The 144,179-nt window shown below is 32.9% G+C and overlaps 11 protein-coding genes, 1 long non-coding RNA gene and 1 pseudogene across 61 annotated transcripts in view; 7 read left to right on the top strand and 6 right to left on the bottom strand.

Moving 5' to 3' along the window:
* Positions 1-471, top strand: part of LOC115980296 (putative disease resistance protein RGA3) — a 1,430-nt gene extending 959 nt beyond the window's left edge. The window contains exon 2 of the mRNA XM_031102560.1: positions 1-471. This exon is cut by the window's left edge and continues 573 nt beyond it. Within this exon, the coding sequence (XP_030958420.1) occupies positions 1-471 (471 nt within the window).
* Positions 472-7,323: 6,852 nt separating this feature from the next.
* On the top strand, positions 7,324-8,526 carry LOC115980298 (putative disease resistance protein RGA3). The gene is made up of 3 exons (XM_031102561.1): positions 7,324-7,449; positions 7,537-7,647; positions 7,885-8,526. The coding sequence occupies exons 1-3, from the start codon at positions 7,324-7,326 to the stop codon at positions 8,524-8,526; spliced, it is 879 nt and encodes a 292-aa protein (XP_030958421.1).
* Positions 8,527-13,194: 4,668 nt separating this feature from the next.
* Positions 13,195-14,256, bottom strand: LOC115980299. The gene has a single exon (XM_031102563.1). The coding sequence runs from the start codon at positions 14,254-14,256 to the stop codon at positions 13,195-13,197; it is 1,062 nt and encodes a 353-aa protein (XP_030958423.1).
* Positions 14,257-27,904: 13,648 nt separating this feature from the next.
* On the top strand, positions 27,905-40,046 carry LOC115981569 (putative disease resistance protein RGA3). 21 transcript variants are annotated; one of them, XM_031103823.1, is made up of 10 exons: positions 27,905-30,869; positions 31,273-31,511; positions 32,824-32,988; positions 33,289-33,367; positions 34,061-34,764; positions 35,322-35,420; positions 35,569-35,711; positions 35,977-36,129; positions 37,066-37,144; positions 39,961-40,046. In XM_031103823.1, the coding sequence occupies exon 1, from the start codon at positions 27,971-27,973 to the stop codon at positions 30,860-30,862; it is 2,892 nt and encodes a 963-aa protein (XP_030959683.1). In that variant the 5' UTR covers positions 27,905-27,970; the 3' UTR covers positions 30,863-30,869; positions 31,273-31,511; positions 32,824-32,988; positions 33,289-33,367; positions 34,061-34,764; positions 35,322-35,420; positions 35,569-35,711; positions 35,977-36,129; positions 37,066-37,144; positions 39,961-40,046. The 21 variants fall into 21 exon arrangements, 20 of the variants coding, with proteins under 20 accessions (XP_030959683.1, XP_030959687.1, XP_030959690.1 ...); XM_031103827.1 differs by lacking the exon at positions 39,961-40,046 and having other exon boundaries at positions 34,061-34,088; positions 34,613-34,764; positions 37,066-37,348; XM_031103830.1 differs by lacking the exon at positions 39,961-40,046 and having other exon boundaries at positions 34,061-34,088; positions 34,627-34,764; positions 37,066-37,348.
* On the bottom strand, positions 38,709-48,404 carry LOC115980300 (annotated as a pseudogene).
* A 5,779-nt stretch (positions 48,405-54,183) lies between these two features.
* On the top strand, positions 54,184-56,170 carry LOC115980301 (putative disease resistance protein RGA3). The gene is made up of 2 exons (XM_031102564.1): positions 54,184-56,098; positions 56,145-56,170. Exons 1-2 carry the CDS (start codon positions 54,184-54,186, stop codon positions 56,168-56,170), a joined length of 1,941 nt encoding a protein of 646 aa, XP_030958424.1.
* Positions 56,171-56,306: 136 nt separating this feature from the next.
* Positions 56,307-64,109, top strand: LOC115981572. Its single transcript, XR_004089379.1, has 9 exons — positions 56,307-57,080; positions 58,003-58,091; positions 58,488-58,781; positions 59,146-59,341; positions 60,198-60,382; positions 61,143-61,617; positions 61,909-62,197; positions 63,520-63,599; positions 63,701-64,109. It is a non-coding gene; the product is annotated as an uncharacterized LOC115981572 (long non-coding RNA).
* A 2,693-nt stretch (positions 64,110-66,802) lies between these two features.
* On the top strand, positions 66,803-82,420 carry LOC115981567 (putative disease resistance protein RGA3). 26 transcript variants are annotated; one of them, XM_031103803.1, is made up of 21 exons: positions 66,803-69,835; positions 70,487-70,644; positions 71,421-71,529; positions 71,627-71,754; positions 72,278-72,372; positions 72,503-72,666; positions 72,747-73,050; positions 73,593-73,905; positions 74,609-74,765; positions 75,558-75,740; positions 76,368-76,511; positions 76,612-76,823; positions 77,018-77,167; positions 77,289-77,619; positions 77,744-77,842; positions 77,986-78,081; positions 78,896-79,709; positions 80,234-80,352; positions 80,501-80,642; positions 80,920-81,050; positions 82,028-82,420. In XM_031103803.1, exons 1-2 carry the CDS (start codon positions 66,887-66,889, stop codon positions 70,499-70,501), a joined length of 2,964 nt encoding a protein of 987 aa, XP_030959663.1. In that variant the 5' UTR covers positions 66,803-66,886; the 3' UTR covers positions 70,502-70,644; positions 71,421-71,529; positions 71,627-71,754; positions 72,278-72,372; positions 72,503-72,666; positions 72,747-73,050; positions 73,593-73,905; positions 74,609-74,765; positions 75,558-75,740; positions 76,368-76,511; positions 76,612-76,823; positions 77,018-77,167; positions 77,289-77,619; positions 77,744-77,842; positions 77,986-78,081; positions 78,896-79,709; positions 80,234-80,352; positions 80,501-80,642; positions 80,920-81,050; positions 82,028-82,420. The 26 variants fall into 26 exon arrangements, with proteins under 26 accessions (XP_030959663.1, XP_030959662.1, XP_030959665.1 ...); XM_031103802.1 differs by having other exon boundaries at positions 80,948-81,050; XM_031103805.1 differs by having other exon boundaries at positions 78,896-78,922; positions 79,376-79,709; positions 80,501-81,050.
* A 1,288-nt stretch (positions 82,421-83,708) lies between these two features.
* On the bottom strand, positions 83,709-95,911 carry LOC115981566 (pleiotropic drug resistance protein 3-like). Its single transcript, XM_031103789.1, has 24 exons — positions 95,499-95,911; positions 94,871-94,994; positions 94,335-94,420; positions 91,990-92,074; positions 91,426-91,585; positions 91,243-91,319; positions 90,397-90,450; positions 90,212-90,302; positions 89,792-90,093; positions 89,427-89,708; positions 88,987-89,300; positions 88,632-88,792; positions 88,446-88,549; positions 87,631-87,784; positions 87,398-87,535; positions 87,225-87,298; positions 86,787-87,119; positions 86,401-86,691; positions 85,980-86,063; positions 85,714-85,847; positions 85,131-85,358; positions 84,676-84,847; positions 84,154-84,408; positions 83,709-84,043 (listed from the first exon to the last, which is right to left on the bottom strand). Exons 1-24 carry the CDS (start codon positions 95,900-95,902, stop codon positions 83,777-83,779), a joined length of 4,374 nt encoding a protein of 1,457 aa, XP_030959649.1. The 5' UTR covers positions 95,903-95,911; the 3' UTR covers positions 83,709-83,776.
* Positions 95,912-103,693: 7,782 nt separating this feature from the next.
* LOC115980302 lies at positions 103,694-106,038 on the bottom strand. Its single transcript, XM_031102565.1, has 5 exons — positions 105,907-106,038; positions 105,550-105,816; positions 105,068-105,454; positions 104,567-104,914; positions 103,694-104,368 (listed from the first exon to the last, which is right to left on the bottom strand). The coding sequence occupies exons 1-5, from the start codon at positions 106,036-106,038 to the stop codon at positions 103,694-103,696; spliced, it is 1,809 nt and encodes a 602-aa protein (XP_030958425.1).
* A 165-nt stretch (positions 106,039-106,203) lies between these two features.
* On the bottom strand, positions 106,204-106,839 carry LOC115980303. Its single transcript, XM_031102566.1, has one exon. It carries the CDS (start codon positions 106,837-106,839, stop codon positions 106,204-106,206), a length of 636 nt encoding a protein of 211 aa, XP_030958426.1.
* Positions 106,840-115,765: 8,926 nt separating this feature from the next.
* Positions 115,766-121,454, bottom strand: LOC115979963 (probable receptor-like protein kinase At5g18500). 3 transcript variants are annotated; one of them, XM_031102092.1, is made up of 9 exons: positions 120,895-121,454; positions 119,915-120,355; positions 119,674-119,827; positions 119,463-119,567; positions 119,140-119,262; positions 118,901-119,071; positions 118,632-118,761; positions 116,927-117,139; positions 115,766-116,281 (listed from the first exon to the last, which is right to left on the bottom strand). In XM_031102092.1, exons 2-9 carry the CDS (start codon positions 120,333-120,335, stop codon positions 116,156-116,158), a joined length of 1,443 nt encoding a protein of 480 aa, XP_030957952.1. In that variant the 5' UTR covers positions 120,336-120,355; positions 120,895-121,454; the 3' UTR covers positions 115,766-116,155. The 3 variants fall into 3 exon arrangements, with proteins under 3 accessions (XP_030957952.1, XP_030957951.1, XP_030957949.1); XM_031102091.1 differs by having other exon boundaries at positions 119,674-120,355; positions 120,895-120,974; positions 121,063-121,428; XM_031102089.1 differs by having other exon boundaries at positions 119,674-120,355.
* A 15,468-nt stretch (positions 121,455-136,922) lies between these two features.
* On the top strand, positions 136,923-143,421 carry LOC115979284 (serine/threonine-protein kinase haspin homolog). 3 transcript variants are annotated; one of them, XM_031101282.1, is made up of 15 exons: positions 136,925-137,037; positions 137,125-137,251; positions 137,388-137,480; positions 138,549-138,639; positions 138,890-139,488; positions 140,270-140,393; positions 140,874-140,983; positions 141,432-141,543; positions 141,709-141,801; positions 141,891-141,952; positions 142,031-142,161; positions 142,249-142,319; positions 142,402-142,454; positions 142,702-142,768; positions 142,967-143,421. In XM_031101282.1, exons 1-15 carry the CDS (start codon positions 137,022-137,024, stop codon positions 143,090-143,092), a joined length of 1,875 nt encoding a protein of 624 aa, XP_030957142.1. In that variant the 5' UTR covers positions 136,925-137,021; the 3' UTR covers positions 143,093-143,421. The 3 variants fall into 3 exon arrangements, 2 of the variants coding, with proteins under 2 accessions (XP_030957141.1, XP_030957142.1); XM_031101281.1 differs by having other exon boundaries at positions 136,923-137,251; XR_004089018.1 differs by lacking the exons at positions 142,249-142,319; positions 142,967-143,421 and having other exon boundaries at positions 136,923-137,251; positions 142,031-142,248; positions 142,702-142,739.
* Positions 143,422-144,179: the final 758 nt, after the last annotated feature.

The following is a 144,179-nucleotide window of genomic DNA, read 5'->3' on the forward strand; positions in this document are numbered from 1 at the left end:
CGTAAAAACATAGTTGCTGAGATCATAGGAAGTGTGGACATGATCAATTTGGAGGTATTGTCTAATGAAGATTGTTGGCTAATGTTTAGTAAATTAGCATTTTGTGATAAGAATCCTGAGGAACATAAGCAACTTGAAGACCTTGGTAGGAAAATAGCAATGAAGTGCAAAGGCTTGCCACTTGCTACAAAGACTCTAGGGACCCTCATGCACTTCAAGAGAAGTAGAGAACAATGGAAGAATGTTTTAGATAGTAATTTGTGGGAATTAGAAGATATGGGAAGAAGTCTTTTTGCACCATTGTTATTGAGTTATTATGATTTGCCCTCACCATTGAAACGATGTTTATCATATTGTGCTGTCTTTCCAAAAGATTATGTCTTTTTTATTGATGAGCTGCTATTTATGTGGATGATACATGGTTATATCGACTCAAAGGCAAATATGGAGATAGAAGTCATGGCAAGATAATACTTTGAAAATTTAGCCATACGCTCTTTCTTCCAAGATTTTGTAAAAGATGCAGATGGCAAGATGATAGGGTGCAAAATGCATGACATAGTCCATGACTTTGTACAATTAATGACAAAAAATGAATGCTTCACAATCAATAGTGACAAAGATTTGGGAATAGATTATAAAAATGCTCACCATTTGCATTTAGAAATTCTTGAAGAAGTCCAATTTCCTATGTCCATTTACAATGCAAAAAAATTGCACACCCTTACTCTTTTCAATCCTATCGATTATGACTTATTCAAAATATTCCAATATTTAAGATGTTCACAGACATTAACTTTGAATTGTGGTAAATCAAAGTGCTAGGTTCTAAAGACTTAGGTTTTTATGTATTTAGAAATCTAATGTGTATTGTTGACAAACCATGATCAAAACAATATGTTTAAAAGTGTTTAGTCTTGCTCAAAGTTGTATATTTTATGTAAAGTTGGAATCGAGCTAATGCAGAAGTTACTGTGCATTTCGGCTTGGTTCGATCGATCGAAGCTTAGGCTCGATCGATCGAATCTCGGGCAGAATGCGTTTTTCTGCAGATTTCCAATTCAGCCCTAGTTGTTTAAAATGTTTAGGGTTTTTTAATTTGTCCTAAGTATAAAAAGCAAACTCTAGCCACGTTTTAGTGTTGCTCATATTACTGTTTGTGTAAATCTCTTGTGAGATCTAGAGGAGTTTTCCTTTACACAAACTTAGGTTTTTCAAGGAGGAGATTTTATCTACACCTTGATGATAAACTCGATTGCTGCCATTGGAGTTTAAAGAAACATAAGCGGGTGTGCTTGTATCTGGTGGTGAATCCAAGAAAGAAGGAGTCCGTGGATTCGGAGCTTGCACGTGGTTGTGTTAGTAAGTTCTACTGGTGGGTAGTAATAAGAAGTCGAGTGTGGGGGCTTGTAAGTATTATTGTATGAACTTCGATTACTTCAAGATAGTGGATTCAAGTTTACCTTGAGGATAGTTAAGTCAAATCCTTCTTAGGTTTTTACCGGTTTGGTTTCTTGGGTGATCATATTTTTGTGTTATTTATCTTTCTGCTGCTTTGCATGATATGATCTCTATGATTGTGATAACCTAGATTTGTTAAATTGGACTAAGTAACAACTTGGCTAATTACCTAGGTTAAATCAATTGTTTTAAGAGGTCGAAAAACTATCAAGTGGTATCAGAGCGGGTTGCTCCCTTATTGTTGATCTTTTGATCGCTGAGCTGATCCTTAACCCCTGTTGTCATGGAATACAGACACTTTCTAGTTATTCCTCCTCACTTTGATAGGAATAATTATGCTTATTGGAAAGTAAGGATGAAAGCATTCCTGAAATTGATTGATGAGAGAGTCTGGAACTCCGTTAAATACGGATGGAAGAAGCCCACTACTCCTGTTAGTGAGTGGGAAACTTCTCAAAAAGAAGCAGTCGCGTTCAATAGCAAGGCTATGAATGCTATCTTTAACGCTGTTTCTATGTAGGAATTTAAGAGAATCTCTAATCTTGCTCATACTGCTTGGAATATCCTCCAGACTGTGCATGAAGGCACAAAGGCTGTCAAAATCAATAAATTATAGCAATTGACTTCTAAATTTGAAAGTATTAGGATGTCTGATGATGAATCTTTTGATGAATTCTATGCTATATTGTTAATTTTGCTTTTAACTTGGGTGAAATCTATGATCAACCTAAAATTGTTAGGAAGATTTTTAGATCTTTAACTGAAGACTTTAGACCCAAGGTGACTGCCATTACTGAGAGCAAGGATGTGGACTCCATCCCTGTTGATGAACTTGTAGGATCCCTTCATTCTTATGAGTTGGACCTACCCAAAACTAACAAATCCAAATCAATGACTCTTAAGTCAATTGATGATGTTGAGGTTGGTGGATTTGATGATGAACTCTCTGCTACAGAGATTGCTTACCTTGCCAAGAACTTTAGAAACTTTCTCAGGAATAGTAATAGAAAGGCAAGAGGCATGAACACTACTGAACCTAGAAACTTTAGGAAGAATGATCCCACTAAGGTTAACAATAATGATAAACCTAGAGAAAAAGTAGTTCAATCTTCTAATAATTCTATGGGTCTTCAATGTTTTAGATGTCAAGGATATGGTCACATGAAATTTGAATGTCCTACCTATTTGAAGTCTAAGGGAAAAACTATGGCTGTAACCCTTAGTGATGGTGAAGTTTATGATAATGAGTCTGATTGTGATGAGGATGGAAATTTCATTACTTTCACTGCTATTGCTGTAGTCAATGAGAGCATATCTACTGAAGAGAACCCTTCTGATGGGGAACTCTCTGAGGATGCAGATCTTCAAGAGGCCTATAATAAACTTTGCAAAGTTGTTGTAAAGGATGCTATGAATGTTGAGCTTGGCCTGAAGAAAATTGAATCTCTTGAGCTTGATAAGAAGAATTTGCTTGTAAAACTGTTTGATACTAATGAACATTTGAACAATGTGAAAACTGAGAATATGCTTTTACTTGATAAAGTTAAATCTTTGGAACTTGATTTATCTGTTGCTAGATCTGCTAGTTCTAAACTTGATCAAATGCTGAGTGTTCAAAAGTCTCATTCTGACAAATCTGGATTAGGTTATGTTGAAAGCATCTCTGTGTCTGCTCCCCATTCCACAAACTTTGTCCCTTCATCTTCTTTTGAACCCCCTGTGAGTAAGGTTGTCAAACCCATAGAAGTTTCATCATCTAGGAAGATTAGGGTTGATATGAAAGAGTCTAAACCTAAGAAGCTTACCCTATCTAAGGACAAGACACATGATAAACCTGCATAGGTTTGTCACTTTTATGGAATGTCTGGACACATATGTCCAAACTGTTACAAGCTACAAGCTATAAAGAGAGCAAACAAACTAAAAGTACCTGTGCCTCAAGCACAAGATCCTATAGTACTCATTGGTGAATTGGTAAAGGTTTTAAACCTTTATTCCAATCCTGGAGTTGGTAATCATTCCCATGTGAATAAGAACTCCAATGCTCATGGTTCATCTAAAAGGTTTTGGTTGCAAAAGACTCGAACTAATTGAGTCTTTCTGACATGGTCCTTGTGCTTCATTGCTCTACCCTTTGTATCCATTGTTCTTTGGTTCTATTTTTTTTTTAGGATTTGCATTGCATAACATCCATGCATTTCATTCTAGTTATTTTTTATTTTTTATTTTTTTAAAAAAGGGGGGGTGGGGGAAGGGAAGAAAAAGGAAGCAAATTGTGTTTTGTACTATTTTCTTGATTTTTTAGAACAAGATTGGTCAATTTATTTTCACATAACATGTCTTTTGTACCTTGTTTAGCTTTGATAAGCTTACTTCTTACACATTACTAGTTGGAGCTTTGTAGTGCATGTTGTGTGGGAAAGATGTTTATGGTTTTTAATCACTTTGTCTTGATCTTGAAGTCACATGTTTTTAATTGTCGGACTTGAACTTTTAGAAAAAGGTATAAATAACTATCTCATCACTGTTCACTAGCCAATTATGAACACCTTAGTGCATATCGTAAGATTTAGTGCTCGAGAAAGTGTAGCACATGCACAAAAAGAACATAAGGTGTAGCCTCGGTTTAATTGCTTAATACTTAAACTTGGTGTGTACTATTAGGCTTGATGCCAAAATCACATAATTAAAATTGGTGTGTATATTATGAGGCATAATTCAAGAAACTTACATGATTGCAAGCTTATGATCTAGGAGATATGAGAGTTATATGATGTAGCTCTTTAGGTGATAGTCTCTTTTAAATTCTATGTGATGAATTTTGTAGACTTTGTAGTTGATTGCTATTCACATATCACCTCACATGTATCTCAAGTTTTTGCTAGTTGCATACACTACACAAGTTACTCTTTGCTAAACATTGTACATGTTATTGTGTGTGTTTATGGTCTGACCAACCATGTTTTGCAAATACTTTGAATTTTGTGCAAAATTGATTTGATGCTTGAAAATTTATGGAGAATGCAAGAAATTTTAATTTTGGGAATTTTAGGCTTAAATTCTTGTTTTTGAAAACCATATCATCACATACTCATGCATTTTGTCCCTCAATTTCAATTCTTTGAGTTGTTCCTTAATGTTTTTTTCAAAAACTGTGTTTTTCCTCAAACTTAGTGAGCCTCTGCCAATTTCGATTGATCCATTCTATTTTTCGATCAATCGAAATTTTTTTTAAAATTTTTTAACAAGCCTCTGTCTGTTTCGATCGATCGAAACTGTTTTTCGATCAATCGAAACTCATGAATCAGGTTTTTTAAAAACTCAGATTTAAGATTAGTAAACAAAGAGTTTGTCTGATAGTTTACTATGTACAAAATTAACTCTAATGCAAGTGAGTTTATCCATAACCTGGAATAGGAGTGCCCTTAATTTGGGACAGATGCAACTTATGGCTGTTACCAAACAAACTGCTTCTTGAAAGACTGCTACAAAATTTGGAGAGGAGAGGAGGCAGCCGCCAAGAATGATGCCTTTTGGTTTAAAAATTATATTAAATTATTTTATTAATTAAAAATTATATTATGCTCAATTCCTTTTAGTTTTTCCCCCTTCATTTTAGGGGGGAAAAAAAATAGAAACACTAGTTTAAGTACCAATGTCTCTTTTTTCTTTTTCTTTTTCTTTTTTTCCCTTATATTATTAGTTTTTTTGGATCATATTTAACATTTTAAGTACATATTCATAAAAATATAAAAAGTAAATCAATTTAGTAAAACCTTTTTTTCTTTTCCAAAATCAAACCTTATTCAGTAAACGCTTTTTTGATCATGTATTTAGAGATTTAGGGATATAGAAATACATAATTTTTTTTTTTTTCAATTAGATGAAAAGATGCTGTAATGTTATAATTAAAACTTAAAATTTTAGGACATGTTATACTCAAGTTATCATTCCATAAATAAATAATTTTCATTTAGCATTTGTCATTACTCATTATAATATTTCTCTTATTTATAAATCAATTTAGTATTTTTTTTTTCTCTAGGCTACATAGCAAACTATGCTTCTTGCTTACTAACGAAGCATCTTCTGGTTGACATATGATCTTGCTTGAGAAAGACAAATAATACATGGAATATAATGCCAAAACTCAATTAGTAGTCTACTTAGGTTAGGTAATATGCTGTGCTTTTTCTCAGTTTTTAGATCAAGTGGCAAACCACGGTCTTACCCAAACAATCTTCTTGTTCACATATCTTAAGACATCTTATTTTGGATGAAAATGGTTATATTTTTGAACCGATAGATTTTCCAAGAGGGATTGGTAAATGCTTTTTTGATCATGTATTTAGAGATTTAGGATATAGGAAATACATAGTTTTTTTTTTTTTTTTTTTCAATTAGATGAAAAGATGCTGTGATTTTATAGTTAAAATTTTAGGACATGTTGTACTCAAGTTGTCATTCCATAAATAAATAAATAAATAATTTTCATTTAGTATTTGTCATTACTCATTATAATATTTCTCTTATTTTACATTGTATAAATTATGACATTTAAAAAGTGGCATTTTTGAATTGTATACATTTAGGTTTGGCTTGGCTCCGGATGGTTCCATCCATTTAGGTTGGAGTCTGACAGCGAAAATACGCACAGATAGTTATTTCAAAGGTATGTGATGGCGTAATTGTTTTGTATAATTAAGCATTTGCGTTTGTTAAATTGTATTTTTGGTTTCTTCTGATCTTAAATAAGCTAAGATAATATTGCAGCCGAACGAAGTGGAAGTGTTAAGAGTGTTAATAATCTCCAATCAGCTAGTGGTGAATGCATGCTTAATTTACCTTGGCAATTTTCCTTACGGTTCGGGAAGGGTCTTAGCTATCTGAGATTATGGGATTAAGCTTGGGAAGGACCAATTACATGGCGTAATAAAATGCCAAAAGGAGTGGGTTTTTTTTTTTTTTTTCTCTGGGCTACATAGCAAACTATGCTTCTTGTTTACTAACGAAGCATCTTCAGGTTCACACATGAGCTTGCCTGAGAAAGACAAATAATACATGGAATATAATGCCAAAACTCAATTAGTAGTCTACTTAGGTTAGGTAATATGCTGTGCTTTTTCTCAGTTTCTGGATTAGTGGCAAACCACGGTCTTACCCAAATTATCTTCTTGTTCACATATATGACCTTGATATAATGCCAAAACTTAATTAGTCGTCTACTAGTTTGGTAAGCTATGCTTTTCTGGACTAGGCGGCAAGGCATGGTCCTACCCAATTTATTCTTCAACAAATTTTTTTTTTTTTTTTTTTTTGGAGAGAGTTTTAACCTATGGTATCCACTCCTAATAATAGTTCTTTATTATCAAACCAAGACACCAATCAATTTTTGGTGTAGGCAGGAATTGAACCCCAGATCTCTTATACAACCATCAAAGACTTTACCAGCTGAACTAACTGGAACCCACTATTCTTCAACAATTTATTCTAGCATTTGACATGTCTATGGTCCAACCCAATCAATAGTTCATAATAAAACGATCGTGATTTCTCACCCAAAAAAAAATTAGTAATCATTACTTTTTTTTTTTTTTTTTTTTGAGGTAAAAGATAGGGATAATAATGATTTGGGAAAGTGTAGAATAGTGGAGTCAAGTGGGCTAGATAAGCGAGAGCAGGGCCACCTAAAAAGATCGATTGGCTACGTCATTTTTCGACTTTGACCTTCGTTTATTTATTAATGATCTTTAGATCTCAACTTTAATCTCCTGTTTGGTCTCTTCTTTCATCAGGCAGTTACCATTTGCACTCTTGGTGTTAACCATACAAATTTCCATTTCCAACCTCCAACTTCCAACTATGGCTTGGGCTCTTGTTTCTGCTATCAAGGACCAGCCTAGTTCTTTCATTACTTCTGAGTTCACTTCGATTGCTAATGTCAAGGGAGAAGTTCAAAATCTTGAAAGCAAATTCCACACCATCCAGGCAATGCTCAACGATGCAGAGGAACGGCAAATGAAGGAGGAAGCTATAAAGCTTTGAATAGATAAGCTTAAAGATGTTTCCTACCAGATGGACGATGTGTTGGATGAGTGGAACACTGCCATGATCAAAGCAGAGATTGAGAAACAACAAAAAGAATTCGAAGAAGAAAAAGCTGAAACTAGTGCTAAGAAAAGGAAGGTATGGCCTGCCCCCTCATCTCAATTCCTACTCCTTTTCAGTATCGTGATATCGCTCATAAGGTAAAAGAACTTAACAAAAAATTAAATGAGATTGACAGAGAGGGAGAGATGTAAAAGTTTGTATTGACTAGGGGAAACGAAGAAGTTGAGAGACCAAAAACTACTTCCTTTGTTGATGTGTTTGATATTCTTGGTCGTGATAAAGTTAGGGATGATTTAGTGAGCATCCTAATAGGCAAGAGTAGTGAAGAGGAAAGAAACCTCCATGTCATCTCTTTGGAGCATCCTAATAGGCAAGAGTAGTGAAGAGGAAAGAAACCTCCATGTCATCTCTTTGGTGGGCATGGCTGGTATTGAGAAAACTAGTCTTGCCCAACTAGCCTTTAATCATTGTCTAGTGAAGGCCCATTTTGATATAAGAATTTGGGTTTGTGTTTCCGAACCTTTTGATCAATGTAAGGTTGCCAAAGCAATCATTCAAGTTTTTGGAGTTGGTGACTCCAACGTTACAGAATTGCAAAGTCTATTGGAACAAATATGTGAATTGATTAAGGGAAGGAAGTGTTTTCTTGGTATTGACTATGAGTGGACTGAAGACTCCACATTGTGGGAGCCATTCAGGCTTGCACTCCAAAATGGTGCCCCAGGTAGTAAAATTCTGATCACCACACGTAAAAACATAGTTGCAAAGATGATGGGTAGTACATACACAATCAATTTAGAAGTACTTTCTAACAAAGACTGTTGGTTGGTGTTTAGTAAAATAGCACTTTGTGATAAGAATTTTGAGGAGTGTAAGCAGCTAGAGCACATTGGTAGAAAAATAGTGAAGAAGTGTAAAGGCTTGCCACTTGCTGCAAAGTTGTTCCTTAAGTAACATAGCCAATCAGGACCATAACACATACTTCACTGACTAGAGTAGGCAGCACCACGCAATTCACCTTATGTTGAGAGAGAGAAGTTAAAAAATTAAATGTGAAAGTAAAATTGTGAAAATTGAAGGTTAAAATTTTTTTTATTCAAGGGCTAAGATTAAAAGTGACTTTTGAAACTTTCAATCTCAATTTTTAATTTGCACTTGCATGGTATAGCACCTTATCTCAATCCCTTAAACTTGAGGTAGTGGATTACAGGGAATAACATGGGGATACATTTGAAACCTTTTTCTTTTTCTAGGCTACACTTATGGTGCTTTTGCCTTTTCCACTAATTGGTGTTGATTTTGCTTTTGAGTAAGGTTAGGGATACCACCTTTTTTCATATTATTATCGGTGATTTTACACTTTTTTTTTTTTTTTTAAATAATGTGAAGTAGAATCCTATGATTCTCGATTCAATCTACAATCCAATCCATATGACTATCTCACCAATCTTATGTAGGACTTTGATCTTAATAACTATGGTGAGAACTGATGATATACTGCATAGACTTTATTAACCATAATTTGCCCTTAAGCTTAAGATAGTGGATGAACGTGAGGCTACAATTATGGTTCTTTTACCTTTTCCATTAATTAATTGGTGTTGGTTTTGTTTTTTGAGTAACAATAGGGATACCAATTTTTTTCATATGTTCATAAGGTCCACTAGTTGTGAAAATATTGTGACCCTAGACTTATTGTTTGGTTTTATTGACCCTGATACCTTTTAGATCTTAATTTTAGTGATTTTTGGGTTTTAATTCAGTTTTTTTATTTAGTTAAAATTAATAAATTCATTTTTTAAATTTATATGTTGACATGGCATTATATTCTTTGTGATTATATTATTTTTTTATTCCATCGTCAGCCACATCAGCTTTTGCTATTAGTTGGGTGATGGGAAGAGGCGTTAATTGGTTTAGGGACTAAAAGTGGTAAAAAAAAATATAGGAACCAAAATGGAAAAAGTGCAAAATGTAGGGATTAAAAGTGCATTTACGCCTGATCCTTATTGGAGTACGTTTTCTTACCTGAATAAAAAAATAAAAGCATAATAGTTGAAACAAAGCAAGATAAAGCTACAGATGCTCAAGTGAGGTGAACAAAATTCAGATGTGTAAATGTCGACATTATAAGATAATTCAACATTAAGCACTACACTAGAGGTCCCATAAGTGGAATGATATAAACTAATGGCCTAGCAATTTACCAACCATATAATAGAATCTCGATGTAAATTAATGTATATGCAAGTGGATTTTAAAATAAAAATAAAACGCAATGTTGAAATTGATGGAAAGGTTAACAATTATATGTATTGAATTTTAGTTCATACTTTTTTTTAACAATGAATCATGTTAACAAGTGTCTTTAGGGTTTTTATTTTTATTTTTATTCTTTTGAGAGAAAATCCTTAGGATAATTGTTAATAAACAATTTTAGGAAAGTTTTTATATCACTTTTATGGAAAATTAAAAAAACTATCAAAACATTAATTACTTTTTATTCTTTTCCCATAATTTTTTTTTTAAATAGTTCACTAAAAAATGCCTTTAATAACATTTTTCTTTTAACAATTAATGCTATTTCAATTTCTCCTCATGAATCATTTTCTAACTCCAGTACTTTTTTTTTTTTTTTTTTGAGAAGGAAGACAGCTAATAATATTAGCCAGGATCGGCGAAAAGAACAGAATAAAGGTGGGGAGGGGCATCCTCCATCCATACAGACAAACCTCTGACATGTCTAGCTAGGTTATGAGCAACCTTATTACCACTCCTAAAAGTATGAGAAAAATAAATACACTCTTTTGTGGTTAAGGTGGATTTAGCCAAAGAGATAATGTGACCGAATTAGGAGAGAGAATCTTCTGTAGCCATAAAGGTTTTGATCACCACATCCGAATCTCCTTCAAGGATGAAAGGTCTGACGCCAAGCTCCTGAGCAAATGAGATTGCCCTAGCAGCAGCCATAGCTTCGACGATATCGGGAGAGAAAGGAAGTGGGGCTTATTCTGAGAAGGAAGCCATGACATTCCCTTGCCAGTTTCGGATTACTACACCCAGCCCTGCCTTGCCCAGCTCAGGAAATATTGCCCCATCAAAATTAACTTTGAAACAGTCCATGGGAGGTGGAGACCACTGAGCTTGAGCCCATACTTGTCCAACGACACCTTGCAGTGATGGGAGTGAGATATTGTGCAGTTTGAAGTCCGACAAGGCTTGTGAAGCTTGTGGGACCACCTGAGAAGTGGGGAAGTCCAGATGCCTTATTCTGATCTGATTTCTACAATACCACAGTGTCCACATCACCATGACCATCAGCTCCATGTTTTTATCCTCCGAAAAACTAAACTCCATTAGTTCCCGGAATGAAGTGAAGCTACGCACTTGCCGAAACTCGCATCCCGGAATGGCTTCCCAAACTTCAGAGATTTTTGGGCACTCCCATAAAGCATGATAAGTTGTCTCAGGGGCTAAATGGCAGAGCTCACAAACATCATCCGTAAGAATTTTCCGCTTCCGTAAGTTCCTTTTGACCGGTATCGCATCGCGACATGCACGCCAAAGGAAGTTTCGGACTTTATTAGGGACAAGTAGACTCCAAATTCTCTTCCAAATATCCTCATGTTGATGCTGGTTGTCCTGCAAAGATTTGGGAGTGGCTTCCATAGCGAGAAACCTTGAGCCCGATTTCACCGAGTAAGCACCTGTGGAGTTAAAAGGCCGTATAACCTTGTCCTCTACAGGAATCGGGCTTAAAGGTATACGAAGTATAAGGTCAACCTCAGTATGGTGAAATAAGCCACGTAGGAGGTTTGTATCCCATCTTCTTGTAACAGGGTTGCTAAGCTCCGAAACCTTGGCTTCTTCAAAACCGGGTACAACATGTGATTTAATTCTGGGGCATTCTAGAGATGGCAGCCAGGCGTCATTCCAGATGCTAATTGACTCTCCACATCTAACCCTCCATCTAGCCCCTCTCAAGAGTACATCCCTACCTTGAAGTATACTCCTCCATGCATGCGAGCCGGACATAGAATCTGTGGCTTCCATTATATTGCAATCCGGAAAGAACTTCGGTTTGAAAACTTTATAAAACAAAGAATTTTTATTGTGCAGTAGCCTCCAGGCTTGTTTGGCCAATAAAGCATCATTAAAATTTTCTAGATCCTTGAAGCCCATACCACCTTCATTCTTGGGTTGGCAGAGAGTATCCCATTTGACCCAATGAATCTTCCTCCGCTCTCCATTCTGACCCCACCAAAATCTCCAGATAAGGCTTTCAATGTCTAAGTACAGACCCAATGGGAGTTTGAAATAACTCATTGTGTAAGTTGGGATTGCTTGAACCACCACCTTGATTAAAATTTCTCTTCCTGCCTGTGACAAGAGCTTTTCCTTCCACCCTTGAATTTTCTTCCAAACCCTTTCCTTGATATAGTTAAAACTGGCCTTTTTGTTTCTTCCCACAAGAGAGGGCAGCCCCAAATATTTCTCATATTGAATAATTTCCAAAACTCCCAAAGCCATCTTTATACGATTTCGAGTATCCATACAGGTAGCTTTACTGAAAAAGATTGTTGTTTTGTTCCGGTTAATCTGTTGGCCTGAACATCTCCCATATACCTAGAACTTTTTGACATTCCGGGATAGTGGCCCTGCAAAATAAAAGGCTATCATCTGCAAATAAAAGGTGAGTGAGTCTCGGCCCATTTCGGCAAAATGAATAACCCTTAATATCTCCTTGTATTGTGGCTTGAGTGATAAGCCCATGAAGACCTTCCGTACAGAGCAAAAAAAGAAAGGGAGATAGAGGGTCTCCCTGACGAATGCCTCTGGTAGGAGTGATCATGCCTTTTGGCTCGCCATTAACAAGGATCGAGTAAGAGACAGATTTGACACATAGCATGAGTAATTTGACCCAATGATTTGAGAACCCCATCTTCACCATGACTGATTCAAGATAGTGCCACTCCACACTATCATAAGCCTTGCTCATGTCAAGTTTTATGGCCATATAATCCTCCTTCCCTTTGTGTCTCTGCATGCTGTGAAGAGACTCAAAAGCTACCAAAATGTTATCAGAAATAAGACGGCTTTTGGTAAAAGCACTCTGATGCTCAGAAATAATATTAGGTAAAATTCTCTTAAGTCTATTGGCTAGGACTTTTGAGAAAATTTTGTAGAATACATTGCACAAACTAATGGGTCTGCAATTAGATGCAAATTCCGGATTCTTCTTTTTTGGGATGAGGGTGAGGAAAGTATGATTAACATTTTCAGGAAGAGATGCAGTATTTAAAAAATGGAGAATAGAATGAGAGACATCATCACCAATTAAATTCCAATAATGCTGAAAAAATAAAGGAGGCATACCATCAGGACCTGGTGCCTTAAGGGGAGCCATTTGCTTAATTGCCTGCTGCACTTCCCATTCTGAAAACGCTATGGAAAGTTTGGAATTCATCTCAGCATTAATAACCTTTGGAATGGTATTTGTGGCTGAATCACAAGGTAATGTGTTGGCTGACATGTACGAGTCTTTGTAGTAGTGCACCAAAGCATCTGCTATTTTGTCCTTATCTGATATCCAATCACCATGGTTGTCCCGGATTTTGTGGATCAAATTCTTCCTTTTTCTTTGGATCGCTGAAACCATAATCTATTTTCTTTGTCAACCAACGTAGCAATCTCCTGTTTAATGCAACAAACTTTCTCATTACACCCAATCCGCATGGCCACCTTTTCAGCTTCAGCAAGTTCTTTCCTTTTCCTTATCAGCTCTTGTCTCACATTTCCAAAGTGGGTCCGGTTCCATTGGGTTAGCTCTTTTCCACATTTTTTTATCTTGTGAGTAACCTTCATTGCCGGATCAACCATCCCATCCCTTGAGCACCAAACCGCCTCTACAATATTAGAACAACCACAATCTGAAAGCCACATTTCTTCAAATCTAAAAGGCTTAGCAAATGAAGGGATTTCTAAGCCTTCGGGTGTAATCCATAATGGACTATGGTCAGATGAATCTGAATGGAGATGATGGATCTTAGTACCCAAAAACTTTAAGAACCATTCATGGTTGGCCAACCCACGATCCAAACTTTCCCATATGGAGTGTCCGTCCACAAAATGCTTCCTCCAAGTAAATTGAGAGCCAACAAAACCAAGGTCGATAAACCCACACTCGTCGATAACATCTCGGAAGAGTTGCATTTGAGCTTGACTTCTATAGCTACCTCCCATCTTTTCCGACATGCGAGTCAGCTCATTGAAATCCCCAGCACAAAGCCAAGGAAGCTGAAGACTATTATTTAGTAGCCGAAGACGATTCCATGCTTCACTCCTTCTATGCGTGGCTGGTTCACCGTAAAAACCAGTAAACCTCCAAGCCTCTCCCCTTCCCTTATTGATGATGGAATCTATATGATTCTTTGAAGAAGACTCTACATGTAGATCAAGAGAATTTTTCCAATAAAAGGCTAAACCACCACCTCTGTTATTTCTCTCCACAAAAAATAGATTCTCAAAATTAATATTCCGCTGAATTTCTTTTAGCCTAGCTTCATCCACCCATGTTTCGGCTAGGAACACGATGGAGGGATCTTTGGCTCGAATCAACACCTCGAGCTCCTTTCCTGTGCGCAGGTTCCCAAGTTTGCGACAGTTCCACACTAGTAGACTCATTGTGGACGGCGGGGCTGCTGGACAGCCTCCACCGATGATAAGTTGAGTACATCCACCCTTGAAACCTGATGCTTTTTTGTAGGTAACTCGGGCTAGTTTTCTTCCTCTTCGACTCTATCATGCTTAGCACCTATATTGAGAGGTAATGGATTAGTCTGCATGGGAACATCACGTGCCAACTTTTTCCACCTACGTAAAGTCATGCACTCTGTAGAGGAAGGGTCATTTGATTCAGTCACGTGAGGGTTGGGATCCTGAGAAGTGGCTTCACGTACATTCAAAGAGAATTCCAACTCTTTCTTAGGAAAGGCCGAGACATGTGGGATGTTGGTTGTCTTAGGAAACAGCTCAAAGTTCTGGTGGTCAAATTTTCCAAGCTCCATATCTATTTCCTGGATTTGAGTTTCGAAATCTGGAAGTTTAGTATGGGAAGAAAATAAATTTGGAACAGACACATTTACCTCCAGATTTGGTGCATTGGAAATATCATTTGGCCGCGGGGTATCCTCCCTAATTTCCGTCATTTCCATATGTGATGCCTGAGGAAAGTCCATACTGTTGCCACCCTTCGAGTCTGCTTGAACTTCGCCAGCACCGGTCAACATATCCGCCCTATCTGGTTCAGGGGTAGAATGAAACTCCTGATCATTCTTATCTGTTCCTCCAAAGCCATCACCCATTCCTGGCACCGTTGTGTAAGGAGTTCTTCCCAGATTGTAGGGCACAGAGCGTAGCCAAGCACCATATTCTTGTTTTGCTGCCATTGACTTCCCTTTGTTGGCCAACCAAATCTCGCACTCCTTGTCGACATGAGACACCATACTGCACCAATAACAGAAATTAGGGAGCTTCTCATAATTGAAATAAACGCAAATCTCCTTATCATCTTCTAGGACAACCTTACGTCCTCGACAGAGAGGTCGTGAAACATCAACTTCCACTCTAACGCGAAGGAAATCCCCTCCTATCAACTCCTTGTCATTCTCAGATGGTACAACTGGTCCAATAGTTTCACCCAGTTCATAGGCTGTTTCAGGATCTAACATTCGCATAGGCAGGCCGTGGATTTGTACCCAGAACTTCATCTTGGTAAACCGCAGACTTCTTGCTGGTACTGAAGCATCAAATCGCTGGAAGAGGACAACGTGCTTATCAAAAGACCATGGTTCATTCGCTAGGACTCGTTCAGCATCAGTTTCGAGTTCGAAGATGAATAGGAGTACATGGTCACAAGCCTCCCTTATTGTGAACTCTTGTCGTGATCTCCAGAGGGGTTTAAAAGTCCGCCCCACTACTTCCACATTGAGAGCTCCTCTTGTGAAAAATCTGGCAGCAAGCACGTATTCCTTATGATTCCGATTTCTTGACTTTGATAAACTAATTTTCTTTCCTTCTACATCTGTCAGAGAAAGCTTCTTCCAATCGTTGAGAATTTCCTCCATGGGGAGAGACCAAGGGGTAAAAGAATTTGGGACGAAGCAGAGAAAGTCTTTTGGAAATTCCCTACCCGTAAAATAGAACCAAAGAAACCCTACTGCTCGATCGGCCTAGCAGAGGGGACAGGGTATCATTCGGCAGAAGATAATAGGGTTTCTACGTTTCGGCCTTCTCAGAGAGAAAACCTAAGACGAGAAAAAATTTTAACTCCAGTACTTGTTTCTTGTATTGTGAATTGTAATTTCACTCTTCAAGTGAAATTCCTTTTAATCACAATTTCTTTTATTGTCAGCAATGAGCACATTTCGTTATTTTATCAAACAGATGGGGTTGTAAGACATTGTTTATGCTCTAAATCTGGTTCTGGTAGTAAAAAATTGATATGGAACTAGTGAATAAATATTGGGCAGGCTGCTTGTAAATTTTAATATGATTTGGTTTAGGGAATTTATCATATTGCTTCTGTAGGAGTGGAAAGACCTATGTGTGAAACATGCTAGGATGAATTTTCCACCGAAATGCAGATCCAGGCGAACATGCTAAAACTTTTTATATTTTATTTTGTGATTATGTGGAAAATACTAAGTTGTAATTATGTTGAAATTGATAAATATAACTTTCTCACAAAGTCCAAAATGAAAAAAAAAAAAAAAAAAAAAAAAAAAAAAAAAGTTATACTATATATAACTTCAATTTAATGATGCATTATCTAAAAACTAATATTATCACATAATTAACTTTGCATATATCCACACTGGTCCTTTCATGTCTTCTGACATCTTCTCCCTCTCCCTATCTCTCACTCTCACTCTTTCTCTTTCTCCCTCTTTCTTTCTCGGTTTTTCCCTCAGTCCCTCAGCCCCTTAATTTTTTTTTCTCAAAGAAATCAATTTCGTGATTAGAGGCTAGGTATCATATCAATGGGTGGGGCTGAGGTTTTTTGTATTATTTTTAATTAATGTTTTCAGGTGTTTTTTTTAATTAAGAAATTAAAAAAAAAAAATAGAGGCCAAAACGGTGTGTTTTGGTTAGTAGACGGTAGCAGTTAACAAAGTCCTAACGGAGGACTGAATTGACAAAATTTGAAACTTAAATGACTAAAATGACAAAACTAAAACTTAGAGGACTGAAATGACAACATGTGAAAGTTAGAGGGTCAGTTTTGCATTTTAGCCTTGAATATTCTTTAATATATGATTGTGTTTTTACCATGATGTACATGGTTAGAAACATAGTTCTTTGCGCTATATTGTTACTTTAGAATGTTAAGTATGTTTTCGGTGTTGGAAAATGTGACTTTGAAATTTGTCATTTATTTATGTAGTAGTAATTTCTTATGTATTAGTTAATATCTTTTATCATTAGTTTTTGTCAAATTTATTTATTTATTTCTTTAACATATGTCATTATTAATGGTAATTATATATAGCATATTAGCATCTAGCGATTTTTAATCATCAATCCAATCCTATACTCTAATCTACATGATTTTCTCTCTGATCCTATATAAGTTTTTGATTGATAATCGTGGTGTGAATTGATGGTGGACTAAACCGAAGTTGTTTTGGATAACTAACCACCTATAATTTGTTGTGAAAATGTTGTTGACATATCATTTCTCCAACAATTATGGTGCCTCAGCTTTTTCCTTCAATTGGCATTGATTTTGCTTTTGAGTCTAGTTAGAGATACTTCCATTCATAATATATTCAAACCACTACAACATCATCCTTATAAAACGCACCATTAATATCACTTTTTTATTAACTATTATTTTCTTTTGTTGCTTAAAGTAGAGGATTGTGTTTTTTATTTTTTTATTTGTTATTAATTTATTTGCATATATTCTTCCTTTTAATGCTTCTTAGAGCATTCACAACTAGTATTTAACCCGTGTGTAATTGTAGTGGTGCTATTGATATTAGTTTGAGTTATTAAACATATAGAATATAGTTCGATCAGGACATTTGGGGGAGTACTAAAATAGCTTTTCTTTGCAATTTTCTTAATATTAATTACGCCAAGTTTCTCATTACATTGCTATTACGTATATAATTTTGAAAATCATTATTGGATACTACATACACAATATCAATTCACAATTATTCCCTGTGAAATTCTACTAAATACAGCACAAAATAATATAATAAATTGGTCAAATAGTATCTCCTAAATTGAATTGGGATAGGTGCATGAGATCGTTTAGCTTAATTATAGTTTGTTACGTTTAATATCTTTACCTACAAAATATCTTAATAGAAATAGTAAAAAAAAAAATGCTCATTAGTTTAGAGAAAAAATAACAGTTAAAATCTAAACAATTTAATTTGTATGAAAAACTAATGTTGTGAAATTTTAAAATACTTGCAAGTGTACGAACCGTACTGAAGTATAGTTTGACAAGAACAAGGTCGAACCCACAAGGACTTGAATGAACGTAGGAAAATTAATTAAACCTTAACCAAATTAATCCTAATCTAGTTTAATAAAAATTGGTTGTTTGCAATTAAATAAACTAAACAAATAATTAAACTAAGCAAAGATATAATATAAAGCAGTAAAGAGATGTAAACAATCTAGATAAAGGAATTAAGGTTTTGGAATCCGTCTTGTAAGTCATATCAGCATATATTTATGATAATTAATTTTTCCCAACCACTGCATGATAATCTAGAAATCAATCTTGCTATCATGGAAAATATTATCATTAAAACTTATGTTTAAAAATCTAAAGGATGTTCTTCTTCGCTTCTTAAGTATAAAACCAAATCATCAATTGTATCCGTAGCCAAACAAATCACAAGATATATCCAATTCTAAAAATCAAATCATAAATTGTATCCATTGACAGACAAATCACAAACGATATCCAATTTTATAATCAAGAATTAATAAATCAAGCATTAAATTAATTAAGATAAATCCTAAATCATGAGAAAAATATGATTGAACTCATATCTAGAATCTCATCTTAGTCAATTGATATGAAGCAAGTACAATTTAAATCATTAAAGAATAACTATTGTGGGAAAAATCAAATCACATAAATATTACTAATAATCCTTAACAAGGTTTCATCCTCAACCCTAATTATAAATTTAGATACTCATGGTAATTGAAAGAAAAAAAAAAATACTAAACATTAAACTAAACAAATAAAATAAAACTAACTGTTATGGAAGAAAACCAAAGATGTAGCTGCACTCTCTATACATTCAACCCTCAGCCCTAGCACTAGTCTTCCTGAATTTTGCCCTAAAGAGCCTTTAAATAGGTCAACTCCTATTACAAATTGAATTCTCGTTTGGAGAAAATCCCAGATTTTTAGGCTTCAATTAACTGACGAATTTGGCCCATTTAACGTCAGAATTCGGACTTTTGGTAAACTACAAAGTTATAGCCCTTTAAGTTAACATTCCACCCCAACTTAAATCATCTCGATTGGATATCTGAGCCGAAAGTTATGCCAAAAATACTAACTGATGTGTAGTCTGGAATCCTAATCCAAATTGGACTTGGATTTTATGCAAATTTCCTTTGATTCCTTGCTCCAATTGGACTTAAATTTAATTGGGTTAGCTTTTTTTAACTTCATCATGGCCCTTGTAAAAGTAAAGTCCATTAGCTTTCTTCTTTGCACAAATCCACTTATTTACTTCCATTCTCCTACAAAAGACAAATTCACGTAATAAGATTCAATTAAGCAAAAAATTGATTATTCAACATTATTCCAAAACCAAATATAAAATGCATGAATTCACTCAAAATAAGTATGACAATGCTTTCTAACAATGATATAAATATGCAAAATTAAGCTATTATCAATGCACATTAGCTAACAAAAGCAAAATCCAATTTTGATTTTAATTGAATTTTCTCTAAACTTTTGTTTTAAAAGCAATATATATAGATGGACGGTACATAGTCATTGTATATTACATAAATAAATTATAAATTTGAATTGTTTTTAGTTATAAAAAAAGGCTCATAAATATAAAATCATTCAAAATCTCTCTTCCTTTAATTTTATATATAGAATTAGATATATGATTAGGTTTATTATGGTTTATTTATATTGGAGTCCTCGTTTTCTACACTAAATTCACTCATTTGGAAAAAAAAATTAAAAAAACTTAGATTATATAAGATATGTGGCGCAAAATTAGACTCTAATTGAATTCCAATTTAGAATCTAATTGGATTTTCTCTCAGTTTTGCCTACATATACATATATATATATATATATATATATATATATATATATATAGTAGTCAAGTTAGCAACCAATACCCTAAAAACGTGTTCTACAACAAAGAATGCAAACTTAAAAAAAAAAAAAAAAAAAAAAAAAAAAAAAAAAAAAAAAAAAATTCAGCTACAGTGAACTGCTATATCTAGCTGTAGCTTATTGTAGCTGAAACTCAAAACAAAAACTAATTGTGTATTCAATGAACGGTGGGTAACTTTGGAAATGTTTATGATAAGCATTGAAAATTTAAGTACTACTTACCTTCAACCAAATGTGAACAAAGAGACTCTTGAAGCACAAAGTACACATCTCTAGTGGTACTAGTGAGGTCCCTCTCCTATTGCCAAACATTGAATCATCATCATCAACGTCCAGCAAATTCTATAGGTGTTCTAGAAGCCAAAACAGCAACTGTTATGGATAAAAATGGATGTTGAAGAAAAATAAAAAGAAAATCCAAAGATATGATTGTTCAATTAAAAAAACATTCATAGTAGTTGAAGAAAAAAGAAAATCCAAAAATATGATTGTCACAACAAACATGGATTTCCAAAAATATGATTGTTCAATTAAAAAAAATCCTCATTAAAAAAAGTCGGGTTTTAAAAAAATAATGCTTGGTACTTTTAGATGATCAATTGAAAATACCTTTTGGAAACAAAGAATAATGAAAACATAAAGAAAAAATAAAACCAGAATAAAGAAAGAATATTTAAGTAAAGTGGTAAAAAAATAAAACCTTTAATATTGGATGTACTATAAAGTGAGTTGTTAAAATAGATAAAGTAGATTTCGAGTTACTAAAACCTATATTTTTCACAAAATGCTTGCAATACCAGATTACCAGGGAAGTGACTAAGTGAAATAAAAGACTTTGAACTTTCTAAGAAGAGTTATGCTAGTGCCATATAAAGTGGCACAACTTGTGCCACAACTCGCCAACTCACCCACGTGGTGAGTTGTGAGTGGTAGAAGGGTGTCCACATATGAATCCACCATCACTCTTCTACCATTCACAACTCGCCACGTAGGTTGAGTTGTGACACAAATTGTGCTACTTCATTTGGCACTAGCACAACTCTTCTAAGAACCATACTGGTCATTATTAGTAAGCGTCAAATTGTGTTCAAATGTCTTTTCCTTTCAGGTTCCATCATGAAGGACAAAGAAAAAGAAAAGGAACTCTAGTCTAAAATAAATAAAGTTTATGACTTTGTAGTAATTATGTGTTAGATAAGTGGGGGAAATATCATTTTACTTGTCAGTGGGTTGGAGAGAAGAGATTACCTTCGTGTTTGTGTGTTCTAATAAATATTATTGTTTCCTCAAAAAATAAAAAAGTCTGGTGTGTACTTCATTGACCAGAGTTGGCTCTCAAAATATTTAGATAGTGAATTCCAGTGGATACTTTGCTCACTGAAACATCTATATGTAGGACTACCTTTAAAAAAATTTGAATACTACTTATTCCATTATAAACTATAAAGCATATATCTAGTTTCAATTATCATGGAGCAGCTTTGTTGATTTAGTAATTTATTTTTCACTTAAATGGTAGCAACCGCACAAATTGTTATTTGTTATATATAACTGAAAATTTATGCGATTTAACAATTTCGTTACAGTTTTTTGTTTTAATAATTATGGTTTGCGAATGAGATGTTTAGAACAAGTAATTGATCTAAAAGTTCATGTGTAAATGATCCAATCTTCTATTTACAATCTGCATTCTTTATGTGTTATATATCCAATGCATGGATCTGGGCTACTCTCTATAAACTTTAATAAACTTTATAAAGAGGTGATGACTTTTTCAAATGAGGATAACAGGTTTAAATTCAAAAAAAAAAAAAAAAAAAAATTTACATTTTATCTTTACCTGGATCTGCATTTCGGTGGAACTGGTATTGAATATGTATTAGTGTTATCATGTTTCACACATAGGTCTTTCCCACTCCTACAGAAGCAATAAGATAATTTTCCTAAACGAAATACCTGAATCCAAAATTACTTGTTCAATTTAGGTATTTTGTCCAATTTTGATAAAAATTTTCCTTAAATTTTTTTTTTCTCACATGAAAAAAATCATGTGAGAATTTTATTTCATTAGTTAATTGCATACTTAATGACAAATTTTTAATAGAATTGAACGAAAGGTTTGAATTGAATAAATTTAAAACTTAGATGATTCAATTAAATAAAAGTAAAGTTAGAAGACTGAAATCAATTTCAATCAAACTTAAATGATGCAATTTGTATTTTAGCCATATATATATATATATATATATATTTAACGTCTTTTTTGAAAATACTAAGTGTCAATTGAGTTATAAGGCTCTTGGTGAGAAAATATTTTTTTTGGGTAGATATGGAACTGGAAAGAATGCTTGTACTGGACAAAATATGGGGGGAAAAAAACACCTGGTGAAGAGATTTATCCAAATAAAAGGTGATGCTATCATATAGTAAAAGCTGAAAATCCCGTTTATTTTTATCATCAATTTATGTATAATTTTTAATTCTGTATTTTTAAAAACTACAATTATACTCTTTTTTTTTCAATTAATTATACAAAATAACACAATGAAAATAAGCTCATTTCAATGGACCGTAAAAATAGAGGTGCCATCGTTGTAATACAGCGTTACGCACGAAAGTAGGTCACGCATATAAGAATAATAAATATAAACCAATGGACTATGGTGTATTCTATTTACCAACCATCTACTTTCCCAAAAAAAAAAAATATTTACCAACCATCTAAAAGGATCCCACCATCTACTTAATTGATGTGCATTGATAATAGCTTAATTTTTCATATTTATATCATTATTAGAAAGCATTATCATACTTATTTTGAGTTTTTTTTTTCTTTTTTTTTTGAGAAACAAGACTGTGATTTTTATTAAGTTGAAGGCAAATCTGCCTGATAGATTTCAAAACAAAGGGACGAAACATCCTCCATCCAAACAGAAAAACCTGTGACATGTCATGCATGCCTCGCAAGGTTATGAGCTACACTATTTCCTTCTCTACCAACATGTTGAAATTTTACATGATTAAGCCGATTAGCCAAGTCATTTGCCTCATTTGCCTCTTTATATTTGGTTTTTGGAATAATGCTGAATAATCAATTTTGTGCTTAATTGAATTTTAATGAGTGAGTTTGTCTTTTGTAGGAAAATAGAATTAAATAAGTTGATTTGTGTAAAGAAGACAGCTAGTGGAATTTAATTTTACATAGCCCATGATGAAGTTAAAGAAGGCCAACCCAAGTAAATTTATGTCTAATTGGAGCAAGGAATTAAATGAAATTTGAATCGAATCCAAGTCCAATTCGAATTAGGATTCCAGCTTGCGTATCAGTTAGTATTTTTGACAGAACTTTCGGCTCAAATGTCCAATTACAATGATTCATGTTGAGCTGGAAAGTTAACTTAAAGGGCTACAACTTTGTAGTTTACCAAAAGTCTGAATTCTAACGTTAAATGGGCCAATATCATCGGTTAAGTGAAGCCTAAAAATCTAAAATTTTCTCCAAATGGAAATTCAATTTGTAATAGGATTCCTTGACCTATTTAAAAGCTCTTTAGGTCAAAATTCAAAGGAGGCTAGTGTTGGGGCTGGGATGCAAAACAGAAAATTGGAGCAAGAGGTAGTGCAGCATGTGGCTTCCTCTGTAACTTTTTTCTAGTATTGTGACTATTTATTTCTCTATTTTATTTGTCTAGTTTAATATTTAGTATTTTATTCTTGTATTTTATTTCAATTATTATGAGTACCTAAATTTATAATTGAGGTTGAGCATGAAACCTTGTTAAGGATTATCAATATTATTTATGTGATTTGATTTTTCCCACAATATTTGTTCTTTAATGATTTAAATTGTTCTCACTTCATATCAATTAATTAAAATGAGATTTTAGATATGAGTTCAATCATTTTTTTCTCATGATTTAGGATTTGTCTTAATTAATTGAATGCTTGGTTTATTATTTCTTGATTTTAAAATTAGATACCTCTTATGGTTTGTTTGACTACGGATACAATTGATGATTTGATTTTATACCTAGGAAGTGAAGAAGAGCATGCTTTAGATATTTAAATAAAAATTTTAATTTTAATATTTTTGATGGTAGCAAGATTGATTACTAGATTATCATGTAGTGGTTGGGAAAAATTAATGATCGTAAATATATGCTAATATGAATTAACAAGATGGATTCCAAAACCTTAATTCCTTTCTCTAGATTGTTTACATCTCTTTATTGCTTTATATTATATCTTTGCTTAGTTTAATTATTTGCTTAGTATATTTAATATCAAACAACCAATTTTTATTAAACTAGATTAGGATTAATTTGGTTAACATTTGATTAATGTTCCTACATTCATTCAAATCCTTGTGAGTTCAACCTCATTCTTGTCAAACTATATTTCGATACGGTTCATACACTTGCAAGTACTTTAAAATTTCACAACATTAATGAATACAAATCATCTGTACCATTTTTTATGTTCCACTTTATATTCCACCAATCACAATTTACCATGTATTTGTTTAATTTTCCTTATAAAATAGTCAAAGTTTAATATGGAAAAAAAATAAATAAACACATGACAAGTTGTGATTGGTGGAACATAAAATGAAATACAAGATGTGGTACAGAGAATTTATATTCCTAATTATAAGGTAGTGATAAGCTCATCTCAATAGCAATTAATAAGATCTTTGGAAAAGGAAAAAATAGTAGTAATATATATAGTTATATAACACTTTTTATTAAGGGCACGTTTGGTAGACTGTAACGATAATTACACAGGAATAGGAATAGGTATTACAAGGAATACAAGATGTTGTAATGTAATACTTATTAGTTATTACTATTCATTTGTTTGGTGACAACACAAAAATAGAACCCTAAAGATAATGGAATAAAAATATTTTAAATCAAAATTAAGATATATTTTAGGAAATATTTTACTCATAATTATATTTCCTTAAAAAATAATATTTTTTTAAATTTAAAAGAAAGATTAGTTATTTTTATGATTTTTTTATTTTCATAATTGTTATATGCATATGAAAAGTTTCTTTAATTGGAAATATATTAATTTTAGAAATTAATACAGTTACTAAGGAATAACTATTACAGCCATTTTAGAGATGAATAGTTATTCCTCATTTTAAAAAATAGTTATTCATAAAGAATGCTTAGGTTATGTTTGGTAATAATTTTTGTTTTCTATTTTCAAAAACTTGTTTTTGGGAATATAAAGAAAAAATAATTTTCTTATATTTTTGAAATCAAAAACATGTTTAGTTAGTTGAAATTTAAAAATAAAAAATGAAGAAAAAAATAGAAAATTCTAAAATAAGTTGTTACTAGGATTTGAACTCTAATGCTAACTTCTTAAATGAGGCAGATTCATTAAATTAAGTGTGTGTTTTCATTGACTTTTAAAAATTAAAAAATGAAAACAACATTTTTCCATTTTTTAGTTTCCTTCGCAAATTGAGTTTTGAGAACAATTTTTGTTTTTAGTCTATTTTGGGTTGCCAAACAAGTTTTTTAGTCTCAAAAATAGAAAATTATTTTTGGAAACAGAAAGTAAAGGAAAAAAATAGTTACCAAACATACCCTTATCCTCTGTAATAAAAATATAATCAAACTACTGAATAGCTAAACTATAGGAATAATTATTATATTATAGTGCATATTACAATCTATCAAACATACCTAAGGGTTTTACTAACGTATATTCTTAAAGGATACATTAATAAACCATTTTAAGAAATTTTTATGAAAAAACGAAAAAATTACTAACTTTTTTAACAGATTTTTTTTTTTTGGGGGAAGATTTTAATAGTTTTTTAATATTTCATAAAAATATTTTGAAAAATAAATGATTAATGTAGGCTCCGAACCCTTTTATTAAATTCATTGGTGGATTGTGCTTTTCTTGGTTAGGTGTAAAAGATTTTCGTTTGTTAAATGCTTTGTTTGGTTCGGTGGCAAGGCTTTTTATGTATTAAATGCAAGTAAATGCTTGCTTGGTTCATCTTTCTCCAACATCCCCATCCTAACGGACCTCACCTACCTGAGCATCAGATGCGTCCAGATTGGTAGATCGGAACTTGATGGCAATGGATTTGGACTAAAACTGTGTGTTTCATAGCTAAGATTGGCATAGCAGAACAATAAACTATGGCTGTTTGGATTGGCGTGGTGGGTTTCATGGCTATGCCGCTATGAGCATCGAGGCTCGTTCCGGCGGACCTTGGGGAGGTGAGACATCGGGTTTGATATGGATTTCTGGCCGTGGGAGTTCCGATGGGTTGTGGGTTTGGCTTGAGAATTCTGAATATGCTTTGAAAGCTGTGAAAGAATCAGCCAGGGAAGCTTTGAAAGCTTCCTCTCCTTCTTCAAAGCTTTGAAAGCAGCCATGATGTTCTTCTCTAATCTTTTATTCCTTAATTTTTTTATTCATTTACCCAATTAATTGGCCTTTCTCTTCACATTCAAATCACAATTAATAAAACCCAAATCAAAGACCCAATTCATTGTTCTGTTCTCCATCAAAAGATGATTTTGAATGATCATTTTTCGTAACAGATGATTGAAGCAAACCCAGAAAATTTTTATTGAAAACTGAAAAGGGTTGAAAGAGAGAAAATTGTGTGGCTTATTTCTACCCTACCCTTAGGATTTGTTGCTTGTCACGTGTCCTTCATCGGTGTAAAAACATGAGAGAACTGGAGATAGTATTATGAAAAATGTTGTTTGATCGATTAGACATTGAATTCATAAAATCAGATAAGGTGGCTTAATTCAATTGAGATGTAAATACCAAATAACGAATAATAAAAAAGAAGTAAAACATATATAAGAGCAAACAAAAATCAATTATGATTTTTATTTTTATTTTTATTTTTTGATAAGATACTGCTTCGAACTAAATGCTTTAAGTCCTGGACTAACACTGAAATAACTATGCCTCAAATATGAGGATGATTCATTTTATTCGAACTACATATATGGGCTAGGACGAGAATATTTATACTGGACTAAAAAAAAAGGGACACCAAGTGAAAAAGATTTTACCCAACTAATAAAATTGCTGCTATCATATAATAAAACTGTAAAAGGTCTCTTATAAGGTAATTAATTGTAAGAATGGGTAATTGTCTCACGTTGCTTAAGAGAGTGTGTTGCGTGTGGTATAATTTGTCTCACCCTTCCTTAAAAGTTATCATGACTTTTGAGTAAAGTTGTGATGTGCCTTTGTGTTATAACATCTTTCCCTCTTCCCTCTGTGTGTGTGTTTGTTTCTCAAAAAAAGAATGGGTAATTGTCCTATATTGCTTAAGAGAATGTGTTGTATGTAGTATAACTTACCTTATAAACAAAGGTAAAAGTTAGCTGAAATAGTATAGAGACCCATAAATAGTATCAAAAAATGTAATGAGGTCCATAAATAGTAACAAAAATAAATTGAATTGTAAAATAAATTGACAAAATTAATCCTACCAAACGGACACTAAATCTGAGTAAATAAATTTCTGTTTATTCAGCTTAAATTCCCTTTTATTTTTACCATCAATTGATGAATAACAAGTTTTCACTTTAAGTCTTTAACAAATTTAAAAATATATATTTAAAATTTTTTGTGTATACCTAACATTGCTTATGCTCGTCTCCAACCGACAATTAATACAAGTAATAAGTTGGGATAGTTGAGAGAATAAATTACCTGACATAAAGGAGACAGGTTTAAGGTGGGATAGGCTTTTTCCCACCTAGATAGCCGGTGTAATAATTTTCTAACATTCAAAGCAATTTGTTCATGCATTCACACCTATCAATCATTCCTAACAGTCAAAGCAATTTGTTCCTATTAGAATGCGTGAACATTGCCAATGCACTATAAAGAGAGCTGAAGAGAAGTAGAAGAGGCACCTGCTATATTTTAGTTTCTACTTTGTCTATCAATTACCATTTCCACTTTCACTTTCAATCTCCAAGTATGGCTGATGCGCTTATTTCTGTTCTCTTGGAGCAGTTGGCAAAAATCGCTGCTCAGGAGGCGGAAAAAGAGATACGGTTGGTCGTTGGTGTCAAAAAAGAAGTCGAAAAGCTTAAAAACAAGCTGCAAACTGTGAAGGCGGTGCTCAATGATGCTGAGAAAAGACAGGTTAAGGAAGAAGCTGTGAAGCTTTGGTTAGAAAAGCTGAAGGACGCATGCTACGAGATGGACGACGTGGTGGATGAGTGGAACACTGCAGTGATTAAATTGAATATTCAGAAAGAAGAAGAAAATGCTGCTGATATCACTCCTGTTCTGAAGAAGAAGGTATGCTCCTTCATCCCCTCCCCTTCATGTTGTTTCCTTCAAGCTGATAAACTTGATATGCGACGTGACATTGCTCACAAGATAAAAGAAATTAATGGAAAATTAAATGAGATTGTAACAGAGAAGAGCACGTATGGGTTTGAGTTGACTAGGGGGCCTACCCTAGAAGAAATTGAACGACAAAAAACTACCTCCTTTGTTGATGTGTCCGAAATATGTGGTCGTGATAAGGTTAGTAATTATCTAGTGAGCATCCTCTTAGGCAATTGTAGTGAAGAAGAAAGAAACTTCCATGTTATCTCCTTAGTGGGCATGGGTGGTATTGGAAAAACGACTTTGGCCCAACTGGTCTATAATAATCGTGTGGTGCAAGCCTATTTTGACATAAAAATGTGGGTTTGTGTTTCTGATCCTTTTGATCAGTGCAAGGTTGCCATAGAAATCCTTGAATCTATTGAACGTCAATCCCCCAACATGATTTCATTTCAAATTCTATTAGAAAAAATTTGTGATAAAGTTAGGGGAAAGAAGTTCTTTCTTGTCTTAGATGATGTGTGGACTGATGATCACACGAAGTGGGAACAATTAAAAAATGCTCTCAAATGTGGTTCCCACAGTAGTAGAATTATAGTCACTACACGTAAAAGTAAAGTTGCAGAGATGATGGAAAGTGCAAAAACGGTCAATTTGGAGGTATTGTCTAACGAAGATTGTTGGTTATTGTTTAGTAAAATAGCATTTTTTGATAGGGATGTTGAGCAACGTAGGCAACTAGAGGACCTTGGTAGGCAAATAGTAGAAAAATGCAAAGGCTTGCCGCTTGCTGCAAAGACTCTAGGAAGTCTCATGCGCTTCAAGAGAAGTAGGGAAGAATGGAAGAGTATTTTGGATAACAATTTGTGGGAATTTGAAGATGTGGAAAAAAATCTTTATGCACCGTTGTTACTGAGTTATTATGATTTATCCTCACCATTGAGACGATGCTTCTCATTTTGTGCTGTTTTTCCGAAAGATTATGTCTATTCTTGCGATGAGTTGGTATTTATATGGATGGCACAAGGATATATCAAGTCAAAGGAAAATATGGAGATAGAAATCATCGCTAGAGACTACTTTGAAAATTTAGCCATGCGCTCTTTCTTCCAAGATTTTGAGAAAGATAAGAATGATGGCAAGATAAAAAAATGCAAAATGCATGACATAGTGCATGACTTTGCACTATTAATGTCAAAAAATGAATGCTTTACAATCAATTCTAACATAGGGTTGGAAACTGATTATAAAACTACCCGCCATTTGCAATTAGAAATATCCAAAGAAGCCCAATTTCCTAAGTCCATTTATAGTGCAAAAAATTTGCGCACCCTCCTTTTTGTAAATGAGAGTGACTATATGTTGTCAACTTTATTTCAGCATTTTAGATGTTTACGGATATTAACTTTGGATTGTAAATATGGTGGTATGTTAAAGGAACTTCCAGATGCAGTGGAAAATTTCATCCATCTAAGGTATCTCAATTTAGTCAATTATTGTGGAGATGCATTGCCTGAAACCATTTGTAATCTTTGCAATTTACAAATTTTGAATATTGAAATTGGTGGTACGGAGTTCCGAAAATTGCCACAGAGGATGGATAAATTAATTAACCTAAGACATTTTAATTTGGATATGAAATTTGATTGGTTTTATGTAAAGTTTCCAAGAAGGTTTGGGAGATTAACTTCTCTTAGAACATTAAATTATTTTAGCGTAAGTGGTAAGGATGATAACGAAAGATGTAAATTGGGAGAATTAAGAAATTTGAACCACCTTCAAGGGACTCTTATAATAAATGGACTAGGGAGCGAGGTAGATGCATGTGAGGCTGAGAAAGCACAATTGAAGAACAAGATAGGCCTTCATACTTTGGTGCTATGGTTTGAGGAATGGGATGATGAGGAAATAATAAGGGAGAAAGATGTATTAGTTTTGAATGCCTTAGAACCACCTCCAAACTTGGAATATTTAAAAATCGGTTGCTACAAGGGACCAACAATATTCTCTAATTCGATAATGTCTTTAACCAATTTGAAAAAACTTGATATTAACTTTTTATGTTTAGAGCATTTGCCTCCTCTAGGGAAACTTCCGTTCCTCGAATCATTTAGGATAGAGTGTAATGATAGATTGAAAAAGGTGGGTGTTGAATTTATGGGAATAGAAGGATCCAAAAAAGAGGAGAAAGACGATATAATAATTACAGTATTCCCAAATTTGAAATCTCTCATATTTTTTAATTTAATCGAGTGGGAAGAATGGAATGGGATTGGAGGAGAAGAAGAAGACTGTATTAGATTCACCATAATGCCACATCTTCAAGAGTTGTCCATTGGGGAATGTCTAAAGTTAAAGTCGCTGCCAAACTTCCTTCGTACAACTCCATTACAGGAATTGAATATGAATAATTGTACAATTCTCAAGGAACGCTACAAAAGAGGGATAGGAGAGGATTGGCCCAAGATTTCTCACATCCCTAACATCATTATTGATTACAAGTATGTGCAAAGAGATGGTCAAGAATTATAAGCTAGAGGTAACTTCTTTTGACACTTCTTCTTCTCCTTGGCCTTCTTCTTTTATTTTGCAATATATAAAAAAATCAACTATGCATTTTAATTGTCCGCCAAAATTTCCCCACAAAAAAATTGGTTGTTGATAAATTTATGTGGTTCTCAGTAATTTGAATTAGGCGATTTATATTATATATTGCTGTACTCATACACATAACTAGCATTTTTTTAGAAGAAATGTGTTTGATTAGATTGGGTTATTTTTTGATTTATCTAAAATTGCTTGATAAATATTCAAATGAATTTCCTTAAAAATCTCATTCATTTGCATATATATTCATTCTCTTGATTTAGGCTTTGTGTAAAGACTAATCTCAAATAACTTGTATGGTTTTCTTTTGGGCTTGTAAATTCTGTATTCCGAAGAAGAGTGTGATGAAGAAGAGCGTGATGAAGATAAGGATGACAATGAAGAGGATGACAAAGGGCTGAATGACAAAGAAGAGGACTTACGATCTCTGTGTGTTTCTGGGTTCATGAATTTTAGTTACAAGTTTAGATTTTTGGATGTTGATGGTCAAAGATGATTCATGCTTATGTAACATCTTCTTCATTGAAATTCATTCTCAACTTGATTCAACTTCGCAATTCTGATCCAGTCACGGGTAACTTCTTGTTCATCTTCTTCCTCTATTTGACCAATATTTTAATCTATTATCCTACTCAAATCTCAAAATTTCCCTCAAAAAGATATTAATTACAACTTTGGTAGATAAATTTATCAGATTTTGGCAAAAATCACAAAGACAATGACGCCAATGGTTCAGTATGTATGCCCACTATATGCAGGGGCGGCTCCATGTTGTGGTTAGGGTGTTCAAATGGACACCCTGATTTAAAGAAAAAAAATTATATATAATTTTATTTTTTTGTCTACCATAAATAAAAAATGAACACCCAAAATTGTAAACACAATTACAAAAATCAATAAGTTGAGTAATTAACAACAAAATTAATGTTGTGAACACAGCTAAAATACAACTAAAGAGTTGAGTTAAATTGTTAATAGACTATTACTATAGACACGATAAAAATTAAAGTTTTAAGAAAAGTTCTTTTAATAGAGTAATGCTATGCACACAACAAAAATATTGCAACAACAAAAATTAGAGTTGATTTGAATTTTCATTTTAATAGAAGAAAATAGTAAAACTTCATGTATTTGTGTGTGTGTGTATTTTTGTGATGTCAATATATTTAAGTTCTTTTTTTATTATAATTTGTATAATTTAAGTCTCTTAGAGCGTTCGAATCAACTAGTGCAAAATGTCCTATCCATTTTAGTGTAATAAACCTAATTTTTGTGGGTGATGTGGGTATTGTTGTGGTTGGTTGTGCAAAATTTGGCCCTTATGCCATTTTATATGGACTAATATGAATGCTCCTAATGACCACCCTAGAAAAAATTTCTAGAGCCACCATTGACTATATGCAATTTTTCTAGAATGTGTGAATGTGTGGAAGATTCTCTATTTGAAAAGAAAAGAAAAATATCAGAATTAATGTTTTCGAAATTCTGGCATGCTGGCTTTCTTTTGTAGTCAATTTCAGTTGGTGACACATGAAAATAAATCTAGGTAATGCTAGTCTTAAGAAGAAAGATACAGGCCCTCAAGGCTTCAATTTTTTTGATTTAATTATCATGTATTGAAGTTATAGGATCAGGTAAATGTTATATATCAAGTTATAATGCAATATTGTATGCTTGTTTCTTGTTTTAGAGCCTGAGGAATTTTGTTACATGGAAGAGTGTGAAGTACAGGGCGCTCGTAACCAACTAACAATATATCTTGATATTTTCTTCATAATCATCTGTCTGTTTTTCCTTATCATTTTGTCCATCCAAAATATCCTCATGTTAAATAATTAATTCTCTTTTGGCCTCATTTGAACCAAACATCTGATTCTAATATCTAGGGAAGTATGTATTGTGATGAATCAAATTTTCACATGTGGATGCACATTTGAGAAAGGGGCACAGAAGTAGATCCTCTATCATTTCACAATGGAAGCAAGGAATTGCATCGTGGAACATATCATGTGTAATCCATATTATATGGTGGCAGATGAATGGTGAGCCAGGTAATTGACCATTTTTCAGCTCACGTAATTTCCAGCATCATGTTTTAGGGTTTGAAATTAGATTAGTAATTTTCATGGTTTAGCATTATACATTTAGGCAATGATGAATGCAAAGGCAAACGGATTTCTCGTCTTACTGATTTAGTATCATAGAAGAGGGGGAAGAGTGGGATGTTACCACCAGGAGTGGAGGGAATGAGATGAGAAATGCCTACTTTTCTTTTTACCATTGGTAGTCGCCCAATTTGGAAATGACATTCAAAAATGGATATACCTGAATTATTCACCTATATGTTGAAGGAACAAAGAAGAAGAAGAAGGCAATCAAGTCATATTACTATTGTTCACTTTGGGCAGTTCAATTCTGATTCACCTATAGGTAACTTTAAATTCTTCTTTATGTTCTTCTTCAGATGCCATTGCATTTGCTTTTTATATCCAACCCTTAAGGGCCAGGGAATTTTTTGGTCTCATTAAATCAGAACATCATGCAAAATCTTATGTTCTCATTTGGTCTCATTCAATCTTAACATCATACAAAAGTCCCACCACTTATGAAAAATATGGTGCAAAAGCCCCGTTTCATCAATGCAAAACTAAAATGAAGACATTGCATTAACAAATATTTTCTTAGTTTCATCAATGCAAAGTTTCTAATTTGAATATTGTTAGTTGCTTAGCATTTGCCTATTTAGCCTTCAGAAGCACTTCATCTTCCCTTAATATATTTTGTAACTATCGAAAAGAAAGTTCCTCAAAGCTGGGCTGTAATCTCATATCGATTCCTTTCTGAGCAATTAATTTGAGTTGGAGCAAATAAAGAATAAAATTGAGTGCAAATAGAATTTGGCTTTCAATTTTTGCTATTACAAATCGATAAAAGGAAATTGGGTCATGTGAAACAAACCTTAGCCAACAAAAACTATTAGCTATTTTTTATGGAGATAGTGATCCTAGAAGTTGCGTTAGTGTATGTTCAGTGCTATAAAACAATCTTACCTTCAAATCTTGATTAAATGGTTATATGCCATCTGTTTATTTTCTCAATCCTTTAACTTGTTTATTATTGTAGGTTCAACTCAAAACTATGGTCCGTATTGGTAAGCAAAGATTGCTTAAGAGGGAATGGTTTTGCAAATGACTGTAATTTTATTTATGATACCATAATTGGGAGAATAAGGGTGTTAGTGGCACCTTTGAAACTTTCTACAGCATTCAGGATCCAGGAATCTACTAAAAATATCTTCTCTGCCATTAGTAACTCTAAGAATTAACTTTACATAGCTGTTTTTACCTTGCAAACTGCTCTAGTATATCTGTTTGATAATTTTTTATTCGAATCTCATCAGTTTTGCTTAATGGGAGTAGACATAGCTCATGAGCGGCTTTTCTGGTTTACAAGATATTGCAATTTGATTTACCATTTTTATTGGTTTTTTATGTTTTGGAGTTAAAATCATTGACAATGTCATATCTAGCTCATCTCGTAGTGTAATCTATGATTAAATCTCAAAAAAATCGTCATCTATTTGTCACTCATGATTTGGATCATAGACAAAGCCTTTTAGATTTTACAATTGTCTTTATACCAACAGATTAACATGTACATCTACCGTAGTGACAGATTATTTACGACAGATGAGGAAGATCAATCCCAAAGAGAAAACCCATTAGGAAGGTCAAGGATTTAAGTGTGGAACAAAATAACCATGAACTCTATGCATTCACTACCAAAGGAAAGTGAGGAAGATAAAGCAACTCAAAATATCATATATGGTATATTTTTCCCTTAACTTTTTAATTTTGGATATATATATTTTTCCCTGAACTTCTGTTTTGTTTGTTTGATTTCTGATTCCATAGTTATTGCTGCTTCTCATTTAAATAAAGTGTTTGGTAGCTCTGTTTTATTACAGGAATTAAAATGATATTTTCTAGTAGTAAAGTTTACAGTATAATTGACACTCTGCTGCAGGAAATAGTCTGTCCTACTAGTGAACCTAATTTTAAAAATAATAATACAAAAAAAATAATAAATAAAAAATAAACCAAAAAAGAAAGAGTCATTCTGATCACTCTTTGATTTCTCGTGTATTGCTCATGATGCTCATCCCTTGTTTAATGCCTATACTTTGAAATTCCTCTTAACATGTTATACCTCTTTTCAATAGAGGTTAGGCTACTATATATTTATTTTAGACCATAAATATTGTTGTTCATTGTGATTAAAAGTATTATAGTTCTAATCATATAAAAAAGTATGCTTTCTTTGCAAAGTTCTTGCTTCTAATGATGTTTGTTACCCTGAATATGCCCTAAATCCCTGCCACTAGGAAAAAGTTAGTCACTTTACAAGAGACCTAGGAGGGCGGAGAATATATGTTCAGCAAGCACTCGGGGATGCAAGCATGGATTTTGAACTGCCAAAGGAAGTAAGTTTTCCCTTTTTACATAGTACTATTGCCAATGACCAATTCTCAATTTCGTCCTTCAATTATTGCTCTTTCTGGCTTGCAACTCTTACTTTCTTATATCGTTCTCTACATTAATTTATGGATTTGGTTGTCATTCATGGGTCAGATCAAAGATGAAGCTCGCTAAGCTAGTGGCCAACCAGTGTTTTAAAGTTCTAAGCATGGAGAATGTTAGTCTACTGCAACCAATATTGTCCATTGTGGCCTCATGTACTTTATTTTTTCCTTATCATCAGGCTTACGTGGAAGGTTTGCATCAGTAGTCTCTTGTGGCCTAGTGAATACCAATTTATGTTTTCCACTGGTAAAATTCAAAGTTCTATTTTTGGTCCACTGTCCATGGGTTTGATTCTAAAGCAGTTCAAAAGATTCATTATAATTTGCATAGAATTGATAATCAGAATAGGGCATGATCATTTTTATGTTGTTAGTTAATTTCCTGCTAATGAAATGCTTGTTTGGAAGCTGTTGATGTGGTACCATTTGTTTAACATTATTTTCTGATCCTATGCAGTGCATATTCAGGTTGCTGTTTTCTAGTTCCAACATGAATGTTGCTGGTTGAAAGGTGTTGGCCTCTTCACAATCATTGCTGGTGTGAGTTTACTCGGTACAAGTAATCAATTTCAAGAAACGCAAAGAAATCCCCCCGGATCCCCCTTTTAGGGTATATTTTGTTATTGTTCTTCTTATTCTTGTGGAAATTAGGCTTTTCAATGTTCATTAGTGGGTAATCTGCACAACTTGTTGGTATTTGTACTAAAATACTTGGATTTAATTTCCATTTCCGACATACTTAGTAGCTCTGGGACATTTGGATATGGAATGCATTTTTATAAGCTTTTTTCCATTTCCGACATGCATAGCAGTAGCCCTAGGACATTTTCCATCTTATCGATTTTGCTCGAAGACTATCCTCTGTTTTTTAGAGGGGTCATACTTCAGCTTCTGCTTCACAATTAGGCAGAGTTGGTGACTTTAGTACTTGATTGCATCTCACCTTTAGCATCTTAGTAGTTTTTGTAATTGGGAATTTACATAGGGAGTTGTAAATTTGACATGCACCAATATATTATACCTTTCTGAAAAAATTCTTTCTACACAAACTTTCATAAATATCATATCTATCTTCAAAATCCTTTATGACTGAAGAATAAGCAAATGCCTATTCCCTCAACATTGGCTTCAAGGTACTCTCGTGGGACCTTGAGCAACAAAATAACTTGAAACTATCATGGCCAACTCTTAAGACAGAAATTAACATGCATCTGATGCGGCATATTCAACCCTTCGGAATTCAGATTCTTCCTTCCTATTCAACTCAACTATCTCCCCTTATCTCTTTGGTGAATCTTGCAAATTTTATTCATGTTATGATAACTCTCATGCCTAGGGAATAGAAATTTAGTTATAAATTTCTCAAAAAATCATTATCAAGTGATCCTATCTGATGAGATAATTGACCAATTTATTTGTATTTTTTTGTGCTCTTTTAATGTAAGCTAAATCATCATATTCTTATTAACCTTCTATCATAACATGCTTTTCCATAATGTTTTTTGTGTATGTCAAACCCCTCATGTTAAAATTTTCTTTTGGTCAGATTTAAACTAGAACTCAAATTCTAGTATGTGGCGAAGCATATTTTGTACTTGAGCAAATTTTAACTCATGAATGGCGAGGTAGGTACTTGACCAAGTTCTCAGGTTTTGTGGTGAGATTATATTTTTTCCTAGAGAATTAATATTCTTGCAATTTCCCAATTTGTTGTGCATTCAAATTTGTAAGCATAAACTTAAGTGCTATAATCTCTATTTTCCTTATAGTGGATTGATCGGGTTTGTCCCGTGGTTTTTCCCTCTACATTAGAGGGTTTTCCACGTAAAATTTGGTGTGTATTTTGAGATTGATTTCTTGCATGATAACTTGATCAATTACAACCAATCTTACTAAACACAACAAATTTTCCTATCATCATTGATTAGTACATCAATCAACAAATTACTTGCGAAAGGTCATACACAAAATTGCGGTTACCATGAAGTTTGGTATCAATGAACCAAGTAGCATTGCCAAATAATTGAAGTAGAGAAAATGTTGCATAGAAATACTAGAAAACCATATAAGCTAACCCTTAATTTCCAATAAGCTACATAAAGTTAGCATATTCATGTTATAGCTCTCAATGATCTATGAAAAACCCAAAGCACATAAAATGGACTTGAAAACTCAGAATATTAGTGACAACAGATCTTGCAACAACAACTTTAGGTTTTTCAAATGCCAAATGTTAGTGAATACAATTAAAAGAAAAATTACACTTGGACCTGATAAATCTCCACACTTGGGATTCAACATTTGACTAAAACACTAACTCCTCATTTATTGCATAAAACTTCCATGTCTTTTCATTAAATTTACTAGTTTATTGTTTAAAATACTCCAATACCACAATTTCTTTATTTATGGCTCCATATTGCGATGTAAACAAACTATTTAACATCCAATATGTAAGGGTCAAACTATAAAATTTTATCCACCATTTTGGAATTTGCTGCAAGAGTGGTACAATATATAATCAAGTTCAACTATATATTCATAAGTTTTCACATTCACAAATAAACTATGGCCTCACTAGTGACAGTTTTGCAACCTTAGCTTATCAGTTCTGGAATCAAAAACTAAAAACTAGCAAAACGGTTGAATATTGTGTAGTAGGCTGAGGACAAAATTGCAACTACCATAAAGTTTGGTGTGAAGGAAACAAGTAGCATTCCCAAATAATTATAGTATAGCTAGGAACAAAGTCTAGCATGGAAGTATCAGCAAATCTAATAAGTTGACCCATGATATCAAATCATTGGATATATGACAGTCACAAATATAACAGTTTCGATGAAGAGATAGGGAACTTCAACTATCACCTACAATTTACAACATGTCCATTATAAAACTTGATCTGTCACGCAACAAATCCCAAATATATAGTGTGTTTGTGAATATGCCTTTCAAAGTTAGAATGTATAGAGTTACTTACAACACAATATCTTAGCAAGGCAATTTATAGACAATGCATGTTGTAATTTGAATTTCTAATGTTAACAATTCGTGTTATCTAAAATGTAATTACTGTACACATAATTTTTTAACTTGATAAGTTTATAGTAGTTCTTATTACACTGAAGCAATACATTACTTGATAAATATGCGACAGTTCTTACTACATTGAATCAACAATTACTTGCAAACTAAAGGGCTTGCAAGCAACAAACAACATCTCCATCCTCTACCTACATTGGAATTTTAACTGTCCGATAAAGTATGAAAACAAGGATGCAAAAACAATGGGGAAGGCAATGAGAACAACCGCCACAATAGCTAACTGGTCATGGTGAAACCCAAAGTAATCTTCTAAGAATGCAACAACTGTTTTGGTTTCTCCTACCACAATCTTTTTATTTATATCTCCATATTGTGATGTAGGCATACCATTAAGTGACCAAGATGTAGGGGTCAGATAATACATCCAAATCCACCACTTTGGAATTTGCTGCAAGAGTAGAACAATATGACCAGTTCTACTATATCTGCTTTTTAAATCTTAGTGCCCACACCTACTCTGTGGCCACAATAGAGAGGAGTTTTGTAGCCTTAACTTACCGATTTAGGAATCAAAAAACCAGCAAAGAGGTTGAATGTTGTGTAGAAGGCTGAGGACAAAATTGCAGCTACCATGAAGTTTGGCGTCAATGACACAAGTAGCATTCCCAAATAGTTGAAGTAAAGCAAGGAACAAAATATTGTATAGAAGTACCAAAAAACCTAATAAGTTGACCCATAATATCCAATCATTGGATAGCTGATTGTCACAAAAATAGCAGTTTCAATGAAGAGATAAGGAATCTCCACCGTCACCTACAAAATTAGTATCCACAACTACTAAGCATTGAATATAACTAAAATTAAAAATAAATAAGAGAAGAAGAAGAAAGAAAGAGGTTCCTATCAAGATATTAACTCCGACTCTCTTTCACTCTCTTCCCTTTTTGGATCAAGCTAGCATTCAGAAGAGTTGTTTTCCCAGCTCCACTGACACCCATCAACGCTGTAAGAACACCAGGCTTCAATGCACCCGTAACATCAGAAAGAATTTGAAGTTTTTTATTGGTGAATCCCTTTTCTCTCATTTCCTTGAAGCCAAAAAGGAAAAACAATGACAGGAATTAATATGATGTAATGTAAATAGCTATCAATCCAGCAGCAACCATAACCTTATATGAATTAAATGTAATTACCAAGTGGATGTCAACATAGTATTGCACATCTTGAAACACTATTGTTAAGGGTGTAAATAGTAAGACCGTTCTACCTGTTAATTGAGACAAGATACTCGTTCAAATGTTGGAGAAATATATGTTTATAGTAATGATCTGAAGAATAAGCAGAAGAACAATAAAATTGATAAAACCTTTATTTGGTTCTATACTATTTTGTGCAGGAGAATTTCCAGACTTTTTTTCTAGACGGGAACCGTCACATGAATCTTCACTTCCCCGTATTTGGGAGAGCTTTTCACGCAAGATAACAGCACGAGGCAATCCAGGAGCTAGATGTTTATTAAACAAGGATGAATCAAAATCTAGCTATTGTTGCATTGCTGTTTAAGTTAAAATATAATAACAATCAAGAACACAAACTTACACTTCAAGAAAGTTAAGGCTAGGACATATCCAATGTTAAAAACAATTATAAATCCAAATAGGGCACCGAGTGATATCCAATAAAGATATCCATCAAAGTTCAGTCCACGGCTTTCAAGTATTTCTTGCCCTATCGTGGTGTTTGTGGATAACATCGACAGACCATATATATACTCTTGATGCTATTGAAAAAGTTAATTACAGAAATGGCAAGCTATTGACAGGTTTATACTAGGAGTATTAATGCACATGTCCTACAGCCAAATTAGTTGTTTGGTAGCATGTATAAGCAGACAATTTATAGTATACAATGTTTAATTGTAATTAGATTGTGCATTACTTAGTGCTTAGTGTTTGAAGCCAGCTAAGAAATTAGAACTTCAGCTAAGATTCACTATTAAGCAAGAATATTGGTATTCAAGAAATAACATATTGATCACAGATGAATGTCTTTCAATGCCGATCTCTTTGGAGGAGCCATACAACTAGTAGGTCTGCCCCTTGCTCATAAGTAGTTGTATTACCTAAAAATAGACAAAGGATTATTTGTTATGTAATGAGAGACTCACCTTTTGCCATCGTGGGGCAAGAAATTCATTTAAAAAAAGGCCCATTTCTCCATATGTGATAGGAGAAACCCAGAAAGCCCACTTCAACCAAACAGGCATAGAAGCTACAACCAGATGCACAGCTCAGCTCATCCTTTTAATTGATTATATTAGAATGAGATTGGAGAAGAGGTAAGATAACCTTACATTGAGTTATAATGAAGCCAGAGAATATTAACACTATTAATATTGTAGAAGTACCAGCTGTCATGGAAGCATTATTGGTCTGGAAGACTGATGCCAGGAAACGGAACATGGATAATGAAGATAAATACACTGCAAAAAGAAGAATGAACTGACGGAAGAACCTGAGCACACAAAAAACGATCAGAGATTCATAACTAAAAAAAAATGAGACTTCTTGAGCAAAAGAAGGTACTAGTATAAAATGCTTTTTTTTTAGGTTATAGCACTTGAAAAGCTTTGGATATGCAATTGCTAGTTGATGAACCAAAATAGGGGGAAATGCAATAATAAATCTACATATTTTCATGTCAACCTCACCTTTCTTCAGGGCTATATCCAATAACAAAATAAGTAAGTGTATGTTTTTAGACCCCTTAAAACACAACCAGATTAACCTAGTTATTTAGTCAAGTGATTAACTTAGGTAAATTATGCAGATCTAGGTTAACACAGTTAAATCATATCATTGAACAGTATGGAATGTAAATAACACAACGACATGATAATCCAGGAAAACCAAACCGGTAAAAAACCTAGGAGGATTTAACCTAACTATCCTCAAGGTAAAACAGATCACTATGAAAGAATTGAAGTTTACACAATAGCGATTTAGACTACTAACATCCTATTACTACCTCAAGTAGAAAACTTACTACTACGAACACGTGACAGCTCCGAGTCCACGGACTACTTCTTTCTTGGATTCATAGCAACCACAAGTACTCCCACTTGTGTTTTCTTTAAGCTCTTTATGCAGCAACTGAAACGATCATCAAGCTCTCGACATCAATCTTGAGATTGGAAACCCTAAGTATGTATAAAGGCAAACACCTCTAGATCTCACAAACGATTCATACACACAGCATAAACAACAACAATAAAATGTGGATAGGATTTTTCCTTTTATACTTAGGGCAAAACATAAAACCTTACACGTCAAATGGGCTTGGGCTGAGTTGGAAAATTCTGCAGAAAAACAATCTGCACGAGTTTCGATCGATTGAGTCTAATTCTCGATCAATTGAGCCAGGCAGATTTACACAGTAAGTCCTATAGTACACTCGATTCCAACTTCACACATAAACATACTTTGAGCAAGTCTAAAACAAGACTAAACGTTTTGATTATAGTTTGCCGACATTACAAAATGAAATTCTAATACATTTAAACCTAAAGTCTTAGAACCCAACAGTAAGACATGTCCAAACTAGAGATTCCACAAATGAAATAGGAACCTTTAATATACTTGCTGGAATTGCATATGCCCTAGCTGGGTAAAAACAAAATGTTTTTTGTTTGTAGAAGACTTCAAGCCTTTGAATAGTCGTGGACAACTCTGGAATTGCATCAACAAGATGGATGATAAGAGCAAAAAACAGGGAACCCATATAGTAATTTGCATGAAGAATATCAATATCCATCCGGGTCCGTAAAAATACAGTCATCATGATACATGCAGTGATGACAAGCTGTAGATAGAAAAGAAAAGAAAAACATATTTTCAGATTAATAGGTTTACCTCCCCCCCGGGTGTCCGTCCAAAAGAAGGAAAAAAAAAAAGAAAAAAAAGAATGAGAAACAAAAGCAAAAGTATGAATCTTCACCTGAGTTGTTTTGAATATATAGATGAAAGAATTCCTTTTCAAGAGAAGATACTCCCTTGAAGCACATGTTCTAAATAGTTCCCATTTAGAAAGAGAATACACACTAAAGGAAAGAGCATCTTGATGGATTTGGGATTTATCATGTCTCTGAAGGCTCTTCATCTAGCTTCTTTCCATAAGGAGATTCCTTGAACTTCCTAGAGAACATAACAACTGAAACATAACTGTAGGGTACTTCCATTTGATACCAGTACTATGCTTGATCTTTCCTAGAGATAACCTGCATAAAGATAGGATGAAGTAGTTCTTTCAAACAAACAATTTAAAATTATTAAAAAAAAAAAAAAAAAAAAAAAAAAAAGACGAGAATAGGCTTCTATTCACTTGCCTCTTGGACAAACTCAGCAACCCCTTTCCTCTCAGGACACCTAAAACCACAATCCTCAAAAAAATTAAAATAAGGTCATCAAAAATATCAAAGGTTTCTGGTGCTGGCTGAAGAAGTGAAACTAGTACAGTAGCATCTGTGATATGCACCAGCTGCTGAGGACATGTAACAATTTGAAATGCAGTGGAACTGTCTAATCCATTTGCTATTTCTTCCATAAACAAGGCTTTTGTAGGTCCCACAATCATCTCCCCTGCCAAAATTTAATTTGATTCCTGTGGTCAAAATCCTTATCGGAAACTGGGTTAGTTCTCTCTATAACTAAAACTACTAGATAGCAGAACTGCTATCAGTCTTCTATTCAAATTACCTGTTGTCAATCTCTTTTTCTGACCACCAGAGATACCTCTTCTCATTGCATCTCCAACTAGAGTGTCGGCACAGATATCAAGTCCAAGGATCTGAGAAGCCACGGCAGAAACATATATAAACTGGTAAGGCAAATATTAGTTACAGGGTACATGTTTGCTTTCAGCTCTGTTAAAAAAGAATGACGACCTTTAGTATGTAGTCTGTTTGAAGGTTTCCTTTTAGTCCTTTGGCTGAAATTGCCTGTCAGAACAAGTAGCATAATCAATATTACAAAATCTAATCTCATGAATACCATTAAGAGGTAGGAACAAAATTATATCAACATGACTGTGTTGTGAAGTATTAAATAGACTTGCATGAGAATTATAGTATTTCAAGTATTCCATTTGATATCAATCAATAAATATACAAAATATACTCTTCTGTACATTAATTTATATCAACTCACATTATAACGCACACATGTAACCCATGCTGCTATATAACATATTCTAATGAAAACATTCAAATACATTGAGTGAAAACTTTAAATTAGCAACAACAAAAAAAATAGGCCTGTTGATTCTTATTTATAGTTTGATTTAAAATCCAAAATGAAAATCATAATAGAATCACATAGATCAGATGCGAAATACTCATAACACTATGAAGTAAGAATCTAAATTTAAAAGGAAACTAAATTGACGTTATATTTTTGTCATTCCACAAGCAACATAACATTAGCACCATCAGAATCCTACACATTTCAATGTCTTTTGGTAATAATATGATTGTTTCCATGTCAAGCAGAAAACATGCAAAATGTGATCAATAATTTTTCACATTATCTAAATTTTTCCATCATTTTAGCAAAAATGTTTTCTCGTGTAGTTTTATGGGATTTGTTTCCCATAATAATATCCAATCATTGGATAGCTGATTGTCACAAAAATAGCAGTTTCGTGTTTCGATGAAGAGATAAGGAACCTCCACTGTCACCTACAAAATAACTGCTAAGAATTGAATATAACTAAAATTATAAATAAATAAGAGAAGAAGAAGAAAGAAAGAAAGAGGTTCATATCAAGGTATTACTATTAACTCCGCCTCTCTTTCACTTTATTCCCTCTTTGGATCAAGCTAGCACAAGTAAACCTGTAAAAGCGGTTGGAAAAGATGAGATAAACTTCTCATGCTATCTCTATCGAAGATCTAGCAAGAATCCAAAGTACATCAAATTTACAACGTTTGAAATTACTCATAATGCCCCTGAAAGCAGTCAAAGATAAATTCAATTAGTTCCAAAGAAAATTATAGCTGTGCAAGTGAATAAGCCCATGAAGAGTACGTACATCCCTGAAAATATTTGCATAACTACAACATAATGCAGAAAATTGTATATCTTACAGATGCACAATCTTAAGCAAAGAAAAATCTGCGACTGTTAGAATTTCTTATTAGACAAACAATTCTTAAAAGAAATTCTGGTTCTATTGTCACTTACAGTGCACAAGCTCAATATTAGAAATCACATCAAGTTTTAAAATTCCAATGCAGGTCATATGAAGATTATTCATCTTAAAGGACTATATTTTGTTCCGCATAAGAAGCTATGGCAGAGACTCCACGTACACGGTATCAAAGTTACTTATAGAGACATTAAACAGCAAAAAAAAAAAAAACCAATGAAAATTGTAGTTGAACTCAGCAACTCACTCATCGAATGCCACAGTTGCTTTCACAAAATATTAGTATATGTCTATGATAGAGAATATAACACCCAACCTTGTTGTAATTAACTCAAGTCCATGTTGCAGATCGTGCGCGGTGTATGGAGAAGAAGACTGAAACGCAACGTTTTGGTTCTGGTTTCCGTTCTCCACAAACGCACCGTTTCATTAAATGAACACGGTGTCGTATTGGTTACATGTACGGATGTGCTGCCAATTAAAGAGCACGAGCTGGTCACGTGTATCATTAGCCCACTACAACGGTGTTGTAGTGGGCTAATGTATGTACTATGTTAACCGCTACCAAGTTTGTTTGTTAGATAAATAATTGTCAATAAAATACTTCAATTTTTTTACTTCCTACGTGTGAGTTGTTATGCACTAATTGCTATAAGCTCTCTCTTAACAAAAGCATAAAGAAGAAAGAATACCTAAAATAATTTAAGTGGGGTTTTCCTTTTCATTTCAGTGATGATCTTATTGTAGAGCGTTTTCTTTCCTGACTAAAAAAGTAAAGACATTGTGTGAAATAAGGCATGATAAAGTTACAAATACTCAACTAAGGTAAACAACATTCAAAAGTATAAATGTCGACATTATAAGATAATTCAACTTTAAGCACTAGACTATGTCCCATAGTGTAGATTAATATAAACTAATGACCTAGCTATTTACCAAATGATAGATTCTCCATGTAAATTAATGTGTACGGATGTGGATTTAAAAAAAAAAAATATATATATATATATATATATATATGCTGAAATTGAAGGAAAAGTGAACAAATATATGTATTGAATGTTTGTCCATACTTCTTTTCAACAATTTTAACTGTCCAAGTAAAATTCCTTGGTGACTCATTTTCTAACTCCATTTCCTGCTTATTGTATTTATCAATGGCAATTTTCACACTCCATGTGAAATTCCTCTTAATCACAATTTATTGTATTGACATCAATGAGCACATTTCGTTATTTTATCAAACAGATGGGGTTGTAAGACATTGTTTATGCTCTTAATCTAAAGATGATGAATTTTCCACCGAAATGCAGATCCAGTGAAAGACAAAATCTAAAGTTGATCAGCTCAAAAAGAAGATATTCAACTCAGCCGAACCACCATTATATTATATATGGTGCTCTTGCCTTTTCAATATACTTTTTTGACTCATTGGAAAATTAGGTGGGTTTTGCTTTTGTAATTTTGTTCGGCTACTAAAGGTTAGCGGTAAGGATCTTCCAATTAACATGCTCCCAATTGGTAGCTAATACCCGCCACAAGTTGTCCAAAGTAACAGCCAATCAGGAATATACCACATATACTTCATTGACTAGAGTAGACAACACCCTGATTCACCCTAAGTTGTGAGAGAGAAGTTATAAAAATAAGTGTTAAAGTAAACTTGTGAAAAATTAAAGGTTAATTTTTTTTTTTTTCAAGAGCTAAGACTAAAAGTGACTTTTGAAAATTTTAATCTCAATCTTTAATTTGCAATTGCATGGTACAACACCTAATCTCAATCCCTTAAACTTGAGATAGTGGATTGCAGGAAATAACGTGGGGATACATTTGAAACCTTTTTCTTTTTCTGGGCTACAATTATGGTGCTTTTGCCTTTTTCCCTAATTAGTGTTGATTTTGCTTTCAAGTAAGGTTAGGGATACCACTTTTTTCCATATTATATATTATTGGTGATTTTACACTTTTTTTATAATAACGTGAAGTAGAATCCTATGATTCTCGATTCAATCTACAATCTGATCTATATGACCATCTCACCAATCCTTGTAGGACTTTGATCTTAATAACCACAGTGTGAACTAATGATATACCACATAGACTTTATTAATCATAATTTTCCCTTAAGCTTAAGATGGTGGATGAACATGGAGCTAAAATTATGGTGCTTTTGTCTTTTCCACTAATTAATTGATATTGGTTTTGCTATAGTTCAAGGTAAATGTATAACCTGAACATATGGAAAAATTAATTTCCATTTTCCTAGGTCCTTGTAAAAAAGTTCCCTAATGTGCTAGGCCCAATCCAACCTATTATTGGACCAACTAACTTAAATTTGGTCCACCAAAACCCAAATTTTGAAGTCCACAACTATTCAAGACAAACTCTAATGGAACGACCATTTTTCCACAATCGATAGAAATTGTTTAAAATCTCCCACCAAAAACACATTGGGCCCACAAAAAGCCTAAAATGATCCCGCACTGTCTAAAGCCTATTTTGAAAATGTGGCCATCAATTTCGAATGAAATTTGATGAATTTTCATTATTAGTAAGGATCTATTTGGATACCGCTTATTTTAATGAAAACTAAAAATTTATTGCTGAAAATATTGTAGCAAAATAATTTATAAACTAACTGATTTTTTAGGTTGAAAGTACTGTAGTTTCAGCTGAATAGTAACGTGAACAGTTCAAAATAATTCATCTGCATTTTTCATCTTTTTGTGGGGTTCATGAATAGTAATGTGGGACCCAAGTAATTTTCAGCCAAACGCGCAAAACGTAGACACAAAACGCTATCCAAACACTCACTAAGTGTCAAATTGGGTTCATGTGTTTAATTTTCTTTGGGTCCTATGATGACGGACAAAGAAAAAGAAAAAGAAAAAGAACAATAGTCTAAAATAAATAGAGTTTATGTTATTTATTTTAGTTTAACTAAAGTCTTTTATAAAATCTATACAAAACTGTTTGGGTCCCATTATTAGTTTAACTAAGTGTCAAACAGTTCAGTATAGATTTTATAAAAGACTTTAGTTAAGCTAACAATATAAAGACTTTAGTTCTACATAGATTTATTGCTTTGGGTCCCATTATTAGCTTTTTTTTTTTTCTTTTTTTTTCTTTTTTTGTGGAGTGGGGGAGGGGAAAGCAAGTGGGGAGATGTGATTCGAACTATAAATATAAGATATTACAAAGAAAGCCATTAGCAGTGTACTAACTTGAACCCCTAGTCCCAGTGCACGAAAAGATTAGGAAACAAAGAATTTTTCTGATGGTTTACCTTGTACGTACAAAATTAACTCTAACGCATGTGAGTTTATCCCTAAACTGGAATAGTAGTGCCCTTAATTTGGAACAGATGCAACTTAGGGCTGTTACCAAACAAACTGCTTCTTAGAAAGAGCCCTACAAAATTTGGACCGCAATCCCACACGAGGCATCTTTTGGTTCCGGTTCACACATGAGCTTGCCTGAGAAAGACAAATAATACATGGAATATAATGCCAAAACTCAACTAGTTAGGTAGTATGCTGTGCTTTTTCTCAGTTTCTACAATAAGTGGCAAACCACGGTCTTACCCAAATCATCTTCTTGTTCACATTTGACCTTGATTGGGAAATACAAATACATGGGATATAATGCCAAAACTTAATTAGTCATCTACTGGTTAGGTAAGCTGTACTTTTCTGGACTACTTAGCAAGGTACGGTCCTACCCAATTTATTCTTCAACAATTTCTTTGTCATTTGTTAACATTGTAGTAGCCAATTTATTCTAAAATTTGACATGTCTACAAGTATTAATATAACATTTTTTGTTAGATAAATAACCTTGAGAATGGTTTTTTTGTTTGTGTGTGTGTGTGTGAAGTGAAAAGCTAGAACATTCAACATTAAGAAGCTTAAAATTCATCAATTTATCATTATATCCGTAGACATTATTATAAAAAAAGCACACTCTTACATTTTGAACATTTCTTCGTGTTCCGTTAACATTGACCAACCCAATTTATTCTAGCAATTTGACATGTCTATGGGTAGAAAATTGTTTTTTACTTGTACTCTGAAACTAACTAAAGTAAATAGATACCTACAATAGAACGTTATTAATTCAACAACTAAAATAAACAGTAAAGGAAAATGGAAATGAAAAAGAATGATCAAAGTTTTCAGTCCATGTACTGTATTTTCCCATATAAAAAAGATCATTAGTTTGTAAAAGTGGCGAAATTCATTTTTCTTGGATGTGGGTTGAGGAGAAGAGACCAAAAAGATTAGTAACTTTGACTTTCAAAACATGCTACTAGCAGTGTACTAACTTGAACCCAAGTGCACGAAAAGATAAGTAAACAAAGAATTTGCTTGATAATTTAGTATGTACAAAATTAACTCTAATGCAAGTGAGTTTATGCATAACCTGGAATAGGAGTGCCCTTAATTTGGAACAGATGCAACTTATGGTTGTTACCAATAAACAAACAGCTTTTTTGAAAGACCGCTACAAAATTTGGATGGCAATCCCACACGAGGCATTGTCCAATGCCACAGAGAGGAGGCAGCCGCCAAGAATGAAGCCTTTTAATTTAAAAATTATATCAAACTAGTCGCGGGCATGGTTTTGAAACCCAGACAGTTCAAAGAACCGGAGAAGGAAGAGGTTCAAGATTTTCGAGGTCGGACTGAGGTCGAACCGTGATGATGTCATAATTAGTTTAATAGTTATTTAAAATATAGATAAATATAATAAATTAGTATAAATAGAAAAACTAACTAAAATAATTCAAATAAATATGAAGACCATCATTCAAGTGTATTTTTTTATATCATAACTTTCATTATGATGTTTCAAAAATCAATGGAATATTATTATTAATGGTTAAAAATAATAATAATTAAATTATTAGTTTACATTATACTATCAAGATAAAATAAATTTATATTATGAACAAAATGAATGTCTACAACGTTATATATTTTTATGCAAATATGTATAATATTGTACATTTTTTTATAAATTTATGTAATATTATACAGATTTAATCTATAATATAAATCCTAATTTACAATAACAATACATGAATGGTTGTTGAGAAAAACAGTACATGAATTTAATATACGAATATGTGGGTTTGTAGTACCAATAAATAATGCAATTAAATATTTAAATGTCCTATAAAAAATGCAATTAAATGAAAAAAGTTTTAAAAAATTTAAAAGCAAATGAATGGTTGAAGCATGGCCACATGTCCAACTTTTTCATGGGGATGGGGTAGTGTCTACCATATTGGTAGATAGCTTTATTGGAAAAGAAAAAATCTTAGGCTTTTGATTTCTTTTGGTTTTGGGCACCAGAAGAAGAAAGGAAATGCCAAAGAAGCAAAAGAAGAATGAACGCAGAAGAACGGAGAAGAAGGAAAAATTGGAAAATGCAGAAGAACGGGTAAAGATAAGGTTTGTGCTTTTCATTTCTTTTTTATTTTGTGGACTTAGTGTGTTTTGGGACTGCATTTTTGGATTTGTGGTGAGGATGAGAGATAAAAAGACAAAGTTCAATAGAGAAAATGGCTTATTTTCTCCAGTTTCGACCTGACCCATGAGACCCGGCCACGGTTCTCCAACCCGGACGGTTTAACCGCAGTTTAAACGATTCACTTTATTTTTGGTGTATAGCGGGTTTTGGGGTTAAAAGAACCGTATCAAGGGACAGTTCCCGGTTAACCGGGTCGGACCATACAGTCTGGTCTGGATTTCAAAACCCTGGTCGCGGGTCTTGCATTTTTCTTGTGATAATATTTTTAAGGTGATCTCATTAATTTTTTTTTTCAATTTAAATAATTTAATAAATAGTAATGTAATTTATAATCATATTTTCATTTATTATAGGAGACAATCATAAATGTAATATATATAATTTATATCGTACCAAAATTAAATAATACAAATTTTCTCTAAAATTTAAAAGGTAAGTTAGTGAAAATATTAATTTTTTTTTTTAAAAGTTATTTATAATATTTTGTGTATCATCAAAAAGTATATAAAATTTGGAAATTATTCTTTTATTTTTCAATTAACAAACTTTCTCAAACCCAATTTTTTTTACCATAAAATCAAAAACACTGAGAAATGTATCTAAAAAATTAATAAAACTCAACAAAAATACAATTAAAATTAACAAAAAAGGGAAAACTAAAAGATTGTAACTCTTTTTCCTTTTAAAAAAGCCAAGAGTACAATTTCAAAGGGGAAAAAAGTAGTGATTTTTTTTTTTTGGGAAAATGGAGAAGTATTGTGTTAATGTTGTCATAATGGAGAAGTATTTGAAAAATAAATAGATAAATAAATAATTTTAACCACAAATTTGAATTTTTTTTTCCTTAAAAATCTCAAAGAATACACTAATAAAATAGGGAAGATAAAGAACAATATAAAATATTTGTAAATGCTTACATCTAGGAACATCATATAACAAAAACATAACAATTTTTGTACTAATTAATTTGTTAAACAAAATATTTACAAGCAATGAAAGGAAATTCCATAAAGACCATTGTCTTCAAATACATTAACTGTTCTTCATCAGTTTATCCAGACTATCATGTTGTTTTCTAAATAAACTAAAACCTGACAACAACAACAAATATGACAAATAATATTATGATTTTTCCCCAAATCAAATCAACAAGAAACACTATTCATTAAAAGTATTTAGTTAAGTAAATAAAATGATAAAAAAAAATACTTACATCAAGGAACACATATGAATTAATCAATAATATGAAAATGAGGATTACAAACCTCTAGTAGGAGACCCTCCTATGGACAATTATTAGGTTGTATCTTTTCTACCATCAATGATTAAGCAAGACTTGTGAATACCTTTGTATAGACAATTATATATATATATTACTCATTGATTTCATTTTTCAGTTATAAACAACCAAAAGTAGAGTTCTAAAAAAACACAAATATTCATCAATCTAAGGTATAGATGCAAGAAAAATAAAATAAAATAACCCAAAAAAATGAAAAAAAAAAAAAATGAGAGAGAAAGAGAGAAATAACCTTTTTTGTATGTTAAAAATATGAATAGAATGAGAGAGTGACAAATTTATAGTAAGAGAATGAGAATAAAAAAAAGTAAATTAAAGGAAGATTAAGGGGCAAAATAATATTTAAAGTAAAAACCACCCAAGAGGAATATACATAGACAACACTTATGTATTGATTTTCCATTGATTAAATATTTAGTTATAACATCAAAATTAAAGTAGATGAATATGTAAAGTTAAAACCGCTTAAAATTAATTTATAAAGCCAATATATATATATATATATATAGATATAATATTGTAAAAAAATTAAATGAAAAAAATAAATATGAAAAGGATTAATTATGAGATCACTGACGTGGCGGATAAGGTGGCTCAGCAAGAGTATAGCAATAATAAATACTACGCTTTAGCTTTTAGATATATATATATATATATAGATTATTTTATTAATTAAAAATTATATTATGTTCAATTCCTTTTAGTTTTCCCCCTTTCATTTTAGGGGGGAAAAAAATACAAACACTAGTTTAAGTACCAATGTCTTTTTTTTCTTTTTTCTTTTTTTTTCCCCTTATATTTATTAGTTTTTTTTTTTTTTTGTCATATTTAACATTTTAAGTACATATTCATAAAAATATACAAAGTAAATCAAATTAGTAAAACCTTTTTTTCTTTTCTAAAATCAAACCTTCTTCAGTAAACGCTTTTTTGATCATGTATTTAGAGATTTAGGGATATAGGAATAAATAGTTTTTTTTTTTTTTTTTTTTTTCAATTAGATGAAAAGATGCTGTGATTTTATAGTTAAAACTTAAAATTTTAGGACATGTTCTACTCAAGTTGTCATTCCATAAATAAATAATTTTCATTTAGCATTTGTCATTACTCATTATAATATTTCTCTTATTTATAAATCAATTTAGGTTTTTTTTTTTTTTTTTTTTTTCCCTCCAGGCTACATAGCAAACTATTCTTCTTGCTTACTAACGAAGCATCTTCTGGTTGACATATGATCTTGCCTGGGAAAGACAAATAGTTCATGGAATATAATGCCAAAACACAATTAGTAGTCAAAAAAATTAGGTTAGGCAATATGCTGTGCTTTTTCTCAGTTTTTGGATCAAGTGGCAAACCACAGTCTTAACCAAATGATCTTCTTGTTCACATATATGACCTTGATATAATTAGTCATCTACTGCCTACAGGTTAGGTAAGCTCTGCTTTTCTGGACTACGCGACAAGGCACAGTCCTACCCAATTTATTCTAGCATTTGACATGTCTACAGATATTAATATAACATTTTTGTTAGAGATACCACCATTAATAACATGTTCTTTTTTTTTTTTTTGGTAGAAAATTAATAGCATATTCAAACCATGATAGAAACAACATCATCCTTACCTAATAAAGCTCACTATTATACACCTAGAATTTTTGTTTTTGGTTAAACTGACTATTGTTTTCTTTTGCTACTTAAAGTGGAGGATTAGGTTTTTTTGTTTTTGTCTTCAAAAAAACAAAAAACAAAAAACAAATTTTTTTTTTTTGCCATTTATTCTCAAAATAGGTTTTTTGTTTTTGTTTTTGTTTTTGTTTTTTATCACTTTATTAAATTATTTTCATATATAATTCCTCTTAAGGACCAACTTCTTATACATTGCAATATCAGAGAAGGTGTGTGAAACACAAAAGAAGAAGTCTTTGAACTTTCTAAGAACCAAATTGGAGATCACGGTCAAACATTTCACATTGCAAAATCTTAAAAGATTTGTAGGAAACCAAAAATATCTAAAGACTAAGCTTTCCAAGCAAAACTTCACCTGTTAAACTGGGCCCTTATAAAAGATTCGGGCTTAATGTGAATTTGTGATATTATTTTTTATTTTTTAAGTAAATAGTGAATTCATGTTGTGGGAACAAAAAAATAGTAAACAATAAATATAGAATCACAAAATATTTTAAAATGTTGAAATGACAAACTGTCAATATAATTAATAAAATAATATCAATAATAGTACAAATTAAACCCAATAATAATGTAATAAATTGTAATCAAAACATCATCAAACGCTACAAAATAAAAAAGAAAAGAGAAGTATAGAATAGTTCATAATAAAAAAGATCATGACTTCTAAGTTCTAAACAAAATAATAATAATAATTATGACAGCATAAAGAATAGTGGAATCAAGTGGGCCAGATAATAAGCGAGAGCAGGGCTAACTTAAAAGATCAATTGGCTACATCATCTTCGGACTTTAATCTCCTCTTTGGTCACTTCTTTCATCAAGCAGTTGCCATTTGCTCTTTCGGTACTCTTGTGTTAACCAAACAAATTTCCATTTCCAACTTCCAACTATGGCTTGGGCTCTTGTTTCTACTATCAAGGACCAGCTTAGTTCTTTCATTGCTTCAGAGTTCTCATCGATTGCAAATGTCAAGGGAGAAGTGCAAAAGCTTGAAAGCAAATTCCACATCATCCAAGCAATGCTCAATGATGCAGAGAAACGGCAAGTGAAGGAGGAAGCTGTGAAGCTTTGGTTAGATAAACTCAAAGACGTATCCTACCAGGTGGATGACGTGTTGGATGAGTGGAACACTGCCATGATCAAAGAAAAGATTGAGAAACAACAAAAAGATGAAGAAGAAAAGGCTGAAACTAGAGCTGCTAAGAAGAGAAAGGTATGGCTCCCCGTCTCAATTCCTAATCTTTTTCAGCATCGTGTTATTGCTCGTGAGATAAAAGAACTTAATGAAAAATTAGATGAGATTAACAAAGAGAGGGAGATGTTCGGGTTTGAATTGAGTAGGGCCATTGAAGTAGTTGAGAGACCAAAAACTACTTCCTTTGTTGATGTGGCTAAAATTCTTGGTCGTGATGAGGTTAGGAAGGATCTAGTGAGCATCCTACTGGGTGAGGGTAATCAAAAAGAAGAAAGAAGCCCTTATGTCATTTCTTTAGTGGGCATGGGTGGTATTGGAAAAACTACTCTTGCTCAACTAGCCTATAACGAAGTGAAGACCCATTTTGATATGAAAGTGTGGGTTTGTGTTTCTAACTCTTTCAATAAGTACAAGATTGCCATGGAAATCCTTGAATCTATTCAATATAAATCCCCCAATATGACTGCATCGCAAAGTTCATTGGAATCTGAAATCCTGGAATTTCTTGAATCTCAATCCCCTAACATGACTGCATTGCAAACTCTATTGGAAACAATTTGTAGAAAAGTTGAGGGAAAGAAGTTTTTTCTTGTCTTAGATGATGTGTGGAATGAAGACTCCACAATGTGGGAGCCATTCAAACTTGCACTCAAATGTGTTGCTAATGGCAGTAGAATTCTAGTCACTACACGTAAAACTAGAGTTGCAGAGATAATGGAAAGTGTGAGCATTATTAATTTGAAGGAATTGTCAAAAGAAGATTGTTGGTTGGTGTTTAGTAAAATAGCATTTTTTGATAGGGATTCTAATCAACGTGAGCAACTAGAAGGTCTTGGTAGGCAAATAGTAGAAAAATGCAAAGGCTTGCCACTTGCCGCAAAGACTCTAGGGAGTCTCATGCGCTTCAAGAGAAGTATACAAGAATGGAAGAGTGTTCTGGATAGCAATTTGTGGCAATTGGAAGATGCGGAAATAAAAAGTATTTTTGCACCATTGTTATTTAGTTACTATGATTTATCGTCACCATTGAGACGATGCTTCTCATTTTGTGCTGTTTTTCCGAAAGGTTATGTCTTTTCTATCGATGAGTTGGTATTTATGTGGATAGCACAAGGATATATCAAGTCAAATGCAAATATGGAGATAGAAATCATGGCGAGAGACTACTTTGAAAACTTAGCCATACGCTCTTTATTCCAAGATTTTGAGAAAGATAAGGATGATGGCAAGATAATAAGGTGTAAAATGCATGACATAGTGCATGACGTTGCACAATTAATGTCAAAAAATGAATGCTTCACAATCAATAGTGACATAAATTTGGGATTAGATTATAAAAATGCTCGCCATTTGCAATTAAAAATTCTCAAAGAAGCCCAAATTCCCGAGTCAATTTATAGTGCAAGCAATCTACGCACCCTCATTCTTGTATTTCAAGGTGATTATAACTTATCTACCCTATTCCAACATTTTAGATGTTTACGGACATTAACTTTGAATTTTGAATATGGTGATATGTTGAAGGAACTTCCAGATGTAGTGGAAAATTTCATACATTTGAGGTATCTCTTTTTACATAAATATGATGACAATTTGCCTGAAACCATTTGTAATCTATGTAATTTACAATATTTGAAGGTTACAATTGGTCGTAGGTTCAAGAAATTACCACAAGGAATGAGTAAACTAATTAACTTAAGACATCTTATTTTGGATGAAAATGGTTATATTTTTGAACCGATAGATTTTCCAAGAGGGATTGGTAAATTGACTTCTCTTAGAACATTAAGCCATTTCAACATAAGTGCTAAGAATAATAGTACAGGATGTAAACTCGGAGAATTAAAAAATTTGAACTATCTTTCAGGGAGTCTAAAAATAAGAGGGCTTGGGAATGTGGTAGATGCATGTGAGGCAAAGAATGCACAGCTCAATAAGAAAATAGGCCTCCATACTCTAGATCTAAATTTTCACAGAGAGAATGATATGAGAATGGGGAATGATGATGAATTAGTTCTGAATGCTTTAGAGACACCTCCAGAGTTAGAGAAATTATCAATTTTTTGGTATGAGGGCACCACAATTTCTTTTAATTCGACGATGCTCTTGACCAAATTGAAAACGCTTTATCTCGAAGGCTGCATAAAGTTAGAGTCATTGTCTTCTCTATGGAAACTGACATTCCTTGAATTATTAACGATAACGAATGCACATAGCTTGAAAAAGGTCGGTGTAGAATTTTTGGGAATAGAATCTGAAAACAAGAAAGACAACAAAATAAAAATATTCCCAAATTTGAAATATCTATGCTTTATGGAATTGTACGAGTGGGAAGAATGGACTGGAAAGGAAGGGATGAGAGAAGCAGGGGAAAACGAGGAAGACTGTTTTGATATAATGCCATGTCTTGAAGAGTTAATAATTCTATGGTGCCCAAAGTTAAACTCGTTGCCGAACTTCCTTGGTTCAACTGGATTGAAGAAATTGGAGATCCAAGGCAATCAAATTCTCAGCGAAAGAGGACTGACCCAAGATTTCCCATATCCCAGGAATCAAGATTAACTAAGTATGTGCAAGGACACGGATCAGAGGTAACTTCTTCATTTATTTTACCAAAAATTTCAATAAGAGATTCTAATTTTTCTGCCACAACTTTCCACGGAAAAAAAAAATTACTAAGGTCGAGAGTTATCAAATTCTCAGTAATTTTGAATTAGAGTGATTCATTGCTGTGTATATGCATAAGTAGCATAACATGTAGTTGCTTAGATTCAGTTATCTTGAGATTTATCTAAAATATTTTGATGGGTTCAAAGTATATGTTAGGTTTTATAATTTGTTGGCATTAATTTGTGTCAAATTTCTTTGTAATTTGCTCGTTGTATCATTGTAATCATGTTTGAGTGGGTCCAATGTACATTGAATAGGTTCTAGAGCTTAAAGTGCAAGTTAGACTTTCTGGACTATGGGTCCACCGACTTTATGGAGCTATCCGGCGAGTTTAAATTCTGTTATTTCAGAGAAGTCGCCCGGACCAATGCCGGACCAAGGGTCGATCGACTTCTCCTTAGCACATCGTGTGTTATTGGGATATCTACTTTACTGCTTTGGTGTTTTAATTAGTTTCCTATCCATTCCATGCAATCAATGCTTGTGTTAATTGGCTAATTGCATTCACAATTTGGCTTAATTGTTAAGTTAGCATAAAACAGGTAGCAGTTATTTTATTTAGGGAGAGTTAATCAATATTTGATTAGTGTTTTAAATTTGGGACCCTCAAAATATCCACAAATCAATTTTTTTTAAAGGTTGGATATTTTTGTTAGAATAATCAAATGAACATATCACTAAATCTGACTTATCTGCATATAGAAAAACAACTACAGTGCCTGCCAATTTCTAATTTGTTTTCTGTTTAATGTATATAGGTCTTGCTCATTTTCTTGATTTCGGCTGTGTATAAAACTAAACTCAAATAACTCATATGCATTTCTTTTGGGCATGTAAATTCAGTATTACGAAGACGAGTATGACAAAGAATTGGATGCTGGAAAAGTTCATTCTCTACTTGATTTAACGTAGCAAGTCTGATCCAGTCACAGGTAAATTCTTCCACTTCTGCTTCATCTTCATCTTTTATCAGAGCTAAATGTCGATTAATTATCTACTCACCTCTCAAAAGTTCTCTAAAAAAGAAATTAATCAAAACTGGGAGAGAAATTTTTTGGATTCTGGCCAAAATCACAAAGACTAACATGAATGGTACAATCTGGTATGCCTACTATTTGCAACATTACAAGTTAATGTGAACGTGTGTGAGGTTATCGATTTGAAAAAGACAAACGTTGCAGAATGGATGTTACTAAAATTTTACTAGTGGATTTTTATTATTTTCATATGGCCTTTTTTTTTTTTTTTTTTTTTTTTTTTTTTTTTTCAATTTATATAATATTGAATTTTCCTGTGTCTACCTGCATGGTTTGGTGTTATACATTTAGGAGAGTGATGAATACAAAGGCGTGCAGATTTCTTGTCTTAGTGATTGAAGAGTTTCATGACAAGGAAGAGGGGGAGGAGGAGGATGTTACTAGTTACCACTAGGTGTGGAGGGATTCATATGAGAAATGCTTGCTTTTCCTTTTACCATTGGTAGTTTCCCAATTTGGAATGACATTCAAAAATGGAAACAACTGAATTAGTCACCAATATGTGCAAGGTAAAAAGAAGAAGAAGGCAATGAAGCCATACTACTATTATTTGTTCTGGGCTGTTCAATTCTGATTCACCAATAGGTAACTTTTTGTTCTTCCTTTTCACCTTCAAATGCTATTGCATTTGCTTTTCAAATCAAGGTCAACAACTTTTGTATCCAACCCTTAAGGGCCTGGGAATGTTTTGGTCTCATTCAATTAGAACATCGTGCAAAATGTTCTGTACACATTTGGTCTCTGTCAATCTTAACATCATGCAAAAGGTGTCATGTACACAAGTACCCTTACTTTTAAAAAAAAAAACATGGTGCAAAATCTCCATTATCACTTCAAAGATTATGCAAACAAGCTTAACCTTTAATCTTGTTTTCTTTGGTAGTCCATTTGATTTGGTTACATCTGAAATCTATAATTTTGAATGTTTGAATCCTTTTTTTCATTTTAGTTTCCCAATTTGGAATGACATTCAAACATGGACATACCTGATTTGTCACCAATATGTACGAGGGAAAAAAAGGAGGCAATGAAGCCATATTATATTACAATTGTTCACTCCGGTAGTGTTTCATGGCATGGAATAGTGCAAAGTGGGGGAAGCAACCACCAGTAGATATGAAGATATTACAAATACTTTGGATCAAGTAATAATCACAGAACAACATTCCTGGTAGTCAATAAATTTTGTTATTGGTTTGTTTTGACTTCTTCGCTTTTTTATTTCAGCCATGTCACTCAAGGAATTTCCTGCAATTGGGTTTATTTCCTTCAAAATATAGGAAATTACAGAAGACTAGATAATATGTAGTCAATTCCTTTTTTTTTTAATCTCTTAATTAGTAGTCGAGTTTCCAATCAAAATTCACCACCACATTGTATCTATGATTTCCTTTACTAAAATTCAAAATATTGCAATCTGAATTTTTAATTATTAGTCACAGAATAATTATAATTAACAATAAGGCCAAACCATATAAAGACTACAAGTTTGATTTACTTGGGCCTATGGCGAAAAACTAAAACAAAGATATTGCATAAAAAAAAAATTTGCTTAGTTACATCAATGCAAATTATCTGACATGAATATATTACTTGCTTAGCATTTGACTAATTAGCCTTCAGAAGCTTACCTTGATATACTTTCTAACTATTGAAAAGAAAGTTTCTTAAAGGGGGGCTGTAATCTCATATTGATTCTTTTTTAGCCAATTAATTATAACTTGGAGCATTGTATATTTTCTAAAGAAAGAATAAAATTTAGTGAAAATGGCAATTGGCTTTCAATTTTTGCTTTTACAAAATCTATAAAGGAAAATTGGGTAATGCAAAACAATCCATAGCCAACAAACACTATTAGCTATTTTTTATGGAGTTAGTGATCCTAGAAGTTGCTCTTGTGTATGTTCAGTACTACAAAACAATCTTTCATGCAAATCTTGATTAAATGGTTTTATGCTATCTGTGTATTCTCTCATTCCTTTAACTTGTTTATTATTGCAGGTTTATCTCAAAACTATGGTCCATATGCGTAAGCTCAGCTTGCTTAAGAGGGAATGGTTATGCAAATGACTGAAATTTTATTTTATGGCACCATAATTCGGAGAACAGGAGGTGTTGGTGGCACCTTTGAAACTGTTTACAGCATTCAGGATTCAGTAATCTACTAAAAAGCTTCCCTGCCTTTGGTAACTTTAAGATTTAACTTTATATAGCTGCATCTAACTTGTGTTAAAGAGTACTCATCTTCTCTGCAGGAAATTTTGAGTACCCTCAAATGCTTTTGTGGCTGGACCTCCTAAAATCATTGACAATGTCATATCTTGCTCATCTCCTAGTGTAATCTAGTATTAAATCTCAAAACCATCTTCATCTATTTGTCCCTCATGATTCAGATCATCAACAAAGTCTTTTAGTTTTAACAATTAGTATTGGACCAATAGATTAACATATACCAAATGGACAGATTTTTTCCATATTGTTCTTTCAATTGCTGATTTATTTCAATCTCGCACAGTTTGGAATTTTGTTAAATCTTGTTGGACTTCCTTTTGCCTTAACTCAAAATAGTGCTACAATGCAATAATGGTCTTACATCTAGCATACTAAAAACTTACTACGATATTTAATTTGGAGTACTCCTTAATGAGAATTTGCTAAACTTTCTGAGTGGGGAATTAAAATGCCAGATTGATCTTGGGATGAGTTTGAGCTTACAACTGTGATTTATGTTTTCTAGAATAGGGCAATAGAAGAGAAGTTTGCTGATTAATTTCAATTGAACGAATTATTTTGATGTTATAGCAAATGAATTTCTGTTGGATTTGCAGTAGTAAACCTATTATTAAAATTTTTTATTTCTCAAGCTTTGCTCTTAAGTTTAGTGTGGTTTTTTTTTTCTTCCTTCTCTCTGTGGAAGTTACAACCTTGTTTGTTGAACTTATGCAGTCTAAACTTATTGGAGAAGGGTAGTTTATGCCTCCTTTGGGGAAGCTTCCATTGCTCAAATCATTAACAATAAAGTTCTCTTATGGTTTGAAAAAGGCGGGTGTTGAATTTCTCGGAATAGAATCCAAAAACAAGAAAGATGACATACTATTCCCAAATTTTAAAACTCTCTTGTTTGTCAATTTGGGTGAGTGGGAAGAATGGATTGGGATTGGAGAAATGAAGGCAGCAGAGGAACACTGGCGTAGCACTATCATGCCATGGCTTCAAGTGTTGAGAATCTCCAACTGCCCGAAGTTAAAGTCACTACTGGACTTCCTTTGTACAACTCCGTTGAAGGATTTGGAGATTGATCGCAGTCCGATTCTCAGCCAAAGTTGCCAAAGAGGGATAGGAGAGGATTGGCTTAAGATTTCCCACATCCCAAACATCCAGATTGATTTTGAGCATGTGTAAGGATACGATTCATTGACAGGTAACTTATTCTACTTCTTTTTATCCTTAGGCTTCTTCTTTTCTTTTGAAAAAAGAAAAAGAATTAAATATTATCATTTTCAACCAAAAGAACACACTAGCAATATTCTTATCCTAATTTATTGATGTATAGTGTATACACATAACTCACATAGCATGTGGTTGCTTAGATTTGGCTATCGTGTGATGTAGAGAGAGAGAGAGAGAGAGAGAACTCCAACTCCAATTACTGATAAATATTTAAAAGACTAATCTCAAATAACTCATATGGTTTTCTTTTGTGCATAACTAGCTCTCTTAGTAGCTCAATGGCTTGGATACTTGTTACAAGTATGGAAGCTTAGGTGTGAGTTCTGGTGAGAGAAGAGAGCGAAGATTTTCTTCTGGGCATGTAGACGGAGGATGACAAAGAAGAGTATGGTGAAGAAGAGCATCACGAAGCTGAGGTTTCTGAATTTCAGCTAAAGGACACAGCTGAAATTGTGTGTGTACGCATGCATGTGAATGAACATCCTTCCTCAGCAAAGTTCATTCTCGGCGTGATTAAGTCACCAATGGTTCAATCTTATGCACTCTTTTGTGTAAGTTTTAGGTATACGTATTTTTTAACAACTTCTGAACAATTAATTCTTTCATACTATGATTCTACCATTTTCTCGTATCAATTATAAGCTCAATGAACTTTTATATGGAAAACAGGTCCATTTTAGGTACCGTCTAGATTGATTCAAACTTCACAAATATAAATCTGTTGTTTTAAAATATTTACTTCTGTAACTGTTAATCCTCAGCTCATGTAAATATTGAAGCTGTACCATCTTGTGGCCAAGTGAATGTCAATTTATGTTTTCCACTGTTACACTTCAAGCTCTATTCATTGACCCTCTAACCTTAGTTTTGAATCAAGAACAGTTCAAAAAATTGGTTACAATTTGCATAGAATTGATAATCAAGATAGTGGCATGATCATTTTTATGATGTAACTATGCTAGTATAATGCTTGCTTGGAAGCTGATGATATGGTACCATTTGTTTAACATTATTTCTGCTCCTGTCCAATGCATATTCAGATTGCAGTCGCTGATTGAAAGGTGTCGGTCTCTTCATAATCATTGTCTGATAGTTTACTATGTACAAAATTAACTCTAATGCAAGTGAGTTTATCCATAACCTAGAATAGGAGTGCCCTTAATTTGGAACAGATGCAACTTAGGGCTGTTACCAAACAAACTGCTTCTTTGAAAGACCGCTACAAAATTTGGATGGCAATCCCACACGAGGCATTGTCCAATGCCACAGAGAGGAGGCAGCCGCCGAGAATGATGCCTTTTAGTTTAAAAATTATATCAAATTATTTTATTAATTAAAAATTATATTGTATTTAATTCCTTTTAGATTTCCCCCCTTCATTTTAGGGGGAAAAAAATACAAACACTAGTTTAAGTATCAATGTCTCTTTTTTCTTTTTCTTTTTTTTTTCCCCTTATATTATTAGTTTTTTTTTTTTTTTGGGTCATATTTAATATTTTAAGTACATATTTATAAAAATATACAAAGTAAATCAATTTAGTAAAACCTTTTTTTCTTTTCTAAAATCAAACCTTATTCAGTAAATGCTTTTTTGATAATGTATTTAGAGAATTAGGGATAAAGGAATACATAGTTTTTTTTTTTTTCAATTAGATGAAAAGATGCTGTGATTTTCAATTAGATGAAAAGATGCTGTGATCTTATAGTTAAATCTTAAAATTTTAGGACATGTTCTACTCAAGTTGTCATTCCATAAATAAATAAATAATTTTCATGTAGCATTTGTCATTGCTCGTTATAATATTTCTCTTATTTTACATTGTATAAATTATGACATTTTAAAAGTGACATTTTTGTATTTTATATATTTTAGGTTTGGCTTGGCTCCAGGTGGTTCCATCCATTAAGGTTGGAGTCTGACAGCCTAAATACGGACAGGTAGTTATTTGAAAGGTATGTAATGGCATAATTGTTTTGTATAATTAAGCATTTGCTTTTGTTAAATTGTATTTGTTTTTTCTTCTGATCTTAAATAAGCTAAGATAATATTGCAGGTGAACGAAGTGGTAGTGTTAGAGTGTAAATAATCTCCAATCAGCTAGTGGTGAATGCATGCTTAATTGGGTTCATATACCTTGTCGATTCTCCTTAACGGTTCATGCTTAATTGGGTTCGAGAAGGGTCTTAGCTATCTGAGATTAAGGGATTAAGCTTGGGAAGGAGAAGGACCAATTACATGGCGTAATAAAATGCCAAAAGGAGTAGTTTTTTTCTCTGGACTACATAGCAAACTTCGCTTCTTGTTTACTAAGGAATTAAGCATCTTCTGGTTGACATATGATCTTGTCTGAGAAAGACAAATAATATATTCCACATGGAATATAATGCCAAAACTCAATTAGTAGTCTACTTAGGTTAGGTAATATGTCGTGCTTTTTCTCAGTTTCTGGATTAAGTGGTAAACCACCAAAGTCTTTTTTTTTTTTTTTTTGCTGGATGAAAAATGGGCAGGGGGCGACCAACGTGCCAAACCACGATCTTACCCAAATGATCTTCTTGTTCACATATATGACCTTGATAAAATTAGTCGTCTATTGCCTACTGATTAGGTAAGCTGTGCTTTTCTGGACTACGTGGCAAGGCACGGTCCTACCCAATTTATTCTTTAACAATTTGTTCTAGCATTTGACATGTCTGTAGGTATTTATATAACATTTTTGTTAGAGATACCAACATTAATAACATATTCGAACCATGATAGAAATAATATCATCCTTATCTTATAAGACTCATTATTAATATCATTTTTTGTTTGGGGTTTACTAACTATTGTTTTCTTTTGCTGCTTAAAGTGGAGGATTATAATTTTTTTTTATTAACTTACTAATTTATTTGCATCTATTCTTCCTTTTAAAGACTCACTTTTTCTAGGTTCACTATATTTTTGTTAACTTTCAGTAAATAATCAAATAAGTTTTTCAATAATTGCTCCTGACATTGGAATACCAGGGAAGCTACTGGGTGAAACAGAAGTTGTTGAACTATAGTCCAAAATAAAGTACCATACAAGTCATTATTAGCGTCAGATTGGTTTCAAATGTCTTTTTTTTTTCTTTTTCTTTTTTCAGGGTCCCATCATGAAGGACAAAAAAGAACTATAGTCCAAAATAAATAAATTTTATGACTTGGTCAAATTTATATTCATTTTGAAGCCTTGAATAGATACTTTATAATGGAATAAGTAGCACTCAAAATTAGTCCTACACACAGATGTTTCAGTGAGCAAAGCATCAATGGAATTCACTATCTAAGAAATTTGAGGGCCAACTCTGGTCAATGAAGGCCACACCAGACTAGAGTAGAAAATAATCTACAAATTAGTAAAGAACTTACTTTGTATGATTGAATTCATTATTATATGCTTGTGTTATACCCATGATGTACATGGTTAGAAACATTGTTCTATGCACTATACTGTTAATTTAGAATGTTTAGTATGTTATGGGTGTTGGAACATGTGTGAGAGAGAGAAAATTGGGAATAAGTGGATAATTTAGCTGCTGATGTGGCTCAATAGAAGTATAGTAACAATAAATAATACGCTTTAACTTTTATAGATATATATATATATATATATATATTTGAGAAACAAACACATACACATATACACACACACAAGAGAGAGCAAAATGAGTTCTAATATAAAGACACACCACAACTTCACTCAAAAACCATAGTAAACTTTTATATATATATATATATAGAGAGAGAGAGAGAGAGAGAGAGAGAGAGAGAGAGAGAGAGAGAGATTTGTCAAATTTATTTCTTTAACATATGTCATTTGGTAATTAAATATAGCATAAAGCGACTTTTTATCCTCAATTCAATTCTACAGTTCGATCCACATGATTCTCTCTTTGATCCTATGTAAGATTTTGACTTTGACAACCATGGTGTGAACCGGTGATGGACTAAACCAAAGTTGACCTTTAGGTTTCAAATACTAATTGATTACATTAAATGAAGGTGGGCCACCCATTGGTGTTGATTTTGCTTTTTGAGTCCGGTTAGATACCACCTTTCATAACATATTTAAACCATGATAAAAGTAAACATCATATTTATTTTTTTATGAAAATAAACATCAATTATAAGCCATATAATTCAACAAAAAAAATAAATAAATAAAAATAGAAGCCATATAAATATGATGTTTACAATGATGTAAACATCATATTTATAAGGCTTATAATTGATTTACTAATTACAATAGGTGACATCAATAGTTGGAAAAAATATCGTACACCTAGATTTTTTTTTTTTTGGGGGTTTTATTGACTATTGTTTTCTTTTGCTGCTTAAAGTGGAGGATTAGGTTTTTTTTTTTTTTGTTTTTGTCTTCAAAAACAACAACAACAACAACAAAAACAAGGGTTTTTTTTTTTTTTTGCCATTTATTCTCGAAAAAGGTTTTTTTTGTTTTTGTTTTTTATCACCTTATTAATTTGTTTTCATATATACTTCCTCTTAAGGACCCACTTCTTAATTATACATTGCAATATCAGAGAAGCTATGTGAAACCCAAAAGAAGAAGTCTTTGAACTTTCTAAAAATCATTTTGAAGATGACGGTCAAACATTTCACATTGCAAAATCTTAAAAGATTTGCAAGAAACCAAAAATATCTAAAGACTGAGCTTTCCAAGCAAAACTCTGCCTGTTAAACTGTTTGCCCTCATAAAAGATTCGGGCTTACTGTGAATTCATGATTTTTTTTTTTTTTTAAAGTGGATAGTAAATTCATGTTGTGGGAACAAAAAATAGTAAACAATAAATTTAGAATCACAAAATATTTTAAAATGATGAAATGACAAGTGGTCAATAAAAATAATAAAATATGATATCTACAAATTAGAACCAATAATAATGTAATAAATTGTAATTGGAACACCATCAAATGATACAAAATAAAAAAGAAAAGAGAAGTATAGAATAGTTCATAATAAAAAAGATCATGACTTCTCACCAAAAATAATAATAATAATAATGACATCATAAAGAATAGTGGAGTCAAGTGGGCCTGATAAAAAGCGAGAGCAGGGCCAAGTTAAAAACTCAATTGGCTACATCATTTTCCGACTTTAATCTCTTCTTTAATCAGTTCTTTCATCAAGCAGCTGCCATTTGCTCTTTCAGTACTCTTGTGTTTACCAAACAAATTTCCATTTCCAACTTCCAACAATGGCTTGGGCTCTTGTATCTGCTATCAAGGACCAGCTTAGTTCTTTCATTGCTTCAGAGTTCTTGTCAATTGCAAATTTCAAGGGAGAAGTCCAGAAGCTTGAAAGCAAATTCCACACCATCCAGGCAATGCTCAACGATGCAGAGAAACGGCAAGTGAAGGAGGAAGCTGTGAAGCTTTGGTTAGATAAGCTCAAAGACGTATCCTACCATATGGACGACGTGTTGGATGAGTGGAACACTGCCATGATCAAAGCAGAGATTGAGAAACAACAAAAAGATGATGCAGAAAAAGCTGAAACTAGCAGTGCTGCTAAGAAAAGGAAGGTATGGCCCCTCATCTCAGTTCCTACTCTTTTGCAGCATCGTGATATTGCTCATAAGATAAAAGAACTTAATGAAAAATTAGATGAGATTGACAGAGAGGGAGAGGTGTACACGTTTGCATTGACTAGGGGCAATGAAGAAGTTGAGAGACCAAGAACAACTTCCTTTGTTGATGTGTCTGAAATTCTTGGTCGTGATAAAGTTAGGGATGATCTAGTGAGCATCCTATTGGGCAAGGGTAGTGAAGAAGTAAGAAACCCCCATGTCATCTCTTTAGTGGGCATGGGTGGTATTGGAAAAACTACTCTTGCCCAACTAGCCTATAATGATGATGAGGTGAAGGCACATTTTGAGATAAAAGTGTGGGTTTGTGTTTCTGACCCTTTCAATCAAGGCAAGGTTGCCAAGGAAATTTTTGAATCTATTAAATTTCAATCCCCCAACATTACTACTTTGCACAGTGAAACAAAAATCTTTGAATCTATTGAATCTCAATCCCCCAACATGACTGCATTGCAAACTCTATTGGAAGCAATTTGTAAAGAAGTTGAGGGAAAGAAGTTCTTTCTTGTCTTAGATGATGTGTGGACTGAAGGCTCCACAATGTGGGAGCCATTTAGACTTGCACTCAAATATGCTGCCCAAGGCAGTAGAATTCTAGTCACCACACGTAAAAGTAGAGTCGCGGAGATGATGGGAAGTGTGAGCATAATTAATTTGGAGGTATTGTCTAAAGAAGATTGTTGGTTGGTGTTTAGTAAAATAGCATTTTTTGATAGGGATCCTAAGCAACGTGAGCAACTAGAAGACCTCGGCACGCAAATAGTAGAAAAATGCAAAGGTTTGCCACTTGCCGCTAAGACTCTAGGGAGTCTCATGCAGTTCAAGAGAAGTAGAGAAGAATGGAAGAGTATTTTGGATAACAATTTTTGGGAATTTGAAGATGTGGAAAGAAGTCTTTATGCACCATTATTATTGAGTTATTATGATTTATCCTCACCATTGAGACGGTGCTTCTCATTTTGTGCTGTTTTTCCCAAAGATTATGTCTTTTCTAGCGATGAATTGGTATTTATGTGGATGTCACAAGGATATATCAAGCCGAAGGCAAATATGGAGATAGAAATCATTGCTAGAGAGTACTTTGAAAATTTAGCTATACGATCTTTCTTCCAAGATTTTGAGAAAGATGAAGATGATGACCAAATAATAAGGTGCAAAATGCATGACATAGTGCATGACTTTGCACAATTAATATCAAAAAATGAATGCTTCACAATCAATAGTGACATGGACTTGGGAGTAGATTATAAAAATGCCCGTCATCTGTGGTTAAAAATTCCCAAAGATATCCAATTTCTTGAGTCCATTTGTAGTGCAAAAAATTTACACACCCTCATTTTTGTACTTGAAGGTGGTTATAACTTATTTACTTTATCCCAGCATTTTAGATGTTTACGGGTATTAACTTTGTATTGTGGATATCATAGTATGTTAATGGGACTTCCAGATGCAGTGGGAAATTTCATACATTTGAGGTATCTCTATTTAGTCAATTATTATGGAGATGCATTGCCTGAAACCATTTGTAATCTTTGCAATTTACAAATTTTGCATATTAAATTTGCTGGTGGGTTACTAAAATTGCCACAAGGGATGGATAAATTAATTAACCTAAGACATTTTAAGTTGGATTGCAAAACCTATAGGGATCCAAATATAAATTTTCCAAGAGGGTTTGGGAGATTGACTTCTCTTAGAACATTAAAGTATTTCCACATAAATGGTGAGGATGATAGATGTAAATTGGGAGAATTAAGAAATTTGAACCACCTTAAAGGGACTCTTCAAATAAATGGGTTGGAGAACGTGGTAGATCAATGTGAGGCCACAAATGCACAACTGAAGAAGAAGATAAATCTTCGTACTTTGAAGCTATTGTTTCACCCAAACAAATGGGATTTTGAGGAAATAACAAGGGGGATGGATGCATTAGTTCTGAATGCCTTAGAGCCACCTCCTAACTTGGAAGATTTAAGCATTCGTTACTACAAGGGACCGACAATGTCTCCTTGGATGGTGTCCTTGACCAATTTGAAAAACCTTAATTTTGAGTATTTATTTATAGAGCATTTTCCTCCTCTGGGGAAACTTCCGGTCCTCGAATCATTGAGAATAGAGAGGATTAATAGATTGAAAAAGTTAGGGGTTGAATTTATGGGAATAGAAGAATCTGAAAAGAAGGAGAAAGACGATATATCAATAACGCTATTCCCAAATTTGATATTTCTCGAAATTTATGAATTAATAGAGTGGGAAGAATGGAATGGGATTGGAGGAGAAGAAGAAGAAGAAGAAGACTGTACCAGAAGATTTGCTATAATGCCACGTCTTCAACATTTGAGTATCAGGAGTTGCCCAAAGTTAAAGTCGCTACCGAACTTCCTTCGTACAACTCCATTACAGCATTTGGAGATCCAAAACTGTCAAATTCTGGAGGAACGCTACAAAAGAGGGACAAGAGAGGAATGGCCCAAGATTTCCCACATCCCTAACATCATGATCGGTTACAAGTATGTGCAAAGAGACGGTCGAGAGTATAAAATTGATTCATATCTCAAGGTAATTTCTTTTAACGCTTCTTCTTCTCCTTGGTCTTCTTCTTTTATTTTGCAATATATCAATATTAAATTAATAAAAATGTTACTATTCTGCCAAAATTTCCCATTGAAAAAAAAAAAAAAAAAACGCTAGTTGATGAATTTATCTGGTTCTCAATCATTTGAATTAGGCAATTTATTGTTTAGATTGAGTTATTTTGTGATTTATCTAAAATCGCTTAATAAATATCCAAATGAATATCCTTAAAAATCTAATTCATTTGCATATGTATAGACAGAAAACAGCTCCAATGTCTACCTCTTTCTATTTCATTTACGGTTTTCCTCATTTTCTTGAATTAAAATGGTTCCCGCGATCTCTGTCTTGTGCATCTTCTTTTATTTTTCTAAATATATCTATTAATATTCTAATTGATTGCCAACCAGTCCCACAGATTAAAAATTTAATAACAACTTTAGTTAGATTCTAAGTAATTTGAATTAGGCGATTTGTATTTTGCCGTATTCTCATAACTAGCAAAGCATGTGGTTCTTTCTCAAAAAAAAAAAAAAAATAAGCAAAGCATGTGGTTGCTTATATTCAGTCATCTTGTTTAGACTAATAAAACAACTCCAATTGCTCTCACTAATTTCCTTCTGTTTGGGCATGTAGACTAATTTGAAATAACTCATGATTTACTGAGAGAAGGCTCAAAAAATAAGACGAAGAAAAATTCCTATCAAAGAATTTTTGGATGAAAGATGATTTGTCAGTGTGGGCAAAGTTCTTTCTTGGCTTGATTCAGAGATGCAAGTCTAATCCAGTCATGGGTAACTTCCTCAAACTCTTCTTCTTCTTCTTCTTCTTTTATTAGAACTAAATATCAATTAATTATCCTACTTATCTTTCAAAAATCCCCTAAAATAAGATTTTGGCCAAACTCTCAAAGACACTAACATCAACAGTTCAATCATATGTTCTCTTTTGTGTGTGCTTTTGATATATGTATTAAATAATAACTTCTTATCAAACTTCATTTATAATATTTTAACATTTGTCCTATCAATTATAAGATGAATGACCTTTTATATGGAATAACTCAAATGGGTCCTGTTGAGTAAATTTTTAAATTTGTTAATGCTTTAAAATCTCCATAAATTTGTTGATGCTTTAAAATCTCCATAAATTTGTTGAGTGACTCTATAAACTGATTGAGGTTCTGTCCACATTGATCAGACCTCAACAAATTAAGATAAACCTTATTTTTGAAACATGTACTTCTGTAATTGTCAATTCTCAGTTTATATAAATTTTGAAGCAATACTGTTTTGTGTCCTACTAAATACCAATTTATGTTTTCCACTGGTAAGCTTCAAGCTTTAGTTTTTGGCCCACTATCCATGGATTTGAGTCTAGAACATTTCAAAATATTTGTTATAATTTGAATAGGATTGATAATCAAGATAGTGGCATGATCATTTTCATGATGTTAGTTAATTTCCTCTGCGTTTTTTTTTTTTTTTTTTTGATATGATCCTCTACTTGTTAAATGCTCATTTGGAAGTGCTGATGTGGTACCATTTGTTTGATATTATTTGTTGATCAGATGCAATGCATATTCGGGTTGCAGTTTTCTAGTTCCCCAATGTGTCAATGGTTGAAAGGTGCTAGTCTCTTCACAATCATTGTTGTTGTGAGTTTATTCAATTTTACAAGTAAGAAATAAATTTCAAGCAAAATATTATGATATTGATTTAAAGATTTTTTTTTTTTTTTTTCTGGTATAAAAGACAAGAAATTTCCTCTTTTCAGTGTTCATAAATTTAGCTACAAGTTCAGATTTTTGGATGATGATGGTGAGAAATTATTTGTGATCGTGCATGTGTCAGCAAAGTTTGACAACGGCTTGATTCGGCATTGCAATTCTGATCCAGTCATGGGTAACACCTTCTTCTTCATCATCTTCTTTTATTTAACCAAAATTTCAATAAATTATCCTACTCATTTCTCAAAAATTCCCTCAAAAAGATAATAATAAAAACTTTGGTAGATTAAATTAAGGATTTTGGCCAAACTCACAAAGACACTGACACGAATGGTTCAATCTGGTATGCCCACTATATGCAGCTTAATTAGAATGTGTGGAAGATTCTCTATTTGAAAAGAAAAGAAAAAAAATAATAATACCTGAATGAATGTTACTAAAATTTTAACTTGACATGTTGGCTTTCTTTTGTAGTCAATCTAAGTTAGACGCATGAAATGAAATCTATATAACACTAGTCTTAAGAAGAGAGAGAGGGGCCCTCAAGGCTTTAAAATAAATTTGTTAATTATCAAGTTCGAAAGTTATAGGGTTAGGTAATTGCTATTTATCAAGTTCGAAAGTTATAGGGTTAGGTAATTGCTATCATATGCTTATTTCTTGGTTGAGAGTCTAAAGTATTTCATTACATGAAAAAGTGTGAAGTACAGGACGCTTGTTACTAGTAGGAAAGAAGAAGAAACTACATATACCTTGGCTTTGTTAATTGGATCATTTACTCCTCTACTGTGAGGTATATCAATATTTTCTTCTTAATCATCTGTCTGTTTTTCCTTATCATTTTGTCCATTTGATAGTCTCATGCTAAATATTTAATTTTTTTTTGGCCTCATTTGAACCAAACATCTTATTCAAATATCTAGGGATGTACATTTGTCATGAATCAAATTTTCATGCAAGGATGCCCATTTGAGAAAGGGCCACAAAAGCAGGTCCTTTATCATTTTATAATGGAAGCAAGGATGTGCATCATGGAACATATCATGTGCAATCCATATTATATGGAGGTAGATGGAAGGTGAGCTAGGTAATTGACCAATTTTCAACTCATAATTTCTGGCCTTATGTTTTAGGTTTGAAATTTGTTTGCTAATTTTCACGGTTTAGTGTTATACGTTTAGGAGATTAATGAATGCAAAAGCATGTGGATTTCATGTCTTAGTGATTGAAGAGTTTCGTGTCATGGAAGAGGGGGAAGAGTGCAATGTTACCACCAAGAATGGAGGGGATGAGATGATAAATTCTTGCTTTTCTTTTTACCATTGCTAGACGCCCAATTTGGAATGACATTCAAAAATGGAAATACCTGAATTAGTCACCAATATGAGCAAGGAAAAAAGAAGAAGAAGAAGGCAATGAAGCCATATTACTATTGTTTGCTCTATGCAATTCAATTTTGATTCACCTATAGGTAACTTTATATTCTTCTTTTTCTTCTTCTGATGCTATTGCATTTGCTTTTCAATCCATGCCCAACTACTTTTATTTCCATCCCTTTAGGGCCTGGGAATGTTTTGGTCCCATTCAATCAGAACATCATGCAAAATATTCTTTCCTCATTTGGTTTTATTTAATCTTAACATCAGGCGAAAGGCTTCATGTACAAAAGCCCCATTACTTATAAAAAAAATGGTTCAAAAGCCCTGTTATCACTTCAAGATGCTGCAAACAAGCTTAACCTTTGATCTTGTTTTCTTTAATAGTCCATTTGTTTTGTTTACATATGAAAAGAAACAAGTTTAATTTTCAAATAACACCTTTACTCAGCCTGCCATCTACAATTTTGAATGCTTGAATCCTTTTTTCATTCAATGAGTTTAAGATTAAAGAGGGAAGCAACAAAAGCTCAAATCCATTGCTCAATCCCTTTTTCATGCATCTAGTCTTAATGTTTATGTACTTGCTATTTATCAAGTTCTTATGTCAATATTTTGTGCATTTTCTGTCTCAAAGGCATGGAAGAATGCAAAGTTGGGGAAGCAACCAGCAGTAGATATGAAGATATTACATATACTTTGGATCAAGTAACAATCACAGAACAACATTCTTGGTAGTAAATCAAATTCTTTATTGGTTTGTTGCAACTTCTTTGCTTTCTTATTTCCATCTGTCTCACTCAAGGAGTTTCCTCCACAGTTTGGTATATTTCCTTCAAGATGTAGGAAACCATATCAAGAGTACAAGTCTGATTTATTTGGCCTGTGGCTAAAATCTAAAATGAAGATATTGCTTAAACAAAAAATTTGCTTCCTTACATCAATGCAAGGTATCTGATTTAATTATTATTGGTTTTTTAGCACTGTTTAATTAGCCTGCAAAAGCACTTTAGCTTAGCCTGATATCTTTTCTATCTAATGAAAGAATGTTCCTTAAAGCTGGGATGTAATCTCATATTGATTCGTTTGGAAGAAATTAACTATAACTTGGAGCTTTGTATATTTTCTAAGTAAAGACAATTTTTCGTTGCAAACTGCTCCAGTATATCTGTTTAATAAATTTTCATTTACATCTACATAAGTTTTATTTAATGGCAGTAGACATAGCTTAAAAGCAGCTTTTGTGGTTTATGAGGTAATGTAACTTGTTTACCATTTTATTGGTTTTTTTTGTTTTTTGTTTTTTTTTTTTATGCATTTAAAATTGGAGTTTTTAAGTTCCCTAATTTTGAAAGGACTGAACTATTTGATATCAAGAAGAATTTGCTAGAAAATTATAATTTATACGTTTGAAACTTGTGTTAAACAGTATTCATCTCTGTAGGAAATTTGGAGTACCCTCAAAAGCTTTTGCGGCTACAACTCCTAAAATCATTGACAATGTCATATCTAGCTCATCTCATAGTATAATCTTTGTTTAAATCTCAAAACAATCTTCTTTTGTTTGTCATTCATGTTTTCAGATCTTAGAAAAGTCCTCTAGTTGTTGCAAATAGCATTTGACCAACAGATTAACATATACCTTGTGGGCAGATTATTTCTGATGGACAAGGAAGATAAGATCAATCTCAAAGAAGAAATCTCATCAAGGACGTCAAGAATTCAGTTGAGGAAGGAAATGAACATGATCTTGACACCACCACTCACAAAGGAAATCGAGGAAGATGATGCCTCCCAAATATATTATATGGTATATTTTGCATTTAATTTCCATTTTTCTTGTTTGATTGTCTAATCCATACTTATTGCTGCTTCTCATTTGAATAGTCTTTGGTTGCTCTGTTTTGTTGTAGGAATTAGGTTTATATTTTCTGGATTATTTTTATGCTCCTCATATTGCTTATGAGTTAAATAAGTTGCAAGGCATAGTAGTAAAGTTTACTGTAGGAATTAGCACTCTGCTTCTGGAGTCTGTCTTAATAGTCACCTTTTTTATTTTGAAAAAAAAAAAAAAAATCATTCTGACTACTATTTTGATTGCTTGTGATGCTCATCCCCTGTTTGTTGCATAGACTTTGAAATTCACCTTAACATGTTATAGCTCCCTCAAATTAAGGTTAGGCCACTATATATATTCACTTTAGATCATTACATTGATGTCCATTGTCATTAAAAGTAGTATAATTCTAATCATTAAGAAAATTATGCCTTCTTTGCAAACTTCTTACTTCTAATGATGCTTGTTACCCTGAATAAACCCTAAATCCCAGCTACTAGAAAACATTCCTTGCTTTGCAATAGACCTCTGAGGACAGAGAAAGGATGTTCGGTGAGTGCTTGGGGATGTGAGCATGGATTTTGAACTGCCAAGGGAATTAAGTTTTTCCTTTTTACATACTTATATTGCCAATGACCAAATTTTCTCAAATTTGTCCTTCATTATTCTTCTTCTGGCATTATGGGTTCTCTGTCTGGCATGCAACTGTTTAGTTTCTTATAGCTTTCTCTACACTAATCTGCTGGGTTGTCACTCATGATTCAGATCACAGAAGAAGCTCATTCATCTAGTGGCCAGCGAGTATTTGAAGTTATAAGCATGGAGAATGGTGTAGTGCGCTACTGTGTTGAGTTTTACAGTGATGAAGATCTTTTGACCTCAGATTTCATATATTGAGGCCTTAATGTCATCTATTTTCTCCTCAACATCACGGTTATTATGTTAAAGGTTTGCAGTTTTCTTTCCTTTGTTTTTTTTAACTTCTCATAATTAAGGTGCTTTTCTGCTAGCTTTTTAAAGTTATCTAGGAGGTATTTTTGTGTGTTTAATCATCATTATGTAGTTCTATATGATTCCAATAAAATTACTCAACATCATTCCACCATGTGGTTATCTAAGTTTTAAATCATAGTAACAAAAATGAAGTTGCTGGGGGATTAAGAGGTCTAGTCAAAGCTTACATTTTCCATATTGTTGTTTTTCAATTGCTGATTTTATCTCAGTCTGCACTGTTTGGAATTTTGCTAAATAATTTTGGTTTGCCTCTGGCATCAATTAAATATAACGCTACAGTACAATAATAGTTATATCCAGCATGCACAGAAATTTACTGGGTGGAGAATCAAAACACCATATTGAAGTATAAAACATGTCACCAAAGCTCAGTCATATATAAAGAAAACAACTTGAATGCCTAACATGGTTCTTTCTCATTTTTTATTTATTTGTTTCGGCTATGTATAAGTCATTGCCAAGTGATGAAATGTGATTGGAAATTTTGAATTTTTTTTTTCCCCGTAAGGAGATGGTTTTCTTACTGTTTTATTTTATTTTTGTTGGCCTCATTTAAACCAGATATCAAATTATAGTATTTAGGGAAGTATATTTTGTGCTCAAGCAAATTCTCACGCATGGATACACTTTCGAGAAAGGCCTACAGAAGAAACTCCTTCAGTTCATTGTGGCAATAAAGCTTGCCTATTGTATGACACATGAAAGGTTAGGTAGAAATGTGACCATTAAAACTTATGCAACCTTCTATCCTTAATTTTGAGGGCTTGAAAGTATAGTTGCTAATTATCAGGCGTTGGTGTTACAGGTTTAAAAGTTTGAATCTAGATGCAAGTAGACTTCTTGACTTAGTGATGTGTTTCTAGTCAATGAAGATGGCGACAATTTGATAAGTACTTCCTATTTGTTGCAATCCGTAGTTGCCCATTGTGAAAAGGACACCATAAAGACTGGAGAGGAGAAGATAGGACGAGTCCAAAAATTACTGATGTAGGCACTTAAATGTTAATTCTTCTATAGGTAACGTCCTTTCTTCTTCTGCCTATTCTTTTTTTTTCCTTTCAGTTGCTGCATTTGAATCTTGTTCCGTAGTCAATAATTATTGTTTTCAACCTATTAATGTCCAAGGAATATTTTTCTCTCATTCAGTCTAGACATCATGCAGAATATTTCTTACTCTTTGGCCCTTGTTCAATCTTAACATCATATCATAGGGATTTTTGTGAAAAGCTGTGTTATGACTTCAAAGATGCTGGTAATACTACAAGTCAGACCTTGGTGCAATGGAAAGTGTACTCTGCTTAAACAATGTGTGGCTGGGGTGAAAGCAGGAGCCTTGTGCATTGGTGACAACAATTCTATGAGTAATACTTCTTTAAAGCTTAAAATATTTTTTGTTATTTATTAAATTTTGAAGTTATAGGGTTAGGTACTCACTAGTTATCAATTGATAAAGTAATATTGTATGCTTGTTTCATGTCTAAGAGATTGAAGTATTTGTTACATGGAAGTGCATGAAGAACACAAGTTTTCCATAAGACAAGAAGAAGCGATAAAATACCTTGGCTTTGTTAGCAGGCTTTGACTTAGATTTTCTTCTTGACCACTTACATGGGGTAGCCCGGTTGATGTTCAGTGAAAGGGCTAAAGCTATGCTTGTGGCTTTGGAGGTTAGGATTGCTGACTTGAAGAAGCTGTTGGGGTGCTGGAGTGAAATATTTCGTTACATGGAAGTGTGTGAAGTACATGAGGTGACCATAAGACAAGAAGAAGCGACAAATTACCTTGGCTTTGTTAGTTGGATTAATCTTCTACTGTAAGGCATATCTCAATATTTCTGCTTTATCTTTTTTATGTTTTTACTTACCCTTTTCTCCATCCGTAAAAACCTCATGCTGAATATTTAATTCTCTTTTGGCCTCATTTCAACCAAACATCAGATTTCGGGAAGTACATTTTGTGATGGAGCTAATTGTCACTCATGGATGCACAATTTAGAGAGCACTACAGAAGAAACTTCTTTATCAAATTTTTTTCGGGTAACAGTTAAATATTATAATGCATCTTGGCAGAGTAGTTAGCTTCTATCTTTCTATCTTAGTATCTTTTCTTCATAATGAATTAAAAAGAATGTGACAAAAAATTTCTCCTGTCCCCTTGATCCATCGCTTCCATACTACAGGGGCTGGCAATGGCCATGATCACCTGCCCTTTATCTGAAGTCCAACCATGGCTGACCAACGGATGCACATAGACTCAGTTAGACTTCAACCAATTGGTAAGCTGATGAATATATGATATAATGTTGCACATTTGTAGCTTAAAATGTGACACTAAAATGCCTTTTTTTTTTCTTTTTTTTTTTTTTCAAAGCAGAAAAGTTTTGCTAGATTTAAGGCATCCTATAATTGATTGGACACCTTTCTTCGTGAGGACCATGTTTGGCCTTTCAAGTGACAGTATTTTTAACTTTCTATTCCCTGCAAGATGAAAAAACCAGTCCCAACAAGCTAAAGTCTACCTTTATCAAGATTGACTCTGTTATTGTTTGTGTGTGTGTGTTATATTGGGAAGGATGCCTTCTATTGTTTCTAAAAATTGAAACTCCTCAAATTTTGGGATTAAGACTTTGTTGTGTTATTGATAATTCACTTGTTTCTTATACTATAGAGTATAGGAGGCTTATCTCTAGATTTTATTTATTTATTTTATATATATATATATATATATTTAGGGTAAATGACAAATTACCTCACTTTGGTTCGGACCATTATCAATTTATCCCTTAACTTTTTGAATGTAACAATATACCATTACATTGTATCTATGATTTCCTTTACTTTTCCACCAATATTTAGATTTTAAAATTCAAAATGTCCTTGCAATTTCAATATTAATGTATTAGACACAGACTAATTATAATTGACAATAAAGACAAACAGTATCAAGAGTAGAAGTCTGATTTATTTGGGCCTATGGCTACCAATTAAAATGAAGATATTGCATAAACAGAAAATTTTCTTATTAGTTACATCAATTGTTTTATGCTATCTGTTTATTTTCTCATTCCTTGAACTTGTTTATTATTGCAGGCTTAATTCAAAACTCTGGTCCATAAGGTAATCACAGCTTGCTTAAAAGGGAATTGTTATATTAATGACTGAAATTTTATTCTATGGCACCATGATTGGGAGAGCATGAGATGTTAGTGGCACCTTTGATACCGTCTACAGCATTCAGGATCCAGTAATCTACTAAAAAGACCTCCCCTGCCATTATTAACTTTAAGAGTTAACCATAACTGCCTCTACCTTGGAAACTGCTCCAATATATCTGTTTGATAATTGATAATTTTCACATAGCTCAAGAGCGGCTTTTGTGGTTTACAAGATATTGCAATTTGATTTACCATTTTTATTAGCTTTTTGTGTTATGGAGTTAAAATTGGAGTTTTTTTAGTTCCCTAATTTTGAAAGGACTGAACTGTGTAATATCAAGAAGTTGCTACAAAATTATAATTTATACATTTGAAATTTGAAATTTGTGTTAAAAAGAGTACTCTTTCTCTATAGGAAATTTGCAGTATACACGAGCTTTTGTGGCTGAACCTCCAAAAATCACTGACAATGTCATATCTAGCTCATCTTCTAGTGTAATCTCTGATTAAATCTCAAAACAATCTTCATCTATTTGTTGCTCATGATTCAGATCATAGACAAAGCCTTTTAGATTTAACATATACCGTACCGAGAAATTATTTACATCTGATAAGGAAGATCAATCCCAAAGAGAAAACCCCATCAGGAAGGTCAAGGATTTAGCTGCAGAACAAAATGAGCATGAGCTCTATGCATTCACTCCCAAAGGAAAGTGAGGAAGATAAAGCCACTCAAAATATCATATATGGTATATTTTTCCCTTAACTTCCGTTTTGTTTGTTTGATTTCTAATTCCATAGTTATTGCTACTTCTCATTTAAATAAAGTGTTTGGTAGCTCTGTTTTTTATAGGAATTAAAATGATATTTTCTGGGTTATTTTTATGCTCCGAATCTTGCTTAGGAATTAAATGTGTTGCAATGCGTAGTAGTAAAGTTTACTGTATAATTGATACTCTGCTGCAGGAAATAGTCTGTCCTTCTAGTGAACCTAATTTTTAAAAAAAACCAAAAAATAAAGAGTCATTCTGATTACTTTTTAATTTACTCATGTGTTGCTCCTGATGCTCATCCTTGCTTATACTTTGAAATTCCTCTTAACGTGTTATAGCTCCTTTTCAATAGAGGTTAGACTACTATAAATTTATTTTAGACCGTTAACATTGTTGTTCATTGTGATTAAAAGTAAAAGTATTATAATTCTAATCATTTAAAAAAGTATGTTTTCTTTGCAAAGTTCTTGCTTCTAATGATGTTTGTTACCCTGAATAAGCCCTAAATCCCTGCCACTAGGAAAAAGTTAGTCACTTTACAAGAGACCTTGGAGGATGGAGAAACTATGTTCAGCAAGAACTTGGGGATGCGAGCATGGATTTTGAACTGCCAAAGGAAGTAAGTTTCCCCTTTTTACGTAGAACTATTGCCAATGACGAATTCTCAATTTCGTCCTTCAATTATTGCTCTCTCTGGCTTGCAACTCTTACTTTCTTATATCATTCTCTACATTAATTTGTGGATTTGGTTGTCATTCGAGGGTCAGATCAAAGATGAAGCTCACTAAGCTAGTAGCCAGCCAATGTTTAAAGTTCTAAGCATGGAGAATGTTGGTCTGCTACAGCCAATATTGTTCATTGTGGCCTCATGTACTTTATTTTTTCCTCATCATCAGGCTTACGTGGAAGGTTTGCATCAGTAGTGTCTTGTGGCCTAGTGAATACCAATTTCTGTTTTCCACTGCTACAATTCAAGTTCTATTTTTGGTCCACTGTCCATGGATTTGATTCTAAAACAGTTCAAAAGATTCATTATAATTTGCATAGAATTGATAATCAACATAGTGGCATGATCATTTTTAACTTGTTAGTTAATTTCCTACTGGTGAAATGCTTGTTTGGAAGCTGCCAATGTGGTACCATTTGTTTAACATTATTTTCTGATATTCATGTTGCTGTTTTCAAGTTCCAACATGAATGTTGTTGGTTGAAAGGTGTTGGCCTCTTCACAATCATTGCTGGTGTGAGTTTACTCGGTCGGTACAAGTAATCAATTTCAAGAAAAGCCAAGAAATCCCCCTCGCTTCCCCTTTTAGGGTATATTTTCTTATTGTTCTTCTTATTCTTGTGGAAATTAGGCTTTTCAATGTTCATTAGTGGGTAATCTGCACAACTTGTTGGTAATTGTACTAAAATAATTGGATTTTCCATTTCCGACATAACTAGCAGCTCTGGGACATTTGGATATGGAATGCATTTTTATAAGCTTTTTTCCATTTCCAACATGCATAGCAACCCTAGGACATTTTCCATCTTATCGATTTTGCTCAAAGATCATCCTCTGTTTTTGAGAGGGGTCATACTTCAGCTTCTGCTTCACAGTTAGGCAGAGTTGGAGGCTTTAGTACTTGATTGCATCTCACCTTTAGCATCTTAGTAGTTTTTGTAATTGGGAATTTACATAGTGAGTTGTAAATTTGACATGCACCAATATATTAAACCTTTCTGAACAAATTCTTTCTACACTAACTTTCATAAATATCATATCTATCTTCAAAATCCTTTATGACTGAAGAATAAGCAAATGCCTATTCCCTCAGATCTTGGTCTGTATAATCTCTTCCAGGGATTGATAGCCTCCTTGTCAACATTGGCTTCAAGGTACTTTCGTGGGACCTTGAGCAACAGAATAACTTGAAACTATCATGGCCAACTCTTAAGACAGATATCAACATGCATCTGATGCTGCATATTCAACCCTTCGGAATTCGGATTCTTCCTTCCAGTTCAACTCAACTATCTCCCCTTATCTCTTTGGTCAATCTTGCACATTTTATTCATGTTATGATAACTCTCATGCCTAGTGAATAGAAATTTAGTTATAAATTTCTCAAAAAATCATTATCAAGTGATGCTATCTGACGAGATAATTGGCAATTTATTTGTATTTTTTTGTGCTCTTTTAATGTAAGCTAAATCATCATATTCTTATTAACCTTTTCTATCATAACATGCTTTTACATACTGTTTTTTGTGTATGTCAAACCCTCATGTTAAATTTTTCTTTTGTTCAGATTTAAACTAGAACTCAAATTCTAATATGTGGCGAAGCATATTTTCTACTCAAGCAAATTTTAACTCATGGATGCACTTTTGAGAAATACCTACGAAAGAAACTCCTTCACCATTTCATAGTGGCATTAGAGCTTGCGTATTACATCACATGGTGAAACATGAAAGGCGAGGTAGGTACTTGCCAAGTTCTCAGGTTTTGTGGTGAGATTATATTTTTCCTAGAGAATTAATATTCTTGTATTTTCCCAATTTGTTGTGTACTCAGTTGTATGCATAAACTTAAGTGTTGTAATCTCTATTTTCCTTATAGTGGATTGATCGGGTTTGTCCCGTGGTTTTTTCCTCTATATTAGAGGGTTTTTCACGTAAAACTTGGTGTGTATTTTGAGATTGATTGCTTGCATGATAACTTGACCAATTACAACCAATCTTGCTAAACAAATTTTCCTATCATCATTGATTAGTACATCAATCAACAAATTACTTGCAAAAGGTCATGCACAAAATTGTGGTTATGAAGTTTGGTATCAATGAACCAAGTAGCATTTGTCAGATAATTGAAGTAGAGAAAATGTTGCATAGAAATACTAGGAAGACTTATAAGCTAACCCTTAATTTCCAATAAGCTACATAAAATATAGCTCTCAATGTTCTATGAAGAACCCAAAGCACATAAATTGGACTTGAAAACTCAAAGCATCAGCGACAATAGATCTTGCAACAACAGCTTTAGGTTTTTTAAATGACAAATGTTAGTGAATACAATTAAAAGAAAAATTACACTTAGACCCAATAAATCTCCACACTGGGGATTCAAAATTTGACTGCAACACTAACTCCTCATTTAGTGCATAAAACTTCCATGTCTTTTCATTAAATTTACTAGTTTATTGTTTAAAATACTCCAATACCACAATGTCCTTATTTATGGCTCCATATTGCAATGTAAACAAACTATTCAGCATCCAATATGCAAGGGTCAAACTATACAATTATATCCACCATTTTGGAATTTGCTGCAAGAGTGGTACAATATATAATCAAGTTCAACTATATATTCATAAGTTTTCACATTCACAAATACACTATGGCCTCACTAGAGACAGTTTTGCAACCTTTGCTTATCAATTCTGGAATCAAAAGCTAAAAACTAGCAAAACGGTTGAATATCGTCTAGTAGGCTAAGGACAAAATTGCAACTACCATAAAGTTTGGTGTGAATGAAACAAGTAGCATTCCCAAATAATTGTAGTACAACTAGGAACAAAGTCTAGCATAGAAGTATTAGCAATTCTAATAAGCTGACCCATGACATCAAATCATTGGATATATGATAGTCACAAATATAAAAGTTTCAATGAAGAGATAGGGAACTTCAACTATCACCTACAATTTACAACATGTCTATTATAAAACTTGATTTGTCACGCAACAAATCCCAAATGTATAGTGTGTTTGTGAATATGCCTTTCGAAGTTAAAATGTATAGAGTTACTTACTACACAATATTTTAGCAAGGCAGTTTATAGACAATGCATGTTGTAATTTGAATTTCTAATGTTAACAATTCGTGTTATCTAAAATGTAAATATTGTACACATAATTTTTTAACTTGATAAGTTTATAGTAGTTCTTATTACACTGATGCAATACATTACTTGATAAATATGTGACAGTTCTTACCACATTGAATCAACAATTACTTGCAAACGAAAGGGCTTGCAAGCAACGGACAACATCTCCTTCCTCTACCTATGCTGGAATTTTAACTGTCCGATAAAGAATGAAAACAAGGATGCAAAAACAATGGGGAAGGCAATGAGAACAACCGCCACAATAGCTAACTGGTCGTGGTGATACCCAAAGTAATCTTCTAAGAATGCAACAACTGTTTTGGTTTCTCCAAATACCACAATCTCTTTATTTATATCTCCATATTGTGATGTAAGCATACCATTAAGTGACCAAGATGTAGGGGTCAGATAATACATCCAGATCCACCACTTTGGAATTTGCTGCAAGAGTAGAACAATATGATCAGTTCTACTATATCTGCTTTTTAAATCTTAGCGCCCACACGTACTCTATGGCCACAATAGAGAGGAGTTTTGTAGCCTTAACTTACCGGTTTAGGAATCAAAAAACCAGCAAACAGGTTGAATGTTGTGTAGAAGGCTGAGGACAAAATTGCAGCTACCATGTAGTTTGGCGTCAATGACACAAGTAGCATTCCCAAATAGTTGAAGTAGAGCAAGGAACAAAATATTGTATAGAAGTACCAAAAAACCTTATAAGCTGACCCATAATATCCAATCATTGGATAGCTGATCGTCACAAAAATAGCAGTTTCGATGAAGAGATAAGGAATCTCCACTATCACCTACAAAATTAGTATCCACAACTACTAAGCATTGAATAAAACTAAAATTAGTATCCACCTCTCTTTCACTCTCTTCCCTTTTTGGATCAAGCTAGCACAAGTAAACATGTAAAAGCATTTGGAAAAGATGAGATAAATTTCTCATGCTATCTCTCTCGAAGATCTAGCAAGAATCCAAAGTACATCAAATTTACAACGTTTGAGATTACTCATAATGCCCTGAAAGCAGCCAACGATAAATTCAATTAGCTCCAAAGAAAATTATACCTGTGCAAGTGAATAAGCCCATGAAGAGTACATCCCCGCAAATATTTCCCGATACATAATTGTTCGCTCTGTTGCAACATATGGTAGAACTGTTGAGCAGTTATTTATGCCCAAGAAGAGCACGGCAACATACATGGAACCAAATATATTGAACAAATTCTGCTGGTTATTCCTAATGGATAAAATAAGAATCAAAATTAGATATTTGCATAACTACAAACATCATGCAGAAAATTGTATATCTTACAGATGCACAATCTTAAGCAAAGAAAAATCTACAACTGTAAGAATCACGCTTCTTATACAAACACTTCATAAAAGAAATTCTGGTTCTACTATCACTTACAATGCGCAAGCTCAATTTTGCCAAGGTATCCGGTAGGTAGGACTAGAAACTTTTAAAATGTAATAAACATCCTGTAAAGGTAGTAGAAATCTTAGACATTAAAACTTACAATTTTTTTCCATCGTCCCAATAAAGCACCCCAAAAATTAAAGCTGTTATAAGCGTATGCATGATACGCATAAGGTTGTATGCAGGACTCCTCCAATAAGCCAAATGCTGTTTCCATAGGCAAGATTTTAATTGTCCCCAACCATTTTGTGAAAAGCGTGTAGGAAAATACAGATCTGTTGACCCAGGAGGTGGACTACTCAACTGCCTTACAAGCTCCATGTTTTTCCTGCAAATGGGATAATATTAGAAATCACATCAAATTTTAAAATGCCAATGCAGGTCATATGAAGATCAATCATCTTGAGGACAATATTTTGTTCCACAAAATAGATGTTCTTAAGAGAGACTAGCACAACCTTGATACCTTATAACACTACAAGGATGGACAAACAAAACACAAGGCCATTCCCCCATGCATTTCAAAAAGGATGAAAAGCAAATGGTTTTTGATTTAATTATCTTTACGTCAGGAAGAAGCTATGGCAGAAATTCCATGGTATCAAAGTTACCTAGTAGAGACATTATTTCATATTATACAGCAACAAAACCAATGACAATTGTAGCTGAACTCAGCAACTCACTCGTATAAAGCAGAATCCCTGTACTTCTGGGCAAAATCTGCACCAAGTTCTGCTTCTGCGGATATAGAAGTGACCTCTAGCATCCATGTTGCCGGATTGTAATTATTTCTAATCTTCGGAACTCCAGGGATACTCTGTCAAAGTAAAAGTTCAGTAACAAGAAGATCAATAAAATTAATTACTCAAAGTAAACAGTATTACTAAAAGAAAATGAAAGTTGAGGGAAAAAAAGCAATAGATAAAATGCGTTGCTACATCAAACTGACCTCAAAATATTCTATAACACAAGCTGAATGTTGTCCTAATGATCCCGAGTATATTACTTGTCCACCTCTTTTTAGAAGAATTAGCTGCATTGGCAAGAAAGGCATGAGATAAGTAACTATTCTAGATTCGATAACAAGAAAATTGTTGCTTATTATCCAACACTAGGGTCTCATATACTCTTTTTGGGTAGTAGGCTGGAATGCATCTCACAAATTTATAATCTGGTTGCTTCTCCTCAAGAGTACGATATTTTCTCCATTTCAGTCAAATCTAAAAAAACGTCTAGGCCTTTATTTATTTCCTCAGTACAAATGCATGTATTTCTGAGATTAATAAAACTCCAAGGAAAATGTAAAGGCTTCTTGGTTTTAAAATTTTACTTACCCTTACAATTTTAAATTCTTAAAAAAAAAAAAATACCTCATCAAATGCTTCAAATATGTCAATACTTGGCTGGTGGATGGTACAAACAATTGTTCTTCCTGTATCAGCTACATTCTTCACAGCTCGCATAACAATTGCAGCTGCTCTTGCATCCAAACCCGTTGTTGGTTCATCCATGAAGATAATAGACGGGTTAGAAACAAGCTCCACAGCTATTGTAAGCCTCTTGCGCTGCTCATTTGATAGACCACTAATGCCAGGTATGCCTACTAAGGCATCCTTTATTCCATCAAGCTCAATGGTCTCCAAGACTTCATTCACAAATTCCTGCATGACATGTCAAAGTAGCTTTCACAAAATATTATCTCAATGATGAATATAAAACCAAACCTTTGATTCATGTCAGTACATAGAGAACTTACAGCTTTAGTTTTTGAGTCTATCTGAGGAGACAGTCGTAGCCAAGCAGAAAATATCACCGATTCTTCAACTGTGATTTGAGGAGAATGTATGTCTGTTTGTTCACAATAACCCGACACCCTCGCAAACGACTCTTGAACCTTGGGATACCCTCCAATTTTTATGTGCCCTTCAATATAGCCACTAGTCTTTCTTCCGGCTAAGACATCCAGAAGAGTTGTTTTCCCAGCTCCACTGACACCCATCAATGCTGTAAGAACACCAGGCTTCAATGCACCCGTAATATCAGAAAGAATTTGGAGTTTTTTATTGGTGAATCCCTCTTCTCTCATTTCCTAGAAGCCAAAAAGGAAAAACAATGACAGGAATTAATATGATGTAATGTAAACAGCTATCAATCCAGCAGCAACCATAACCTTATATGAATTAACTGTAATTACCAAGGGGATGTCAACATAGTATTGCACATCTTGAAACACTACTGTTAAGGGTGCAAATGGTAATACCGTTCTACCTGTTAATTGAGACAAGACACTCGTTCAAATGTTGGAGAAATATATGTTTACAGTAATGATCTGAAGAATAAGCAGAAGAACAATAAAATTGATAAAACCTTTATTTGGTTCTATACTATTCTGTGTAGGAGAATTTCCAGTCTTTTTTTCTAGACGGGAACCATCACGTGAATCTTCACTTCCCTGTATTTGGGAGAGCTTTTCATGCGAGATAATAGCACGAGGCGATCCAGGAGCTAGATGTTTATTAAACACGGATGAATCAAAATCTAGCTATTGTTGCATTGCTGTTTAGGTTAAAATATAATAACAATCAAGAACACAAACTTACAGTTCAAGAAAGTTAAGGCCAGGACATATCCAATGTTAAAAACAATTATGAATCCAAATAGGGCACCGAGTGATATCCAATAAAGATATCCATCAAAGTTCAGTCCACGGCTTTCGAGTATTTCTTGCCCTATCGTGGTGTTTGTGGATAACATCTACAGACAAGAAAGGAAAACAAACTTAGCCAGTAAGACCATATATATACTCTTGATGCTAATGAAAAAGTTAATTACAGAAATGGCAAGCTATTGACAGGTTTATACTAGGAGTATTAATGCACATGTCCTACAGCCAAATCAGTTGTTTGGCAGCATGTATAAGCAGACAATTTATAGTATACAATGTTTAATTGTAATTCGATTGTGCATTACTTAGAGCTCAGTGTTTGAAGCCAGCTAAGAAATTAGAACTTCAACTAAGATTGTAACGACCCCATCTCATCTGTGTAGATATTGTCCGCTTTGGGGCCTCATACTCCTCACAGTTTTGTTCTCCCCCAAAGCACACAGCGGTGGGGGAAAAGGTCTCTACACATTAAAGGGAGGTCATTCCCTTATAAACACATTCCCATGTGCTTCCCTAGACAATGTGAGATTCCATGAAATGCAAGACCCCCCTTTTTGGGTTACTACAAAGATTCACTATTAAGCAAGAATATTGGTATTCAAGAAATAACATATTGATCAGAGATGAATGTCTTTCAATGCCGATCTCTTTGGAGGAGCCATACAACTAGTAGGTCTGCCCCTTGCTCATAAGTAGCTGTATTAGCTAAAAATAGACAAAGGATTATTTGTTATGTAATGAGAGACTCACCTTTTGCCATCGTGGGGCAAGAAATTCATTTAAAAAAAGGCCCATTTCTCCATATGTGATAGGAGAAACCCAGAAACCCCACTTCAACCAAACAGGCATAGAAGCTGCAACCAGATGCACGGCTCAGCTCATCCTTTTAATTGATTATATTAGAATGAGATTGGAGAAGAGGTAAGATAACCTTACATTGAGTTATAATGAAGCCAGAGAATATTAACACTATTAATATTGCAGAAGTACCAGCTGTCATGGAAGCATTATTGGTCTGGAAGACTGATGCCAGGAAACGGAACATGGATAATGAAGATAAATGCACTGCAAAAAGAAGAATGAACTGACGGAAGAACCTGAGCACACAGAAAACGATCAGAGATTCATAACTAAAAAAATTGAGACTTCTTGAGCAAAAGAAAGTACTAGTATAAAATGCTTTTTTGAGGTTATAGCACTTGAGAAGCTTTGGATATGCAATTGCTAGTTGATGAACCAAAATAGGGGGGAAATGCAATAATAAATATACATATTTTCATGTCAACCTCACCTTTCGGCTTCAGGGCTATATCCAATAACATAATACGTAAGGCATGTCCAAACTAGAGATTCCACAAATGAAATAGGAACCTTTAAAATACTTGCTGGAATTGCATATGCCCAAGCTGGGTAAAAACAAAATGTTTTTTGTTTGTAGAAGACTTCAAGCCTTTGAATAGTCATGGACACCTCTGGAATTCCATCAACAAGAAAGATGACAAGAGCATAAAACAGGGAACCCATATAGTAATTTGCATGAAGAATATCAATATCCATCTGGGTCCGTAAAAATACAGTCATCGTGATACATGCAGTGATGAGAAGCTGCAGATAGAAGAGAAAAGGAAAACATATTTTCAGATTAATAGGTTTACCTCCCCCCCCCGGGTGGCTGTCCAAAAGAAGAAGAAAAAAAGAATGAGAAAGAAACGCAAAAGTATGAATCTTCACCTGAGTTGTTTTGAATATATAGGTGAAAGAATTCCTTTTCATGAGAAGATACTCCCTTGAAGCACATATTCTAAATAGTTCCCATTTAGAAAGAGAATACACACTAAAGGAAAGAGCATCTTTATGGCTTTGGGATTTATCATATGTCTCTGAAAGCTCTTCATCCAGCTTCTTTCCATAAGTAGATTCCTTGAATTTCCTAGAGAACATATCAACTGAAACATAACTGTAGGGTACTTCCATTTGATACCAGTACTGTGCTTGATCTTTCCTAGAGATAACCTGCATAAAGATAGGATGAAGTAGTTCTTTCAAACAAACATTTTTTTTTTTTAAAAGACGAGTATAGGCTTCTATTCACTTGCCTCTTGGACAAACTCAGCAACCCCTTTCCTCTCAGGACACCTAAAACCACAATCCTCAAAAAAATTTAGAACATGATCACGTGGACCATGATACACAATCTTCCCTTCTGACATTAAAATAAGGTCATCAAAAATATCAAAGGTTTCTGGTGCTGGCTGAAGAAGTGAAACTAGTACAGTAGCATCTGTGATATGCACTAGCTGCTGAAGACATGTAACAACTTGAAATGCAGTGGAACTGTCTAATCCATTTGTTATTTCATCCATAAACAAGGCTTTTGTAGGTCCTACAATCATCTCCCCTGCCAAAATTTAATTTGATTCCTGTGGTCAAAATTCTTATCGGAAACTGGGTTTAGTTCTCTCTATAACTAAAACTACTAGATAGCAGAACAGCTATCAGTCTTCTATTCAATTTACCTGTTGTCAATCTCTTTTTCTGACCACCAGAGATACCTCTTCTCATGGCATCTCCAACTTGAGTGTTGGCACAGATATCAAGTCCAAGGATCTGCGAAGCCACGGCAGCAACATATATAGATTGGTAAGGCAAGTATCAATTACAGGGTACATGTTTACTTTCAGGTCAGTTAAAAAAGAATGACCTTTAGTATGTAGTCTGTTTGAAGGTTTCCTTTTAGTCCTTTGGCTGAAATTGCCTGTCAGAACAAGTAGCATAATCAATATTACAACATCTAATCTCATGAATACGATTAAGAGGTAGGAACAAAATAATATCAACATGACTGTGTTGTGAAGTATTAAATAGACTTGCATAAGAATTATAGTATTTCAAGTATTCCATTTGATATCAATCAATAAATATACTAAATATACTCTTCTGTACATTAATTTATATCAACTTACATGATAATGCCCACATGTAACCCATGCTGCTATAGAACATATTCTAATGAAAACATTCAAATACATTGAGTGAAAATTTTAAATTAGCAACTACAAAAAAATAGGCCTGTTGATTCTTATTAATAGTTTGATTTAAAATCCAAAATGAAAATCAGATGCGAAATACTCATAACATTATGAAGTAAGAATCTAAATTTAAAAGGAAACTAAATTGACGTTATATTTTTGTCATTCCACAAGCAATATAACATTAGCACCATCAGAATCCTACACATTTCAATGTCTTTTGCTAATAATATGATTGTTTCCATGTCTAGCAGAGAACGTTCAAGATTTGATCAATAATTTTTCGCATTATCTAAAGTTTTCCATCATTTTAGCAAAAACGTTTTCTCATGTAGTTTTATGGGCTTTGTTTCCAAGTTTGTTGTTAAAAACTAGGATAAGCAAGTTGATTTTTCATGTAGCAAAATCAGTTGGCTTCTCCATATAATACATATAGAGAACAAAAACTCAGCCATGCTACAGAAGTACATATGACTACACCACATGAAGGAAAAGAAGACTGGAGATGCAACAGGTACCTTCATATAAGTGTCTACGTCTGGATCAGGAATAATTCCAGCTTCCTTCTCCCTTTTACTGACCTCCACCATAATATCTTCATTAGGCCAACAACAAATGGTGCTGTTATTATTGTCACTGTTGTGCAGTGAAGGGACATCATAACTAAACCATCTATAATGTGAACACTAAGGAATGCTTGCCTGCTCGGCTTCCAACACCCTGACAACGCGCTGAAAAATCCAGTATTTCCCTGACAGTCATATCTGGAATGTGCTTGTCATTTTGACTAATATAAGCTGAAGTCTTTTGAGGGACAAACTCTTCTAGCTTGTATCCATTATAAGTAATCTCCCCAATAATCTATTGGAAAAAAAGCAAATAGATAAATAATACAGCACTTGCGAACAGACTAAAGTACATCCCATCGAAAAAGTTACAACTCAAAAACTCGATTCATTTTTATGCGCATATTTAATTTTAAGACAAGGGGATAAGCATATTTCAATTTTAAAAATTTAAGGGCCTGTTTGGTAGAGTGATTCAAACTCACATTTTCAGTTTTTAAACAACCTTACATACATTTCTACACACTTTTTCATGCACATATATTTCAAAAAATTACAAACAACATTACTCAAACTCCTCTACCAAACGGGCCCTAAGTTTCCAGGATGTAGATAGGTTTAGCTTTGAGATTCTCTTGATTTTTATATCTTCATTCTATGGTTTATATAGTCATTTTCAGTATTGTGAATGAGTGAAACCTTGAGAGATTGGTTTAGAGTTCCTGACAGAGCCTTCAAAAGGGAGGTCTTCCCACAACCCGGGGGACCAAGCAATAGAGTTATCCTGCAAGAAAGGTAAAACCATGTAAATACACTTCTTTCAACTTCTTTATTTCTATAAAAAAAAAATTCTCATATGGTTTATTATGAACGAGAACATGTCAATTGAGGAGGCAATTGAGTATGATTTTAGATAAGGTAGAATGACAGAAAAGATTACAAATTTCCCACCCAGATTAATGTCTAGAAGATTCATAGCCAACCACAAAGTTTTGGGACTCTAATGTAGTTGTTATTGTTCTTGTTGTTTTATACAAGAAAGTGCAAATTGAAGGGATAATATTCCCAGTCCAAAGCATCATAAATTATGAGGGTAGTATATCAAAGAAGATTACAAATATCAAAGTATTATAACCTTCCCAAGTGAAAGTTCTGCAATGAAAATATCCAATTTTATCATTAAAATAAATACCATTTCGAAGATGTATGGACAAGCCAACAAAGTGATGAACCTAAATTTAAGTATATCTATAATTCTATTCATCCATGTGCTGATATGCACCACAGAAACAGTAAATACATATTTAACTTTTTTTTATCCAGTAAAAGAGATCGTTTGAACTTTAACTATTGCAATTTCCATTACCAAAATTTTTTCAGTATTTTTTCCTTTTCAATTGATGATTATGTTTATTATGTATGTTAAAGAGCATTCAAGAAAAAAATCAACTTGAAGTGCAGCTAAGATGAACAGGGTGACACGTACAAGAAATGATAGTACAAAACATGACTGCATCCATGATAAGTTTGAGATAGCAATTAGGAGCAAGATGAAAGCTCAAAGACAATTGGTTCAGAGGGGAAAAAAAGGGAATGAATACTAACGAGAAATGATATATCCAAGTTCAAGGGACTACAATGACAACTGAAAAGGCTGAAATATAATTTTGTTTTTAAAATGTTGGTTTAATTTTGATATTTTTTCCCCCAAAATTTAGAAAGTTTCAACTTGCAAGTCCCTCGAAAATATATTTTAGCAGAATAAAAAAGGGTTTAGCATGAATAAACCAAACATTGTCAAGTATTAAATGTTCGAACTCAGCTCATCAACAAAAGTAAAATGTTCAAACTTAGTTCAAGCTCAAACCAAGCCTACAAACAATGTTTGAACTCGAGCTTGTCAAAATGTCTAAAAGCTTAAGCTCAACTTATTCAACTTAATTCATTATTCAACCCAATCTCAAGCTCAATATAAAGCTCCTGAGCTTAAGATCCTACACAAATACATTATCACACCCATTTTAAGCATATTCTTAGGCCTATTTGATTTGGAAGAGTGTTCTCTCAACTCCCAATGAATGGAAAAACTTACTATGATATGAATCTATTTTTCAAGCCCATATAAAACTTATTAACAAGCCCATAAACGAGCCTAGGCACGACTTGTTTTTTATCAAGCCCTATTGGTCACGAGCCTATTCATTAACCTTTCTTTTTTTTCTTTTTTCTTTTTTTTTTTTGCTTGGGCTCTTCTCATTTATAGCCCTACTGCCTAGTTTAAAGCTTACAAGGAAGACAAAAATGTATGTAAGGTGACAGAAGATAGCCATATCATATGCTTTATAAATTCCTTTTTCAATATGGCTATTAATTTATAGGTTATACTAACGAGTGCCTTTAGAGCATTGGTTAACAATCCATTTTAAGAAAGTTTTGACATAACTTTTATAAGAAATGAAAAAAGCTGTTAAAACATTAATTGTTTTAATGTTTTTTTTTTCTTTTCTCACAAAAACTTTCTTTAAATGGATTATTAACCAATACTCAAAGGGTATTCGTTAGCATTTCCCTTAATTTATTAGGTATAAGGTCTTTTTTTTTTTTTTTGGAGATAAAAAAAAATTACTAGTTAGGTTTCAAGAAAGTTAAAATTCTAATCCAACTATAGTTTTTTTCAGCTAAACTCTATTAGCTAAGTTTCAAAAAATTTAAAATTTTATCTCAATAAAATTTAAAATTTTTTTCAATTATTTTGATAATTTATCATAATATTTTATTTTAATATAATACAATTTACATTAAATATCATCCTTATATCAAGTAGTTTAATATATGTTTGTATTCCGATAATTTAATCTAGATGAAACTCTATTTTAAAATTTCAAGTGACTCACTAAAATCTTGTTACTATTTTAAAATAAATTTATCTTTTACATAGAATTTTTAATTAATCTATACGTCACACGTATATACTACTAGTATATTGAGTAAAAGACTATAAAACCTAAATCATAAAATTGACTAAGAAAAAGGCAAAAAGCTACCTTCCAGGCTTTATGATACCACTAACTTCGTTAATTATGCTTATCTTAGCTAGTCGTGACTTTGAACCTGGCAGCTTAGTGAATACCTGTTAAGAAAGAAAGAAAGAAAAAATACTTGTTATAAAATAACTGGAAAAAATGCTTTTTATAAAATTTTAAAAAAATATATATATTTTTAAAGATAGTAGATAATATAAACATTTTATATCTGTAATAAATTATAGTTTATTCAACTCAAAAAGATTCTGAAAATCCAGGTTTCTCCATTAGAGTAATTGTCAACTGTCCAAACCCAAAAAGAATAAATAAAAAATTGTCAAATGTCAGATAGCCACATCAGAGTACAGACAATTTGCTTAATTGTATGCATTTTCACGTGCATCTGCACCATTTTTTTTGCTCATCGATCCTAACTCCTAATCCATTTTTCTTTGCTAATTGGCCATATTCATACTCCAGGTAGTCCAGAATCCATTGACAAAATAGTATCTGATCAAGCTCTAAATAGTAAATACTCTTAAAAAGAAAGTACTTACAGAAAGCATGTTTTTAACAGAATTCCATAGAGTTGGTAATGGCTTGCCATGAACCACTTCACACTCTGCCTCCACATGCAGATTTTTGTATCTCACCTCCACAGTGGGCAATGCTACACCAACTCTGAAAATACAGTTCAGTTTCAACAAAATGAATCCTTCATATATACTGGAACAAAAGTATAAATGAAGACATTAAAAGAAGTGCAAAATATACATTAATTAGCTCGTTGAGCAATGAAAAATAATCCTAAGAGCAATTAATAGCAGCAATAAAGAATAGTAGTATACTAGTATGAATGTTCATATACTGGAATGCAAGTTTTTGTTTCTCTAATCTCTTTGTATGACTTACTATGGCATCAATTCCATTCAAATTTGATTCTAATCCTTGTTTCTTGTATATACTTGCGCACTTGATTTTTACTAGGAAAAATAGCAGCATGATAAACTAATTAATGTTCAAATACCGCATAATATGAATGTTCATATTGCAATGCAATTTTGTCTCTATATATGTATGACTTACTATGGCATCAATTCCCTTCATAATGATTCTACATTCATATCTTGCTCGTATGATTTTTTACTAGAAAAAAGTAAACAAGAAAGTAGAAGGCTCAATTACTTGTCTATCCGGTTTCTAATTTTCCTCAATAAGCGAAGGTTGTCGTGCTCGATGTGCTTGATGAGCTTCTCTATGAAGACTTGCCGTTCTTGAGCTCCAAGCTTGGTAACATCAATAACCCTTTTTTCTTTAGTATCATTAGCACCAACATCATCACCATCCTCATCAAATAAGGATGATCTGAGCCGCTCAAATGTTGGCAATCTCTCAATTGCAGCCCACTGCAATGCATATACAGCATCAGCATCAGCATCATCATCACCACCCTTTGTAGAACTCAATCCTGAAGCACTGCTTCGGAAACTTGAGGTACGATGCTGAAAAGATGATCTAATGCTTCTTCCTATCTCTGCCAACTCAATTCTCAGTGACTCTATATTATCTGTACCAATCATCTGAGCCATTTTCGTTGAACTTGGAGAGCCTCAACTTGCAAGAAAAAGGGTAGAAAGAGCTGTGTATATATATGTATAAACTTTGCTTTTGTTCAATTGATGAAGTCACACTTACTCATAATAGCAAGTAAATTAAAACTTAATGCCGCAAACTATGGAGTTGTCTTAGGCTGATTCTCTCTTTTCCATCTATATTACTATTGATTTTTACAAAAGTCAATTAATTATCCAATAAGGTGTGGAAAAAGAACCATTGTACATATGTTTGTCCAAGTTTGATCCCAACACGATCTATTACTAAAATTTCATATATTTATGCTATACCAAATTGTGTTGGGTATATCGCTATCAGTGGCATTCTCAAATAGAGTGTTAGTACGTAGTTTGTGCTCTCTAACATAAGCTCTCATAGATGGCGTATGATTGATGTGCGGAGTAAAAAAGTCCATACGAAATTAAATGGTAGTTGGTAAAGACTTGTTCTTGGCCCGAAAAGAGAATGGTGGTGAAACTCATAAAGTGGCAATTACTCACATTCAAAAGGAAGATTGTTGTGTGTGTGCGCGCGCGTGCACATACAAGCGTGAGAGAGAGAGAGAGAGAGAGTAGAAGTCACACTAAAGGAAAAGTAAAGAAATTGAAAATTTGATATAACTTTGTAGAAGTCACACTGTCGTTTTTTACAGACGTCAATTAATTATCCAATAAGGTGTGGAAAAAGAACCATTGTACGTAGAGAGAGAGAGAGTAGAAGTCACACTAAAGGAAAAGTAAAGAAATTGAAAATTTGATATAACTTCGTAGAAGTCACACTATTATTTTTTACAAACGTCAATTAATTATCCAATGAGGTATGGAAAAAGAACCATTGTACACGTATATAGAGAGAGAGAGAGTGAAGTCACACTAAAGGAAAAGTAAATAAATTGAAAATTTGATATAACTTAGTAGAAGTCACACTATTATTTTTTACAAACGTCAATTAATTATCAAATAAGGTATGAAAAAAGAACCATTGTACGGAGAGAGAGAGAGAGAGAGAGAGAGAGAGAGAGAGAGAGAGAGAGAGAGAGAGAGAGAGAGAGAGAGAGAGAGAGAGAGAGAGAGAGATAGAAGTCACACTAAATGAAAAGTAAAGAAATTGAAAATTTGATATAACTTAGTAGAAGTCACACTATTGTTTTTTTACAAACGTCAATTAATTATCCAATAAGGCGTGAAAAAAGAACCATTGTACGTATGTGTTGTCCAAGTTTGATCCCAATACAATCCTTAATAAAATTTCATATATTAATGTTGTACCAAATTGTGTTGGGTATATCGCTATTAGTGGTATTCTCAAATAGAGTGTTAGTACGTAGTTTGTGCTTTCTAACATAAGCTCTCATAGATGGCGTATGATTGATGTGCGGAGTAAAAAAGTCCATACGAAATTAAATGGTAGTTAGTAAAGACTTGTTCTTGGCCCAAAAAGAGAATGGTGGTGAAACCCACAAAGAGGCAATAACTCACATTCAAAAGAAAGATTTTTGTGTGTATGTGTGCGCGCATGAGTGAGAGAGAGAGAGAGAAAGAGAGTAGAAGTCACACTAAAGGAAAAGTAAAGAAATTGAAAATTTGATATAACTTAGTTGGACTAAAATTAACGGAGCATCACCAATAATCTAGCTAAACCCAAAATACTCTCTACAATATAGAGTGAAACCATAAAACATTGCTCTAACAATCTCTCTAAGCATGAAGGGTCACTGTAGATTAGCAATGGAGTTTTTTTTTTCAATAAAAAATTCCAATAGCTAAATATTCTATCAATACTTTCTCTTTCTTCTTTGATTTCATTTAAAGAAAGAATAAAGAATGAATGGAAAAAAAATAATATTTAAATAAGATTGAGAAATAATAGAGAATCTGTTAGAAAATGTATTTGAAAAAATTAGTAGGTAAAAGATAAATATAATTGTTCTTTCTTCAAATAATACAAAAATTTGGAGAAACTGCTGAAGATACTTAGGGGCACATAGGTTGATAAAATCATAATTGTCCAAATTGTACCAAACCAAACAATTAAAATCTCAAATTGATAAACCATACAAAATTCAAGGTTGGTATAAAAAGAATATCGGATTTGCAAGGAAACCAATTAAACAATGAAAAATCGACAATTTTATAGAAAAATATCATTTCAATATATAAAATATTAAAATCTATCTCTAAATAAGTTTTTGAATAATAATATTCTATTACTTTCTGTAGGGTCACAATTTAGAACCCCATACCAGTTGGGCCTAGGCTCTAAATTGTAGGAATTCATTGTCTCAGGGCTTTTTGGACCAGAACCCCATACCAGTTGGGCTTGGGCTCTAAATTGTGACTCTACAGTTTCAATATTTAGTATTTTTGCAAATTTATATTTTTAAATTGGACATCATCTCATATTTTATATTTTATTCTTTTTTAATGTATTTTTGAACTTATTTATGAATAAATTTTAAAAATATATTAATTATTAATCTCATATTGAACAAATAACCTAAAACCTGTAAATCATCATACTATTGTTTTGATGGTTCAATGCTCGGTTTGATTCAATAACTATGGATAAAAGCCATGGGATGCAACATTTCCAATGTTGATCATTTGACTCTGTCTATGAGAATTAAGCAAATGTAATATATATATATAGAGAGAGAGAGAGAGAGAGAGAATAAGTCAAGGCAATTTTCTCTCCTAGGCTAAAATATCTATTTGTTAACATAAAAATAATAATTAAATAATAATATTATCGTACGTACTACAGAGCGTGTCATTTAATTAAATAATTAAATAATAATATTGTTAGTCTCAATTTTGACCATAGAAAACAAAAATCAAATTATGCATGTCATGAGTAGGAAACAAATGTTACTTGCTTGACAAGATCTTTTTTATTCATTATGCAACACTTGGAATGAAATGCGCCGTGGCTCAAAAAGTAGTCGTTTTTTTTGGTAGGTGAGGAAGATAGTATAATCCTGGCCAACTTCTCTCTAGTCTCCATCATATAATAAAATAAAATAAAATGACTTCTCTCTAGTCATCTAGATTTTAGTGCCAATAACACTTTTGCAATGTTAATTAATATAACCAGTGATTGCACGCAATTAAGATTGTGATTTCAAGTCATGTCAAGTTTGAAATCTAGACTTCACGTCACCATTTAAGTGTGTCATATAAATATATACATTTTACATTATATTGACTTCTTAAGACTTGTTACATAATTATTATTTTTTTAAATAAAATTATTTTTATTTAGTCTAAACTTAATAAAAAGTGAAATTCTATCTCTTTAATAATTCCAACTTAAACTCAAACTCATCATTTTAATTTTTTTAAACAAAATTATTTTTATTTAGTCCAAATTTAATAAGGAGTGAAACTCTATCTTTCTAACAAGCTGCTACTTAAACTAAAACTCAAACTTTGATATTACAAGTCTAACTTAAATTCAAACTCAAACATTGATAATTTATCTTTAAATTAGTGAGGTTAATCATGAACACTATAAAAGCAGTGCAAATCCCAAATGTTTTTTTTTTAAGCCGAGTAAAGATACGAACTCTTCTTCTGTTATTTTCTTCTCCTCTATTTTGTTTTAAAAAATTATTTTATGGTTTTTCATGTATTTTTAAAAAGGAATTTTCGTACATGAACCACCAAACTCTCTTTAACCATTTTTTACAAGATAAAAAAAACTTGCAATAATTGAAATTTAAGGTTTCTGTTACTACATATGTCTTTGTTTCACCTCACGATATGAAAAAATGTTAATTTCTTGGGAAAAAACCTTATATATGATATATTAAGAGGAGATATGCCTTTTATTATTTCAACGTAGACTTTGCTCAACATTTTTTAGCATGGGCCACATGCTGATAAGGTTCGTTTAAAGTTTACACCCATTAAAATTTAAAACTTATTGCTTTATAAGTTCGTGTACTTATTTCTTTTTCTTATATTTTTCTTTTGAATAGTCATATATTTTTTGAATTGTTTCAATAACTTATTCTTTAATTATATATCTTTTTTGGCATTTTGAAAGTTTTAACATCTGAATTTATATAGTTACACACACACATATATATTTATATATGAATTTGTAGGCTCTGAATTTTTTGATTTCTTTCAATAGTTATAGTCATGAATTATTCTTTTAAATATAATCTATCTTTCTCTTATATTTTTCTATTGTTTAGTCATATATATTTTGTTTTGTTTCAATTATTGTAACATAAATTAAAGTTATACAAGAGTAAATTAGCAGCTAGCTTAATTAAATAATTAAAGAATAATATTATTAGTCTCGATTTTGACTATAAAAAAATAAAAACAAATTATGCATATCATGAGTAATCAAATATTACTTGCTTGACAAGATCCTTTTTATTCATTTTGCAACACTAAGAATGAATAGTGCTCCCATCGAAAAAAATTATAATAAATAAAATAAAAATAAAAAAAAATAAAAAAAAAAAAGAATATGCACCGTCGCTCAAAAAGTAGCCGTTTTTTACTTGGTAGGTAAGGAAAATAGTATAATCCTGGTCAAACTTCTCTCTAGTCTCCATCAAAAAAATAAAATAAAATAACTTCTCTCTAGTCATCTAGATTTTAGTGTCAATATCAATTTTGCAATGTTAATATGACTAGTGATTGCCACAACTAAAATTTTGATTTCAAGTCCTGGTTTCAAGTTTGAAATTTAGACTTCTTAAGTCACAATTTAGCTGCTGCACATAGCGTGTGTGCTCGTACATACTGTGCACAATAAGAATTACCCATAATAAATAGTTGTATTTCAGCCAAATAAGAAACCTGTAAAGTATTGAGCAGAAGCAATAAGGTCAAGAATTGATTTATTTTTATATACGAAGGTAAAGTATATAAAACATGCTAAAGTCACTTTTTCAAGTTCAAAATCGTGACTTCAAATTACGATTTTAGTTGTTGCATGTAATACGTGCACATATAATTATAGTTGTTACATGTAACTAGTAACAGATCCTGCATGTTATGCATGATAATATTATTAGGGTAGACTCATTAATATAATTCATAATCATATTTTCTTTTATTATAGAGATATTTTCATTTATTATAGAGATAATCACAAACATAATATATATGATTTCTATCGTACCAAAATAAAAACAATATAATTTTTTAGGGGTAGCAATTCGTGTTCGCATGTTGGGTTCATTTTGTGTTAATTCATGAATATCTGAATATATGGGTCAACACTAACCCGACATGTTTATTAAATGAGTCAAGATTCCTCAACCCCAACACGAACTATTTATTAAACGGGTCAGTCATGTTAACTTATTTATTAAATTTTATCAAAATGAAAAAAATATATATTTATGGAAAAAAAAATATTTTTAATATAAAATTCAAAACTAACTAATAACTGCATTACAAATAATCATTCAAACTAAAGCATATCTCAATGTCACAAATGATCAATCACAATATGGAAAAGAAAATAAGCCACAACAACTAATAATTTCATATACTTAGAGTTTGAAAGGTATATTGGTAAAATGTCATTTAATTAAACGGGTCAAACAAATTTCATATGTTAAGCACTAACCCAACTTGTCTATTAAATGGATCAATTGTGTCAACTCAAATATAATATGAACCGATTAAGTCTCAACTCATAACTTACTAATTTTGTGTCGTGTTGTGTCGAGTTCGCAAGTTGTGTCCAATTTTGCCACCCTTACAATCTTTCTCAAGAATTCAAAAGGTAAGTTAGTGAAAATATTAATTTTAATTAAAGTTATTTATAATATTTTGTGTATCATTAAAAAGTATATAAAATTTAGAAATTATTCTTTTAGTTTTAAATTAACAAACTTGCTCAAACCTAATTTTTTCTACCATAGTATTAAAAACACATAGAAATGCATCTAAAAATTAATAAAACTTAACAAAACTACAATTCAAAATAATAATAAAATAAAGAGAAGAATAAAAGATGTGTACCTCTTTTTCCTTAAAAAAAAAAAAAAAAAAAAAAAAAAAAAAAAAAAAAAAAAAAACCAAGAGTACAATTCCAAGGGGGGGTGGAAGTAGAGAATTTTTTTTCAAAAAAAAAAAAGTATTGTGTTAATGCTATTATAATCTAAGGTACTATCCAATCCAACATGTGAAAACTCAATAGATAAATAAATAATTTTAAACACAAAATTGAATTTGTTTTCTTTAAAATCTCAAAGAATGCACTAGTATGATAAGGAAGATGAAGAACAATATAAAATATTCATAAATGCTTAAAACAATTACTCAAGCATCTAAGAAAATTATATAATAAAGACATGACAATTTGCTACTAATTTGTTAAACAAAATATTTACAAATAGTAAAAGGAAACTGCACAAAGACCATTATCTTCAACTGCACTAATTGTTCTACATTTGCACTAACTATTCTACATCAACTTGTCCAGACTATCTTGTTGTTTTCCAAATAAAGTAAAACTAGATAACAACACAAAATATGACAAATTAATAATGATTTTTCCCCAAATCAGATCAACAACAAACATCATTCATTGATAGTATTTAGTGTTGTGAATAAAATGATAAATAAAAATTTGCATCAAGAAACACATATCAATTAGTCAATAATATGACAATAAGAGTTACAAAGTACAAACCTCTAGTAGAAGATCCTCCTATGGTTAGTGTAGGGACAAAGTTTGGAGCCCAAGCCCAAATGTATGGAATCCTGATCCAAAAAGCCCAATACAATGAATTTTGTAGAGTATGGGTCAAAGAACTAGATTTAGATGAATTGAGCAACGGCTTGCATGGAGTTAAGAAGCAATCAAACACGAACAAAAGCTATTATGATCAAAGGACCTTCCGTCCCAGGAGACCAGAATTTAACGTATAAATACAGATCACCATATTAGGGTTATTTAGCATGCTACAGTATTCTCTCTCACTCCTTTTCTGCCCCTACTTCTTGGGGGCTCTTCCACATTATATAGGTCCTTCCTGATCATCTGGACCTTACACTTGTTGATCATCTGGATCCCCACTTGAGTATCCATCCCATCAGACATCCCTTTCAGCCTTTTGTGAGTTGCGACAGCCAAGGCAACACTGTTCAGGGGTCTTCTCCACATTAATGCGGCCAGAAAAGTAGCTGCAGTGCATTTAATGTGGTGGTGGCAACTTTTCCTTAAATATTTTGAGTTTTCTTCCCTCTCACGTGTTCAAGGGGTACACTTCAACTGCTTGAGTATACACTTGGTCTACATTTGTCGTGTTCGAGAAGGAGTTCCTCCTCGGACCATCTTCCCTTTGTCTCCTATTGATGAGATTTGTAACGTAGATCATCTAAGTCGTATTTTCCTCCTCGAACAAGGCCTAAGGCCCAATACATTATTTTGGGCCCTAGCCCCCACAATAACCCCTCAAAATTACGATTTTTCCGTTCCATCCGAGGGGAAAAGTGGGGTTTTGATTTTTTAAGAGATAGGACCAATTAATTTTTGGTTCACACGTGCGGGAGTGGTTACTTCTGACGCGTTGTAGATTATGAGGCGGTATTAATTGCTCTAGGAGGTTTTGTGTTCCCACTTCTAGAGACGTGCGTCAAGTTGAAGAATTCAAAGTCCGATTGCAAGCGCTTGACCTGACTAAGGTATTCCTGCATTCTTACATCTCTGGCTTCCAACTCACCCTTCACCTGGCCTACAACCAGTCTGGAATCTGAGAACACTTCTAATGCCTTCCCTCCCATTTTCTACACCATGGCCATTCCTTGTAATAGAGTTTCATATTCGGCTTCATTGTTTGTAGCCGAGAATCCTAGTCTCAATGACTTTTCTATGGTAATCTTCTCAGGGGATATTAGAACCAGCCCTACGCCGAATCTCCTTTGGTTTGCCGCGCCATCAACATACACTTTCCAACGTGAGGCTCTTTGGGCAAAGATTGTGCCAACCGATTTTCCATCCATATTTTCCTTCTTTGCTATTGCTTCTATTAGGGGTTCAGCAAATTCGGCTATTAAATCAGCGAGAACTTGGCCCTTGACAGAGGTCCGAGGCATGTATTTAATATCGAAAGCCCCTAGAAGCGTGCTCCACATGGCAATTCTTCCTGTGTAATCGGCACTCCGGAGTACACTCCTGAGAGGAAGCTGAGTTAGAACAACGACTGTGTGTGCTTGGAAATAGTGAGGGAGTTTCTGTGTAGTATGCACTACTACCAAAATCGCCTTCTCCAATGGTAAGTAACGCACCTCGGCCTCATGTAACGATTTACTCACATAGTAAACTGGCTGTTGTATGCCATCGTCGATCTGTATTAACACCAAGCTCACAGCGTGAGGGGCCACCACGATGTAGGCGAACAGAACTTCGTCGGCCTCAGGGCTAGACATGATGGGTGGCCATGACAGGTACTCTTTAAGTTGCTGGAAGGCTAAGACACAGTCCTCAGACCACTCAAATCCTTTCCATTTGTTCATTAGGAAGTAGAAAGGCCGACATTGGTCCACAGATCGGGAAATAAACAGATTCAAAGCCGCGATCATTCTAATGAGTTTATGGATTTCTTTTAGGTTTCGAGGAGCTTGTAAATTGTGAATTGCTTTAATCTAATCTGGGCTCACCTCAATTCCCCTGTGAGTTACCATATAGCCCAAAAATTTGCCAGACCCGACACTGAATGAGCACTTAGAGGCATTGAAACGCAATTTGTGTTTTCTTAAGATGCCAAAAATGACTCTGTGATCTCTCACATGCTTGGATACCACTTTACTCTTTATTACCATGTCGTCTATGTAGACTTCAACACTCTTGCCCAGTTGCAGTTCAAACATTCTAGTTATCATCCTTTGGTAGGTAGACCCTGCATTCTTCAAACCGAAAGGTATCACTTTGTAATGGTAGTTTCCGATAGGAGTCATGAATGCTGTTTTCTCTTGATCTCCCGGGGCTAGTGGTATTTGATGATAATCCTAAAAGGCATCCAAGAAGCTCATTCGAGGGTGGCCTACAGTTGCATCTACCAACTGGTCTATCAGAGGCATTAGGAACGGGTCTTTTGGGCACGCCCTATTCAAGTTTGTGAAATCTACGCAAACTCACCACTTCCCACTCTTCTTTTTTACCACCACTGTATTCGCCAACCATTCGGGGTAGAAGACTTCTTTGATAGCCCCTGCCTTTTTTAGCTTTGTTACTTCGTCTCTAACAGCGTTGGCATGCTCTTTTGACAGGTGTCGGGGTGGTTGCTTTTTGGGAATGGAGGATGGGTTAACGTTTAGGTAGTGGCAAATGAAACTCGGATCAACCCTTGGGGCCTCGTAGGCGTCCCATGCAAACACGTCAACATTTTCTCTAAGAAACCCAATCAACTCTTCTTTCTCTCGGAGGGGCAGTTCTGAGCCAACTTGAAAGAATTTCTCTGGATCGTCGTCAACAATAACCCTTTCTAGAATTTTGCATTTCACCTCTTCAGCTGGCTCATCAACAGGTATTGCCGAGGTGGTTGATTGCTATAAGTCCTTTCTTATAAAGGCGAGGACTCTACATTGGATTGGCGTGAGATGGCAGCCACCATGCATTGTCTAGCCATGGCCTGATTTCCTACAATCTCCTCCACTCGGCCCTCCAACAGGTATTTCACCTTTTGTGAAGTGTAGAAGAAACGGCTCCTAGGGCGTGGAGCCAAGGTCTGGCCACTATGGCTATGTAGGGCGAATAGGCGTTGACCACAATGAAGTCCACCTCGACCACGACTGAACCAATCTATATGAGCAATCTGATCTGTCCCTTTGGTGGTAACAGTTTTCCCTTCGAAACTCACCAAAGGGGAATCATACGCCGTTAGGTCTTCAGGCTTTAGGTTCAGCCCCCTCTACAGATCAGGGTACATTACTTCCATAGCACTGCCCTGATCTACCAGTACTCTCTTCACGTCAAACCCCCTAATCCTGAGTGTAATTACCAGAGTATCATCGTGGGGTTGGATAGTTCCAATCTTATCCTTGTCTGAGAATCCTAGCACAGATAAGGCTCCCTTCTTAGACCTTTTGAATTCCCGATCGTTGTCCTCGGTGGAGAGTCGAGCCATAGACATTACTCTGGAGGGAAAAGGGTCGGTTCTTCCTAGTGCAGCAAGGATGACATTTATCGTGCCCATAGGAGGTATTAAAGATATGTCTCTCTGGGGCTCTTGGTTTGTCTGACCCAGATGACCACTGGAAGGATGTAAAAGGTGCCACAATTTCCCTTCTTGGACCAACTAATTTAGGTGGTTCCATAGGTTCCTGCAGTCTTCAGTAGTATGTTCGTAGTCTTGGTGGTACTGACAATACAGACTCTGGTTACGCTTTGAGGAGTCTCCGGCCATCTTATTCGGCCACTTGAAAAACGACTCATTCTTAACTTTCTCCAAAACCTGTTGTACCAGTTCTCTGAATACGGCGTTAACCGTTTGCGTGTTGGCTAATCTAGATTGCCCTGCAAAATCTCTCCTCGGATGGTTATTGTTATATTGTTCCGACCTGAAATCATTCCTCTTGTGGGGGATGATCTTCTCCTTTCCTTTCCCTTGCAATTGGTCCTCTTCCACCCTTTTGTATTTGTCAATCCAGTCCATAAGTTGACGGACACTGGTAATAGGCTTACCAGTCAGGGATTTCCTCAAACAATGCTCGGTGGGGAGACCACTTTTAAACGTGCTGATGGCGACGTCGTCATAGTTACCGTCCATCTCATTGTACATTTTCCAATATCTGTCCGAGTATGCTTTTAAAGTTTCTCCTTCACGCATGGACAATGACAACAATGAACTCAGAGGCAGAGAAACCCTGCTATTCGTAATGAAAAAAAAGCCAAAGGCTTGGGTGAGCTGCTTGTAAGAATTTATGGAGTCCATTTTCAAACTGTTGAACCACCTCATCGCCACAGGTTCTAGGCTGGACAAGAAAACCTTGTACATCAAAACCTAGTTTTCCTCATCCAGGTAGTTGGTTTCCCCATAGGCTTGAGTCCGTGGACCATGCAATGCCCTGGTTCTGTCCAAAACCTAGTTTTCTCTTTGTGTGGGATCTTGGCTTTAGAGGAGTTAGCTCCTCAGCCAAGCCCCTAGAGTTTATCCATACGGTTAACGTTACCAAGTGCCTAGCTTGCTCTTTACGGGGGACCTTGGCTTTAAGGGAGTTAGCTCCTCAACCCAGCCCCTAGTCAAGAAACGCAGTCCCTAACAGAGCTTTATACTAGAACTCTATAACCAACGGTTAGATATATCGAAGAGACTCTATCGACCCACCTCCTATACCAACACACAAGCCTTCCCCACAGATGGCGCCAATTGTAAGGACGCGATTTGGTGACGAACCTAAACAGTGTCGGGTTCGCACGTGAAAAGGCCCTTAACAATATCATTTGTAGAGCGTGGGTTTGGAAGGCTAGGCCTTGGTCGACAGGCGGTGGGTTTTTTGCGGTATTCATACAAGTTTCGGTTTTCCTTCACCCCTGGAGTCTTTCTCCTGGAGGTGGGCTGGGAGGCTCTGGTTTTTGGCCATTTTTCCCAACCCCTCCTTTTAGGTTACTTGTTTTTTCCTTTTATATTCGCTTGCGTTCATTGTCCTTCGTCCACGTATAGGGTCAACCTTTCCAAGATTGATACTTGTCCCATCAACCCATATTCAAAGTCGTTGGGGGTGGTTGTAAAAGCCAAAGAATGCGCCTCTGTCAGGTTCAGAGCATTGAATGGCAGTAAGGGCAGCTTTCCCTGGATATTTTAGATCTTTCTTCCTAGTTTCAATCCTATACCGTTTTTACCCTTCTTTCAGGGGGGACTTTGGGTCTGCCGAGGACTGAGCTGTCCTCAGCGGTATCCATAGGCTATTTTGTCGAGCTTGGGCCGTAGCCCTCCTCGGCTTGGGCCTTCGGATTCTCCCCAAGTAGATGGGCCTGGCCCATAAATCATTTGGGCCCCACAATGACAAATCAAGTAATGAAAGAAAGTAGCATTTGATTTACAATTATAGCAATTGTGTTTATCTAAAATGTTATCAACAAATTCTAAAATCAATAGACACTTCATCTAATCCTTTTTTTTAATTTAAATTATATTATCATGTGTAACAAAAAAACAACATAGTACACGTAAAAATAAAGTATTAGATGAAGATTTTGGATAAACATACATCCTATGTTAATTCTTCTTCTCTTATAATTCCTAAAATGATTAGAAATCTAATTTCCACACAATTGAAAATTCTCTCACTCTCCATCAAATTGCGGAAATTTTGTTAGATTTTTTTTTAAAAATAGACATTTTTTTTTGTTCTTATTTTCTTCTCCTATAATTTCTAAGTTGATAATTTGATTACAATCCAAATTTTTCATCTAATCATTTTCTTATTATAATTTATAAGTTGATAAACAATATCAATTTGATTACAATCCAAAATCTTCAACTTATCCTTATTTTTTAATTTAAATTATATTATTACACGTAAATAAAAAATAAAATAAAATAAAATAAGCAACGTTGTACACTTTAAAAAAATCAGCAAGGTAGTACACGTAAAATAAAAAAATAAAATAAAATAAAAAACAAAAAAAAAAAACAGCAACTACTCTTAGTATCTAAATAAAACACTAAATTCTTTGAATTTCCTCTTGCCACTTTTTTTAAGATTTAGACTTCAGCTTTACACTGCCACAAATTAGACTGACATTAGACTTTTTATTCATATCAATTTCTTCAATGTGGAGTGTATATATACTAAATAATTTATAATGAATGTGTACTATACGGTTCTTTTTCTTTAAACTTCTCTTCTTCTACCTACAACCTTTTAGGCATGTATTTGTTTGCTCTAATTTTTTTTCATTAAATTGAATAGGTTTTGTGTATTTTTTTGTTTTTTGTTTAACCTAATTTGCCTATAATTTATACAATTTATATGATTATGGTTTGAGAATTAATCATTAAATATGCTTCGGCATATTTTATAAATTATTTTTTGTTTTATGACATGGGTTCTAATGGTGATATGTTTCTTTCATCCTCTCAATTTTGATTTGAAGAAAAATCTTCTTTTTAGCTTACAATTAAGCATATTTTGATATAAATTTGATTATAAATTGTTCATAACAATTTGATTTTTATTTTTCCTGATTGAAATAGTTTTGGCTAACTATTAGAGTTGTACACTTTGATCTATAAAAGAAGTCAATCTATCCATTTAGTTTTTATTTTTATTTTTTTATCAATCATTAAATATGGTTTGACATGATTTTTTATCAATCATAAAATTTTATAATAAAGAACAATGACAAACAAGAACAAGGATATAGTGTACAAAGAAGTATTCAACAATCTCCCAAAGATACAAAATTCTCAATAGATGAGCACAATTGGTAGGTTACAAAATAATAATTTTATTAGGTGTTATCATTTTATATTTGATAATTATTATACCAAATTTTTTTCCTTTTTTTATTATAATAATTATTTGAGAGATTATTGTTTATCAAATAAAATGTATATTCTATAAGTTTATGATAAAATCGTGCAACGCACGGGCCTTTAACTAAAAAAGAATTAAATTTTTAGAATTTTAAAGAACTAAAAAAGAATAGTATACTACCAGGACTCTAATTTATTCTTAGATTAACATTATTTTTTATTTTTTAGGATATATTTCTTAAATGAAGGGATAATATTTAACATACAAAAATTTAATTTAGAAATATTTATCATCTAATTAACATTATTTTTTATTTGTTAGGATATATTTCTTAAATTAGGGGATAATATTTAACATACAAAAATTTAATTTAGATAATATTTATCATCTAAATTTTCCAAAATTTAATATTATTAAATTAATATTATTTTATCACAATATAAGGCTACAAAACTTGATTATTAAGGGATAAGCACAATCCAAATTCTTAAAGAGGTGATTAATATAATCTATCCCAAGGAACAATATATATCTCCAATAATTTGATAATATCTAAGTTGATGGCACTTAAAAATATATATAAATAAATATATATATATATATATATATAAATTCATTATAGCTATCAATCACTTTCTCCTTCTCTCTTTTTTTTTATTATTTTATTTTAAATTTTTTATATGTTATGTTATGTTGAATCAACTTTTTTTTTTTCCCCCATTCTATTCATGACCTTTTTTTTTAATTCCAATTTTTATGGGATAAAAACAAACACAATGATTAGATATCTTTAATTTCAATATGGTTTAAATGAATTATATTTCAAGTGGAACTCTACCAATATATATAACCCTATATATCCTTTTTGAAGTAAAGCTTATTTCAATATGTGAATGCCTAAATCCCATGACAATGTAGGTATGCATTCTTTCTTCTTTTATTATTACTATTTTCATTTTGTTTATTTTCTTTAGTGTTATTATTGGTTTTTTGTCTTCATGTGATTTTAATTAATGAATTCAAAACATTCAAAAACATTGTCAAGTTTCTAAAGGCTCCTTCTTTGTTTTTGTATTTTGTTTTTATTAAATTGATTAGGTTTTGTGTATTGGTTGCCTTTTGTTTAAACTAATTTTCTTGGCTTTGATCTAATTTATATGCTTAGGGTTAGGGTCTTAGAATTAATGATTAAATATGGTTAGAATTAATAGATTAATTTTAACAATTTTCTTATTTGATTTTTATGTTACATCAAATGATCAAGATGTTCTACACATGTATTCTTGAATTATCAATTTTAATTTTAATTTATAATATTATCAAGATTATATTAATTATAGAGTTGTCAATTTTTGGTACATTTTTTTAAAATAATTATCAATTTAACAATTTGGAATTATCAATTTAATTTAGTTTTAGGAAGAAACCCTTATTTTAGTAAGATAATTATTTACACTTGATAATTTTTTCTTTTAAGTTTATTGAATCTATTAAAATATATAATTATTTATACATTTATTTTATAAGTTTTTTCATAAAACCGTGCAACGCACAGGCCTATAACTAGTGAATATGTAAAGTTAAAACCACGTAAAATGAATTCGTAAAGCCAATATATTTATATATTTAATATTGTAAAAAAATAAATATGAAAAGGATGAATGATGTGGCCAATGACATGGTGGATGAGGTGGCTCAATAGGAGTGTAGCAACAGTAAATATTACGCTTCAACTTTTAGGTATATACTAGTATTATTTCCGTGTAATACATGGCTTAATTAAAATTATATATAAATGAATTGAAAGTATACTAATAATTTGTGAGTCATTTTAAAATACATAAATAAAATTTTACTTAAAGTAAATTATCTGTCTCAAGGAGTCACATGACAAAACAAAATTAAGAGAAGATATTTTAGTACCTTTCTTGAGTAACTTCATTATCATCTCAACAACAACAACAACAATGATAATAATAGTTTCACCAAAACTATTTATATCATCCTGTTCTTGTTTAATATTTTCCTTTTTTTTTTTTCTAAAGCACACATATTACCATTTTGTGCATCTATTAGTTTATGGATCTAACTTTTATAATTATATATATATATATATATAGAGAGAGAGAGAGAGAGAGATGGTCTCTTTCTTTTAATTAGTATATATAATTAGATGTTTTTCCAAAAAAAAAACATACATAATTAGATAATTATAAAACGGTTTTTTTAAAATAAAAAAATAATTTCTGTAATATTTATGTGTTTCAAATGTAAGTGATTTAAAAAAAATAAATAATAATTGTTTCAATTTTATAATTACATTGTTCGTTATCAAATGGTAAAATGTGAAAGTAAATAGCAATATATATATATTAGTAAATAACATATACACACACCATCACTTTTAAAAGTAGTAAAAAAAAATATTGTAACATACCTTTAATTTAGGATTAAATATATTACCACATATTAGATGTGATGTGTTATGAAATGATTACTACTTGCCATGTGGCACCATGTTCCACATCATTCTAAATAGATAGAAGATTATGCCACTTATCATCGTTGTGTGTATCCACCAGTTATGGGATCCGACTTTTATATTATACTAGCAATGGGCCCGTGTGATACGCAAATAATACTGTAAGCTGCTATGTAAAAAGATTATATAGAATTTTCAAAATATTTTAAAGTAATAACATGACATAGTGTTGCGATAATATGAAGATGTTTTTGTTTAATTAATGATGTAATATAAACTTAAGGAGATAAAGAATTTAGAATATAGAGTAAATGTCATATAAATTAGATATTAGTTATTATGTGATGTAACTCATAGGTTGATTCTTTGTTTAATCATTTTTTTTCCTGCAATGCATTGGAGTTACTATAAATTTTTTGTAATATCATGTTAATGTTTATTTGGCTTATGGAAATATCTTAGAAAATTTATGATATGTCATGTTAATGTTATTGAAGTATGATAGTGGTGTCCAGCAACGAGCTACATGTTTGGATTGAATCCATCCCTGAAGATATAGCTCCCCTTGTTACGCGAGATTATGTGTAATCTTTTCTAGGTTCTTATCAAAAAAACATGGCCTCCGGGTGTGGATTCTCACCCAAAAAAAAAAAAATGAGAGAGAGAGAGAAAAAGAAAAAGAAAAAAGAAAGAGGTATGATAGTGGTATGTTAAACACTAAGTGAAAATAGTAATGACCTAATAATATAATTTTATTACTGTCCAAAATATGTAAAGAAGTGAAGTGGAAAGTTGAACAAAAAATTACTCTAACAAATCACCACATAGTAGAACTGCATAATCTCCCACATGAGATTTTTGCTTTCTTTTATAAATTTTTTTTTATAAAAAAACATATAAAATAGAGGCATTGGGGTTGTAATCCGTGACTCCCTGGGCTATCCTATAGTTGCAATTTCCCAGCAGTTCTCATGCAGATACCTGGCAGCAGAAATAGGGACCATGGCGGCAACAAGAGTACTCGAATTTGCTTTGGAGATTGGAATAACGGATGCAGTGATGGAAGGGGAATCTTTGCTCGTTACTCAAGCCTTGGTAGCTCATACAAACTCTCTGGCTCCTCTTGGTTATTTGATAACTGATGCAATGTTTTTATCTAATAATTTTAATGAATTACATTACTTTCATATAAAGAGAGAAGGTAATAAGGATGTACACAGCCTTGCCCGGCATGCAAAACATATTGTGGAATTTGTTGTGTGGATGGAGACTGTTCATCTTCCCTCTTTTTCTGTTTTCCAGGCTAATTTAGCCTTAATACAGTAATGCTATATCCTCTGAAGCTTCTTTCTAAAAAAAAAAATTTCTGTTTTCCAGGCTAATTTAGCCTTAATACAGTAATGCTATATCCTCTGAAGCTTCTTTCTAAAAAAAAAAAAAAGAGAAGTATACATGACATGCTAACATAATGGCTGCCAATTATTTATTTTTACATCCATCATCATTAATATGACATTTGCATCACTAGCAAATCATCACTCCTTGGGCTTTATGGATCTTGTTTGGTTAAAAAGAAGAACCATAATAATAAAGTTCGTCAAAAGATTTTATTGCGAGTGAAATCTCATATTGAATAAGAATGACAAAAGAGGGCTGTTAATATAACATAATTGGATGTTTGGGCCCAAACTCATAGGTCTAAATTTTTTGGGCTAAGTGGTATACTTACATGTTATATTAACTACTCAATTAGAGGCTCTTTAAGGTATTAGCTCCCCAAATTCAGATCATAACACCCTTAATTAAGGCATATGTTATATAATCATCACTCAACCTCCAAGAGCAACTACTCAATTTGAAGGGAAATTAAATAATCTCCCCAAATTCTTATCAGAACACCCTTAACTAAGGCATATCTAATATAATCATCACTTAACCTTCAATTCGGGCTCTCTAGGTGAGTACAATTTTATAATATCTTTCAAAAAATATGGCGCACACCTTAGTAAGTAAAGTCAAGAAAAATATGTTGTGTTCCGTGACATAAATTTCCTACCCAGCTAAATCTTCCCCCACATCAAACTATGAAACAAAACTGTTTCGAGCCATGCATCTACATGTGGAAGAAACCAAGAATTACCAAAAACCTTTTTAGTAAAATTATTAAAAAATTACTCTGATTCAATAAATTAACACATAATAACTGAAAACCTTGTCAAAAATTCCTTTTTGCAATGATGGGACTTTCTCTCTCTTTTTTCCCCTATTCTTTGAAGAAAGTTGTTTGCTAGTCATATGACATATATTGTGTTAATATAAGACTAGCAAATGCTAGTCTTATTGTGTTAATATTTTAAATTTACCCTAATATGTAATTTATATATGTATCTCTAATAACAATTTAGGGGTTCAAATCTCACCTCCTAGGTTGTAACCAGGGAAATTTCAAGATGGTTTTTTTTTTTCTCAACAAATTCAAAATATTGAGTAGTTTACAAAAGCTTTTCTAAAATATTAAATTATTTTCAAGATTTATTGTTTTCTCTATTTTTTTTCAATCCTCCTATACCTACTAGGCTCGACTGGTGTAGGTATTTTTCACATGAATTAAAGGAATGTCAAATGGTAAGAAACTTTAAGATCCTAGAAAACCTAAAGTCTTATACCTGACATCCAAAAAAAGACATTTTGGTGCACGGGTTGAAGAAAACTTAGGCTTTGATTTGCACTGGTTTGGTGCATGGTAATAGCCTCCTAAAAGCCTTTTGAGTCATGCTTATAATATAATATGTCTTTTATATGTTTGCATGTAGTGCACGAAAACTTAAACAGCATGAGTTTTAATGGCACACACCAAATTTTGAATTCCCAATCAAACATTAGTCAAGGAGCTTGTTAAAAAGTCTTCTATCGATAAACTTGGATAGTTGTCAAATAGTTGTTGCAAAAACATGATCGATCAGTCAAACATCGATCGAAGGGCAGTAAAAATCCTGAATAATATCTTCTTTTGAGTTGCATCATAAACTCGGATTTTGATTTTTGACACTCATGCAAAGTCATGGAATTTGTCATCTCTAAAACCTATCAGAATCATTTATCTTTATTATTTTCTTAAGAAGAAAAAAGGCACAAACTTCATATGGTGTAGCCTTCTCAATAGCACTACTTATAAATCATTTCCATAACTAAAAAAATCAGTCAATTGATAATTTGTTTCGGTATACATACAATGAAAACATTTAAGGGTTTTTATTTTGATAGGTGAATTATAGAGAGGGTCAAGTTAGACCCAATCCACTTTTCAGGTTACAACACTACCTTATTTTTCTAAAAGTCTTGACTTCTTTGGAATCATTAAGGAAATTTTTAAATAATTCAATTTAGGTCTATCTTAGGGAGTTAATACTTTCATATGTAATATTAATATATATTTGATACTGATTGATCTGTAATATAACTTAGTGTATATATATTATAAAATAAACTATTATTAGAGTATGTGCTCTGCACATGGAAACTTTTTAGTGATCATATATCTTAGTAGGAACCATGGGTTGGCAGGCATGCAAGGGTTCCTTCCAATTTTTTTTTTTTTAATTTTTCTTGTTCTTGTGTGTCATCTACAGGATTACAACAGAATTAAACAGGGCCTACCTTACCCTGTTACCCACTATGCATACCAGTCCTCAACCATGTTATGAGTTGGACAAAATCATTAATAAGTTAAATGTATGTAGCATCAGTGTCATAGTACTCATGAATGGGGAATGGTCCAGGCATCAAATTCATGCCAGAGTTTGGGCCACAAGGATGAGGTAATTTTATATTTTTGGGAGCTTCTCCTGGCAGCAACAACACCCTTGAACTTTTATCCCCAAAAAAAAAAAAAATCCTTAAACCAATCATAAAGGCAGTGCTTTTTGTTTTTGGTGGTAAAGCAGTGTGTATTTTCTTTTTAAACAGAAGGAACAGCATATTCCTCAAACAACTTTAAGATCTACCCAATTCTGTACACAACCCCATTGTTGTGGGTTCTTCACACCACTTTCATACACAAACAATAATCTCTCCATCTAAAAGAAACCAGAGTAAAAATGAAAAAATAAAAATTGAAGAACCAACTTTTTACTACCTCCACCAACCCTCCCTCTCTCTCTCTCTCTCTCTCTCTCTCTCCAATGCCCAGGTAGGCAAACCCAAGAATTCAATGAGTTGGAAAAATTGTAAGAATTACCCTCACTTCATATAATCCCTTTAGATCCTTAAAATGATCGCTTGTTTGATTATGTGCGCTGGTACCCTCTGCTGTTCGATCTTGAATCAGGGTTATCACTCCGATCAGTGTCAGAAAATTCCTTCTGGGACTCGATCTCCATGCTGCCCCCCTGATTTCTTCGGTGCCTTCGATCCTGAAAAGTGGAGGGACAAAGCTTATAATTTAAAACTTGGTCAGGGACCATCTGTCTGATATAAAGTTTCCCCTTAACAAAGGGGTCAGAATCAGATGTCCAGCATTTGATATGCATTGAAAGGGGGACATGATAAACCATCAAGGAAATTCAGCATTGATCATATGAGCAGAGGAAAGTAAAATTATTTAAAGCAACAGGGAACAAAATGTGAGATGAATAGAAAGTGGTTGGTGTAGGTAGCTTGGCGACTTGAAATGTCAAAAAGAAGAGTGGCTGTCAACCATAGATTTATAGAGTGAAATTACATTTCCATGGCATTAAATTAAGACAAATATAATTTATAACAATAATTGAAAAGAATTTGATGACTTCGATTCAACATAAAAAAAGGGGAAAATTTTAATGAATGGGAGGGGCCAGGGATGGGGGAGGGGTAATAAAAATAAAAATAAAAAAAAGAAGCAGCTTACTAGAAAGACAGAACTAGTCTGTTTGATCATGCAAATAGAAAAGACTCAAACACTGGAAAATGTGTGCAGATTTCAACATAGGACTGCACCAGCAATCAAATCTGATATTACTAAAGTTACAAAAAGATATAAATATATCGTTCATGCTATTGAGGAAAATTCAGAAACTAACCTCTCTTGGTATGGGATACTCTTCAGATTCAAGCATGCGGACAACCTGGCTCATCTTAGGTCTTTTCTCAGAATCTGGATCAACACACCTCAAAGCAGTCAAAAGAGCACGTTTAAGGGCTCTTGTTGATGGCCTGGCTTCAATATTTGGGTCTACCACTTCTTCTGATCGCCTGCTTCCAACCATCATTTTCAGCCAGTCGACCAGATTTACCTGCAAGTATTGCAACTCACATCATATAAAGCGTCAAAATCTCATTGGACCAAATAAAAATTACAAGTAAGACAAATGTTTTAAAGCCCAAAGTAGACTGTTAACCTGTCCTAATTCAAGTGACCTACTGACCCTTTGAAAGTTTTGAACATTTGCTGAAACAGTTCAGGCCTTACGTTACCAACCCATTTCATTTTCAAAACAAAATAACATGAAGATGTAGAAAATGTTGACTCAGAGGATTGAATATCAACATTTGAGCAGAAGATTTTAAATGCAAACAACTTTTTTTTAGGAGGACTAATGTTAGACATCAAGAACTTTATAGTATACGTCGCTCTTATAAAAGAAAAGCAGAAATCTAATAAATCTTTCCTTTTAAAGGCCAAAGAGATACATAGCAAAACTCTGTTCCATATTATCATACAAAGAAGCTTTCTAATTGTCTTGAAGATAGGATCAAGGATGAAGACAATGAAAAAACATCAAAAGATAGGCTGTTATGGTTTGTCGGAAAAAATGGGAGGAATTTTAAGGTTTATAACAAAGCATGTCACAGGCTTGAAACACTGTCATTAGCCTACGAGCCTGCATATAATTTTAAGTGTCACAAATAGGAAAGGTACTAAAGAGAGTCTTAAAAGCATAAAGTTGTATTACATGCAGACTCTTTTAATGGCATCCCCTTTCCATTTAAAATAATGGAAACTTTTGTATAGAAAGACAGTAACAGGGTAGGCATTGAGGTGCTTCCCATGGCTATAACAGCCTATTAACAGGCAATTCAAAATAATAGAAGGGGAGCAACACATTCACACCAGCAGTTGGAGGCCATGGTAGTTCCTGCAGTAGTTACAAGACAGGTGGGGGGTCTTGCCAAGGCTGCATATGATAGAAACCATTTCCAGTATAACAACAATTGACTCCAATTGTGCAGGATTTATAATTGAATGCCAATGTGACTCTAAAAGGTTATCAGGTATAGAGATTATCCTCTTTGATAGAAACTCATGTACACAGGTAGAAGAAAGTGTCTTGCTTTTTAACATTTAACATTTGAAAAATAAGAACTACAAGGATTCATTCCACGGGCTGACTTTACTCTAAAGGTCAACAAAAAATCAGAATTAAGCTTAGTTTTCCATGTCTGCCAGCCCAGAAACAAGAAGAACAATAACAAAAAACCATAAAACAAAAAAACAAAAAACAAAACAAAACCAAAATGCAACATGGAGTTAAAACCAACTATAAGGAGACAGGTAAAAGAAGGCCTTAGGTTGCCCTGAAACAAGTTGCATTCCTGATATATAAAGAGAGATCCAAATCATGAAATCTCAACTTATAATTTATCACTATCCACAAATCAGTGACTATTACTAAAAAGAAACATGAATCAAGCTCCTGTATGATTCCTGTATAAAAACAATTCAGTCTTTTGAGCAGTTAAAACTTAAAAGACATATATACTAGTGAAAAATATTTCATTCCATACCTCATGGGCAGGACGACCATAGTCCACTGGATCTCTTCCAGTAATCGCTTCTAAGAGCAGAACCCCGAAGCTGTAAACATCACTCTTTTCATTCAAAAGGCCAGTATTTGCATATTCAGGAGCAACGTATCTGCACAGTTTTTAGAGAAGCAGAGAAGGTGAGGAAACGAATACAAAAATGATTACTCCAACACAAACAGTCTAGAATTAAATTGAAACATTCTTAATAAAATGGAAATAAGATTTTATGGACTTGAAGAATTATTTACCCAAAAGTTCCCATAACTCGAGTTGTGACATGACTTTTTCCAGCACCCAGCAACTTGGCCAGACCAAAATCAGATACCTTGGCATTGAATTCATCATCAATCAATATGTTGCTTGACTTGATATCTCGATGCACCACTTTTGGCTCAATGGCCTCGTGCAAGTAGGCAAGACTGCAACAAGCACATCACATTAAATGGGAACTAGAATGCCTAAAAAGGATGTGAATGAATTGACTTACGCTTTAGCCGTGCCAAGAAGAACCTTCACTCGGGCCTCCCAAGTAAGATATCCATGTTGACGCATTGCTCCATGAAGCCACTGCTCTAAGTTTCCATTGTTGACATACTCATAAACCAACATCCTGAAATTTTACCAGTATGGATTTATTAAATCCTTTGTTGAAGCTATCTCTCACATATCAAACCTACAAAAGATTTTTTTTCTTTGCCTAATATCTAGTAACTAGTACTTGAATATCTTACTTTTGTGGTAACTGATTTGGATTGCTGATAAAAATATTTAGTAAAAACTGAAACACAATGTAAAAGAAAACAACAGTACCTGTGAGTCCCTTCAATGCAGTACCCCAAAAGACGAACCAAATTCTTATGACGCACATGACCTATAGCTTCAACTTCCACTCTAAATTCTTTCTCTGCTTGGCCCCTGGAGTAAAGAAGTTTAAAGAGTTCAACTTTAGCCAAAGTCACATTAACAAGAAAAAGAAATTCATAAATAAATCCAGGAAATCAATAATCATATTTAAACTCACAGATTGTTAAGGATCTTTTTAACTGCTACTGGAGTCCCATTAATCAACTGCCCTCGGTAAACAACTCCGTAACCCCCCTCACCAAGAACGTTATCCTTAGCAAATCGGTTTGTAGCAAGATCAAGATCCCTTAGCGTAAACCAGTGGCCCCAACCTAAGTGAGAGAATTCAGGCAAGCCAGATAGAGGGGAAGGAGCGGTAATAGGATACGATGAGGAAGGCTTATACACAGTAACCTTACCAGAATCATCACCAGATTGAGACCCGCCGCCATCTTTCTCTAAATGATGAAATGAACCTGACTGGCTGCTATTGTCTCCATTCTTCACCTTCCCCATACCCAGATGGACTAAAACCTTATCTGATTCTTTCTCATTGGATTTATCATGAATGGTGAGAAGAATACCATCACGAGGAACAAATTCTTCTGCTGATACTTGCTCCACTCGTACTTCCTTAATTTCCTTTGAAACAGTTGGGATTTGGGTAAGAGGAATGTTGTCCCTAGCTCTCCTCGATTTCTTCCTTGAAGTAAGACACATTGACAGCACAGAGAGGATAATTACGATAAATAACCCGACTGCAATCCCAATTACTTCCCAGACCTTAAGATCAAAAATGGCAGTTTTCTTTGATAATTCAGCATTAAGATCCGTGGCCATCTTTACAGATGTTCCAATGCCTACAGAATTTAGCAAAAAGAGATATGACAAATGCAAAATTCATCAATGCAGAACCTCATTTTCAGATTGACTCTCTTACACCATTTACATAACCATATTAAAATCTTGAACTCCTTTTCTAATCTTAGGCAATCATCCACAAGGTGATAAAGTCTACTAATCCTACTATGTCTTTGTTAGTATTTCAAGATATTTTTACTAATCCACACAAAACTAGTAATAAACAGAAGAGAACATGTTACAGCCACAGAAACAAATAAGAATCTGAAGGATCATGAAGAACAAACATCAAAATAACAACCTGAATTGATGCATTTCAATTAACAAATTCTTAGATCATAGTCCACAATGCAAACAGAAGATATAACAATGATTAGACCACTTCTAACATCACACAATTGGACAAATTCAAGCATATAAACAGAAACTTTTTTTCAACTATTACAGCCACAAACAGTCCCAAAAAAAAAAGATGAAGCATTAAAAAATAACAACAGCCACAAAATAGAATGAGAAGCAGAGCATTTCAAGTTCTTACCTTCCTATGATGGAAGGGAAGTAATCACCAAATGCCAGCTTCAAAAAAGTTCAGATCTTTGAAACCCCTTCACCATATTTCTGTAATTCAACAAATCTCAGATCTCTGACCAAACAAACCCCAATCAAGTAGAACCCATATAGTAAAAACCCAGATCAACCCACTTACCAAAAAAACCAGTTATATAGCCCAAATGAGTTTATTTCCTATCTGGGTTTTTTTTTTTTTCTGTGGAAGCAAAAATGTGAAAGTGTGAATTTAAGCTGAAATGGAGCTTTCTGACACCAGAAGCACAGAGAAGCTTTCTTTATAATATAAACACCAATAGAAGAATGACAAAGAAAACTGTCCTCTGCTCTGCTGCTTGTTGTTGCAGAGAGTAGAGTAAAAGGACATGAGAGAATTCAGAAAAAAGTGGTGGGGGATAATAATAAGAAGAAGAGGAAGGGGTGGAGTTATCAGTGGTAGGTGATGGGTTTAGATGCCCTTCCAACACATATACATACAGTAAAAGAGAAGCATGGAATTCTGTAAGTGTAAGGTCATCTTGATTTGTTATGAACATGACTGATTATCAGTAATTAAATTGACTACTATCTTTTTCTGTTTTTTTTTTTTAATTTTCTTTTTTAACTTTTTGTTTTTTGGTTTTAGTTTGGGTAAAGTGTAATCTAGTGAAAGAAATATTAACAATTGTAAACACTTCTATTGGTTTTGTTTTTAGTTGGGGGGGTTTTTCTTTTTCTTTTGCTTTTGTTCTTTTTTTTATTTTGTGGGAATAAAGGTTTGTGTGGAGTGGAATTTTTAATGTATTAGTTGGTCAAACATCCTAATTAAGACAAACAAAGTGATGATTACGATGTAGAAGAGGTTAGTAATGTGGGATTAGTGGAATTTTAGAAGAGGTTAGTACTATTTTGGTGGTCAAATGAACAAAGATGATTACAGATTACAATGTGGAGAATTACAATACAAATTTTTAATGTCATTGGGAGATGAAACTGTGGTTTTTTTTTTGAACTTTTTAAGACTTTTTAAATCCTTTCACACATAGTAGTGATTAGCTCATCAAGAATTTTTGTCTAAGAAAAACAAAAAAAACCCTTTGGTGAAGTTTAAGTGTTCTTCACTCACATGTGATTATGAGAGTTTTTTTTTTTTTTTTTTTTTGGAGAATCAGAGTGAGTTTAAAAACTCTTTTAGAAGTTTGGTTTTACTTGTAGAAAAAATTACCACTTAAAATCAGCAAAAGTTCACATCACCAATTTTAATTAAGTGCACCAAATTCAATTGTCTGAAATAGTCCTCCTAACTCAAATCAACTTGGCAAAGAAAAAATGGACCCCTTTTAATAAAGGTTAGCATTAGGTAATGACTTACTATTATTCAATTTAAATTCAGTGAACTTTATTTGAGAAAAGGGAAAATAAAAAGGCAAATTGGATGAAGAAACAGTAAATGTATCTGTTCAACTAAGCCAACTTCTACTGCAACTGATCCACATCCACTTACATGAGAACAATAACATGTTGGGAATTGGGTAAAACCATATTGGTGGTGACAAATGCATTACCATTCACTAGAATTTTTTTTTTTTTTTAAAGGAAAAGGAAAATAAAAAATCCATGCAAATTGGGCAATTATATGTCATCCAACTAAGCCAACATCTAGTACAACTGGTCCACTTTTACAACTGTATCATGGTACATAAGACCCTTTTTGTTGATGACAATTAACCAGTAAGTGCGTACAAGTCACTGGACTGCAGAGTAAATACATACAAACCACTGTCCCCAAATGAAAAATAAAATAAAAATAAAAATCTAGTGCCACAATAATTATACATTTTTTTGTCATAATTATAACGTGATAAAATATGATTGGTGGATAAAAAAAATGGTAAGTCTTTATATAAATAATAAGCAATTAATCACATTCTGTTACATTATAGTTGTAGCATAAAATTATGGAATAATTTATGGTCTTATAACCCGTCATCCAAAATTCATTACATCCTTCTATCAAACTTTTGGTGTCCCTTCAACACCAAATTGGGTAAAGTACCTTTAAATTAAATTGAATAAAGCCTATCTCACTCTTTAAATGGATTTGATTACTGACTAGCAACCAAGGGTTATTTTGCTAAGCAGTAAGTTTGCACTTTATACAGTCAAACAGCCAATAACATTTTTTATATGTCTATGTGTGTATATAGAGCACATTAAATTAAATTGAATGTTATTGGCTAACGTAACTAGCAAGTATAATCAAGTACTCCTATGTTTTTGCCAACTGTATATATACTCAACTAGCCAATAAGATAGTTACCATTTGCTTTATACTCTTGTGGTAACACGGGGATAGAATTCAATGGAAACTATCAATGCCATAAAAGTTGATGAAGCAGACTACTAGCATCAAGGGTTATTACTGAAGATGTCTAGATGAAGTCTTATCCACTCAAAATTATTTTGTTGAATGCTTTTTGGCGTTCAATGTTTGAGTAGCATGACACAGTACAAGAATTTCTCAAACTTAATGTCACGTAGAAAGTTCAAAGTTCAGACAGATTAATATAGGAGCTCCTTCACATTATCAAATTTTTTTTTATATAAAATTTTAACTTATGATATCTGCTTCTGATAATTATGTTTATTATCATCAGACTAAAACAACAATTAATTTTGGTATAGAAAATTATTGAACGTCAAATCTCTTATTCAACCATCAGAGACTTTACTAATTGAATTAACTGAAACTACTTAATAATAACAATATACTTTAGTCATGACCATTATATTCTTTTTTTTTTCTTTTTTTTCTTTTCTTTTTTTTTTACAAAAGGGAATATTAATATTGGCCACAGCTGGTTTGGAGTGGCCGAGGCCCTATAGGCCCCATATATATATATATATATATATATATATAGCCTAAGTCCATAGAGTGGCTGCACCTATTATGCTCACTTGTCAATTATAATGGTAACAACTTTAATGCCCATTACCTATCATTGTCATGTAAAGGATTTTGACAAAAACTTTCTAGATTGGAGTACTATACATGTCTGAAAATTGGATAAGAATTAAATTAATTACTTAATTAAATAATAACTCCCTTTTTTGATGATTTCTTGGGCATTTTTGTTTTATAAAAAATTTCAGGAAATGGTTATCATTTGGTCTCAATTTTAAGAAATGGCATAGCAAAGATGCTCATTGCTCACCAACATCACACACACTTCATCTTTGGCCTCATCTTATTATGTGAGGCAAATTCATGAAAAACCACGGACTGAGGTCTTTTAGGTAAGCTAAAAGTAATCAATGTGTCTATCAAATAGCTATCCTCTAAATGGTGTAGATTTTCACATGCTCAATAAAGTTTATATTGAATGTCTTATCTTTTTTTATATATGATCATAAATTTTTGTGGGATGCCATGTCTCATACGACCCCTCATTATAGTACAGTATTTAACTATATATTATGTTGAATAAATAAAACTTCTATATAATTATAATAAATATATATATATATATATAATAGGGTCATGACTCATGAATAGACGACATGAACATTTTCTTTGATTCATAAATAAACTATCTAAAAGATTGTTCAAATTAGGAAGAAATAACCATAGGGTTACATACAATGATGCAAGTCACAAAGAGAAAAGGGTCATACTCATACCTTTAAGTCTAGCTGCAAATTAATGCAGAAGTGGGTCACGGGGTGCAAGGCATGTGGTGCTACATTAACATTGCTGGCATTATTTATAAGGAGAAAGATGTTAATCAAATTTCTTCTTATGTGCTAACATGCATAATAGATGCTTCAATTTAATGTGTCTTTAACTTAGCTACCTTTCAAAAATTGACAAATTTTTTTAATCTTGTAAAACCAAAATGGCAAAAAAATTTAGCCTCTAGTGAGAATATGTATTTACTATCAAAATATCCTTAATTCCCTCCAAAGTAGAATGTAAATAAATTTACAAAAGCCAAAGCAAAGCAAGTAATATGATATCATAACCTCTTCCTTTATCACACTAAATGAACTTCTTCTTTTTGGATTAGCATCTTCTTCTTCTTCTTTTTTTCTTTCTTTTTCTTTTTGTCTTTTTTACTTTTTAACTTATTTGTGTATGCACAAATTTTTAAAACCTTTTTTTTTTTTTATTGAGAAATACTAACAAGCACAATAAGGTGCTCTTTAAAGATGAATTATTATAGAGTCCAACTAATAAAAAATTGACATGAATTAATGAAAGAGCTTGAAAATACTGTTAAACTGATAAATGAAACTCAAAAAAATGGCTTTATTGGCTGCACACCCTATAAAGCTAGTCAAAATTTTGACCAAAAAAACAAAAATTTTGACAAAAAGTAATTCCTTAACATGACCCATTTTTTATAAGTAATTATACTTTTACAAATTTTTAGCTTTCAACACATAGTTAATCCAAATGCACATAAATAATATATTTTTTTGTAACGTCTTTCCAATAACATATATATTTCCTTCAATAAGAGTTTATATGTGTAAAATATTTTTCATTGTGCTAGTAGTTTATTTTTCAATGATAATAATATCATTTACAGTGTCTCATATTTGTAATTCGAACCTCACTTCTATCTTCGTTATTTATGTATCAAAACATATATATATATATATATATATTTCTAGGTGTGAATCATAGAATATTTCTAATAAAACCTTTTTCTTTTAGCTCAATATTTAGTTTTTTATCAAAAATATATATTTAGTTTTTTTTTTTTGAGACTAAATATTTAGTTGTTTACCCCCAAATATATTATTTTTATAGCAAGAGAGCCAATATTTAGGACTAAACTTCACGCTTGTTCTGCCATGCACTTCGAACTGTCCGAAACGTAGCGTAGGGAGAATTTCAGAAATTGGGAGATTGAACTATTGAATGATTCTATTTTATTTATATAGAATTACATGTCCTTGCTGGCATTTTGGTGTCTATATAACCTGTCAAATATGTCAACTTCTTTGGTACATTTGTTACAGCCTAATCTCAGTTTCACATTTAAAAAATAAAAATAAAAATAAAATTATAGGACCACTGTTTTTGGCTTTGTGTCCTAGATAATATTTTCAAAGGTTACACTATCATGAGCACCATAACGGTAATTATAAAAATTAATTATTAGTCCGGTTTTCGGTTACCTCATTGTTTAGTTTATGTAGCTTTTTGTGTTATTGCTCAATTATTTCTATTTGTCTAATCACAATGAACCCAAATAATTATAAAAAAGAATGCCTTGTATTTCAAGAAAATTATTGTTTTATTTCATAGGACCCAACAAAATATATATATATTTATATTAATGGAATCATCTATTGTCTACCTTCTTTGTTACGGTCTTATGCCCTGTGTTATTGGGCAGACATGCATATGGGGCCCTAAACATTCAATTAAATTATGATTATGGACTTTGTATGCTAATTGGGATTGCGTGTTAGCTTGTAAATGTATGTGCATCAAAGGCCTAAGAAGAAAATTAATGCAATTCAAAATCAATTTTGATTTGATGTGATTAATTTTCTCATATTGTATAATGAAAAATTATAAGGTCCAATCATGGAATAGAAGTCTCTAATCTATTATAGGAAACTAGTCAATAAGACAGGTAAAATAGGCCAATATTGCTAACTAATATAAATAACTAAATTTTTTTTTATATTAATAAACAGAAATCTATTACATGTTTCATTGGAGGAGGTATCTCATGGAGTGGCTCCATTATCTCACAATCATGTGAGACTCGTAGATATTTAGGTCTCACATGCTGTAAGAAGATACTCTCATAAGACCGCTCTGTAAATAAGAGATTTTTCGTTGCAAAAATTCACTCAGTCATTGCAAAATATAGGCGCGTGAACATCAATGCTATGAATTTTTTTTAGTTGTGGCCTAATTTTATGGCAGTAAAGATTGGCTGTGGGGTATTGGATCACTTTATTTTCAACAGTGTATTTATGGACAAGTTATGGCTCCTTGCAGAAGGACAAAGGAATCATTAGAAAGAAGCCTATGCAAGACAATTAATTTGCCTAATTGGGAGCTACATGTTTGTATGAACATCTAATGAATGCTATTGATTTTTATTTTTAGTTGTGCCTAATTTTGTAACAGTGTCTGTTTGGTTTAAGTGTACTGGATCTCTGTATCTTTAATATAGTCCAGTTTTAAAAGAAGATTTTCCCTTGCAAACGAACATATATAAATGATTAGAAACAAGTCCTAATTGGCTTGGCAGAATGGCAGCTGCATATATGGTTGTATGAGCATCTATGCCATTGAATTTTTCATCAGTTGTGGCCCAGTTCTGTATCAGTTAAATGTTTTGGTTGAACAGTACTGTTATCTGTTTATCTATCCGTATATTTTGGATAAGGTGTCCCTTTGCATCATTGAATGAAGACAAAAATTGACTAGAAAAGAAAGTCCTATGCCTATGCAAGTAGGTTTGTGAATCAATTTAACTTAATTCTTTATTAAAATTAAAGTTCAAACTTAATTTATTCTATTTTATTTCGCTTGTGAACTCACCGTCAAGTTAGATCATATGTTTCAAATTTGGTATCTTCTTTTTTTTTTTTGGTCGAACAAGTCTCAATTTATTTAGGAGTTACTTGATTAACTTATTTGTTCCATCACATAATAAATACTGCAGTTAATTTCATTATTTTTTTACAAAATTGTGTTAATAACTAATAGTTAACTTATATGCAATTTTCACTAGGTATAAAATTAACTATTTATATTATTAATATTATAATAATTTGATATCTTTTGAATTTATTTACAACTCATACAAATATATTTTTATATATATATATATGTACATACTCAAATTAAGTCTCTCAATCATAAACTTGTTTACAAAAACAGTATTATATTTCAATTTAACTTGAGTAATAGTCAAGCCTAAACTCAACTTGTTTTCTAAATAAACACACATGAATGGATTTTTTATTTTCGAACTGAGTTATGCTCAGTTCATTTATAACCCTACAGAGAACAAGACAAATTAGGTAATTTGCTAGGCAGCATATGGTTGCACAGACATCTATACAAGACAAATTAGGTAATTTGCTTGGCAGCATATGGTTGCACAGACATCTATATGCTATTGAACTCTTTTAGCTGTGGCCTAATTCTGTAATGATGAATGTTTGGTTGAAGAGTACTGGACCTCTTTGTCTTTTAATAAGAGTGTATTTTTGGCTAAAAAAAAGTACTGGATCTTTATCCTTTTGTGGACCTAGGAGCTAACTTGCCATCCTCTCCTTTAATGGTTTTAACTTTTAAGTACATTTATGTGCCAAACCTGTGTGTTACAGCTAAACCCACAGTGTCCCTTACTTAGTTAGCCACTAAATACGCACCATATGGCTAAGAAAATCTAAATTAGAGCAAAAGTAAGCAGGCTTTGTAGAGGTTTTTCTTTTTATTTTTTTAAAAATTGCATATATGTGCTTTCACATATTGTTTGTGGTTTGAAAAGTATACTCACAAAACATTGAAAAGCCAATAATAGTCTTTGGATTAAATGGAACTTTTATCATCATAACAGGTACAAGGTACAAGAAAGTAGATGAAGTGGAAGCAGGGACGGATCTTTAGGGTGTGTTTGGTTGGAGGGGTGGAAAAGTGGGAGGATAGAAAATGGTGGAAGGATAGAAAAGTGGGAGGATAGAAAAGATTTTAATTTCCCTCCTTTTTGTTTGGTTAGGAGTGAAAAAGTGGAGGGATGGAAAAAGTAAGTTTGTATAAATTTACTCATATACCCTTGTTAAAAAATGACAAGCAATTAAAAAAAAAACAATCACCCAAATTTATTAAACAATAAAAATTATGTCCAGGAAAAAAAATCATGTCTAATTAAAAAAAAAAAAGAAAAAAGGAAAAAACATAACACTACATACAGCCCAGAAAATCAAAAGAAAAAAGGATTAAAAGAAAAAGAGTAAGCATCTTTCTCATAAAGTGAAAATAATAATAATAATAATAATAATAATAATAATAATAATAAAATAATGCCTAAAGGATTTAGTGCAGTGGGACGAAATTAGTCAGAAGAAAAAAAAAATTTGGACGAAAGCAGGCAGAAGAAAAGCAGTGGGCAATTTTGTCATTTATACATAAAAACTCCTCCCACACTATTTTCTCTCCATTTTGGAGAGACAAGGTTTAGGTGGGCCCGGGTGGAAAATGCCTGGACCCCACCAAAAATTTTCCTCTCCCTCCCTCCTTACCAAACAACAACCTTTCTCATTTTCTCTCCTATTTTCTCTCCAAATTTTTCCATCCTCCCTAAAATCCACCCATCCAAACATAGTGTTAGTGCCCGTTTGGGTAGAGCTGAAACTTGCGTTTCAGCTCTACGTTTTCCTACCTTTTTTTTTTTTTTTTTTTTTTTTCCTCTGCACGTGAACAGTAAAAGCACTGTGCAGGAGACAAAAATTACTATTCACGCACTGTTTACGCACTGTTCACACACTATTCATGGGTCCCACGACACTTTTTACACATTTAAAAATTATTTTGTTACAGTGTTTTCAGTTTTCAGTTTTCAGTTTTCAGTTTCAGCAACAATAAGCTCAATCCAAACGGACCCTATTGACCGGCGGAAATGGCCCCTATTTTTTTTTTTTTAATATTAGTATATTAATAGTGACTAATTTTAACAATTTTTTTTCAATAAATTTACATTTTGCATCCCTTTAATAATGTCATTGATTCTTTTAAGAGTAATGTTATAATTACACACTTTTTTACAAACTATTGAGATAGCAAATTCTTATTGGTTTGCATACTTGCATCACTTTTTACTTATCAATAATCACTCACTTCATTAGCAATTTATAAAAACTTTGTAGTTTTAGCATTTTCCACCTTTTAAAGGCTATAAAAATTAATAGATTAAATCTAAAATAAAATATACGAGTCCAAAAAAATTAGGCCAACAACAAAAATTACCAATAATAAAGCTAAAAAAAATTAAGCCCAATTAATCTATTTTACCCAAAACAAACAATTTGTCCATTTAAAAAATTTTAAATAAAAATCTTTAGTAATAAATTAGTAGAGTCAAAGGCCGGAGCTGTCGCACACAGATAGCAACAAAACCGCCTCCTAACTTCGTCCCTGAGTTGAAGATTCACATAATCCTGGATGCAATTAGTAAAATATTTACTAAGAAAAAGAAAATTGAAAGACATTTAAAAAAAAAAAAATGAACAAGCTGATTTTACTTAAATTACTCAAATTCTAAAGTGTTAGATGCCTGAAAAGTTAGGCACTAACTCTTTTATGAGTCACTTCGAAAACATAGGCCTTAATATCATTCAACTCCCATCCAAAAAAAAAAATGTATCATTCAACTGTACCAACCCCCAATCAAGGCATCAACTAGTACTTGAGAATGGATGCATGAAAAACCAACAAGTAAAACTTCTTCTTCTTCTTTATCATTATTATTATTATTTATCCATAAAAATTCTTAACATTAATTTTCTCACACAAATAGTATTATCATTATTATTATTATTATTATTATTATTTATCCATAAAAATTCTTAACATTAATTTTCTCACACAAATAGTAAAGTGTTAGAACATGAAAAGGCTTCTCAGCGAGAAAAAAAAAACATGAGAAAGGCCAAAAAGTAAACTTTTTCTAAAAAAAATTTATGCATAAAAATTCATAACATAATTTTTTTTCCAACACAAAAGTAGTAAAGTGTTGACCAGTTAATTGATGTGATCCTACGTGGACCCTCAATTTGTTTTTAGTCACGGCTTAACCTCATAGCTCTCACATCTGTGTGTAAAATAGCATAATGTGTTAATTTTGCACGTTTAATTTCAAAAATAACTTATATTTGTCAATCTAAAAATGTATAAATTGACATTATTGCTACAATAATTGTGTAAATATATATAGTTATTATTCACATGCAAGCTTAATCATGACATTAAGTTAAATCAAACAACATACTAGTAACATTTTATAAATCTTAACAAAGTTTGGATAACCTGCATATAACATTTTATACAGAGTTTATGAAAAGTTCACTTTTTTCAGGGCTTTATAAAAAGAGTTTGCTCAAACTCAAAGTCATTCTTGTTATTATTATTTTTCTTAGAACAAAGTCATTGTTAGTTGATTTTGCTGCATTGATGTAAAATCAATTCTCGTGAGGCAACTTCTTTATGTAATTCGGTGATTCCAAATCCGTGAAATTAAATACAGCCAAAGGCAAATACTAGTAAATAAAATAACCAAAATTAATATCTATTATCAATAACTCGTGACCTCAGGTCAGCATTAGTGTAATAGTTTCTTTCTCAAAAAAAGAAAAAAAAAAGAAAAGAAAAGGCATTAGTGTAATATTTTCATTTTTGTGAAAATTGTTGTTAGCTCAAGAGTTATTGGTATAAATCCCCCCACCATCAAATAGTTAGGTGATTTCTATATTGTACGGTACAATACAAAATTATAAATTCATTCCATCTTTTTACAATATATATATATATTTGAAGCTAAATAATTGTATAAACCTAGGTTTTTTATTCATATTTTATGTGTGAATCCCACCAAAATTGGTATACGTTTGAATTAATTTTTTAGAATATATATAACATTTTAAAAAACTGTACATAAACACGCTAAAAAACCAAATCCAAATTTTTTTCCCAAAAAAGAAAAACTAATCCAAACTCAACATTTGCTTTCAAGATAAGCACATATAGATAATATGTTCTGCAAGTACAATCATTTTAAACAAAAATAAAACAAGACAAAAATCTCTAGGTATCCAATGCACCCACATACCCTTACAAAATAAACAAGATTGTCATATCATTCCGTAATTAAAGCCCATGATATGATACATCTATCTCATAAGATAAGGGTTTGCTTTTTCCATGTTTTGCTAAGTCATATTGTTAGTTCATCCAGTGTGACATAAATAATTATTATGTACTCTGTTTTTTTGATTCTTCAATAAGTAACTGCGTTGAAAAAAAGCAAGAACAAACCTGAGATTATGATTTTTTTTTTTTTTTACCTTGAAAGTCATTCCTTAATTATGTATATTTCATATGGATTTATAACATATCCCGTGACCCATTCATGTTGAAAAATTACATTGCATTTGATTCCTGAGATCCCGGTGATTGTGAATTATATCTGTGTTAATGATAATGAGTAGTTTATACTTTTTATAATTTATAATAATGATATGTACTCAGCCATGATAAAAATCATGGACTTGTTAAACATGAAACTGCTATTCTAATTATGAATTTGGAGCATTTGGACCCACTTCACGGGCCAGTAAGAGTAACTATGGGACAAAGATTGCAGGCATTATTTGTGTCTGTGATGCTTCAAAAGTTTATACAAAATTTCAATCTTATGCCATCTTTTTTTTATGAAAGTTTATATAAAAATTGGTTGGTATCTTGGTCTAATGATATAGAGTTATTATTGGAAGCAGACGTCATAGAATAACTCTCTTAAAAAAGCTCTCTACCCCAAGACACCTATGGCATCCGTTTTGATAATATCTTTCTACTCCAGATCTCTTATACAACTGTCAAAAACTTTACTAATTGAACTAACTGGAACTCACAATCTTATGCCTTCTCTGTGCTAACACATGGTCTAGATTCTTAAGAGAGTTCATGATTCAAACATGGGTTATATAACAAATGCACTTAATTACATCCTCTCCTTCATATATAATTCCTACTTGCACAAGAATCAAGAATGTTTTACATGGAATTATTCATTCTTCCCAACAACAAGAAAAAAGAAATGCACCATATCACATAAGAGTCCAAATTCCAAAGCAAAAAATGGTATAAGTTATGTTTCTTCTATTTAATAATTTGAAGCTGTCACCTTATACTACGTACTCTTTTGACTCTTCTATTATACCATGGTATGTCTTTTTTCTATTCCTCGCTAATTAAGCATGAGTTTTGTTATGTTTAATTATGTGGGCGATAATTTTCTAATATTATTAGTGGTCTACCCCCTCTAATAGTAATAATATTATGTATAGTTCATATCCTTAATTTGACCAATAAGTCCCAACTTAAAAATTGTATAAAAAATGAGGAAAGGAAACAAAGAAAGTAACTTGTGAATCATCAAATAAATTCAGAAATATAATAAGGGCCATAAGGTGCATATAAATATAATTAAAGAAATGGTATTCATAATTTCTCATTAACTAGCTAGAAGAAAGGGTAGGTTGGCTAGTCTACTTAGTGCATGAAATTGAAAAGGAAACCCTAACAAATATGATTTGAAAGGTATTGCCCAGTATCAAGAAATTAAACACAACCCCAAAATAGGCAAATATTGAAAAAATAGAAGGGACCCTTTGCCTCAATATAATAAGAAAAAGTTCCAAATGAGGCTCAAATTTATATATATATATATATATATATATAGATTTTGATTTTTGAGAGGCATGGCATGGTGTGTTTGTTAGATGGTAGCAGTCCCAGAAATTTACAAGAATCATATGTTGGAATGTGAGAATTTGATTGCTTGAAATTAGATGCACCGACTAAGCTTTGAGTTTCTCGCTAATTTCCTATTAATAGAGCATGTGTTTCTCGGCTTCTTCCTCTACTATAACAACTACATATTGTGTCAACATCGATGTGGATGCTTATATATATGCACATAGCTTAAGAAAATAGTGGTTAACATAGCATTATCTAAAATCTCTTGGGATCTATTGGGTTGGTGGTTCTATCTAATTGTCACAATGAAATGATTTATATTAATCATTTATATATATCTCAATAACAGTGTCAAAAGCATGTATGATAGCTTGATTGATGCCAATATATGGTAGTGGGACAGAACAATTTGTGCAAAGATATTGGCTTTTACAATATTAATTGGAAATTTCTTTTCAACATTGATGGTGGGTGTTATTTAAGCTGAACTAATAGATTTTTTTTTTCAATTTTATTTGTTTTTGTTTTATTATAAACTATTAACTTAATTTTTCATACAATCAGTATATTAAGGAATATCCAGAAAGGGATTGAGGAAATCAGTCCAAATGCCTGGTTTTTTTTTTTTTTTTGATAAAAGTCCAAATGCCTAGTTGGTTTTGCTTTGGAGAGATAAAAAGTGCTTTAAGTAGTTAAAGCTAGATGAATTTTTCTAAAGCTAGGTGAATTTTTCCAAACATTTGGTAATTTTGCTAAAGAATTTTAAAAAGATCTTCACTTTTAACCTAAAGCTGAAATTAGGATCTTTTGAAGAAGGGGAAAGAAAACTTTACGATTCACTGTTTATGTTTTATAAATTTAGAATTTTAAAATACTTCATTGTTAATTTGCCAAACGTTAAAAACATTTTCAATTAAATTACTATATCACAAATTTTCTACCACTAAGATTTTGTTTGAGAATTTATTAGGAAATGAAATAGAATGATTATAAAGGAATGGAAATGAATGATATTAAATAGAATATATTTAAGTAAGAGAAGAATTTGGGGAAATGGAATAGAGATTTGTTACATATGCTAAACTCTCAAAATGCTAAAAACATTTTCAATTACCTCTCCTTTCTACAACAAAACGAACAAGCCAAAGGTCTTGTAGCTGAATTGACACTTCCCCATGCACAAAGTGCTTGGGGGTCTAGGGGGAAAAAAATTCAAACTGCGGAAGTTAGCAGCATGTTGTAATTATTTTTCAAAAAAAAAAAAAAACACAATGAACAAACATTAATTTAATATGTTTTTTATAGAATGACTTTTCATTTGATAATCATATAAATTATAAATCATAATTAAAATTAATATTCCTACCCCTTTTCCCATTTCAAAGTCCGAACATATCATACAACAGTACAAAATTCTAGAAATATTTATATTTGGTGCAAAAGACTGTCCACCTTACATAAAAAAATAAAAAAATAAAAAAAAAAATGAAAAAAGAGAGAGATAATAAATAATGAAATACATACAAATGAAACAACCAAAACACCTTGGGCCATATGTTTTGACTTTTGGGAGCCTTAATTTGGTCTATTATTTAAAACATTAATTCCAACAATTGGCTAAGTAGAAGCTTCCAACTTAACAATTTCTTGACAAAATTAAATTTTAAGCATTCACTATTGTGCTGGTACAATATATATGTAGGAAAAAGAAAAAGCTAGAGGAATGTGACAAGAGATGATTATGTTGATGAAGATGTATGGGACTTTGAGCTATGTCATCAAGTCACTTAATGAGTAAGGAGACAGTTAGGACCTCATAACTATGAGCCAGGACTGAATTTAAGCTTGAGTAATGTGTCTATATCTCTGCTTATATGTCAAGAAAATAATTGAAAAGCCATTTTTTTTTAGGGGTCAATATTGAGGTTGATAGGAATTTGTTCAAAACAAAGCTTCAATAAGTTTCTCATTGATTTTCTTTATTTCTTTATTTTATAAAATTCTGAATGATCTTAATGCCATTACCATACGAAGGTTGAGATATATATGCTGCAACTGAAACTGAGGTTGATGGGGGAACAAGACCAATTGCAATATAACTTCTAAAAAATTCTCCAATAGGCACATCAATGTGGTGTGTGTGTCAGTGTGTATTAAGCACCAAGCAAAATGGCTAAAAGATCCCAATTGTTGCAGGATTATATAGCCAAAAATCAAACTATAGCATGGGACCTGTAAAAACTTTTTTTTTTTCTAGATTCATATAAAACTTAAAACATTTGCACTGCATGCATGGGATCTATAAACACTTTTTTTTTCTATACAGATCATATAATGTTTGTTTTCCACTTCCAGCATGTCATATGCACCCTAAAAAACAATCCATATTTTTCTATGGGCCTCTGATACTTTACCATGGGCCAACTTTGAGCCCAAGGCTTGACCCAAAATGAATTCAATTATAGCCCTAGTTATACACAATCTAGAAAGATTCATAATTTGAATTTGAACAACACATTGTTTTTATCATGAACAAATTATTCTTATCTACTCAAACCAACTTGATTTTAATAATACATTGGTTCAATATTGTTTATTAACTTCATGAACCACGCCTAAACTAACTCATATTTTTCATGACTGTCTCTCATACTTGACCATGGGCTAAAGCTGAGCCCAAGACTTGGCCCAAATTATACTCAATTTTTTTTTTCCCTTAAATTCATAATATGACATGGAAAAATTTATCTATGAATGGTAAAATAATTTTTAAATTTAGTGTACAATATATAACTAAAGCTAACCCGAATACTATAGTTGACCTGCTTAATCAACCCAATTTGCTAAATTGGAGTCACCCAAAATTTCAGTTGACTCGTCTTTTTTTTTTTTTTTTAAATTCACCAATGGCAGAATAGTTGAAATATTTTTCCTTCAACTCATCCAATCCGACCCATTAAGGTAGCATTTGGATCCGTGTTTCCTTCAACATTTGCGTTTTCCTTTTTTTTTTTTCTTTTTTTTTTGCTGCATGCATTTCAGACTTTCTCCCAATAGAGTGCACTGTTGAGTATTGTTCACGGACCCACAACTTCTTTATTAAAAAAAAAATTTAAAAATAGGTCCCACGGTACTATTCACACATTTAAAAATTATTTTATTACAGTATTTTTAGTTTTTAGTAAAATAAACTGTATCCAAACGAATCCTAAGAAAACAAAGAAGAAGGGAAGCCGCAGCAGTAGGCTTAACCATGGGGAGGGGCTGAAGCCCAAGACGGCCCAAAATAAATTCATTTCGGCCCAGATTGCGTTCCACGCCGAAACGCACCTTTTTGACCTTCCCTTAAGAAAACAAAGAAGAAGAGAAGCGGCAGCGTAGGCTTAACCATGGGCTGGGTCTGAGCCCAAGGCGGCCCAAAATAAATTCATTTCGGCCCAGATTGAGTTCCACACCAAAACGCACCGTTTTGACCTTCCTCATGTTGTCTCTGACACAACCCACTCCCGCTTAGATTGCCATTTTCAAACTCTCCCTCTCTCTCTCTCTCTCTCTCTCTCCCTCTCTCTATCTCTCTCTCTGTGATAGTCCTATCAGTATCAGTCATGGGTTCCAAAGCAGGTAGAGAGAGAAAGTTTCTAGCTTTTCATTTCCAACTTTAACATACACAACACACACACACTATATGAATGTGTTCATTTGTTTCAGGTGGGAATTCCATTGATCTCTGGTCAGAAATTGTAGACAACGAAAACCCAGAAAAGCAAAATCAACCAAAGATTGATGCAGTTTACAGAAGGATAAGACCACAAAAAGCTTCGCAAGATGCAAACTTGTAAACCCTTCATTCTTCATTCAAGTTCTTATCTTTATTTGTTTTTTGCTTTGTGAAAACATTGGCTGTTTGTTTGTGTTTTCTGTTTTCTGAGAGCATTTTGCTTTTTGGGTGTTTTTGTTTTGTGCTTTTTCAGGAAGCAACCCGGTTCGAGCCGGAAGAATGGGAATCGGGTGAGTTTGGCACCACCCATCAAGCGAGTCAGCTGGAACCGGTCCCTTTCCACCAGGTTGTGATTGGTTTTAAGTTGAATTAGCAATGATTTTGCTCATTTTTGTTAAGTGGGTGTTCAAGTTTTTTCTTTGTTTCTTTCTTTTGGTATTGTATGTGTTGGGATACTTTTGATTGGCTTGTCTTTTGAGTTTGATTAATGGGTAATTAGTGTAGTAAGTGTAAGGGTGTTGTTTGGGTCAGACCTTTTTTTTGGTGGGGGAGTCCATTGCAGTTGGTAGATTGGTTGATTCAATTGAAGAATTACTTTTTTAAAGGGAAAAAAAAAGTTTAATTGGTTTGGATTTTGGATTATCACTGATTTTCCCATCTTGTTAGGTATTGGGAATTTGCTTGTGTAATCTTGTTTTGAGCTTGGTTGATGGGTGATTAGTGTATTAAGTGTAAGGGGCTTGTTTTGGTGACACCCTTTTGGTGTGGGAGTCCATTGCACTTTTTGGATGATACCCAAACAGGCTTCAGTTTGAGGCAGAAGAAAATAGTTCCCACCCTTACTTTTTGAGTTTTTGTTTAATTGCCTTTCTGATTGTTAAAGTGAACCATTCTTATAACTTACATGATAAGAAACTATGAAATGAAATGTCTGAGTTGAAATTTTGTGGCATATCTGTGTGACTGAATGAAAGAAAATGCAATGTATATTTACATCAAGAGTATAGAAGTAGGATAAGGTGTTTTGGGAGGTGATTTTTTCAATGGGGGAAATCATATCTATTTATGTTTGTGGTGAGTGAGACAACATCCTTTGGTGGTGGAATTTGGAAAAGTTTAAACAAAGTGTGATAATATGCTCCTGATCATGCTTGGATTCATCTCTCCATTCCACGTGAATATACTTGACCTAGGCAGGCCGATTTCAGTTTTGCCATTTGTTTTATATATTTTTTTATGATCATGGGGTATTCGTATTGGATTTATATATTGTAATGGAACCAGCTCTTGCAAACATTGGCTCTCCTTTTTTGCCCAATAAGCCAGCTCTTGCAGTTGACATATACATTTGTGTTTTGCTTGAAGATTAGTTGCTGTTGCATTTAGTATTGAAATTCAATTTTCTGATTGGCAGAGGAAGGACAAGTATAGCTGTTGGTGCTTGTGTGGATTACCAGCCTCAAGCAAAGCATGCAAAAAGAAAAGGAAAACCTGCTTTGCCCAAAGTATGACTCTTTTAACTCCTTAGTTTTTCTGTTCCATGGCGTTGGTTGTATACAGTATCACCTCAGTTGCAATTACTCTCTCCAGTTTTATAAATTGACTTATGCTGTTGGTTCATGGTTTTTCCAATTGTAGTTCCTAAAATTTTGCAATAATTTAGGATATGTTGATGCCATGTCATTGGAATATTATGTGGTTCTTTGAATTTTTTCATGATAATTTCATACTGTCTTATGTCTGTGCTTTTTCAAGGGAAAATTTGTACAACCTCCAAATTTCGAGAAGGAAAAGACATACTTTCAAGAGGTTGATGCCTTTGAGTTATTAGAGGAGAGTCCCTCACCCAAGAACTTTGGTACATGGGCCGTGGACGGTCAAAGTAACAATATTATCATACCACATTTGTCCTCAAGATTAGAGAAATGGTTGTTATCCAAGAAACTAAATCACAGTATTGGACCTTCCAGTACACTGTCTAAGATACTAGAAACTCCAGCCATGCCCTTGGAACCAATATGTGGTGATGATTCGGGTTCTTTGAATTTGAGAACTCCTGAAAAATCTTCTATGAAGACTAATTCACAGTTGCCTTCGGTCCAAAGCAGATCTAATTCAATTTCAGTCGATAAAATTGTGATTGAGGGGGATATCAATTCACAAAAGTGCAACACAGCGTCTGTGAGTGAGGGTCATGAAGGTTGTGAAGATATAGAAGTTGCTATTAAGAAACTCTCTCTGGCATCAACATCGGCTTCAGTGGATCGTGATCAGTCAGATCCATTTGCTGCATTATTAGCAGTTTGTGGACAGTTATCTCCGTCAAAGCTAAAAGATGTATTCTCCAACTATTGGTTTGTCTCTTATTCCCAACTTGCTATTGTCGTATATGAGTAAATATTGCATGTACATAGTACGCCTTGGTTGATTTCCCTGATGTTGTATTATATGTTTGTTGCCATTTTTATGGAAAACTTTACTAATACTCTTATTCAAAAAGGCCATATCTGTTTCTGTTGTTTCTTCCAAAGTCAACTATTATGCTACTTTGTGAATTCATTCGTAAGGTATATGTTCTTTTGTAACCTCTGGGCTTGGTTGTCTTAATTAAGTTTACCTTGCTTTTATCAAATAAAAATTTGTTAACTGAACTTGGATTGTTCTTTATTTTGCTTATATGCTTTCAGAACTTTTGACAGCTTCGCCATGCAATTAAGGAAAAGAGACAAATTTGAAGAGAATGAATCTATTGTATTTCATTTTAAAGAAAAATAATAAGCATCTGGGTTGTGCAAAACAGAAGTTTTCACTGCTTCACATAGTAAAACTAAACTTATATTTAAGCCTGACAGATTTTCAAGGCCTTGAAATTTTTTAGATACTCATTAGCTTTAGTTTTTTAAAGAAGGAAATATGAGCTTGTAGAGAAAATTAGAGAGGCATCTACCTGATTTGACTTTTTGATGAATAAAACAGAACACTAGAAATCGACCTGATTTGACTTTCCAATGGTCATCTAATTGCTTTAGTTAGTGGCACTTTTCTTTTTGTCCTCCTTTCTGCATAGGTTTGACTTGAATGTGATACTGCTACTGCATCTGCAAGCTGATTAAAGATAAATCTTCCTTGCTCCAGTGAACCAGAAAATATCATTAAAATTGGTGAAGGTACTTTTGGGGAGGCTTTTAAAGCTGGTCGCTGTGTATGCAAAATAGTACCTATAGATGGAGACTTAAGAGTGAATGGCGAAGTACAAAAGGTATTTATTGCAATTACATTTCTTGTTTCTATGAGTTGTTTTGGCAAGTGATAATTGATACTATTGTTGCTTGGGATGGGGGCTATATTTGAGCATTATGGGTACTTGGCTTCTTTCTGGTTAAAATCAGGGCAATGGCAGGATACTTGACTATATTTTGGAGATCTTAATGCCAACGCTTTTGAAAATTGCTTGGTTTCAATGACTTGAGGTTTTTATCTTGAGTGTTTAAATGCTATTCCAATGTTCTTGAGGGAAAAAAATTTGAAAGACACTGGTCTTGTCGTGCTATGAAATGAATTATGAGATGCTATTCGTTTTAGAAAAAGAGAATTCATTTTAGAAAATATTTAAGATAAAAAGGACTTTTATTACTGTGAAGAGCCTTCATATTATATTTTAATATTCTTTTCAAATTTTTGGTTGGCTGAAATCGGTGAGTCTTGTTTTATCGCTAAACTTATTGTTTCTGTTCTTCAGAGGTCAGAAGAATTGATTGAAGAGGTCATTCTTTCTCGAACTCTTAATTGTTTAAGAGGAGATGGCAGCGATGGATGTAACTCATGCACTACATTCATCCAAACAATAGAGTACGTATTCCATCTAATGTTCAGCAGCTTTTCCATTCTGCAACTACTTAGCTTTCTATATTAAATAAAACTGCAACATTAGATCTCCTTTTAGCTTTTAGGTAGGTTACTAGGGTCACATTCTAGAAATGAATCAAGCCTAATGCATGGGTATGTGGCTATGTGCCCTATGATGTGCAAGTAGTTCTGCAACTTGGATTTGGCTATGATAATGGTTTCCTGACCAGCACCACTACTCTTGCCTCTGTTTTAATGTAGTGGGTTGAGCTTGGTCCTGGTCATGAAATTAAAGACTGGATATAGCCAAAAATTTGGCAAGGTCAAACCTTGACCACGCCCAACATATTGCAAGACATGAAATATAGTTCTAAATTTGTACGCGGTGTATATTATGACTTGTACTGCATGCAGTGGTTTTAATCTTTTTGTTATCTGTTTTTTCCTATAGCTTAAAGGTATGCCAAGGTTCCTATGATGGCACATTGATCAAAGCTTGGGAAGATTGGGATGAGAAGAATGGTTCAGAAAATGATCATCCCAAGGAGTTTCCAGAAAAACAGGTTGCATATTGTCTCTATGGTTGTTTCTTGTAATAGTCTTGTAAACGACCCTCTACTACAAACAAACATAAATACATTGTATATGCATATGTATTTATACGGTCAATCTAAATGTAGTTTTAATTTCTTTTTCTTTTTCAATATTACTAATTAATTTGCATTCAGTGCTATGTCATTTTTGTTTTAGAACATGGTGGCAAAGATCTTGAAAGCTTTGTACTTTTGAACTTTGAAGAGGCACAGAGTTTATTGGTTCAGGTAAATGGCAGATTAGAATTGGGCTTTTCAGTGAAGTCATGAAGCTTTGTTAATCTTTTATTTAACAGACTGCCCTTTGTGGATTGCAGGTAACAGCTGCCTTGGCTGTGGCTGAAGCTGCATATGAATTTGAACACCGAGATCTGCACTGGTATGGTAACTTTGCAATCTATTATTGCAGGAATGCTTATTTTTAATTGTCTAACACATGAATACACATTTGTTACAGGGGGAATATACTTTTAAGCCGGAATGGTTCTGAAACATTGCAATTCACCCTTGAGGGGAAGCATATGGTTGTCAAAACCTTTGGATTGTTGATATCAATAATTGACTTTACTCTTTCAAGAATCAATACTGGTGAAAGTTTTCTGCCTTTTTGCCATGTGTTTGGTCCAGTAAATGGTTTTATGATTGCGTAATTAACAAGCATCCTGTAATGCACAGGTGAAGATATACTTTTTCTAGACTTATCCTCAGACCCTTATCTCTTTAAAGGTCCAAAAGGAGATAGACAAGTAAGGGTTTGGACTGGAATCTATAGATTCCTTTTAGTAATTCTTTTTCTGATTTCACTTAATTCGTTAATTTAATATGCAGTCAGAAACATATCGAAAGATGAAGGAGGTAACAGATGATTGCTGGGAGGGAAGGTATAGATAGCTATTGCTAAAATAATTACTCAGTTATGAAATTCATATTGGAAATATTTTCAGGCTATTTCTTTATTTCACGGAAAATTGAGACCACTAGTAATTTTTATACTTCACATCTAAGATATTGATATAGATGAGTATTTCAAACATTCTGATTCCCAAATAAATTAAGAGAATGACCTAATTGTTTATTATTATTATTATTTTATGAAGCTGAATTAATGTTAATTTTCATATTTTACAGTTTCCCTAGAACAAATGTGCTGTGGTTGCTGTATTTGGTTGATATATTACTCCTGAAGAAATCATTTGTAAGTTTTCCTCCATAATTTAGCAAATTGGTCTCTTCATTTTATGTTCATTTAACACCAAAAAAAAAAAAAAAAATCTGGGAACATGATTGAGCCTGTAATTTAGAGAGAATAAAGTAAACTATTGCTTCTGTATTTCCCAATATGAACCTTGATGAGATCAGTAATGACTCGAGTTGTTAATCAATGCTGTGCCAGGAACGCAATTCAAGACATGAGAGAGATTTGCGATCATTGAAGAAGCGGCTAGACAAGTATCTTTCAGCCAAAGAAGCCATTTTTGATCCCTTTTTTAGTGAATTGTTGAACATAGAATGTGACTGATAAGTGGGAAAGCAAGCAATAGAGGTGGTGATACACTAGAAAAGATGTTCTTTGTCTTGTACATATTTAACAGGAGCAGGAGCAGATGATCGTTCCTAAAATTGAACATCTTAATGCTTGGTGAAAAATATGCTAATTGTGTTATTATAAAAATAACTCAACAGTGATGCTAATTATCTTGGATGATTGTGCGTCTAAATTGTATTGGACACAGTAACTTCCACATATTGCTTGACGACTGAATTTGCCTTTTTTATTGGTCCAAGTCCAAGGAGTTTGGCAAGACCTGATTTTTTGTATCTGTATTAATATAAGGATGACTTGATGCTCTCTTATTTGCACCCTGGGAATTTGTACCTTTCATTTACAAAATGGCAAATCCTACTACTCATGTACTGAAATGGACAATGGCAGTTGTAATAGAAATGTGAGGTGCTACTGGAACACTGGCGGCTCTACATAGAGTTCCGGGTAGTCACAGGACCACCCACGCCCGAAAAAAAAATAATAATAATTATGTATAAATTTTTAAAATTTATGATTTTTTTATCCTTTAAAAAACTTTGTGACAACCTTTTTTAGGCCCAACATAACTAAACTTTGAACAAAATTAGGCAACAAACTTGGTTGCAACTCCATTTAATATTTTTTTTATAAATTGTGAATTTTAACAAATCTACCATTTAATTACATTTTTTTCTTATATTTTCTATACTTACAAAATTTTAAAAATATTAAAGATTAATAGTTATGTTATCAATCAAATATTTAAATTTTGAGTATTTGTAGCCTAAAATTATACATAAAAAATAAGTTTATGAATCAAATAATAAATAACATCTAATTGATATGAAACTTGACATGTGTTTTAAAAACATAGAGAAGGTGCAATTCAATAGTTAAATTTGCAAATTATGCAGCAATTTTAATTTGTTTAGCAAGAGTTGTAGCCTTGTGCTACAACTTAGTTTGTAGCCAGATTTCATCCTTAAACTTTACATAAATAAAATAAGTCCAAGAAAAAATTTATTTAACTAAAATTTTAAAAAAGATGTAGCTTGCAATATTGATAATGAGACTATCATAT

This window comes from Quercus lobata, chromosome 3 (genome assembly GCF_001633185.2).
Source record: "Quercus lobata isolate SW786 chromosome 3, ValleyOak3.0 Primary Assembly, whole genome shotgun sequence".
Classification (NCBI taxonomy): Eukaryota; Viridiplantae; Streptophyta; class Magnoliopsida; order Fagales; family Fagaceae; genus Quercus; species Quercus lobata.

Coding starts and splice junctions, on each gene's coding strand:
- LOC115980302 (XM_031102565.1), bottom strand. CDS start 106,038: ATGTCTATGGCTCGACTCTCCACCGAGGACAACGATCGGGAATTCAAA. Junction 105,455..105,549: donor AGGGCCGAGTGGAGGAGATT/GTAGGAAATCAG, acceptor AAGGACTTATAG/CAATCAACCACCTCGGCAAT. Junction 104,915..105,067: donor GGTTGGCGAATACAGTGGTG/GTAAAAAAGAAG, acceptor GATGCCTTTTAG/GATTATCATCAAATACCACT.
- LOC115981567 (XM_031103801.1), top strand. CDS start 66,887: ATGGCTTGGGCTCTTGTATCTGCTATCAAGGACCAGCTTAGTTCTTTC.
- LOC115981566 (XM_031103789.1), bottom strand. CDS start 95,902: ATGGCTCAGATGATTGGTACAGATAATATAGAGTCACTGAGAATTGAG. Junction 87,299..87,397: donor TAGTATAGAACCAAATAAAG/GTTTTATCAATT, acceptor CTCAATTAACAG/GTAGAACGGTATTACCATTT. Junction 84,409..84,675: donor GGGCTTATTCACTTGCACAG/GTATAATTTTCT, acceptor CTAATTTTGTAG/GTGATAGTGGAGATTCCTTA.
- LOC115981569 (XM_031103823.1), top strand. CDS start 27,971: ATGGCTGATGCGCTTATTTCTGTTCTCTTGGAGCAGTTGGCAAAAATC.
- LOC115979284 (XM_031101281.1), top strand. CDS start 137,106: ATGTGTTCATTTGTTTCAGGTGGGAATTCCATTGATCTCTGGTCAGAA. Junction 142,320..142,401: donor GTCCAAAAGGAGATAGACAA/GTAAGGGTTTGG, acceptor TTTAATATGCAG/TCAGAAACATATCGAAAGAT. Junction 142,769..142,966: donor TACTCCTGAAGAAATCATTT/GTAAGTTTTCCT, acceptor ATGCTGTGCCAG/GAACGCAATTCAAGACATGA.
- LOC115980303 (XM_031102566.1), bottom strand. CDS start 106,839: ATGGACTCCATAAATTCTTACAAGCAGCTCACCCAAGCCTTTGGCTTT.
- LOC115980301 (XM_031102564.1), top strand. CDS start 54,184: ATGGCTTGGGCTCTTGTTTCTACTATCAAGGACCAGCTTAGTTCTTTC. Junction 56,099..56,144: donor CAATTTGCCTGAAACCATTT/GTAATCTATGTA, acceptor AATTGGTCGTAG/GTTCAAGAAATTACCACAAG.
- LOC115980298 (XM_031102561.1), top strand. CDS start 7,324: ATGGCTTGGGCTCTTGTTTCTGCTATCAAGGACCAGCCTAGTTCTTTC. Junction 7,450..7,536: donor GCAAATTCCACACCATCCAG/GCAATGCTCAAC, acceptor GTTTCCTACCAG/ATGGACGATGTGTTGGATGA. Junction 7,648..7,884: donor CTAGTGCTAAGAAAAGGAAG/GTATGGCCTGCC, acceptor GCATCCTAATAG/GCAAGAGTAGTGAAGAGGAA.
- LOC115980299 (XM_031102563.1), bottom strand. CDS start 14,256: ATGAGTCTACTAGTGTGGAACTGTCGCAAACTTGGGAACCTGCGCACA.
- LOC115979963 (XM_031102089.1), bottom strand. CDS start 120,335: ATGGCCACGGATCTTAATGCTGAATTATCAAAGAAAACTGCCATTTTT. Junction 119,263..119,462: donor TGCATTGAAGGGACTCACAG/GTACTGTTGTTT, acceptor GTAAAATTTCAG/GATGTTGGTTTATGAGTATG. Junction 116,282..116,926: donor AGTATCCCATACCAAGAGAG/GTTAGTTTCTGA, acceptor TCCACTTTTCAG/GATCGAAGGCACCGAAGAAA.